General features: G+C 38.4%; 6 protein-coding genes across 22 annotated transcripts; 2 read left to right on the top strand and 4 right to left on the bottom strand.

The window, feature by feature from the left end:
- Nucleotides 1–613: 613 nt before the first annotated feature.
- Nucleotides 614–25864, bottom strand: dnajc14 (DnaJ (Hsp40) homolog, subfamily C, member 14). 3 transcript variants are annotated; one of them, XM_067387513.1, is made up of 9 exons: nt 21779–21944; nt 21258–21699; nt 13346–14664; nt 10687–10785; nt 10221–10327; nt 8977–9096; nt 8706–8866; nt 8505–8607; nt 614–2358 (listed from the first exon to the last, which is right to left on the bottom strand). In XM_067387513.1, the coding sequence occupies exons 3-9, from the start codon at nt 14444–14446 to the stop codon at nt 2058–2060; spliced, it is 1992 nt and encodes a 663-aa protein (XP_067243614.1). In that variant the 5' UTR covers nt 14447–14664; nt 21258–21699; nt 21779–21944; the 3' UTR covers nt 614–2057. The 3 variants fall into 3 exon arrangements, 2 of the variants coding, with proteins under 2 accessions (XP_067243614.1, XP_067243613.1); XM_067387512.1 differs by lacking the exons at nt 21258–21699; nt 21779–21944 and adding an exon at nt 25787–25864; XR_010895300.1 differs by lacking the exons at nt 21258–21699; nt 21779–21944 and adding an exon at nt 25787–25864 and having other exon boundaries at nt 2226–2358; nt 8993–9096.
- A 7028-nt stretch (nt 25865–32892) lies between these two features.
- Nucleotides 32893–78709, bottom strand: dgkab (diacylglycerol kinase, alpha b). Its single transcript, XM_067387511.1, has 24 exons — nt 78618–78709; nt 77971–78070; nt 77752–77828; nt 73906–74050; nt 73371–73445; nt 73139–73188; nt 72582–72656; nt 65386–65502; nt 63360–63477; nt 59191–59279; nt 58941–59051; nt 54953–55042; nt 54746–54823; nt 54540–54613; nt 54029–54103; nt 53862–53947; nt 52384–52473; nt 44027–44187; nt 43792–43856; nt 42767–42857; nt 40791–40965; nt 39531–39651; nt 39354–39414; nt 32893–32979 (listed from the first exon to the last, which is right to left on the bottom strand). Exons 2-24 carry the CDS (start codon nt 78041–78043, stop codon nt 32902–32904), a joined length of 2175 nt encoding a protein of 724 aa, XP_067243612.1. The 5' UTR covers nt 78044–78070; nt 78618–78709; the 3' UTR covers nt 32893–32901.
- A 187-nt stretch (nt 78710–78896) lies between these two features.
- nabp2 (nucleic acid binding protein 2) lies at nt 78897–92014 on the top strand. Of its 3 annotated transcripts, XM_067388668.1 has the most exons (8): nt 78897–79104; nt 79299–79410; nt 83226–83364; nt 83553–83624; nt 83810–83885; nt 85063–85111; nt 85255–85475; nt 91793–92014. In XM_067388668.1, the coding sequence occupies exons 2-7, from the start codon at nt 79332–79334 to the stop codon at nt 85428–85430; spliced, it is 591 nt and encodes a 196-aa protein (XP_067244769.1). In that variant the 5' UTR covers nt 78897–79104; nt 79299–79331; the 3' UTR covers nt 85431–85475; nt 91793–92014. The 3 variants fall into 3 exon arrangements, with proteins under 3 accessions (XP_067244769.1, XP_067244768.1, XP_067244770.1); XM_067388667.1 differs by lacking the exon at nt 91793–92014 and having other exon boundaries at nt 85255–89342; XM_067388669.1 differs by lacking the exon at nt 91793–92014 and having other exon boundaries at nt 79283–79410; nt 85255–89342.
- On the bottom strand, nt 89340–128977 carry ankrd52b (ankyrin repeat domain 52b). Of its 9 annotated transcripts, XM_067388661.1 has the most exons (28): nt 128838–128977; nt 126824–126907; nt 126555–126633; nt 124682–124752; nt 124405–124605; nt 122635–122722; nt 122403–122545; nt 120285–120497; nt 120126–120204; nt 115477–115591; nt 114791–114873; nt 114582–114645; nt 114412–114480; nt 113953–114093; nt 109263–109322; nt 109060–109171; nt 107965–108036; nt 107436–107637; nt 105132–105219; nt 104865–104982; nt 96727–96946; nt 95410–95497; nt 95250–95333; nt 93848–93993; nt 93638–93720; nt 93477–93559; nt 93298–93389; nt 89340–91967 (listed from the first exon to the last, which is right to left on the bottom strand). In XM_067388661.1, the coding sequence occupies exons 1-28, from the start codon at nt 128862–128864 to the stop codon at nt 91795–91797; spliced, it is 3078 nt and encodes a 1025-aa protein (XP_067244762.1). In that variant the 5' UTR covers nt 128865–128977; the 3' UTR covers nt 89340–91794. The 9 variants fall into 9 exon arrangements, 6 of the variants coding, with proteins under 6 accessions (XP_067244762.1, XP_067244761.1, XP_067244763.1 ...); XM_067388660.1 differs by having other exon boundaries at nt 93477–93720; XM_067388662.1 differs by lacking the exon at nt 120285–120497 and having other exon boundaries at nt 93477–93720.
- A 1044-nt stretch (nt 128978–130021) lies between these two features.
- On the bottom strand, nt 130022–134209 carry cnpy2 (canopy FGF signaling regulator 2). Of its 2 annotated transcripts, none has more exons than XM_067387509.1 (6): nt 134155–134209; nt 133842–133947; nt 133591–133706; nt 133280–133477; nt 132997–133093; nt 130022–131062 (listed from the first exon to the last, which is right to left on the bottom strand). In XM_067387509.1, the coding sequence occupies exons 2-6, from the start codon at nt 133939–133941 to the stop codon at nt 131019–131021; spliced, it is 555 nt and encodes a 184-aa protein (XP_067243610.1). In that variant the 5' UTR covers nt 133942–133947; nt 134155–134209; the 3' UTR covers nt 130022–131018. The 2 variants fall into 2 exon arrangements, with proteins under 2 accessions (XP_067243610.1, XP_067243611.1); XM_067387510.1 differs by having other exon boundaries at nt 134056–134171.
- Nucleotides 134210–138138: 3929 nt separating this feature from the next.
- On the top strand, nt 138139–142937 carry zgc:113184 (uncharacterized protein LOC553745 homolog). Of its 4 annotated transcripts, none has more exons than XM_067387506.1 (5): nt 138139–138269; nt 140332–140443; nt 140556–140681; nt 140985–141181; nt 142163–142929. In XM_067387506.1, exons 2-5 carry the CDS (start codon nt 140332–140334, stop codon nt 142334–142336), a joined length of 609 nt encoding a protein of 202 aa, XP_067243607.1. In that variant the 5' UTR covers nt 138139–138269; the 3' UTR covers nt 142337–142929. The 4 variants fall into 4 exon arrangements, with proteins under 4 accessions (XP_067243607.1, XP_067243609.1, XP_067243608.1 ...); XM_067387505.1 differs by having other exon boundaries at nt 138157–138319; nt 142163–142927; XM_067387508.1 differs by lacking the exon at nt 140556–140681 and having other exon boundaries at nt 142163–142937.
- The last annotated feature ends 1242 nt before the right edge of the window (nt 142938–144179 follow it).

Raw genomic sequence — 144179 nt, 5'->3', positions numbered from 1 at the left:
AGGTTTGGACACTAATGAATCTGTTGGCAGATGAATGAAATAATCTTTTAAGATGATTCCTGAGTGTTAAGAAGTGGTCAAAAATTAAAAGTGGACTTCTTAAAGGGAGGCTCTGGGATTTTCTTTTCACATCAAAACCCATTTTTAAACTTAACTTCACAATCTATGCATGCAGACATCTAAGGTCTACACGATTTCATTTGTGCTTTAAGTAACTTAAATTTTGATGTGTTTTTTTTTTTTTCTCACTCTAAATATAATGCACATTGGAGTTGTCAAAAGTATCGACTTGGGCATCAAGTCACTACTGAAATTTTAAAAAATATGACACTGAGCGCTGTTGAGCGGATTCGTAGACACTTTTGATTGGCCACTGTGTTCACGCACTCAACAGATGTGTCTGTGATTGGCTACAATGATCAATGCTTCAAAAACATGTAAACAGACATCAATGACGCTCTTTACAGAGAGCTTACACAGATACACATGAGAGCGTTTGAAAGCGGACCAATCAAAACGCTTTCAAATTCAAACGCTTCTGTGAGCTTTCAAACGCTCCAGTGCATTGATCATTGTAGCCAATCACAGACATATCTGTTGAGTGCATTGGCCAATCAGAGGTGTTTATGAATCTGCTCAACAGCGCTCATTTTTAAAACTTCAGTACCGACTTGGTATAGAAGTCGGTACTTTTGACAATACTATGGAGGCTCCTGCAGCTCCAGCAAAACTTAAAGCGAACAAGTCAACAGATCCATGAAGCAGGCAGAGCATTTGATGGGAAAATCCCACTAGAATCTTCCATCTTCTGTTTCAAAGTTTCATGTGAGCAGTTGATCCATCTCAAGAATACTAACCCATATCCTGTCATTTTTAATTAAAATATTTGTAAATCTATGTGAAGTGATTTAAACAATGAAAAAAAAAAAAAAAAAAAAAAGAAAAAAAACAACAACAACAACTATCCACCTGAAGAAAACAAACTGGTTTTAATGTTGAACTGTTGAATTCTGGGGCTTGAATAACTGGTATCCTCAGGATCTCATGAGCTGATACGCCCGGGAACATTGGGAAATCTCAGCTACATGTTCTTCCTGTTCTCTTACTAGTAGCAGATGAAGAGAAAGTCATCCCTGAGGTCTGTGTGCGATTTATACATTAATCCTAATGTGATCGTATCGCAAAACATTTAGCCAACATCGCCAACATTTTCCATCAGATTCAAGCCTGGCAAAAACAGACATTTTTAAAGTAAAACTGGGTAAAAACGCGTCATCGCTACCCTCACGTTGTTCCAAACGCTGATGCTGTGATTTTTTTTCCCTCAGAGGAACACAAAAGGACAATCTTTAGACTCTTCATGCAGTTGTTTTCCAAAAGCAAAGTTATTATTCACTGAAACTGACTACAAACGCTTTGACCTCTCTCCCTAAACACCATTGGTTGTCATGTAACCCATGACCATTGCATTAAACCTGGGCCAAACTTGATCGTTATGAAGGAGAAGAACATGATCAGAGACCAGCTTGAGTTAGGGTCGTCACATAAAGATATTCCAAGACATCTGAAAACATAAGTCACATGGACTACTTTTACGATGTTGGGTATTTTCTGTTCTTGTGCTGTGAGAAAATCCAATGAAAAAACAAAAGGCATAAAGGTTTGGAACTGCATGATGGTGAGTAAATAGTCCATTTTTAACGTTGGGTCAAATATTCTTCAGATACACCAGGAATCTCTACGCACGAGTCCTTCTGTGTCTTGAAAGAGCGTGATTTCAAATGCTTTAATTTGTGTCAAAACGAGATTAAAAAAAACAAAAACAAAAAAGAACTTCAAACATGAAACGGCAAGATCTTCTTCTTGCATCTCTCTTCGCTTGCTCCTCGACGAAATTCAATGCCATTTCACTCTGTATCAGGAAGCTTCAAAGCACCAACACTGAACGTTCAAACGAAGCCAAAAGATTTTGTCCTCGTTTTGATGCACTAGTTGGCCAATATCTTGTCACAGCATGGCAACAGACAGCGCTCCACCTCTGCGTAGTTTTACGTTTCTCAGCGCTGGAATGGCTTGCGAACTTTCTTGCGCCGGCGCGGGGGTTTTCCTCCTTCAGTCCAGTGTTCGCTGGGGTCGCTCCGCTGAGCCCCTGGGCTAAAGAACCCTGTTTGTGGAGACGACCCTGAAAACATGTTTGCAGTCCCTGCAGCTGCTGCAGAGGCAGGAGGCGGCGGGTTTCCTGTTGGGAAGAAGCCTCCGTTAGACGCGTCACTGGGAGCTCCGCCCTGGAAGAAGCGGCTGAAGAAGTCCTGCAGGTCCGCAGGTGAGCCGCCACCTGCTGCATGATCTGGCGCGGATCTAGAGGACACAGACATGAATGCTTACAGTAAAGACTGTCATAAGCTGCAAGAATCTTTTTGCATTATAATTTCTTACTGCATTATTTCATGGCCACAAACAGGAAAATCTTCTCTTAAAGTGAACCCCGTGGTGTTAAGACTTGTATGGCTTAATGTAACATAAATGATGTCTCTTACTGAAATATGTAGTAGAAAACCCATGAAACATTTAAATTATTTAGAAAAATCCACATCATTTCATTCATATTTTGGACAATGGGGGGGCATTTTGTTTAGGTACGCAGTGCATTCTATGTCGATGACGTCAAATGGTGGCTACTGGCGATAACCCTGTTGCTATTTTTACCGCAACACAACTTGTGCGGCTTTTGCTTGTAATTTAAAAAGTCTTCACTGCTTTCCTAGTGATAATAGGAAGAGAAAAGAATGGGAAGTTGTTAAGAATGTGGATGAATAAAACTTCCCAAAGATCTGGGTCTTTGTTTCACAAGGTGGATCTGTAATCTGTTAGGTATGTATGAATTTCTTTAGAAATCAAACATGTAAGATTAGTTAAAACTACATTATAATGATTAATATAGGTGTGGTATTCAAGTCATTTTATAATATGCATGAAATGCACTTTTATTTATTTACTTATTTTTAGATAGGTATGTAATCTATTTATTTATTTACTTGTTTTTAAATAGGTATGTCATCTATTTTGGGTTTTTATAATCTTTCAAAATTTTAAGATAAATTTTCATGAAATTAAGGAGTGAAAAAATCTCCCAGTGAGTGACTTGTGCTGATAGAATGATAAGCATTCAAAATCTGACAGTAATGATTTCATAATGGCCTTTGAAAAATACCTTGGGTTGGTATTTTAACGGTCCATAATGGTCTTTGAATTCACTACAGGTCAAAAGCTTGGAATAATTATGTTTTTGAAATCTTTTACTCACGGTCCGTGTACCTTCGTATAATTTGTTTTTTCGTTTTTGTCTTCTAAACGGAAAAAGGAAGAAAGCATTCATTTATCACATATTCGACCCTCCTCATGAGCATAAATAAACAAATCTCGAGTCGTTTTTTCATATTTTTATTTTCGTTTTAATCACACTTTGTTCTAATCCACCAAAAGGAAAAACAATAAAACCAAAATGGATAAACGGCTTGAATATTCGATTTCTACATGGGCGGGAATAAAACGCCCCTTTCCGCTGATTGGTCAACCAAAGATAAAGCCGCGCCATCAGTTCTCAGCTCCAGAATCTGCTCCGCGCAACAGTAGACTATATATCCGATAATTTGTACGGAATATTACAGAGTTTATTGCAACTACATTTAATCTAGTTCTCATCAAACAGCCAGACTAATAAATAGGCCTAGCTCGACACAACCCGTGCCGGGGTAGAGCCTAGACAGAGCTTTCTTATAAGCTATTCATTTGCATAAGTTTAAATATTAATATTATAAATATATAATATATTTATATCGTATTAAATATTAATTTACGTGGCATCTGCTCTCACAACTACTCCTAGCCTATGTATTTACTTGGCACACCGCTGTTTTATTTAGCTGACCAATTCTAAAAATCTCTGCTGGAGCAACGCGACGCGCTGGACAGTGCGGAGAGAATGTATCAGACATTTCATCTGGGTCTATATCTCATCAAACAACCAGATTAATGAATGGCTCGACACAAACCCTGCAGACCATAGCTTTCTTCTGCCTGCGCATACATTTATATGCGGTGGAATTAGTTTATCATATTAAATATTAATTTATCTATATTGCATCTGCTGTCACAACTACCCCTAATTGGCACACCGCCTGTTTTATTTAGCTGATCATCTCTTGAAATCTGTGCACCAAAAATGCACGACGAACAGCGCAGAGTGTTACATTGTAGTGAAGTGCAGATCAGCAGTCCTGACATTGTTTTGAACCGTTTATTACATTAACACTGAGTATGTCCCTCAAAACAATGTTTTATTTTTTTCTGCCAGCTACATTTCTAAATCAGTCACAGATCATTGTGCGACTCCTGACATAAGGCGCACAGAGTAGCCTATACTAGTAAATTCGTGAATGAATCCGAGTCTTTGAGTGATTCACCAGCCATACAGCCTTTTATTACTGAATGAATCAGCGTTTCGAGCGAATCGATTGAATAAAATCACTCGTTCATTAACAGAGTGACTTGCTGCCACCTACTGGCGATATTTTATATTCGTTTCATCTTGTAATTTTTTTCATATTTCTGTATTCAAATCATTTTGTATAATACATAAAATTAATGTAATTGCATTATGTATTTGCTCTGCTGTGTGAATGTATTAGCGGACCTCTCTAAGCAGCATTAATTGTGTAAATACATCTAAAAGCAACTTCAGATGCTGCATTGCCACCTCTGCAGTGCAAGATGCCTTTGAAACAAAATAATGTAAAAAATATAATTGTATTGACTAAATGTAAGATTTTAAAATAAAAATGGCATGCCTTTAATAGGATATAGCTATTTTAAATATAGCTTATTTTACTAATTAATTTTTTGACGGTAATAGATGGAAATAACCCTTAAACACGTAATGAACGGCAAGACGCATTGAAAGTTTCTGTTTCTGTTCTGTTTTCAGTTAAAAAATGTGTAATTTAAGTGTCATTTAAATTAATAATTATTGATTTTTACAACGAAAGTGATTCAATCAAAACCTTTAGCTCGATAGACTTTAGCTGCTGCAAAGCCAAAACAAACGCTGTCTATTAATTTTCCTATTATCACTGTGAAGCTGCTTTGAAACAATCTGTATTGTAAGAAACGTACAAATTATCGGATATATAGTCTACTGTTGTGCGGAGCGGATTCTGGAGCTGAGAACTGATGGCGCGGCTTATCTTTGGTTGACCAATCAGCGGAAAGGGGCGTTTTATTCCCGCCCATGTAGAAATCAAATATTCAAGCCGTTAATCCATTTTGGTTTTATTGTTTTTCCTTTTGGTGGATTAGAACAAAGTGTGATTAAAACGAAAATAAAAATATGAAAAAACGACTCGAGATTTGTTTATTTATGCTCATGAGGAGGGTCGAATTTGTGATAAATGAATGCTTTCTTCCTTTTTCCGTTTAGAAGACAAAAACGAAAAAACAAATTATACGAAGGTACACGGACCACTCACCAAGGCGACATGTAATACAGCTAAACAGTGACATTCTGAAAGATTTAGTGCTGTCAAAATTAATGCAAAATATTTAACGCAGCAGATTCTGTCATAATACGGATAGCATTATGATCACACACTTTTATTAATGCAAATGCTCTTCAACCACTCAAGTGCCACAAGACAAACGAGAACGTGCTTTCTGTGAATGTCCTGTCTGTGTGACACACACACACACGACTCGTGCGCACAGAAAGATGAGCGCCAGTATCAAGATGTCTTTCGTGGTTGAACAAATAACAGAATTATGCCAAAATGCCCGTTTTAAGTATCCTCATACGAGCAGTGATTTAAATAATGTCTTAAATGAACTTAAAGAGTTGTGAGATGCATCATGTTCAGCAGCGGCAGCTCTTAAAGTCACAGCAGCCTAATAAACCAGTTGCTGAGATCTCTGTCTTTAATGTTCATCAAATAACAAAAGGTAACAGAGAAAATGGTAGCTTTAATAAGGATTCATCTATATTTAATTTAACATTTATGCAGTGAAGACTGTAAAGTGTTTGATAACTTTATTCAGTTAAGGCCATTGGTAAATATGACATTTATTAAAATGGGTTAGATTTTTTAAGCTCACTTAAAGGTACAATATGTAAAATTTTTGCAGTAAAATATCCAAAAACCACTAGGTTAGTGTTATATATTTTGTCCAGCTGATTACAAACAATATCTCTAATGTTTTCAACTACTTGTAAATCATGAGAAAATTCCCATTCTAAACAGTGACACGGGGCAGTGCAGTCGCCTGTCAATCACGTCAGTTACCTTTGTTACCGCCTTTACTGACGTAGAAACCACATGACCATAGTGCCGTGGACAAATGCGGAAGTAGTGTCTAGCGTCCAGCAAACCACTAGCTTGCTTCAAGCAGTTCCTTATTTACTTCTTGCACGTTTTATGGTGGATTGTGATACTTATTTATGGAACATAATTACTGTTTACCATCTGCCGCTGGTTCTGTCGACAAGGACAGCTCCCGTAAACTCATGACCGGAAAAGCGGAAGCGGCGCTGGCGACTGTGTCATAATAAAAGTCCCGCTGCTCGTGAGGCGTGTGTTGATCAATCGCTCCAGCTCCTCGTTCAGCTCCCACAACACTCGGTCCTGCTCTGCTTCATACTACAGTAACGTTAATAATCACATCCACGGACATGAGTTCTTCCAGACTCCAATCCCTATTCTTTTGCACCGTCCATTGAGATGGAGACCACATGTCCCAAGTTTCCGCTCTAATACTTGGCGTCACCAAACTACGCCTTTGTTTTGAATAGGCTTCTAGCGACCTCTAGCGGAAAAAAATATCACAAATTGTACCTTTAAATTAATTATAATTTTTTTAAATTTAGCCTAATAAATGTTGAAAGAGGGTATGCACGTGATATCAGAGGTTGCCGTTATGAATGCGGTTACGCACACTGAGTGGCAAAAAAGACTGAGTGGCAGCATTGGTTTTCAGCGTGAATGCTGCGAAAAACACACAAAACATCCAAAATGGGAACAAGCTTTGCGCTTGACTGTACAAATACATTTGACACAAAATCTGAGGTATTTTTACATTTATTATTAAGGTATTTTTACAGACTGCTGAAAGGTACATAAAAAGAGAAGCAAATAGATCGCTGTAATTCATAGAAATAGCTGGAGTCCAGGACTCCAGAGAAATGTGTATTTGCAGTTATTTTTTTGGGGTAAAATCATACCCTATATATTGTATTGTTATATACTGTGTTGACAACTCATCAATTAACTATTTACCATCTTATACTCTGCATAATTGGGTGTTTTTAAAATAAATACTGACAAAAACTATACAAGTTTTAGGGCTGGACGATATGATGATATATATAACATTGATATAAGTGATCACTCTGATTTAGACCTACCTATTTATTTATATAAAGCATTCACAGGCAGATTTGCTTTATGTATTTCCCCGGCGTCGAAATCAGGCACATATAAATGTCAGGAAACATGATTCCTGGCTGAATGTCAATATCCATGGATTAGGTTTATTTGACATGTCATAAGGGACACTTTCGACCCAACCTTTAGTGTAATCGTTTGTTTTACTCGCGTTTTTGTTTCCCCTATTAAATCCAGTCATGCAAAAGCTCTTTTGCCACTCAGTCCGGCTGAGGGAGCGTGACATCAGTGCACACACTCTATTGACAGCTTTCAGTTATTTTGTAATATTGTATGTCTATAATTCACGTTTAAAAAAAGATCAATTTCTTTGAGACATCAGTAGCAGTATTAGTATCAGTGATACTGGCCTCCATTCATAAAAAGATGACAAACACATATTTAAAATACACTGTCTTTAAGTTGTTTCTACATTCATTTGGAGAGTAACTGGAATTATTACAATATAAAAATATTAAACTCCAATGTTTTTAATCGTGATTAATTACAGAAAAAATGTGCGTTTAGTTTTTTTAATCTATTGACAGCACTAAAAAATTATTAATTTAAAAGGACAGTTTTTAATAGTTAAAATGTAATTTACTCCTGTTATCAAAGCTGAAATTTCAGCATCATTACTCCAGTTTTCAGTGTCACATGATCCTTCAGAAATCATTCTAATATGCTGATTTGTTGCTCAAGAAACATTTCTGATTATTATCAATGTTGTCATGCTGCTTCAAATTTTTGTGGAAACTGTGATTAGACTACCATTCAAAAGTGAAAAAAGGTTGTTGTTAATACTTTTATTCAGGAATCATGTGACACTGAAGACTGGAGTAATAATGCTGAAGATTCAGCTTTGATCACAGGAAGAAATTACATTTTAAAATATATTAAAATACAAAACAGATCAAATAAAAAAGAGATTTCTTTCAAAAACAAAAGAATCTTAATTTTTTCTGTAGCTGATGATGTTATAATGGTCTGAAGATAGAGCACTTGTCATTTCAGAAAGTCAGACTGGTTGGTTACCTGTGGCGGCTGGGGCCGCTGCTACCTTTAGAGCCAAAAGAGATATGATATGGCACGCGATGTGTGTCTGGAGAGATGCTTATACGCTGACAGCCTGCCCACTCTGTGGGAACATAGGGACATGCGTCTCAGTGATCTGAACACCTGCACACAACATATGAACACCATCGAGGTCCGACAGTGTGGATGCCAATGTATTACCAGTAATGTCAAAGACTTTGCCATCCATAAAGGCGAAGTACGTGATGCGCAGTCCCAGCATACTAGATTCAGCCCACAAGTCTCCCTCCTCGGCACTGTGCCATTTATTACATTCAGCACAGAATCGGGCCTCGCCAGGCTCACGGTCCATCTCAAAGCGCCTGTGGAGAAGATCACGCTCAGGTGAACATAGAAACGTAGCAGCACGTATTACAGATCAGAAGCTTGTACGAAAGGACAAGACTGAGAAGACAATGTCAGTCATACGCACTTGTGCTTGCCCTCACATTTAGTGCACATCATTGTGTTCATGGCTTCTTTCAGGTCGTCCTGTAGTTTGGTCAGGAACTCATTCATGGATTTTGAAAGCTCTGTAGCTGCCATACGCTTCCTGCAGACAGAACCCAAAAACAAGACATTTGTGGTTATTTCAAAGAAACATTTCTAATTCTCATTATTGTAACTTTAAAAATCACATAATTCAAAATTCAGCATGAACGAAAAGGCAATACAACAGACATGAAACAATATTTAAAAAACAGTTTAAAAATATGTTAATGCATCAACTAACATCAACTAACAATGAGCAAAACATTTGGTAACACTTTATATTACACTGCATTTGTTACACTTAACATGAACGCACTATAGTAATACCAGCAAATTATGCATAATTACAAGCAACTACCCCTAAACCAAACCCTAATCCTATAGTAAGAACATTAATAATGCTCAGAACATAAAACGTATAATTACACTGTAACAAGGATGCTTTAAAATAAAGTGCACCTAAACATTTCTTGCAGTATTTATACATCTTTGTTAACATTACAAATACAACTGTTCATCATTAGTTTGAAAGTTCAACAGATTAATGTATGAAATGTTGAAATGAACATTATGATTATTACATGCTGTAATAACTATAATATATTTTTCATATTAGCACAATGCAAAATAACAGACAAGATTATGTTTTTGGGCTCTACTAGAACAGGTTTTCATGCTTGAATGTTGATTATTTTCCTCATATTCTCCATTGTTGCAGCTCCTCTCTTCCCAGTCTGTCAGTAACACTCTGTTTATTTCCTGTCTGTATGAAGCCCCTCCTTCTGAAAAGCACAATGTGCTCTGATTGGTTGGCTGGAGCAGTGTGTTGTGATTGGTCAAGCGCTTCGAGAGTGTTTGGTAAATGTCCCGCCCCTTACCATAACCGCCAGTTTCAACACACTACTAACTCAACCAGGCCCCGCCCCTTTATCCTGCATATGAATTATTTAAATGAGCAATATTGTGAATAAAACTCAAGACTACAATGGAGGCGTTTCAGGGAGTTCAGAAAGAGTGACACCAATATAGAGAACAACTTCTGCTGGAGGACTTTGCAGAGCTTCTTCATGCTCAAACATCAACATTACACACTAAAAAGAGATGAAAGTGTAAAAAAGCATAATAGGTCCTCTTTTATGGCAATTCTGTAAACCAATTTAGTGGTTGTTTTCTAAAAGCACTCACAGTTCATACTCTCGCCGTGTCTCTGGGTTACTGACGATGTCCCATGCGGCTCTTAACACCTTGAAGGCCTCGTCAGCACCTGGGTGCTTGTTTTTGTCGGGATGAACCTGCACACAAAAAGTATTCTCGTCACTTCATAACATTAAGGTTGAACCACTGTAGTGTGGAAAAACACTGTTTTAAATATGTCTTTAGTGGCTTTCTGAACATCTGAAAGTGTTAATTATCTTGCTGTCAATGGAGGCCTCACTGAACCATCGGATTTTATCAAAAATATCTTCATTTGTGTTCTGAAGATGAACGAAGGTCTTACGGGTGTGGAACGACATGAGGGTGAGTAATTAATGACAGAATTTTCATTTTTGGGTGAACTAACCCTTTAAACCTTGACAAATACATTAAACCCGTAATTCATACAAAACAGACATAATAAAGATTTCAAGGCAGTGATTTTATTTCATCTCACCTGTACTGCCAGCTGCCTGTAAGCTCTCTTGAGTTCAGATTCAGTGGCATGAATATCCACTCCAAGAACGTTAAATGGGTCCAACTCCTCTTCAGGGATCTGAACCAGAGCAGCAGTTGATAATACAGTTAAAACACACTTTGGTTTCAAACATGCATCACCTGTCCTTGTATAATATATCTAACATCAAATCACTAAGCAACACATTAATATTTCAAGTGCTTACTGAATGATTACAGGCTTGTAGATTCTGTACACACAGAATAGCAGCAAAAATGTCTCTTTTCTAGGATATTTGATTGTGATTGGTCAAACATTGCACCAGGCAACCAATTTCCTACTAGTTTAATTTATTTTTTGATGTAATCACGCCTTTGAATGATTATGAAATCGTGGCATCCGTAATCGCGATTATAAATTCGATTAATTGTGCAGCCCTAGTACAAACTCTTAACGCTAACAAACATTAACGCTAGATCCCTACTAGGGATGGGTAAAAAAAATATAGATTTGTCGATTTTTATCGATTCTCATTTTTACGAACCGTTATCAATTCTTAAATCCCAAGAATCGATTAGTCTGGTCTGTTTTCAGTTGATGAATGAGCAGAAAATGTAGCGCCTCCCATCCAATAAATCGCAATAACCTTTGTGCTTTGTTACTTTTGATATGAAGCAAAGTATGCGATTTCAAATGACGTCCATCTTATGAGATTAAAAAAATACATACTATTTTGGCGCTGTTTAATGTGGCGTGACAGATCACTGTAATGCATGTTTGAATACATCTGTTATGACAGCCGTGATTTAAATGTTTATATTTCAAAAAAACGAATTGGAGTAGAAATATGATTATGTAATTCTAAACCTTATTTATAATAAAACATTGAGTGTAATTTAAGTGTTTGTATATAAATAAGTTAATTTAACCTTCAATATTATTATAGTAGTACCAACTGACTTAACGTGTAGTTTACAGCATTAGTTGAGAGATTTTTCCTCTAGAAAATGAACTAACTGAAATACATCCAAAATAATCTATATTGAATCGAAAGCATGTGAATAGTAATCGAATCGAATCATGAAAATTATGTCATCATTACCCAGCCCTAATCCCTACCTTGGATTAGGGGTGTGAATTGGCACTGGTTTCATGATTCAATTCGATTACGATTATCATGTCAACGATTCGATTCAATTCGATCACGATGCATTCTTTGCAACCTCGGTTTTCAATAATCCTGCACATGGCTACATTTTCATTAGTAAATAGTCTACAAGCAGTCAGATATATGAACTCCCTTTTTATTTTATCTGCTTCAAATAAAACTTAAGTCTGAACAGAATAAATACACCAGTAAATGAACACTAGTAGTAATGAATTAGTGAATGAACACTAGTAGTATGAAACTGTCAAGTACTGAATGCATTTAAAGTGCAGTGTACTACTTCAAAAAGTATTTAAATGTTAACAAATGTATAAAAATTAAGTTAATTTATAACCCAAATTAAATTAAGAGAGCGTTGCCACTTTAAGTGCCCGCTGGGATGCGATATTCAGCGTATGCGCGAAGCATTTTACACAAGGGAATTTTTCGTACCTTTTCCGTAAAGTGGCTGCGTTCTGGGAGCTTATATCGTGGCTCTAGCGTCTTTAACGTGACAAAACCCGGGGTTTTCCACGACAGAATAAGGCCGTAGATCCTTCGCTATGAAAGCTGCCATGCACAGATCTGGTTATTTTCTTCCCTTTCTCTGAGTTGTGCGGCAGAGTTGATATTGTTTGAACTATTGTTGGCTGAGCTGGGTCGGCCTTGGGAACAGCAGCCGTCAGCATCTCAGGGTGAAAACGTCTAACATGATTTCTTAAGTTAGTCGTATTCCCAACATTTTTTATTTCAGCGTGACAGGTTTTACACACTGCATGCGTCTTGTCCAGCTCGTCATGCCTACCAATTCGTTCATAAAAACCAAAATGTGCCCAGATCTCAGATTTTAAATTTGTAGGTGCATTTTTTAATATTCGCTTCTGTGTTTCACCAAAGTCCCTTTAAGACAAGTCATTTCACTCGGCGGCCATCTTTGAAACGCCTTTCGGGCATCCTGGGCATCATGCAGCTCCTATCTCTTTGAATGGGGAAACATCAGATTCTCCAAAACTGTTCGTCAACCTTACGATTAAATTTGATATTTGAAATCACCAATGAAATCTAACAACAACCGACTCCTAAATTTAGTTTCTAAACGCTCGAATCATGACAAAAAAAAAATTTTTTTCAGTCTGGATCAAGCTAATGCGCATGTGCAGACCTAAATGCATTTAATGCTAAATGCTGACCACCGGCTCTTCGGAGGCGCGCGTCTGACTGTTTCTATAGAAACCCGGGATTCTAACGGCCGCTGAAGTGACGCGATGACTTTAAAAGTCGGCGATTGGCTCTTGCCTTTAGAAGGCGGGACTTATTCCGCCATATTGCGCGTTACACTTTCTCCCATTCAAAACAATACGAGTGACACGTCTTGTGTTATTCTATAGTCTTTGGTTTCACCTCCTTCCGCCATTTTAAACTCGCATGACTGACACGCGTATATGCGAATGACGTCATAGGCTATAATCGATTAAGGTCTATTACTGCAACGATTAATTTCAACTCCCCTACCTTGGATAGTGCCAGCAGTCTCTGCAGCTCTTCACCAGGTTGCCACTTGTCTGCCCCCCTGTTGGGAGACTCTGGATTTGAGCTTTCATTCATGCCACCTTGTTTAAATAAACATCTGTGAATCCTCACGGTCAGATCCGACACTTTCCTCCAAACCCTGCTGCTTTGGAGGGCAAGCCACCATTTCCTGCCCCTCTCTCCCGCCAGCCTTCCCATGACACACCTCATCATCTGAGAGCCTGTGTTTAGCGTGGCACCACCAAATCTCAAACTGGAAAGAAGAGCGTGTCGAGCCCAACACAAAGTCCTGCCGATGCCTTCTATTAAAGCTACAGCTGACCACCGGCTCCAGTCCAGGAAGCGCCGCACATCTTGCGTCAAGCCTGGAATATCTGTGACCTTGCAAAGCATGCGTGTTCCAAAGTCATATAGCGCGATTCCAGACGATTCCACAGCAACTCCACAGCGGTGGGTCAAAGAGATGATGAGTTCGACAACCATATGGATGCAGGAAATGCACCAGGGGCTGACAAATTCCGCCAGGAAATCCCGACACACCATGAACAACGGCTGGATCCCGTTTTTCCTTCGTGCACGGCTGTGATTGTGCAGATGTTGGCTCCGTCGCTTCACCTGCTTGTATCTGCTGGGACCGGAGGGTGCAAGGAAGGATTTATGAGACGTGGAAGACGTCCACGATGGTGTTTGATCACAAGGCCCCTGCGCCAAGACGCTCTTCTTGGCCTTTCCTTTCCTCCCGATTCCAGCACTGCGGGATCTAGACTCTGCGTTGCTCCTCAACTCATTCTCTAATTCATTTTTCCCTCCTCTTTCACATTTCTCCTTTTCAGCACTCCCATCTTCCACCTGATCCTTAGTCGTGGTGTTTTGTTCTTCATTCTCATCTACTTCCAAATCAAAGTCTTCCTCAGGGAATTCACAATCAAATTCATCATACGCCTCATGTTCACACTCAGGTCCCTGAGGCGGCATCACATGACTGTCATTTCCATGATCCGGACTGGCCAGAGAAACAACGGCCGGACCACAGTCAGTGCTTTCCTCTACAGTCTCCCAATGTATAGCCATGTCGTCTTCCATCTTGCTCAGATATCCACAGGTTCACTCCCTCACGCTTAAGACAGACATGGAAACATCCATGATGAGCTTCAGGGTGGCAGCAGACTTGGACCATGCATGCATTGTTTTAACAGCCGTCTCATATTTACAAATGAAACACAATATGGGGCCTTCAGCATGTCCAGCATTGCAGACGATCAAAGATGGACATTTCCAAATCACAACGGCATTCTGAACCCCTGCAAATGAGAAGAAAAATCTGTCAACACACTCTAAATAGTAGCAATCCAATTTTCCCTCGGAAAAGACAAGTAAGTGATTACTCTTAAATCTTCTGTAAATTAATTACAGTTACTTCTGGTGTAACTGCAATAAATACTGTACAACAATTCTATATAAAACAACAGCAGATTTAGCATCCAAATTTAATAGATAATGTTAAAATGTATCTTTGGATATAACCTTCTCCCTTTAAATACTTTGATCAGTTCAAGAATAATTAATGCAATAGTATATTGTTTATTTGAAAGAATTAAAAGGGGTGTTTTTGTAGGCCAACCCACGATCGAAAGCCTTTTTAGAAAAAAACTAACAGTAGGCTATAAACGGACTACAGCACACCATGTTCGCGGATCAACGTCACCACCACCAAGCTTCCTCAAACTTTATTTAAAAAAACTTTATTTAGAAACATGCTCGCTGATTATGATCTGCACTGTGTATGAATACTTATCCACTTTTTCATGAGAAATGCTGTCCAAATGTCCCGTTTTTAATGATGACGTCTAAAGTATCACCAAAAGAAGTAGTCCATTTTAGCAATTTGTTAGCAACCGCCATTTTTAAGACACAGTAAAGCTTTAAAAAAAAAAAAAAAAAATCACAAGTGGGTTATAACTGGTGTGTTTTATGTCATAGATCAAAACGTGAAAGTATTTAGAGGCTTTTTTAACCACAGACCTTATTTCAGGCGATTTAGCAAAAACCCATTCAAAAAACCCATAGACTTTAGGGCGATGGAACCGGAAGTCCTAAAATGCTAACTGGCTTCCAGATTTTGCCTACAAAAACACGTCATCCCTGAGGTATTCTATGGCATAGTTTGATGACACCAAGTTTTAGAGCAGAACTTGGGACATGTGATCTCCATCTCAACGCACGGTGGAAAATAATAGGGATCGGACTCGGGAAGAAATCATGTTCATGGATGTGATTATTAACATTACTGTAGTATGAAGCAGAGCAGGACCGAGTGTTGTGGAGCTGAACGAGGAGCTGGAGCGATTGATCAACACACGCCTCAAGAGCAGTGAAACTTTTATTATGACACAGTCGCCGGCGCCGCTTCCGCTTTTCCGGTCATGAGTATGAGGTAACACAGCTCTGTTCATTATATTAGATACATTTGAGTGTGTTGAAAACGATGTTATAACATTAATCTGTGCATTCGCTCAGTGGCTGCTGTGAGACACTGTTACACACTGCAGTAAGATCGATTTTACAATATCATATTAAATACTGGATGTATTGTGTTGATAAATGCCATATAATTAATTTTAAAACGTATTGTATGATGGAGAAAATTATTACTGTTGCTAAAAATAAAGCTGCATCTGATTATGCTATGTTAGCTACTTGACAAAATAGTGTTTTTCTCTGAGGCATGGTACTCGCAAAAAAAAAAAATCAAGAAAATTAGATTTAAAAAATAAGACTAAACATGTCAAGCTATATGACAATAATTAAAGGTGCTACAGAGGATCTTTTCGTCGACTGAGAAACCAAAGACTGTTAGTGAGTTTTTGAAATGAGCGCATGCGTAAGAACAACCCCCCCTCCTTCACAGCTCATTTCGAGGGAAGGCCTCCCAAAACTTGTGCACGAGTATTGGAACACGAGTGTTTACTACCGGCATTCGCTGTGTCGTGTTAGTGGATTCATTATGTCGGACTCACCGCAGGTGACTCATAATCTGCAGTTGTCACTCCTGTCTCCTGACAAAAACATTGCATGCGGCGCCTGTGGAGTAGGGCTGTCAACGAATATTCGATATATTCGATATATATTCAAATAGTTTAAAAAAAACGAATTTCGAAGGTGAAAATTAATATTCGAATAAAAAAAATGTGGGGGAAAAACCGCCCGCGGTAGTAGAGGCGTGGCTGTCTGCTTTGTGAGTGGGAGCGCTAGCGTGCCTGAGGGTTCAGGGACAGGTCACAGGAGTCGCACTGTCTGGCAAGTTAACGCTTCTTGCATGGAAGATGGCAGAAAGTGCAGAGCCCAACTCAACCGCAGCAGAGAAAGCGATTTTAACCCCCCAAAATCTAAAAAGCCATGTCTGGAAGTACTTTGGATTTTGGTCGGTAGGAGGTAAAATTGTTGAGCCGCGAGATAAAGTTGTATGCAAGCCATGTAAGATACAGTTAGCATACAGTCTCGTCTTGACACGGCGGTAAAGTTAGTTTAACGTTTGACATTCGTCAGACATTCGGTTTCATACCCAATTAAACTCTAAGCACATTTCACATTTTCAGCCCAAACAAACTCAGATATGCATAAACAAATGTCCTTTGCATTGCACAAGGCTTAATTTCACCAAATAAAATATATAATAATTAGCCCTATAAATCAATTAAACAATTTAACTATATGACATTATGATATCAAACTAATGGTAAAATGTTCAGAAAAATATCCCCTTTACTGCACAAGGCTCTGTTTTTGGAATTAGCATTTCACTTATTTTATAATATTTTTATTTTTTATTTTAATGTATACAATACTGTAAATCCATTAAACCACAACACCATTTGACCTGAAAGTATCAAACCAAAATTACTCAGAATATCATTCTCTATGATGCACAAGGCTTATTTTCCAGAGTAATAATCTGGTATTTTTTATACGTCTTATTTTCCAGATTATTAATCTGGTATTTCTCATATACAGTACTAAACCCATTTATATCCATTAAACTACAACACCGTTTGACCTAAAACTGTCAAACCAACTGCAAATTACTCAGAATATTATTCTCTATGATGCACAAGGCTTGTTTTCCAGATTAATAATCTGGTGATTTTATATTCAGATTATTAATCTGGTGTTTCTTATATACAGTACTGTACCCATTTAAATCCATTAAACTACAACACTGTTTGGCCTAAAACTGTCAAACCAACTGCAAATTACTCAGAATATTATTCTCTATGATGCACAAGGCTTATTTTCCAGATTATTAATCTGGTGTTTTTTATATGCATTACTAAACACATTTAAATCCATTAAACTACAACAACGTATGGCCTAAAAGTGTCAAACTAACTGTAAATTACTCAGAATATTATTCTTTATGATGCACAAGGCTTGTTTTTCAGATTATTAATCTGGTGTTTTTTATATACAGTACTAAACACATTTAAATCCATTAAACTACAACACCGTTTGGCCTAAAACTGTCAAACCAACTGTAAATTACTCAGAATATTATTCTCTATGATGCACAAGGCTTGCAACTCAGTGTTTACCGCATTTGGGGAACGTCACACGTGAACCGATGTCTGAAAGCCAAGTATCAAATCTCTCCAATCCTATTAGCCGGCGACAGCCTATGACATCATCATAGCGTGACCCGGATCTATATAAGGAGTGCCTAGAGAATCAGTCAGTATCTTATTGTCTTGATAAGACGATAAGATCTGTTCAGCAAGCAGCCCCGAAGCATGGCTAAGCAATGCAGAGTCTAGTTCCCTGTTCTCAGGGAACCATGGTTACATACGTAACCGGAGACATTCCCTTTCGAAAGGGAACTCATCTCTGCGTTTACCGCATTTGGGGAACGATATTCCCACGCCGCCATGCTTGAGGAGAGTGCATGCCAAAGATGGCTAGACAAACGTCAAGCAGTTTCAAAAGAAATGCCAGATAGCAACTCACCCTCAGGTCACACAAAGGCTGTCAGTGACAGTATCCCTATGGCCAATAGCCCAAGCTGATCCTCAAAGAGGCCTTCCGCAGAGAGCCTACCAAAGCTGCTCCAAGGCTTATGGGACCAAATCTTCCAAAGAAAGATGGTCCCGACCTGGTCTGACAGAGGACAAACTTAGTCTTGGCCAACCCTGTCTGAATACAGAGTCTCAACAATGCATTCTTCAGAGAAGACAGCAAGTGAGAGTGACTGAAAAAAGCAGTAAGTAACTCAAACCTACACGTAGAGACAGGCATCCTGTAGAGCAGAACTCAGCTGAGTGCTATGGACCCTCTTATTGAGGGGAGTATACTCTGCTCAATCCTAGGATCTACTCAGCGCCTGATTATTTGCACTGAGCAGGCTGTGTGCTAAGAAATCCTGATAAAGGGGAGCACAAACCAGTCTGGGGGCTGATCCTTAACGGGAGGCCTCATGGAAGCCTGCAACCAATTATTAGCTTAGGGAACTAAGGACTATACAAGACAACCCTAGCAGGGGAGTATAAAGCTCAACCTAACAGATAGACCATACAGTAGGCACATAATCACGGAGGCCAGAGAGGGGCCTACAACATGACAATAGTTCTACATGGGAGTAGAAACTCATACATGTCATTCTGCTTAAGTCACAACCCCAGAAGTGGGAGTGGGAAAATCCAAGGGCGGCCTGTAAAGGCCACTCACCTTGAACACCAATCTTGCTGGGAGCAAGAAATAACTACAAGACAGATAAGACTGTAAAGTGCCCACATAACAGTCCACCTAACACAATCCAACAAGCAGTGTACTCAGTAAAAGCACCTTTTACTCTTTAAAGCAAGAGGAGTACAACATACGCCATCATGATCTAAAGGAGGCCCAAAAATGGGCCTACAACTTCAGACAGACACGTGGCGTCAGCACCTGGTGTAGGTGCAGAAGGTCCTTAACAATCTGGAACACGCAGACAAAGGTACCTTGGATTAAAGGTGTGCTCTCCTGAGCTTAACCTTGTTGCAGATGTTGTTACTGTCTCGCTGGACAGAAATTATGAACGTAGTGTTTGTTAATGTCTCTTTCCTCACAGGCTAGAGGCTCAGAACGTGGTCGTCTCTGTTGCTGCCTCACAAGCTGTAGACTCAGATCATGGGATATGTTGTTGTATCTCTGGATGAACCAGAGGCTCAGAACGGTGTTGTATCTGTTAGTGTCTCAGCTTCGCAAGCCGGGACTTGGTATATCTGTTAATGTCTATCCCTGTATGTCTATCCCCACACCTCTCTCCCCTGTGGAAATCATTTGCATAAAGCACAAAGTTGGAAGTCTTTACAGTGTCTTTAAAGTTTACCAATGCATTTTTCACTTTCAAAACCACCACCAGAATACATTTGGCAATATTCTAAACAAATAGAGACTAAACATGATGAAAAAAGATTGAACTGTCATTCAATTGTAGATTAACAGCTGAATTTGTGTCAGATGTTGCACTACAAATAGCTGTCACTTAGAATACTTATTTATTTGAATAAGTATGAAATTGATTTGTAGTTTGCATCAGTTCTAAGGTTTTCAAACATCATTTTGAATGGATTTGGATGGATCTTTGTGATTTCTCTTTGTTTCACCTATTGCTGCTAAGGTCTCGTGGAATTTTTATGGCGGTCTGTGGCCAACCTTAGGAGGTAGTCTCTAGATGGGTGAAGGGCAGAAACTCCCTGTGGACCAAAGTCCTGTCCTTCCTAGGCTTGGTACAAGAGGTCTTCTTCTTGCCCTCTAAGAGAGTCTTGATGTTGTCCTTACATCTTTATCTGATGGAGTTGGACAGTTTGTTTGTGTTAGTCCACCAAGATCCAATCAAAATGTAGCAAACCTTTGTCTGCGGTTACGGACAGAGTGGGGCCCAGCCATAAACTGGGCCCTGGAATGTGCTGTTCACTACACCAACATGCAACATAGGAGGCCCAGAAGGCCTACAACTCGTAAACACGTGGCATCTGCTAGTGGCAATCATGAACATACCAGTTACCAGTTTTTACTGAGTGCATTTCATGCACTCAGTAAAAACTCCTAAACTCTTAAAACAAGAGGAGTACACACTCCACCACAATACTCTGAGAGAGGCCTTACCTAGGACCTACTCTTAGCAGAGACGGGGCGTGGCCAGTGGCGGTGATGGGCCATACAAAACCAACACAGAACTGTGCCAACATGTAATCTGAAAGGAGGCCTTAATGGGGCCTACAACTTCAACAACACATGGCGCCAGCTAGTGGTTATAAAGGGGATAAAGCTCAAAGGGCTCTTAACCCAACAAACAGTTGTGGGAAACTATCTCAACACAACCTGAGCTAAGTCTGCACATTCCAACAGGAAATGTACAGGAATTTACACAGTTACAGGGGATGAATGAAATGCTATCATGGTCTAAGGGAGGCCTACAAATGGCCTACTACCTCAAACTGACACGAGCATAGACCTCTGGCAGTGCTAAACTAAGTGAGCAAAACTCATGACCAACAACACTTGTGAACAAGCTGCTAAACTAGAAGGAGGCTTAATCCATTAGAGCCAAATAAGAGGAAATAAAGCAAAACTCAACATGCAAACAATGTGAGTTGGCTGATTAAGGCCAACACTAGTCATAACTATTAACTGATGTGACGAGTGCTAACTCAAACTTATTCTAGCTAACACCAGAGGAGAACCTACTCTGTACAATGGTGGCTAAGAGGCGGCCATTTTGTGGCCTGCACAAATATCGTTCTAGCCAACCTAACAAACTTTGCCCAAAAAACCCTAACGTTTTCCGACTACATACTCAGGAAAAACCAAGCAGGAACACAAGGTCAATATATTTATACACATAAACATAAACCCAGCTTACCTTCCTGCAGCTCGAAGACCAAAGATTCCTCTTTTCCTTTTCTTTCACAAGGAAGGATGGAATCTAGGGTTCTTTGAAGAGTAAAAGAGCCTCTTTCACTATCAAGCCCTTTGCAGGCCTTTAGAAAAATATTCATCAAGGGCCCAGCCTTCAGCCTGACTGTTTAAGAAGTGCCTGAGTATGTTAAACGAGTCCAAAACCCAGGAGGCGGAGGAAGAAGGGGCAAGGGCAGGTGTGAAGTCACCCTTGCAAAGAGAGGGAATCGATTACCGACGGTGCTGGCGTCTGTGATCGATCACCTCCCTTATAACCTGCTTCTTCCACCTCGGGTCCCGCCATCTTTGTGACTTGCTCCAAGACAGAGGAGGCGCCCGAGCGGCCATACTGGACCTCTGGTCCTGTCTCTGAGCCTCAGCTAGAGATGGACCAGCCTCCTGGCTGTCTACATGTTCAGAAAAAAAAACTATACAGGAAAACCAAGGTTGACATATTTTAAAATATAAAATATATACCCAGCTTACCTTCCTGCGGCTCGAAGACCGAAGATTCCTCATTTTCCACATGAAAGGATAGAATCTAGGGTTAAAAGAGCCTAAAAGAGCCCCTCATTATCAAACCGTAAAAGCGGGCCGTCAAAAAAATAATAGCCATAATATTATTAATCTTGAAATAAAGAAACCTTGTGCATCATAGAGAATAATATTCTGAGTAATTTACAGTTGGTTTGACAGTTTTAGGCCAAACGGTGTTGTAATTTAATGGATTTAAATGTGTTTAGTAATGCATATAAAAAAACACCAGATTAATAATCTGGAAAATAAGACGTATAAAAAATACCAGATTATTAATCTGGAAAATAAGCCTTGTGCATCATAGAGAATAATATTCTGAGTAATTTGCAGTTGGTTTGACACTTTTAGGCCATACGTTGTTGTAGTTTATTGGATTTAAATGTGTTTAGTAATGCATATAAAAAAACACCAGATTAATAATCTGGAAAATAAGACGTATAAAAAATACCAGATTATTAATCTGGAAAATAAGCCTTGTGCATCATAGAGAATAATATTCTGAGTAATTTAGAGTTGGTTTGATAGTTTTAAGCCCAACAGTGTTTTAGTTTAATGGATTTAAATGGGTTCAGTACTGTATATAAAAAACACCAGATTAATAATCTGGAAAATAAGACGTATAAAAAATACCAGATTATTAATCTGGAAAATAAGTCTTGTGCATCATAGAGAATAATATTCTGAGTAATTTGCAGTTGGTTTGACAGTTTTAGGCCAAACAGTGTTGTAGTTTAATGGATTTAAATGGGTTCAGTACTGTATATAAGAAACACCAGATTAATAATCTGAATATAAAATCACCAGATTATTAATCTGGAAAATAAGCCTTGTGCATCATAGAGAATAATATTCTGAGTAATTTGCAGTTGGTTTGACAGTTTTAGGTCAAATGGTGTTGTAGTTTAATGGATTTAAATGGGTACAGTACTGTATATAAAACACACCAGATTAATAATCTGAATATAAAATCACCAGATTATTAATCTGGAAAACAAGCCTTGTGCATCAAGGAGAATAATATTCTGAGTAATTTAGAGTTGGTTTGATAGTTTTAAGCCCAACAGTGTTTTAGTTTAATGGATTTAAATGGGTACAGTACTGTATATAAGAAACACCAGATTAATAATCTGAATATAAAATCAGCAGATTATTAATCTGGAAAATAAGCCTTGTGCATCATAGAGAATAATATTCTGAGTAATTTGCAGTTGGTTTGACAGTTTTAGGTCAAATGGTGTTGTAGTTTAATGGATATAAATGGGTTTAGTACTGTATATGAGAAATACCAGATTAATAATCTGGAAAATAAGACGTATAAAAAACACCAGATTATTACTCTGGAAAATAAGCCTTGTGCATCATAGAGAATAATATTCTGAGTAATTCACAGTTGGTTTGATACTTTCAGGTCAAATGGTGTTGTGGTTTAATGGATTTACAGTATTGTATACATTAAAAAAAAAAAAAAAAAAAAATATTATAAAAGTGAAATGCTAATTCCAAAAACAGAGCCTTGTGCAATAAAGGGGATATTTTTCTGAACATTTTACCATTAGTTTGATATCATAATGTCATATAGTTAAATTGTTTAATTGATTTATAGGGCTAATTATTATATATTTTATTTGGTGAAATTAAGCCTTGTGCAATGCAAAGGACATTTGTTTATGCATATCTGAGTTGGTTTGGGTTGAAGACGTGAAATGTGCTTAGAGTTTAATTGGGTATGAAACCGAATGTCTGACGAATGTCAAACGTTAAACTAACTTTACCGCCGTCGTCTAGACACTTACTTTGCTTCGGCCGCCACAAGCTCGTTGTCTGCAACACGACAAGAGGCCATAACGGAGAAATTAATTTCGTTCATTTGTAAGGACGAAAGTGCACTGGAATAAATTGCAGTCAGTTCCCCCCCCCCTTTTTTTTATACGAGCACCAAGAATGTAAGTAGCCTTTTTCGTGTTTAATAGCACTTTATTTTTTTTTGAACCTCAGGGTAAAAGTTATTTGTTTTCACATTTCTTGGAATTGTGTGCCTCATTTTATTTACAATAAACAGAAACATTACTTAAGTGTAGGCTACTGTACTGACTGAATAGATATTGCATGAATAAAGGATAAATGCACTGCTTCCATTGGTTTGATTATTTACCATTTCATGTCAAGGAAAAGTTCCATGTTTACCACAGAACAGCTCGCTCGGAGCGTTCAATATGCTGTAAAACTTAAATTAATATTAATAATATTTGTTTCAATCACTGAATAAGTCCTGCTATATTTGGGACAAGAGTCGCGAGTCTCGCGACCCTAAATTGCTTGCACAAAACTCTTGATCAGCGCTCAAAATTTGTTTGTTCATTTAAACCATTATGCGCAGAGAGCGTGAGGGTGAGAGAGAGCGAGGTCTGCGGTCTTGGCCATTAGTTGATTTATTTGTTTTTGTGCAAGTAATACATTGTCAAATATGTTTAAACTTCAATAGACTACCTATATAAGTAGTTATGTCTCTTTGTATTAATTTGTCCTGTTATTGATGTAATGCGTGTCATTGACAAAAAGCGCAACCAGATGTTCGAATAGTTCGAATATTCGTGTTTTTTTTAGAGGGAATATTCGAACGTCATTTTTGAGCAATTTTGACAGCCCTACTGTGTTGTGTGGAAAGTTACTGGAGCACACACCCGCACTCGTCTCTCACAAGGAAAGTCACGGCAGTGATTGAGAAGCCAGAGGGCCAATCGTTTATGCAATGATCGCGTAAACAATTGGCTGATGCTTTTAAGACCCTACCTCGTGCACAGATGATGTATATTAATATTATTCCTTTCAGTGCACCTAATAAATAGTCTTTTATCAGTTAGTAAAGACAGTTTCAAGTAATATTGCAAAAATGTATAAAACAAAACATCCTCTGTAGCACCTTTAAACAGTTGTTCCCTTGGTTAAAATTGCAATTTTCTCACGATTTACAAATACTTGCAAACATTTGGGATGCTGTAAGTACTCAAGTGAACAAAATATATAACACTGGCCTAGTGGTTTTTGGTTATTTTACTGCAAAATTCTTACATATTGAACCTCTAAACAAAAAAGCTGAATTGAACTGATAATCACGTAGAGATGCATTGAATCAATCATCAATAGCTATAGGTCAACAGTTTATAAATGCCATAAAGTCACTTGATGAGCATGTTCATGGAGCAGCTCCGTTTTCAAATACTTGAAAAGTATGATTTAGATGATTAACATCTTGGTTTATGTTTGATGGCCTAGAACTTGAAGATTATACTGCAATTTCCTAAAGAGAATAATGAATTGGAAGAACTTTCTATATCGAGATTTGTGGATTAAACATGTTAAAGAATCTTCCATTGAAAAAAAAGACATCTTACATGTATTTCGTTGGACGTTTTTACAACCAAACGTAATGCATTCACAATTTGTACCATAAACACATTGTTGTTAATAATATTAAGTGTTAATATTGCATTTTATTGACAACAAAACACAACTGTTAGTGCCAACAAGTTAGCTGCTCTAAATGACCTCACAGCTAAAACTACATAACCATCAGTTTTATCGTAATCATTCACGAAGCCTTTTCTGAACAATAATCACTTATCAGATCCATGAGACGAACCAGAGAATGAAATGTAAACATGTCTGGAACTTACTGAACTCTCTGTCCTGATAAAGTGCATGTGCATCGACTCCTCAACTGCTGCCGACTGAGGGTTTGCATACGACGATTGTGTTTTTGTGAATGTTTATGTTTAATAACCTTTATATCTGTTTAATCTCTTCATTTACGATGCTGTTTTGCTTTAGCAGGCATGCTAACTTAAGAACACCTCCACCGAGCTGTACTGCCTTTCGACACTAAAACAACAGTGTATAGGCAGCAAAGTTTCTCTCGGGTCTAATATGAGTTTGAAGCAGTTCAGCCCGTTTTCTCACCTGTCTTTAACTGCTTTCACTGTCCTTCTCTCTTCATTCCAGTTCACTTCCGAGTACAGCACACACGCCTAACGTCACTTCCGTGCAAGTAACCCTTTCCTGCCAGATGTTAACACGAGGGACGAGATGGAGTCACGTGATCATAGAGGGAAAAAAAAAAGAAGAAAAAAACTTTTTTTTATTATTTATTTATTTTTTATTGCAAATTTAGGATACATATATTAACAGTGAGAAGAAAAAATTACAATAAAATAAAATAGGGGGCATACGGACATCACAACGAATCAACACAAGATCTTCACAAGAATTAAATCAACACAGTATTACATCTTGTCAATGTAAAAAAATAAATAAAAAAATAGGTTCTTTACAACAGATTCAAAGAAAGTAAACGTTTTCGACATCTTTGAGTTCAAAGGCATTTTTTGACAAGGAAGTAAAACGGGACTTTATATCAGAAGAAAACATACTAAAATTGGGATTACAGTGGATAGTTCTGGCTTTGTGAAGATGAAATTTACCCAGAAGACAAAGCAGTAAAACAGTGTAATCAAGTGTAACATCCTTAGAATGAAAATCAGACAAGAAAATGACAGATTCAGTCATTTGCACCAGTTTGTTACAGCAGCAGAAAACTACCATGGTAACTTCTGAACAAAAAACACTTAGAGAATTAGCACTGATAATACAAATGTAGAATTGATTCTTCTTCAGCATTGCAAAAGGAAGATACATTCTCAGAAAACCTCTTCAAAAATAAATTACAAGGGTAATATCTATGAACAATTCTTTAATTTGACTAGGGATGAAAAGTCTGTGAGGAAAAGTCTGTAAATTATTTATATCAGAGTTTAGATTAGATTGTGCTTTAGGACGGGTTCTTGGGAGTCGAGTTGGAGCATTTCTAAGAAAGAAGTTGTTGCATTTTTTATCTAGGCTAATACATGAACATTGATAGCAAGTGAAGGGATTTGATTGTTTAAACAGCCATAACTTAAATGTGCTTTAATCAAAGTTTCTAAACTTCCAGGAATACTTTTAATCACCTTATTAAAATCTCTTACTGAAATTGTAGCACCTTTCAAAGACAAAATCAGAAAAAGAAAGTTCTCCTTGAGCACTAAAAAATCAGAAACAAATGCTGTGTTTGAAATCGCCCCCTATGCCTTAATTGAGTGTTCCCTACTATTTTACTCCACTAATATAGTCCACTGAAGGAGTGAATGAAAACGAGTGAGTGAATTCGGACACTGAGTGCCGTTTTTGCATAGTTTATGCTTGCTGTTTAACATTTTAGCAAACTGGCAGCCCCAGTAGTATGATGAAAAGATTAAAATTGAACTTTGTCATGGAAACTAGCAAGCATAAACCGTAATTAAACAATTTAATAATCAATTAAAAAGGAATTTATACCTTTAATTTCAGCTTAAAGAAGGGTACTCGTGTGCGCCCCCTTTGTGGCTGCAATGTGCCCTCAATGCTGAGACTGTAGCTGCGTCCTCCGGAGGTCGTATTTGAAGGTTTCATACGTCATTGAGGCTGTAGGACTCTCCGAATGCGACCTTCGTATGCGCTCTTTTTTTTACAGGAATTCGGAGGATGCATGAGGTGTATCCTTCGCTGCTGCAGATAGACCACAATTCTTTGCGCCGCTGTTAACAACCATCATTTATTTGAATTTTTTTAAGATTAATGTTAATGTGTTAATGCCGGTGTCTGTTTTTACTGGAATTTTACTATTTCAACTCAATTTCATTTAATAAATCTGTTTTATACTAAGTACACATAATAATCATTTTCAGGACCTTAAGGATTAGTCCACTTTTAAATAAACTTTTCCTTATTTACATTTTACATTTACATTTATGCATTTGGCAGACGCTTTTATCCAAAGCGACTTACATTGCATTATACTATACATTTGTATCTGAGTATGTGCAATCCCTGGGATCGAACCCATGACCTTGGCATTGCTAGTGCCACGCTGTAACCACTGAGCTACAACTTTTCCTTATAATTTACTCACCTCCATGTCATCCAAGATGTTCATGTCTTTCTTTCTTCAGTTGAAAAGAAATTAAGGTTTTTGATGAAAACATTCCAGGATTTTTCTCCTTATAGTGGACTTCAATGGCCTCCAAACGACGAAGGTCAAAATGCAGCTTCAAAGGGGCTTTAAATGATACCAGACTAGAAATAAGGGTCTTATCTAAAGAAACGATCTGTCATTTAAAAAAAAATACAACTGTATATTCTTTATAAACACAAAATATCGCCTTGAACGTACTTCCGCTTTCCACATTCTTCAAAACACTTACGCTGTATGTCCTACACCTTCCCTATTCTACTTACAGAAAAAACTAAACTGGCGCTGCGTTCGTAGTAGAATAGAATAGAAAAGGCGTAGTGTTTTGAAGAATGCAGAAACCAGACAAAAACTGACAAAAGAAAGACATGAACATCTAGGAAGACATGGGGGTGAGTAAATTATCAGGAAAATTTTATTTAAAAGTGAACTAATCCTTTAAGGACAAAAATGTCCCCATTGAAACCCTTTAAAACTACAATTTTTATTCTCAGGGCCATGAAACTACAAAATGATGCAATCTTTGTTAATAGGGTTTCATTCTGTTTTTCATTTCCCATTTTCTCCGCCTATAAAGCAAATACTCACTTCCTGTTTTCTGGGGTAAATTTGGTACTGTGCCCAAACAAAATAGAGTTTTTTGAGATATCAAACTCGAATTTGGAACACAACTTATTTAGGTTTATGGCTATTTGATTTTGGCAATTAGCAATATGGATATTGATTTTCTAGCAGTTTTAGAGTTTACATGTTTCATTATATATATATATGGCGACACATGCAAGTATCAAACTTAAGGCCTTGACCGCCGTTTTTAAGACACAGTAAAGGTTTAAAAAAATCACAAGTGGGTTATAACTGGTGTGTTTTATGTCATAGATCAAAACGTGGAAGTATTTAGAGGCTTTGTTAACCACAGACCTTATTTCAGGCGATTTAGCAAAAACCCATTCAAAAAACCCATAGACTTTACGGCGTTGGAACCGGAAGCCCTAAAATGCTAACTCGCTTCCGGGTTTTGCCTACAAAAATGCGTCATCCCTGAGGTACTCTTATAAATTAGTTTTTTTTTACGCTTGACTTGCAGTTACAGCTTTTGTGGTGAGACAAATTTGAAGAAAAAACCTGGTGGAATGAGGCAAATTGTCGAGGTAATTTCAACATAGAAAATTCTTATGATTTTACTTTACTGAGTAAAACATGAAGGTTATTTTTTTATTATTTAAACTTTTTTTTTTTTCAATCGTAACCACCATTACTGCATTTTGATTTGGCATCATGAGATATTGTGCCCTTTAACCTTTTTAACATAGCATATTAACATTGATCTGTTCTCCTCAGAACCTTTAATGCTAATTTCCCATTAAATCTTGTAGAAATGTACCTCTGTCATTCCGTGTCATATCAACCAGAGGTCCCCCAGCTCATTTTTGATTTTTTAAAATATTTTTTTTCTGTTGAAAGACTATAACAAATAGTGATGAAAGCCAAAATATTAAATGTCACAGATGTGCATTTACTAATCTACTATTTTGTAGAGAGGGGTCAAAATGACAATTTGGAGCCAATTTACAGGGGTGTTAAAAAAGACTTTAGAAAGATTGCAGCAGCATTATGTTTTACATAGAAATTGGTAGGTCTATTAATAAAATCTGTTGACTTTAATGCAGAACTAAGTAACTTTTTTACCTTCATAAACAGTTTTCTAAGTCCTTACGATGGTTAATTGACTTGTAGTGGTGTGTTTGAGGTGTGCACTAAGGGTGCGTTCAAGTCCTCTTGGGAAGTTTGTATTTACGAGGTGGGAAGTCGTGTGTACGACGGTAGGTGCGTTCAAGTCACTTTCCTCGGAGTATAATGGCGGTGTGCCTTCTCTAAATGAATTACACAAAATAACACTTGTGTGCATTAGTTGTATGTTGCTTTTTTATGTTTTTTAATTCATTTATGAAGCCATTGTAAACTTTATTGTTACATATTACATTTTTTATACTGTGATGCTATCATATTTTTAGCTGGGAATCAGCTTACTTCGTTGTAAATAGAAAAGCCTGACAATGTCACTGCTAAATACCTGCAGGTATTGTGGTATTTCGCTATGTTTCTGACTGACACGCCCCCAACTCGTACAGATCGGAGCTTAAAGAAAATTACGAGCTTCCCACTGGTATTTACGACATTATGGTGGCGTTCATGTCGGTTCTGCTCGTAAATACGATCTTTCCGACATGACTTGAACGCACCATAACCCCCTCTTGAAATTGAATGACTTTTTTCTCAAAATTTAACAACTTTAATCTCGAGATGGTTTTATTTTTCTATTATTACTTGGCTCTAATCCTCTTCCGTATAGATCTCATGCCTTGTCGGGGATGCTTAATAAACGGACAAACTTTAAATCTGCAAAATATCTCTGAAGAACGGCGTGCTCTCCAAGAACACCCGTCAAAATAAGAGTCCCTCCTTAGTAAAGGAAGTAGATCTCATACATATTTAAACATACAAAAAATATTAAAATGTATACAAAAATAAATTAGAAGATTAATCACAATAAAAGATTCATATGTATTTAATTTATACAGTTAAGTGGTGCTAACTTTTTGAAGTTGGGAGCACCAATGCTACCAAGTAAAAAAGTTAATTTAGAGCCCTGCATAATTTTTTTTTTTTCGGTTAATTTGTGTTTGTGAATGTGTTTTGAGGTGTTGATGACTTTATTTTTTATTTTTTTTATTATATACAGCAGTTCACAGCACAAGTGTGTGGAGCCTAACGTTCCTGAAGACCCGGGCGTGTGTTTCATCTGCTACCTGTCTTTTATCTTCAGATTCCACAGTCTTTGCGGTGAATACAATGATCAGTTCATATACAGTTTGCAGAATGTATTTCATCTCTTTTAAAGGTAATGTACATTTCCTAAATGGAGGCAATTTTGTACCATCTTATCTAGCTGTAAGTCATTTATTAATAGCTTATATAATGTATCTTTCCTCAAGTTTGATCATAAATTGTCAACAGAATGAGACACAATCTTACTTTTAAGTCTCAGCAGGCGATTAAAAAGGCATTAATTCAATAATTTCTTCTTTTAAACCCTGAAGAACTGGTGGAAAAACGAGAATCATACCCCTACTCCAACGAGCAAACACGGACATGTCATGTTTGGTTTATTTGTTCATGTTTAGAGTTTGTTCTTTGATCTGTTTTCTTGTTCTGTTCATGCCTGAGTTTGTTTTGAGATTAGTTGCGTTCCCTTTAGTTCTCTCCCTGTTTGTCTCATAGTTATTGATTAGATTCCTTGTTTCAGTGTGTTGTATTAATTATCTCCTCTTCTATTTAAGCCCTCTGTTTCATTTAGTCCCTTGTCTTGCGTTGTTAAAGTTTATGGTGTTTTGGCTGTTAAGTTCTCCTACTTTATTCTCCTGTTCTTGTTTATTAATTAAAAGTTTAAGTCTAAAGATTTCCTTTGTTGTGCATTCTTCATCAGCTACATACCGTAACACCATCCTGGTCCATTATTAAATAGACCCTGATCTGGATTATTAAAAAATGGTTTTAACTTTCATCTTCCTCATAGTTCATGTTTATCTCTACTGAGTTATGACAGATGGATTCTGGGTAATGCAGTGCTGCAGGTGACAGATGGTCGTGATGTTACATCCCCCTCCCGGAAAGGCTCGACCTCGTGCTTGCAGAAGAATGGAGGTGGCTCTGGTGAAGGACGAGAGTCTGGGAGAGGGAAAGTTGTAGAGCAGGAAAGACTGCAGATCCAACTTCCTCTAAACAGTACCTGAATGCTGGTTCCCATCTAGACAACAAAAACCAGACCAATTAAAATCAATGCTATTTAGGTTTTATAAATACAAGTTTATGGTGGAAAAAGTTCAATTATTTGGACTTTTGTGACTCAAAATCTTTTGGTTAGATTTTTTTAATTGATTCATTTACACAGGGTTCTTGAAAGTACTTGAATTTCATGGATTCAAGTACTTGAAAACACAGGACCTTGAAAGTGATTGAATTAAATGTCCTCCTTCAAGAATATTTGTTTTGGGATTTTCTACAGGAGTTGTTTCTGCAACTGAATAAAAAAGATAATTCATACTTTCTCATAATTCTGGCTTTTTTCTCCAAACTGCGATATAAAACAAATGCAAGTTATAAAGTGATATGAAGTCACAATTATGTCTTATAAAGTCAAAATTGTGAGATATAGTCAGAATTTCCTAATAAAAACTAGAAAAAAAATAGAAATTATATGTAAATAAGGAGGAAAAAAGAATTGTCACAATTACCTTTTTAGTGGCGGAAACAAGCTACTATGTTATCTATATCTTTTCACTGAATTGCAAAACTTATTTTTGTGAATATTCTGTTTATTTTAATGTTTTTAATCAAATGATGATTTATAAAAAATGAAAACAAACTAGTGTGGAATAATTGTTAAAATTATAAGAAATCTGCAAACTTCTTTCACTCCAGCTCTCTTACTCTCTCATACGAGAGCCCCATAAATTTGTATTAGTTGACAGTATATGCTTTAATATTACTGCAGTAATGATAGACACAGGTACAGTAGGACTACAGTAGGTTCAACTAACTCTTTAAAAGATTTGTACACATCAATGAAAACAACAATAGCACTCGATATGTTTTTTATTAGGGAAAAGTAGTCATTTTTTCCCCTTTTTTTGGAGCCATTTTGCTTAAAAAATCATGACATATAATTTAGAATGTAATACAACCTTGTTGTAAAGCATTACCAATCACAAAATCATAATCCTGTTTTGCAACACTAGTATTATTTCTGTAACATAGGCAACTTTTCTTAACTAACAGAAAATACATAATTTATTAAGTGCCAACCAAATAAGCACTAAAGCTGAACACAAGCCTAGTGCAATGAAGGCAAGAAAAAAGTAAAACATTTAAAAAAAGAAACTTATAGCAATTTATAATATTATAATGTTCTAAAATATATTGTCCTTTACACCTTTATCTTCAGTGGTATGATCTTCATGCTTCGGTTTCACTTGAGGAAGAATCCCAGTGTTTTAGCAGATGGAGCCATCAACATATTAGCCTGATTTTTGTGTGTGATGTAGATCTACAGATGGACAGAAAGATAATACTGATGTTAATAAGGAAGTACATTTAGCTAAATATCACTTCACAGAATGGAGCATGGAGGTTCAGACATCTGTTAAACACCCTAAACCATATTTGAATTAAATCTGAATGTGAATGATGTCAGGTAAAGCAAGTATCTGTGGTTTAGAGATCATCACAGAACAATCACAATACTCAGCAGGTATATGAAGGGCACCTATTATGCAAATACACAACATAAATGTGTGTTTGCAGTGTGTGTAAACAACCACCCTATAGTGCTAAAAATCCACCCATTCCTCTTTTTTAAATTCCCATAAATCATACACAGTGTCTCAGAACGAGTTTCCCCGCCCACACGACTGCTGACAGACTCTGCCATATTAGCATAAACCCCCGTCCGGTTCGAACTGAACACCAGTACTGGCATTTTCAGTGCTTGAGATTGTCCTGTTTGTTGCATAAGCTCTTGAAGCTCCACCCTCTTCTCGAAAATGGGTTGGGAGCGGGTGTGTCTCATACGTCCTGAAAAGTGAAGCCACAGGCTCTTTGATCGCCCCCTGGAGGCTGGATGCAGTACCGGTCATAAACCCCGCCCTCTCAATGCAGTCAAATGAGACTTTAGTGAAAACTTAAAAATAAATTCTGTTTCAAATAAAACTTTCTGAAAGATGGTTTTGGTCATTTAAGGTAGTTGTTATCACGCTGATATATATTCAATTGTTCGTTTTTGTGATGATTTAGATTTTAGCTAGCAATTTGGTGCTATAAAAACGGGGCGTGTCGTCATGATTCGAAGTTGATTGACAGCTTGTCTGAGGACTGTCGGAGCTTCGAGGGGAGATTGAAGATGTATTAACTAACTGTTAATTTTCGATTTCTTTGTTATTTAACACCAACAAAATGAGTTGTTCAGCAGTAAACTGTCCTAACCGACCTACAGGATCTGACGGATCACTGAACCTTTTTCTGTAACATTAAATATGGGCGTTATAAGCTAATTAATAAATGTTATTAGTTAAGATAACACACCTAATGTTAACCATGTCGGGGAAAAGCAGGTGATCGTTATCTGGCAGTTACTTATTATTTTTATGGGTATAAAATAATAATTAGCAGGACAAAACTAATGATAGCCTACTTTAATTACAGCAGTCGATCTCCTGTAACGTTAGTTGAACTTGATTTAAAATGGCAGGACCGTTTCTGACGATTTAGAGTTGTTTCTAGTGGCATATTATATTGAGTTTATCAACTGAATTTGCTGTTTCAAAAATATTATTGCTCTAGAAACAGAATAGCCTATTATTTTATAGGTAGAATTTTAAATTGTATATCATTTTTATAGTCTATTTAAAATACATGAATGATGACGCAGTCGTCTGGGCGGAAGTTTGATACTGCGACTCCTCCTCCGGGCTCCACTGACAATTCCTTCTGCGCATGCCCAGCCTCCAAACTTTTTTTTTTGACGTATTGCGTAACGTGTCAGCGCCCATTCATCAGCCCATTTTGGCTTCAGTTCAATACAATGGAAGGAAGCGGCGTCGCGTCGTCCATCTTTTTTTACAGTCTATGGTTGGGAGCAGCAGCTCATTTGCATTTAAAGGGACATTATGTTTTTGGTCACCCCAAAAAGTGGCAATTTTAACATGCTATAAAAAAATTATCTGTGGGGTATTTTGAGCTGAAACTCCACATACACACTCTGGGAACATCAGAGATAAAAAGGGGCATAATACGACATCCTGTAAAACAGGGCATAATAGGTGCCCTTTAAAGACCCCCTGTGGTGAAAATCAAGTTACTAATGTTGTGTATATGTCTATCTGGTGTTTTTAATATACTTTAAGACAAAACATGTGCAAATTCATAATTTAACACCATTGTTGAGTATTTTCTCTTTAAAACTGCAGTAAACCAAAGACAGTCTCAAACCCACAGTTTGAAATTGCTGGCGTTTCTACCTTGTAACCAATCACATCAATGTGCCGGTGGGCATTAGCATATCATTAACTGACCGGTGTTACGTGTGGTTGTGGGGACAAGCACAACGACGATGAAGATGACGACTATAACAATACTTTAATTCCAAACAGAGTGAGACAGCATACACACATGTTGATACAAACGAGAACGGACGATGAGTGAGGGCAAACACAGGGTATAAATACAAGAGACTAACAAAGGAACTAAACAAGGTGATGGGAGAATGAACGAGACACAGGTGGATCAAATGAACTAATCAGACAGACTGGGGAAAAACTAGGTCAAAGGAAACAGTACATGTAACAACCGGACAAAGGAGTCTAAAAAAAAAGGTTATCCCGGTATATTTTTCTGTTGATATGAAAAATCAAGTAGATTTAGCAATATAGCGGGTGGTGATGTATATTACGATGTTATGACGAACTATATGCCTTTCTCCACTGATGTTCTGAGTTGTTCAAAGTGTTTGTAAAGATACTGATTGTTAGAAGGCAGCTGTCTGACTCACGAATGAGAACATGGTTTGTGTAACATTAGCAACACATTATTAGCTGTTTGATAACATAGTCAAGCAAAACGCTAATCATATTAATTACCGTCATGTCAGTGGTGTAGTCTAGTTTTTTGTAGTGAGTATACTGTGACCCCAACCACCAGCCCCCCCAAGAGTTCATTTTTGGTCACGAGTTTATGGTCACTGAATATTGAAATTTGTTCTGAGGTAACATTACAGGCATGAAAACGGGTCGGGGTGAAAAAGGTGAGAAGGATATTACCCCTCTAGGGGGGTCCGGGTGCATGCTCCCCCGGAAGAAAAATTTTAATATTCCACATTTTAAAGCATCAATCTGATGCATTTTGAGATGCTTTTTTTGCCAACCTGGGGAGAGCTGGAGAAACTTAACTTCAGCCATGAGTCAAAAATGATCATGGCCTCCTTACTAAGTATTATGCAAGCCATTTCATGCCAGCCTGTCACTGGGTCTAACATTTACAGTATATTTGGGGGAAGAACCTAACGCTATGATTGGTCGAACTCTTCTTCTTTTGCTGTTGCTTGATTTGAGGACTGCGCGTGCACAGAGGCATCATCAGGTTTTTGCGTAGTTTAGAGTTACAAATCGTACCAGCGTACTTTGAAGTCAAAATGCGTATCCGCTACGTAAATTGTGTACAGGTTGGCAGGTCTGCTTATTAGAACAGTGGAGCACTTTACCTTCTGCCTTGTCAGTCCCCTCACCTCAAAATCTAACTCCTCAAAAACTGTAGCATTAGCTAATAATTTTCCACCGGAGCTTTAGCTAGCTGGCTAACGTTGTGTTCTCTCCTACTGTGTTCAATGACTCAATTCATCAAGCTGTAGCTAACGTTAGCTAAGTCTATGTCAACAGAGCTCCTGGGTGACTTATATACCAGAAAATATTAAAATTATTGAAACCATTCAGGGCTCAACGCTAAGGATTTTTTCTGCTGGCCCAGTTGGGCCAGTAGTTCAAATTTTTACTTGACCCGCCGAAATTTTCCGGGCCCCACAACAAAAAAATTAATAAAAGTAAAAGACAAGAAAATGGGCCTATAAAATAAGCATAGTTATTGTTTTCATTGTTTTTGATAAATTTAACCTCAATACATAATGTTATGACACCAAAAGCTACTAGATTTATTTTAAATATTATTAGACAAATAAACAGTAAGTAGTAAAATAGTAACAAATAATCAAATTACGAGTAATAGCACAAATAAATACAACAGAACAAACATATAAATGAAATGGTGCTTTTCAAGTTTTTTTATGTAGGTTTAAACAGAAGATTTTCAGGTACAGAAATTGTAATTAATGTATAACTATAGAATAGATAACTTCATTAAAGTTAATCAAGAGCAGCTACAGATGCATAAAAATGTTTTTAATGTTCAAAATATAAAACGTTAAATACTGTTATTTGAAATTTTTAAAAATGAAGACACTTTAAATGTGAAATTTAACCCGCCAGTAGGTGGCAGCCAATCACTGTTAATGAGCGAATCATTGAGATTCAACCGATTCATTCAAGCAGCTGATTCATTCAGGAAGTGTTGCTCAGAGACGCAAAACAATTCGGTGGACTTTGGAACTATTTTCGTTGGTGAAATACAGCGAAACAGACGATTTGGTGTCTAAAATGTAAGTCACTTGATATTGAGTTCTTGTTCATTAAATTGTATGCTGAATAAATCCTATATCACATTTGTAATCATGCTAATATTTGGAGAAAAACTTAGCTCTTTGTGTAATATTGATTAACTTTATTAAATTATATATGAAATATATACAGGGCCATTTTTGCCCCTTATCTTGAATTTTGGGGGCATTTTAATAGACTAAATCACGCAGTGAAAGCGTACACTTTAACCGTAGGTAAAAATAACTATGCTGTGTCTAGTAACATTAGACTGTTTTTGTAAAGTGAGGGACATACTCTATAATTTCAGATCGTTAAATCAACAAGTAGCCTACGATATTATAGACGATATAACGCACACCCTACAGCACTTGCCCAATCGGGCAAGTGACCGGTGCGTCTACTGTCCCGAGCGTCGTTCACACTGGCCCCGGGCCATCGGGCAGTCCTGTCGAGCCCTGCCATCACTCACCAAATTCAGTCAGGTAAATCGCCGAGGCCAGGCGTGCTTTCAGCTTCTGATGGTGGTCTGTGATGCAAGGCCCTTCGCGTTAATATTTCCATGCACTCGCGCGCCCTTCTGGCACGCGCATCTGTTCACAGTTCACTGAATCGCAGGTCGCAGTTCACCGAATCTCGCGCTCCCTTCTGGCACGTGCACCTGTTCGCAATTCACTGAATATGACGAATTTGACGTTACGTGACATTGTTTACAAGCTGTTATTAACGTCTTTCCGCAGTTGAAACACCGATTATGCAAATACACAAGACATGATATGGATTTCATTAAGTTGTTCTGTATCTTTTAACATACCTTTAGAAGTTCATTCATGTTTATTCAACGCTGAAACTGGTATGAAAACGGAGTAGAGGGTCAGTTCATGTGTGCTTTACGCTACCGCTTCTCTTGAACTGATAAGGCGTTACACATCAAAGAGCGCCAAAACGGTATTTATGTTTTTTTTTTTTATTTATTATTATTTCGTTGTAAAATGGGCAGAATTTGAAATATTAAACTTTGTTTCATGTCAAAAGCAACAAACCACAAATCTTATTGTGATTTATTGGATGGTTACGTATCCTTGTGCTTTTTTAAGTGGGTATACGGAAATCCTTGATCTTTCCTAGTGGGTATACGGCGTATACCTGCGTATCACGTAGACTACACCACTGCGTCATGTGTCCGATGTTGTAAAAAGCAATACCATTGTGCAGCGTTTACCTCAGTAAGTTGACCGAGTGGATCTCTGAGATCGAGCGAGTGAGTGGGGGCGGGGCTAATTATCATATTCAAAGATACACGTATACTAAATGAAGCAAGGGTGTAGAGTTACATTCAAGCTATTTTAAGGCATTAAGAATTTTTTCCACAGGAAAAAACATTTAAATGTCATTTTGGTGAACAAAGATGGGTTTTAAGGGATAAAATTATTAACTACAGGAGGACTTTAAAGTCACCATGATATCAAAATGAACAATTCTATTTTTTATGGAATATTGCAGCGACATCTCTTCTCTGATGATGTGTTTACTGACCTATCTATCCTAACCTGTTTCATGATGACTTTAATCCATGATTGCAGTTCTTGTGATGCTATAATGTTATGCCAGTGTTTCCTAAACTTTTTCTATCTGCATCAAAAATATGTTAATTAGTGTTTTCCGAAGATGAAGGGTGTTACGGGTTTGGAACAACATGAGGGTGAGTACTTAATGACAGAAATTTCATTGTTGTGTGAACTAACCTTTTAAAACTAAGCTCAGAATCGATTCGAGAGAGAAAATAGTAGAATCGATCCAGAATCATTGTATCGTGAATCAAGAATCGATGTATTGTCCCAGCTCTGATAGATTATGTTTTAAAATTGATATTTTGTGTTCAGTTATTTACTTATGTGGCAAGTATAGTAATTGCCGGATAATTACGCAGTGGGTCTTGTATCACCCTGAAGAGGTTTCTTTTGAATAACAATCTTCTGACTGTACTCTATCCCTCAGCCTTGCTGCTCCCCCCTTTTTATAAGCCCCTCCCCCAGTTTGGGAAGCACTGTGTTATGCAGTTAAATGGCAGCAACATTCATACCATCAAACAACTAATGCATGATGAAACATTTTAATGATTGAGAAATCACTGTAAACAAACTAGCACTGACACTCTGTAATAACCCTGACGCAGGAAAATCTTGACAGATCATCATGTGTTGATGAAGAGCACACTTACTGTACATGGCGGCTGCATCCACGGCTCTCCATCAATCTGCATGGGCAGAGTTTTATATGTTCTACAGGAAAGGAACATTGTTGATAATATTCAAATAACTTGGAACTTGTTTATTTCGTTTTTACTTGCTTATTCAAATGGGTGAAACATGTTTGATGAAATATCATCTGGCTTCACCTGATAGTGACGTGAGCAGCCTGAACCAGACGATGTGCTTTACTCTTCAGGCCCGTGTAAATCTGCCCCATTTCCACGACGCTCTCCAGCCCAACAACCTCTAGGAGTTTATCATTCATGTCTACAAGCATAAACACAGCATTTAGTGTGAAAGACAAAACTGTCAAAACTGATGATGGTGACATTTTGCCAACAAACGCATCATCAATATACACAACCATGAATTATATTTGAAATCAAAGTTGACTATTAATACACATTCCTAATCTTAACATGTGCTCATGAATTTCTTCAAAATGTAATAACTTTATGTAAAAACACCTTTTCTTTTTCAGCTGAAGTCATATTGGGACATTTATTTTACAACCACATTCTTATAGAGAGACTTTTGAAAGAAACAGTTTTTTAATTTTTTAATATTTTGCTTTGTTTGGGAATGTCAAATTTGTGGTATAAGTTTTATGTCCTGTTGATTTAAATAGTGAAAAATTAAGAAATAATTTTTACAAGAAATAATATTAAGACCTGCAGTATCATAAATGACCTAGATTTTTAACAACTTTTCCTATTTATACCAGCATATTCAACTAAATAGGCTTTTAATAAAAATGTTAAAAAAAATGGATTTAATAAAAATGGATACATGTAATGTAAGCATAGCAGTTATGAGGGTCAACTGTCTAATAATTGTTAAATTTATAGTAACAATCCATTTTTGGAGGTAGTTTTTTTTTTATTCCTTTTTATTTAGTGTGTAATAGAGCCGTTTATGAACGTAAAAGGTCCTCAAAGTTTCAAAGATCAAAGTGCAGATAAATGCAGTTTTTGTCTCCTAAAAGCAAGAAGTGATTCTGAACTGAAACGAGTCGTCAGTAATTCCAATCTCACTTCCTGCTGAACCTGTGTCGGTTTGTAACAAATCTGCATAATTCAGATATGATAATGGTTGTCTGGTTTCTGAAGCATACTGTAAGCAGTCGACCAATCACAACAGACTGGGCCATCTGACCAATCAGAGCAGAGCAGCTCTCAGAAAGGTGGGGTTTAGAGAGACACTGAGAAAAGAGCTGATGCTGCAGTGGATATTATGAGAAAATTAAAGTGTTTTTGGCCTTAAATGCATGTAAACCTGTTGTAGGAGACTCCAAAACAAAATTAGGAATCTATAAAATAGCATAATAGTGGCACTTTAAGTAAGCTTCTAACCTTAAAAATGACAGTGTTGTATATATTTTTTTATTGTAATAAGCATTTGCTCACCCTGTGAGCACATCTCAAGAGCATCAGCATCAACGGTGACCTCTTGCCACTTCTTTAGTCTCTCAGCGCTCTTTGTTTCTCCCCACAGGTTCGAACCGCCGTGCATGCTGGGAATGTTCAGGACAGCAACACCCTCCAACGAGAGTCTGCTCAGATCGACAGGAACGCCACAACACTACAGGGACAGAGATTCATTTTGAAACACCTCAGTGACAGTGAGATACAGAAAACTGACACAAAAAAGGCAAGAGACAACTATATATAGAAACGACTACTCATGTTAAGAGTATTTATACATACATGTCAGGTTTGTCACATCCAGGGCAAGTTGTACCTTTTTACAATTCATTAATTACTATTCTTTTAGGCCAGAATGTTTTGATGGTTTAATATTTTTGTATGCTACTTTTACGTTTCATTCTGTTTTCAGAATTGTTTTACTGTATTAGTTTAGCTTGAAAAAAAAAAACTTAAAAATAAGCTCTAATAAGTCATTTGATGGCAGGATCCTACTGAAACATAATACCCATGGAGTGTGACAACAAGTTGTGCAGAAAAGGTGTGTTAAAGCTGCTGTCCGTAAGATTTGCCTCTTAGTCGCCATCTCTGTTTGAAACACCGGTGTGGATACTGAACTTCAGAATCACAGATTGTAGTCTTGAAGTATGACCAAAGTCGGAATTTTCACCGGAAAATATCATCTGAACAAGCAAGTAACATTTCTGCCACTTTTGTTCTGACCAACTGAGGGGAAAAGCATTAGCCTACAATAAATCGTGCTGCCAATAGTGATTAAATCTAACGATCGCTTAGCTCATATCGTATCAAACCGTGCAAATTATTATTGTTGTTATACTTTGTTCTCAAATTGTTAAATGTTAACAACATCGGCACTACATGACTATGTGTATTTAGTGTGTATTAGAGTTACCTGTAGATTTCAATTTCTGTAGTCACTCCACAGTCCAAAGTCTTTTGCTTTTTGTCTACGGCTGAATCTCCATTTGTCACTGATGATTGTCATTTGGATCTTTCTGGATTACAATCCACCATCAAAATGATAAGTTTAATTATTGCATCTGCTGTGAGAAAAGGCTATAAATGATTCGCTACCAGCAGCATCCTATATGCAGGGACCCCTTTTCTTTCTGTTTACAGACGTGACGTAATGTAATGACGCAAAGATGAACTGCTGCATGCTCAAATTTCCCACGGAAATCCACCAGTATTGATTTATTATAAAACATTATTACAAGCTTACCGTTGTGAATCGGGCTAAGGTACGGAGATAGTTTTGAACACTGGCTGGTTATGTACTTGCTCAAAAATATTGATTTTGGATCATTTTTAACCAAAAAATGTTATGGACTGCAGCTTTAAATCAGCTTGTTTTTCTAAGACAATAATGGTGAAAACGTTTAGTAACTATTTTGTAGACTTTATGTTATGTGTCTATAAAGTGACTTTCAAAAATAAACTTATCCTGAGAAGTATTTACTGGACTAAAAAGTGCAACTAGCTGCAATAACAACGTGGTTGAGTTCGGGTCATTTTGACCCAGAGAGGATTTTCTTTTTCCTTGAAAATGCTACTTAATGTTATTGCATTAGACTAAAACTTACTGACTTTGCATGTTGTTACATGGTATAACAACTTCCCAAAATAATTTTAAGAATTAATGCTTTTTCGTTCCTTTTTTCCTCAACCTTGTTGAAATGACCAGCCCTGAGGTGAACTTTTTTTCACTCAAACACTAAGGTGCATAAGCTCAAATCAATGAGGCATATGTACGATCAGTCAGTTCTAGAAAGAAATACAAAACCTGTGCTAATTAAAAGAAAACAAGTTGACAAAAAGATTGAATCCAGTATTTGGTGATAATATAGCAAAATGAGAGATTTACAAGCAATTTAAAAGAGCTAAAGGATTTTCAAAACAGCACAAGGGTTAAACATAAACATTTCCACAACATTTACCTCAATACTGAGACATTCCTTGAGGTTCCTGCAGGAAGCTGAAATGGTCTCGGATGTTGCGAGTTGAAAATACCACAGCTTATTTCTGGCTCTTTCAGGGCATAAAAATAGAAAAATGTAGAACATTTATAGGGGTCCTTGATTATAATTTAAATTTTTTAACTTTAGTTAGTGTGGAATGTTGCAGTTTAAGCATAAACAATATCTGCAAAGTTACGAGATATTTTCTTTTAATGAATCCTCTGTTTAAGGACTACAAGAAACGGCTGGTAGGGACTACAATGTGCTTCTTCCTGGATTAGTGACATCACAAACCCCAAAATTTACATAAACCCGCTCCCAAGAAAACACAACAAAGGGGACGAGGCCATGTTGGGCTGCTTTAGAGAAGAGGAAGAGTTGTTGTAGTAGAGTGTTGTTGTCATGCCGTCATTTTACTCCGGACTGCTTCACAAACGAGGGTCAATTCAACACAAAAGATGAACATGACGGCACATGCTAGTCGATGAGTTAAATCAACTCCACAGCAACTACATCAATTTATCCACTAACCATTCAGAAACGTCCAGTTTCTTTCTAAAAGTTGTAACTTCTTCCTGAGTCTCTCCATCAGTGTCGACTCCGGTTTAAACATTGTAAGGCTGAACACCGTTACTGACAATCCTCATTTTGGCTGCGTGAGATTCTCCAGCTTTGTTGTTGTTGAGCTGTTAAAGCTCCGCCCTCTTCTGGAAAGGGGACGGGAGCAGCCGCTCATTTGCATTTAAAGGGACACACACAAAAACGGTGTGTTTTTGCTCACACCCAAATAAGGGCAAATTTGACAAGCTATAATAAATGATCTGTGGAGTATTTTGAGCTCAAACTTCACAGACACATTCTGGGGACACCACTGACTTATATTACATCTTGTAAAAGGCGCATAATAGGTCCCCATTAAAGCTGAACTAAGTAATTAAATTGATAAAATATCTAGTCAAAAAACACAACACAAAGTACTAACTGAACACATTTCAGATCCTGACCTGCTGTTAAACTTCTGTGGATCCTTCTCTCTCATCACGTGAAACTGGTGTGCTATAGATGCGTCCTGTTGAGGGAACATCACACTTGAAAAAATGACTGACACAAATACAATACAGCTGCTAATTACAGAAATATATTGACACCATTCTAAGAGCCAAATGATCAGAAATCTGGCTTCATATTAACGGCATTTGTCCAGAGGAAAATAAAACATTTCAGTCTCTTGACACTTACCACACCGATAGAGAAATAGTTGTTGATGATGTCATTAGGCAATGGGTCGCCATCGTCTGCCAGATCAGCTTGAATGACCTGCAAACTCCAGCGATCCATCTGCACTAGTGTGCTCTCCTCAATCTGCTTAAGGATTTCTGTCAGATCACTGCCTTCATATCCTGTTCAATCCAACACATATAAGAACAACACGTCTTCAATTATGAATTATGTATAGACCTTATTCAGAGCAGCGCCATGACAGGTATTAAAACGAAGCTGTGAAGGATAGATTTTGTGTTGTCAACAGTATCCACTATAAAAAGCTGTAGAAAGCTCCTAGATCACTTACAGGGCCCTATCATACACCCAGAGCAATGTGACGCCAGGCATGACGTGTTTTTTGCTAGTTTCAGCCCAACGCAGTTATCATTTCATGTCCTGCGCAAATTGTTTAAATAGCAAATGCATGAAAACGAGGTGTGTTCAGGTTCATTGTTGGCGTGTTCCTATTTTGAGGAACTCGAAATGACTGCTCCTTTGACCAACTGAAATCTGCTCTAAAGTTAATGGCGCAATATTTGTTTTGTTATTTAAAGATCGTGTTAGTAATATGCGTCTAAAGGCGGGTGCACAACGCTCGTACGCTCTGCTTATTACACACACAGGGATGCAAAGCAGCACACAAACATGCCAAATATTAAAAATAAAAGGATTACAAATGTAAAAGATTATTATTGTGTACGTAAAGATAAAATTGCTTGGGTGAAATCTGGCCTTTCCCATAGATGGTCTGCTCACGCTTTAACCTCACGCATGAGCAGATTCGACTCCTCACTAGAGAAACATTCAGTTTTTCCACTTGTAAATTCCACCATATACAGTGGGTACGGAAAGTATTCAGACCCCCTTAAATTTTTCACTCTTTGTTATATTGCAGCCATTTGCTAAAATCATTTAAGTTCATTTTTTTTCCTCATTAATGTACACACAGCACCCCATATTGACAGAAAAACACAGAATTGTTGACATTTTTGCAGATTTATTAAAAAAGAAAAACTGAAATATCACATGGTCCTAAGTATTCTGACCCTTTGCTGTGACACTCATATATTTAACTCAGGTGCTGTCCATTTCTTCTGATCATCCTTGAGATGGTTCGACACCTTCATTTGAGTCCAGCTGTGTTTGATTATACTGATTGGACTTGATTAGGAAAGCCACACACCTGTCTATATAAGACCTTACAGCTCACAGTGCATGTCAGAGCAAATGAGAATCATGAGGTCAAAGGAACTGCCTGAAGAGCTCAGAGACAGAATTTTGGCACAGATCTGGCCAAGGTTTCAAAAAATATCTGCTGCACTTAAGGTTCCTAAGAGCACAGTGGCCTCCATAATGCTTAAATGGAAGACGTTTGGGATGACCAGAACCCTTCCTAGAGCTGGCCGTCCGGCCAAACTGGGCTATTGGGGGAGAAGAGCCTTGGTGAGAGAGGTAAAGAAGAACCCAAAGATCACTGTGGCTGAGCTCCAGAGATGCAGTCGGGAGATGGGAGAAAATTTTAGAAAGTCAACCATCACTGCAGCCCTCCACCAGTCGGGGCTTTATGGCAGAGTGGCCTGACGGAAGCCTCTCCTGAGTGCAAGACACATGAAAGCCCGCATGGGGTTTGCTAAAAAACACCTGAAGGACTCCAAGATGGTGAGAAATAAGATTCTCTGCACTGATGAGACCAAAATAAAACTTTTTGGCCTTAATTCTAAGCGTTATGTGTGGAGAAAACCAGGTACTGCTCATCACCTGTCCAATACAGTCCCAACAGTGAAGCATGGTGGTGGCAGCATCATGCTGTGGGGGTGTTTTTCAGCTGCAGGGACAGGACGACTGGTTGCAATCGAGGGAAAGATGAATGCGGCCAAGTACAGGGATATCCTGGATGAAAACCTTCTCCAGAGTGCTCAGGACCTCAGACTGGGCCGAAGGTTTACCTTCCAACAAGACAATGACCCTAAGCACACAGCTAAAATAACGAAGGAGTGGCTTCACAACAACTCCGTGACTGTTCTTAAATGGCCCAGCCAGAGCCCTGACTTAAACCCAATTGAGCATCTCTGGAGAGACCTAAAAATGGCTGTCCACCAATGTTTACCATCCAACCTGACAGAACTGGAGAGGATCTGCAAGGAGGAATGGCAGAGGATCCCCAAATCCAGGTGTGAAAAACTTGTTGCATCTTTCCCAAAAAGACTCATGGCTGTATTAAATCAAAAGGGTGCTTCTACCAAATACTGAGCAAAGGGTACTTAGGACCATGTGATATTTCAGTTTTTCTTTTTTAATAAATCTGCAAAAATGTCAACAATTCTGTGTTTTTCTGTCAATATGGGGTGTTGTGTGTACATTAATGAGGGAAAAAATGAACTTAAATGATTTTAGCAAATGTCTGCAATATAACAAAGAGTGAAAAATTTAAGGGGGTCTGAATACTTTCCGTACCCACTGTAAATAGCGAATCCGCCATGGCGCGAGCACAACTGGCTTTTAAAGGGAATGAGAGAGACTTTTGCACGTTACTCCCAAAACACACCCATGACTCATTAAGAGAATAGGGACAACCCCTTTAGACCATGCGCCAACCATTTTCCCATCTTTAAACTAGCAAAAGTGGATTCGGACATGCCCTAAGTGCACTTACACTTTAGACCATGCGCTTAGATCGTTATAATAGGGCCCGTAATATTCCACAGCTCATGTTGTCTGAAGTTTTTTGTCTACTGAAATTTCTTGGAAATATATTTTTGCAGTGTTTTGCAGAACAAAAACATTAAATAACAGCACAATCCACTGAAGAAATGCAAAGATGGTGCTGCTGGGAATAAAGTCTAACGTGTTACATTTATGATATATCCTGTGTTAAGTCTAGGCCAGGGACAACAGATTAAAATTAGCCTTTATGGCTCAAACACACGGTATGATTTATCATAGTCCTTTATGACTGCTGCTTGTCAGACTCTACGAACATGATCCCTGCTGTAAGCCATGTCACACTGTGGGATCTCAGTCAATGTCAATTAATGTCAGACTGTATGGCAGTCAATATGCATTAAAAAATTAATTCATGCAAGAAGACTCGTCCAGATTTTTATATCATCAATCTGTGACATGTTCGGTGAGCTGCAATACATGCGAGATTTAAATGGTGGCTAGCAGACGGAAAAAAAAATCATAAAGACTGTGTCTTAACTAACTGCTAATTGCTCAGGCTAGTTCTTAAGGGTAATCAATCAAATTAGACTGTAAGACTGATGCCGGACTGTCCGGACCAAGACAGGGCTACTCTCTGAGAAAACAGAAAATTATTATTTGAACTCTTTCTTGCAAAATTAGCATCTCCATCCCAGACGCAATCACATTGAGTCGATCACACCTCAGCATTGCCTTAATCTACATCTCCTTTCCTTCACCCCCTCTTCCCCTATCTCTTCTCAGAAGATTTATAAAGCTTCAAAGCAGTGTTTTGAAATCGTCCATCATTAGACAGTGTTGAAAAGTCATTATTTAGTTTATTTTGGCACACAAAAAAGTATTCTCGATGCTTCATAACATTAAGGTTGAACCACTGTAGTCACATGACCTGTTTTAAATATGTCTTTAGTAGCTTTCTGGGCATTGAAAGTGTTAATAATCTTTTTTTTTTTTTTTTTTTTTTAAATCTTTTTATTGAGGAAGTATCACATGCAGTCATGTACAAACAGTTTACAGGTATTCTCCTTAATTTTTCTTTTTTTTAATCACACTAAAACAGTAAAAAAAAAAAGAACAAACAAACAAAAAAAAAAAAAAAAAAAACAACAACAACAACAACAACAACAAAAAGGGGGGGGGGGGGCAGAATCAATCAGTTTGTAGCGATCTAAAATAATCCATGAAAGAGCCCCATTTATGGTGAAATTTTTCGGAATTACCCCTGGATGAAAACTTTATCTTTTCCAATTTAAGCAATGACATCACATTCTGGAGCCACACAGAAATTGAGGGTACTTTAGAGGCTTTCCAGAGAAGTAAAATGCACCGTCTAGCCACAAGTGAAGTAAATGCCAATATATCAGCTTGAGCAGGGTCAGTTAACACAGAGTTAACCGGAAGTCCAAATACAGTTAAGAAGGGATCTATTTGATCCTGAATTCTAAGAACTTCGGAGAGAATTGTGGAATACTGGCTCCAGAAGTTGTGAAGTTTAGGGCAGGAGAAAAACATGTGACCAAGATTACATGGGGTACCATGTGTCACGATCACCATCTGTTCCTGTCATGTTCCTGTCACATCCCGGACTACATTTCCCATGATCCTCCATTGCTCATCACCTGCACTCACTTCACAATCACTCCACACTAATCACCACACCCAGCTGCAGCTCATTATCAGGACTATAAAGGACTTTCACTCACACCACCTCACCGCGAAGTCTTGATTTCCTTGTGTGTCATTTCTGAGCGTTTATTCCCTGTCTGTTCTGCCTGTTACCGTTTGGACTGTTACCCTGTTTATCCCTGTCTGCCGCCTGCCTCGACCTCTTGCTTGTATACCGACCTGTGAGTGATATCTGCCTGTCCTGATCATTGCCTGTTCCTTGACCACGATTCTGCCTGTTCCTTGCTGTTCCTGTTCGCTCCTGATTGACCCTGCCTGTACGACCACTCTCACTTGTAAATAAATGCTGCACTTGGATCTCCTGCCTGAGTCTCCATTTGTAACAGAAGACTTCGCCAACACAGATCCAGCAGCTTTCGTGAGTGTTCCTGTCATTACCACCATGAATCCATCCGCCCAGTTGATCGGTCTCCGTCAGGGAGATAGATGCATTGAGGATTATGTAACAGACTTTATTGAACTGGCACATTTGACCTGCTTTACCGAGGAGTGTCTTATGATATTTTTTCGCGGTGGACTATCTGACCCGCTCAGTGCTGTCATGCAGATACACGATCCCAACGGGACGTTGGAACAGTATATTGAACAGGCTTTACTACTGAGCGGATCTCCCTTTACTGTGGGTGTCGCAGAAGAACGCGACACCATGCTTGATCACGTAATGGACGCCGCATCAAAGAACATTCACAAAATGGTGGCCACCATTGCAACAACACCAGTCTATGTCCCAGCTGATCTCCATGAGCAACGTCACGTCTCCGCCGATCGCCCAGAGTCACGTCGCGTCTCCGCCGATCGCCCAGAGTCACGTCGCGTCTCCGCCGATCGCCCAGAGTCACGTCGCGTCTCCGCCGATCGCCCAGAGTCACGTCGCGTCTCCGCCGATCGCCCAGAGTCACGTCGCGTCTCCGCCGATCGCCCAGAGTCACGTCGCGTCTCCGCCGATCGCCCAGAGTCACGTCGCGTCTCCGCCGATCGCCCAGAGTCACGTCGCGTCTCCGCCGATCGCCCAGAGTCACGTCGCGTCTCCGCCGATCGCCCAGAGTCACGTCGCGTCTCCGCCGATCGCCCAGAGTCACGTCGCGTCTCCGCCGATCGCCCAGAGTCACGTCGCGTCTCCGCCGATCGCCCAGAGTCACGTCGCGTCTCCGCCGATCGCCCAGAGTCACGTCGCGTCTCCGCCGATCGCCCAGAGTCACGTCGCGTCTCCGCCGATCGCCCAGAGTCACGTCGCGTCTCCGCCGATCGCCCAGAGTCACGTCACGTCTCCGCCGATCGCCCAGAGTCACGTCACGTCTCCGCCGATCGCCCAGAGTCACGTCACGTCTCCGCCGATCGCCCAGAGTCACGTCACGTCTCCGCCGATCGCCCAGAGTCACGTCACGTTTCTGGATCTATCCAAGGGCGCAGAGGACTACGTTCCAGTGTGGCTGATCCTCCGCTGACTTCAGCACGAGTGGCTGGCATTCCCAAGCCTCTGCCGGCCGCTTCGCTCCCAAGCCCGGTGGCCGCTTCGCACCCAAGCCAGCCGGTCGCTACGCTCTCAGGCCCGCCGGCCGCTACGCTCTCAGGCCCGCCGGCCGCTACGCACTCAAGCCCGGTGGCCGCTTCGCTCTCAAGTTCATCTTTTGCAACGCTCTCAAGTTCGTCTATTGCAACGCTCTCAAGTTCGTCTATTGCAACGTTCTCAAGTTCGTCTATTGCAACGCTCTCAAGTTCGTCTATTGCAACGCTCTCAAGTTCGCCTATTGCAACGCTCTCAAGTTCGTCTATTGCAACGCTCTCAAGTTCGCCGGTTGCCATGGACTCAAGCGCCCTGGACGCGATGGACAAGATGGCTGCTTTGCCAGTGCCTACGGGCAAGATGGCCGCCCCTTCGGTGCTCACGGAGGTAGGGGGCGTTCCAGCCATGGAGTCCACCCCAGAACCCGCTTCAGCCAGTGAGTCTGCTCCAGAAACCGCTCCAGTCGGTGAACCATCGCCTCATCCTCGGAAGAGGAGGAGGAGGAGGAGGAAGAAGGCTCCTTCTGTTCTTCCCCCTCTTATGTCCAAGCGTCTTGTCCTGCCGGCGCCACCCGAGCTCCTCGGTCTGCCAGCACCACCCAAGCTCCTCGCTCTGCCGGCGCCACCTGTGCTCCTCGCTCTGATCACCATCTGTTCCTGTCATGTTCCTGTCACATCCCAGACTACATTTCCCATGATCCTCCATTGCTCATCACCTGCACTCACTTCACAATCACTCCACACTAATCACCACACCCAGCTGCAGCTCATTATCAGGACTATAAAGGACTTTCACTCACACCACCTCACCGCGAAGTCTTGATTTCCTTGTGTGTCATTTCTGAGCGTTTATTCCCTGTCTGTTCTGCCTGTTACCGTTTGGACTGTTACCCTGTTTATCCCTGTCTGCCGCCTGCCTCGACCTCTTGCTTGTATACCGACCTGTGAGTGATATCTGCCTGTCCTGATCATTGCCTGTTCCTTGACCACGATTCTGCCTGTTCCTTGCTGTTCCTGTTCGCTCCTGATTGACCCTGCCTGTACGACCACTCTCACTTGTAAATAAATGCTGCACTTGGATCTCCTGCCTGAGTCTCCATTCGTAACACCATGACACCGCTCACATTGATCGGTTATCTGTGGATAAATTTCGGATAAACGAGATCTTGAATAATGAACCCTGTATAATACCTTAAACTGAATTAGTTGCAACCTTGCACAGGATGTGCTGGAGCGAATACATGATAATGCCTTTTCCCATTGCTGATCTGAAAAAGTTATTCCTAGCACCTGTTCCCAAGACCTCTGAATTTTAGTTATTGAATAGGTGTCTAAATCCATTAATTGTTTATATATTATTGATATAATAGATTTCTTGTTGGGCTTAAGAGACAGCAGCTCTTCCCAAAGTTGAGTATTAGGAAGTGAAGGATGGGAAGGGAAGAGAGACGAAGCACAGTGCCGAACCTGAAAGTAACGAAATAAATGAGCAGCTGGGAGATTAATTTCAGAGGACAAAGTGGAAAAACTTGAGAAAAGGCGATCTTTATACAGGTCTTTAAAACTTTTAATGCCACAGTTTTCCCACTGTATATAGGCAGCATCAGTCAGGCCAGGGGGAAATAAGTGATTTTTTGTTATAGGCATTGTGATTGAAAAGTGTTAATAATCTTGCTGTCAATGCAGGCCTCACTGAGCCATCGGATTTCATCAAAAATATCTTAATTTGTGTTCTGAAGATGAACGAAGGTGTTACGAGTATAGGTTGAGTAATTAATGACAGAATTTTCATTTTTGGCGAACTAACCTTTTAAATTGCTTTGGCCATAACCTCTGAGTTTGTGATCGTGGGCCCATATAACAGCTGGTGCGAGGACTAGTGTGACTCTGAGAACCGAATGAACGAGTACAATAAGAGTAAAGTGTTAAATAGAATCAAAATGTCTAGATAACTGATCATATAAATGGTCAATAATCAATTGGCATTCTAACCTAAATTCGAGGTCAAAGTTCTGAGAATGTGTCCTGTTAGCTGGGTTAAGTTTAAATGTTCTCTGAACACTCTGAAACGTTACTATAATGTTTGCAAAATTATAAAATGGAATGTTCTCTTAACGTTCAAGAGTTTTTAAATCATTTAAAAAAACTGGACATTTTAAATCTTTAGAGAACATTCAGAAATAACATTTTTACTTAACAAAACTTTAATACATTTTTACTGAACATAATTTTGTGAGCTGGATAATGTTGACTGTCAACTAGTTTGTAAATAGTGTAGTGATTCTTGTTATATTGTTTGATTTGATTGTTTTTTATATATGTTTATATAGCACTGGGTAAAATTAGCTATTTAATGTAAACATGTTATTATTGTTAAAGTGTAAATATCCCTACTGAATGCTGCAGAAGTCATGGACTAGGCTGTTGAAGAGGAGACTCACCTCCTCCCCAGTGCAGACATCGTGCCAGATCATTTCCTGTTCCTAGAGGAAGGATTGCAACTGGAGGGCGAATCACCATGTCAGCTTTATCTGAGGAAAAAATAAAGCAACATTGAATCAATTCATGGCAACACTTTACAATAAGGTTAATTGGTTAAACATTAGTTAATGTATTAACTAACATGAACTAACCATGAGCAATACATTTGTTACTGTATTTACTAATCTTTATTAATGTTAGTTAATGAAAATACAGCTGTTTATTGTTTGTTCATGTTAGTTCACAGTGCATTAATGTTAACAAGATTGTAATAATATATTAGTAAATGTTGAAATTAACATTAAAAAAGATTAATAAATGCTGAATAAGTGCAGTTCATTATTAGTTCATGTTAACTAATGTAGTTAACTAATGTTAACTAATGAACCTTATTGTAAAGTGTTACCCAACTCATTTACTTAATTACAATAGTAAGTACTTGAAAGATTGTTTAAATGTTTAGTTGTATGATCAAAGCTCTAGTTTTAAAATATAATGCAATTATATTTAAATTTAAAATATAATGCAATGCAATACAATGATGCTTGAGAGATGAACAAATAAACCTTCCTCAAAAACCTGATGATCATATTTGATACTCAAATTTGAACGTGATTTTTCTAAAAAAACAACAACAAAAAAAAAAGGATAATCATGAAAACCTAATTTGCTTCAGTCTAGTAAGTGTTCATCTTGAAATATTACTAACAATATAAAAAATATTACGTTTACTTTATAAAAATAAGTAATTACACTAAAAGTTCTTTTACTTGCTAAAAACGTCTAAACTATCAATCAGAGGGCAAGTTGTAGATTGTGTGCAGCAGGTTTTTATTTATTATATACAACTTGAATTCCGGAAATGTTGGGATGTTTTTTAAATTTAAATAAAATGAAGACCAAAAGACGTTCAATCACATGAGCCAATATTTTATTCAAGTTTTTATTTATAAATATGATAGAGAAGGATTTATAGGGTCAAAAGTGATTTTTACACCTGGAAAAGTCATGTAAATAAATAAAATCCTATAACTGCATTAGCATTTTTATGCATTTTATAAAAATTCCTTTTTTTCTAATTCAGGTCCAAATTGCGAGTAAACATATTTTAAAAATACTTTTCCCCATGAAACAAGATCAAACAAAATGCAAAAATTTACTGCGAAGCAAAGTTGCTAAAAACAAAAACATGAAAGAACCTTAAAGCCTAAAACAATGGATGAGTGTTATTTCGAGTGCAATATGTCTTTACATGTTTTCTAAAATGTATTGGCTGGAGAGTGACATTATTTTTTTAATAAATGACATTAAAAACAGCTGGGTTAACAAATGTGTACAGTACGTGGCTTAATGGGTAACAAAATACTATGTGATCAAATCAAATTGTGTGCATACTATGACAAATCATTGGCTTTGTGCATGACTTTGTGTTTCTTACCGATAGCATCTAAAATCCAGCCGACAGTGCCGTCTCCTCCACAGACCAGGATTCTGTATTGATGAAGATTCTGAAAGAACTGAAGACTGAAACAAATAGACACACATGAGTTTGTTTTAGACTGCTTCGTAATGGTGTGTTAGTCAGATCTATTTATCAAAACATACCCTGGATTTGGTCCACCATTGTCAAGATTGTATACCTGCCGTGGGTTCAGGAGGAACTGAAATTTCCTCAACACCCTGCAACAAACCAGATAATGTCACTGAGCAAGTCATTTTAAATGTGCTTATTAGGTAAATGTAAGTAGAAAACAGCTGAAAACAGCTTCTTCTCGACATGAGCAACACGAACGAAACTCTTCCAGTCTCAGATACAACTACAGTGTTTGAGGGGCAAACAGACATCGTTCATGTTTAGCCAATGAAGACCATAGACTGCCATTATGCAGATTTGTTACAAACCCACACAGGTTCAGCAGGAAGTGAGACTGGAATTACTGACAACTCATTTCAGTTCAGAATCACTTCTTTCTTTTAGGAGACAAAAACTCCATTTATCTGCACTTTGATCTTTGAAACTTTGAACCTTTTACATTCACAAACAACTCTATTACACACTACATGAAAGGGAATATCAGAAAAAGCGTAATATGTTATAATAATATAAGAATATAACCTCTTTCCTTGTTTTCCGCCACTCTTTGGATTTACAAACACCAAGAGAGGGTGTGTGTCCTTCACAGGAAATATCTTCATAAAGATATAAATAGATAAGAGTAAAAGAAAAAGCACATGCATAAACTTGATCAAACATTTCGCATCACAAAAATATTTAATTATTATATGTGGAGTCAAGATTGATTTTAATGTAGAACTGCTTGCCTGCAAAAAGTGTCCATCTGAGTTCATGTTTACCAGGTAATTTTCTCCCAGACTGTTTCCTGAGTCAGCTTGATCCATCTATAGTTGAACATGAGAGAAAAAAAACTTATAATTGTTGTATATAAAATGTTATTATAATTCCAGCCAAACTGCCTTATATAACAACAACAATAATAATGGTTTTATAGTGTTCTAGTTCTTGCTTACAGCACATATGGCCCATGGTGGAAGGACGTGATGCTGTAATCGCCCACAGTCACAATGCGATGAGCCCAGAGGAACACAGTCACTGTGGCGCTACATTCATCATCACCAGAAAAACCAGTAAAGACAGAAAGCATTAGCATATACATGACCAAAATCTGTCTAAATAAAACAACCAACTAAATAAATTAAAGAGGGCTTATTATTGCCCTTTTTCAAAGTCTTGATGTTGTTTTTGGGCTCTACTAGAACAGGTTTTCATTCTTTAATGTTCAAAAAACCCCATTATTTTCCTCATATTCTCCATTGCTGCAGCTCCTCTCTTCCCAGTCTGTCAGTAGCGCTCTGTTTAGTTCCTGTCTCTATGAAGCCCCTCCTTCAGAAAAGCACAATGTGCTCTGATTGGTCAGCTGGAGAAGTGTGTTGTGATTGGTCAAGCACTTCGAGTGTGTTTGGATAATGTCCCGCCCCTTACCGTAACCTTGAGTTTCAACACACTGCTAATTAACTGAACCAGGCCCCGCCCCTTTATTCTGCGTATTAATTATTTAAATTAGGAATATTGTGATGTGTTTGTTCCCGAAAGAAAACTCAAGACTACAATGGAGGCGTTTCGGGAAGTTCAGAAAGAGTGACACTGATGTAGGGAAGAACTCCCACTGGATTGAACTTTGTAACTTTGCAACATTACACACTAAAGAGAGATGAACATGGAAGACTGCTAAGTCTGTGTTACGGGTGGCTGGTAGAGAGATGAGGTAGATACGGATTTCCACGATAATAGAGACTTTACTTCAAACAATGGCAATGAACAACAGACAGACACCTTAACAAAACAGAGAACGGACGAGGAGTGAAGGGAGTGAGTGCAATATATGGGGAGTGCTGACAATAGAGTCCAGGTGCAGGTGATGAGTGACGATGAGGAGCAGACGAGGGAAGTGAGTGCAGGTGTGGAGAACAGGAGGATTCTGGGAAATGGAGTCCAGGGAAACAAGGGATCTGTAACAGTACCTCCCCCTCCCGGTAGGCGCGTCCTCGCGCCGTAGATGTAACAACCGGGAGGGGGGCGGGCGCCCTGGAGACCTCAAACCGGAGCAGGGGAAGGAGTAAACTGGAGTGGAGGTCTCCAGGGCAGGTCCAAAAACCATGGCGGGTCAGGAGCCGTGGGCAGCCATGGGGGGTCAGGAGCCGTGGGCAGCCATGGCGGGTCAGGAGCCGTGGGCAGCCATGGGGGGTCAGGAGCCGTGGGCAGCCATGGCGGGTCAGGTGCAGCGGGCAGCCATGGCGGGTCAGGTGCAGCGGGCAGACATGCAGCGGGCATACATGGCGGGTCAGGTGCAGCGGGCAGCCATGGCGGGTCAGGTGCAGCGGGCAGCCATGGCGGGTCAGGAGCCGAAGCCTTCGAGGCGTTGAGCCCAGGCGTCGCTGAAGGACTGGCGGGTGATGGCGGAACCGAAGGCTCTGCCGACCGAAGCGCAGCCGGGGCTCCAGAAGGCCGCAGTGAAAGCAGAAGGACAGCCAACAAAACGAACACCGGGGGGGAGTGAGGAGGCCAACTGAATCCGAGGGACGGAGTGACGGAGCGGAGACGGAGGAGTGAAGTCCAGAGGGGAGGGCAGGCTGATGAATGACCAAGGTGTGAGTGGAGGCAGGATGGAGACTGGTGAAGCTGGAGGACTGATGGGCAACGGTGGAGCAGAGGGGGGTTGGAGCCGGGGTGAAGGTAATCGCCCAGAGGTCCGAGGTGGAGATCTGGGCGAGGGGGCTTGAGGTGGAGGTGCAGTGCATAGACATGACTAGGAGGAGGCGGAGAGGGAGGCAGGGAGGGAAAACAGTCTTTGGGCTGGAGAGTTCCCTCACAGAGCCCAGACTAGGAGCGGCTGGCTCGGCGGCGGCGGCTGGAGCGGCAGGCTCGGCGGCGGCGGCTGGAGCGGCTGGCTCGGCGGCGGCGGCTGGAGCGGCAGGCTCGGCGGCGGCGGGGCTGGAGCTGAGGGCTCGGCGGCGGCGGCGGCTGGAGCTGAGGGCTCGTAGGCGGCGGAGACTGAGAACTTTGCTCGGCGGCGGAGACTGGAGAACTTTGCTCGGCGGCGGAGACTGGAGAACTTTGCTCGGCGGCGGAGACTGGAGAACTTTGCTCGGCGGCGGAGACTGGAGAACTTGGCTCGGAGGCGGAGACTGGAGAACTTTGCTCGGCGGCGGAGACTGGAGAACTTTGCTCGGCGGCGGAGACTGGAGAACTTTGCTCGGCGGCGGAGACTGGAGAACTTTGCTCGGCGGCGGAGACTGGAGAACTTTGCTCGGCGGCGGAGACTGGAGAACTTTGCTCGGCGGCGGAGACTGGAGAACTTGGCTCGGAAGAGACTGGAGAACTTGGCTCGGATGCGGAGACTGGAGAACTTTGCTCGGCGGCGGAGACTGGAGAACTTTGCTCGGCGGCGGAGACTGGAGAACTTTGCTCGGCGGCGGAGACTGGAGAACTTTGCTCGGCGGAGGAGACTGGAGAACTTGGCTCGGAGGAGACTGGAGAACTTGGCTCGGAGGAGACTGGAGAACTTGGCTCGGAGGAGACTGGAGAACTTGGCTCGGAGGAGACTGGAGAACTTGGCTCGGCGGAGACTGGAGAACTTGGCTCGGCGGAGACTGGGGTTGAGGGCCATTTCATCCCCTCAAATACAATTAAAATCCCCACAGGCACTGGAGCTGGCTCTGTGGGGACTGGAGCTGGCTCTGGAGACACTGGAGCGGGCTCTGGAGATACTGGAGCGGGCTCTGGAGATACTGGAGCGGGCTCTGGAGATACTGGAGCGGGCTCTGGAGATACTGGAGCGGGCTCTGGAGACACTGGAGCTGGCTCTGGAGATACTGGAGCGGGCTCTGGAGATACTGGAGCGGGCTCTGGAGACACTGGAGCGGGCTCTGGAGACACTGGAGCGGGCTCTGGAGACACTGGAGCGGGCTCTGGAGATACTGGAGCGGGCTCTGGAGATACTGGAGCGGGCTCTGGAGATACTGGAGCGGGCTCTGGAGATACTGGAGCGGGCTCTGGAGATACTGGAGCGGGCTCTGGAGATACTGGAGCGGGCTCTGGGGACATTGGGGCCGCTTTCTTCCTCCTCCTCCGCTTACTGGGCCCAGTAGCGGAATATGGGTCCAGCCTGGGGCAGGCAGGGAGTTCGCTGGAGCGGTGTGCGGAGGAAGCCGGAGGTTTACTAACTGTCTGCCAACCGTGTTTCTGGATGGACCGGACGACAACACTGATCCTGAACCTCTTTCACTAAGAATTTGGAGCCATTCAACCACAAAATTAAATTGATAGTGTCGCTTAAGGAGAAACAAAAAACAGGTTCATCAAAACGGATAGTGTCGTCATCCAATCCATCCAAAAACAGGGAGATCAACTGAGCGTCGGGCCAGTTAGACAAGTAAGCAAGCTCAACGAACTCCTCCACATACCTCTCCAGCGAACGTCCTACCTGCAGGAGCCCGATAATGCGTTCGCTGGCTGTTAGGGTGAGAGGCGATGGAGGAGCTGGATCCAGGGAGCTGGGGAAAGTCTCCATTCTTTTTTTTTTCGTGGAAAATCCGGTCGGTTTTGGGTCCGTTCTTCTGTTACGGGTGGCTGGTAGAGAGATGAGGTAGATACGGATTTCCACGATAATAGAGACTTTACTTCAAACAATGGCAATGAACAACAGACAGACACCTTAACAAAACAGAGAACGGACGAGGAGTGAAGGGAGTGAGTGCAATATATGGGGAGTGCTGACAATAGAGTCCAGGTGCAGGTGATGAGTGACGATGAGGAGCAGACGAGGGAAGTGAGTGCAGGTGTGGAGAACAGGAGGATTCTGGGAAATGGAGTCCAGGGAAACAAGGGATCTGTAACAGTCTGTAGGTCACTTGCTTTTTTTTTTTTAAATCGCTTTGGATAAAAGATCTGCTAAATGATTAAATGTAAATGTATCTGGCCTGAGAAATCAACTCTCACCATGCGGCGGCACCACACACAGCTCTTTCCTGTGAGTATCTTGATCTTTTTGTGGCAAATCTCACATTTGTTGGACTCACAGTCAGCACTGATCCAGTCATGAACTGAACACTGGCAAAGGGGGAAAAAACTGTCATTAACTTGTGTTCATGTATTTTGTGAATAAATTTAACATATAGGAAGTAAATGTTACTTAGCGCAATGTAATGGTAAATTAATTAACATGCTTGCTCTTTTTATCATCTCTCACCCCTATCTCTGTTTTGGACCTGACAAAGGTCCTGACGCATGGTGTGTGGTTTTTGTTGGCACAGCTGCTGTGGACGGTGTACTTGCAAACTAGAAATCAATAAAACAAGAGGAGCAACACTGACAATGTCATTACATTACAAAATAGCCACAGGCAAGGGCATATACAGGTGCTGGTCATATAATTAGAATATCATCAAAAAGTTAATTTATTTCATTAATTCCATTCAAAGATTGAAACCTGTATATTATATTCATACATTACACACAGACTGATATATTTCAAATGTTTATTTCTTTTAATTTTGATTATTATAACTGACAACTAAGGAAAATCCCAAATTCAGCTTCTCAGAAAATTAGAATATTACTTAATTTACTTAAATATTAATTTTACTTTTTAGAAATCTTGGCCAACTAAAAAGTATGAACATGTACAGCACTCAATACTTAGTTGGGGCTCCTTTTTGCCTGAATTACTGCAGCAATGTGGCATGGCATGGAGTCGATCAGTCTGTGGCACTGCTCAGGTGTTATGAGAGCCCAGGTTGCTCTGATAGTGGCCTTCAGCTCTTCTGCATTGTTGGATCTGGCATATCTCATCTTCCTCTTCACAATACCCCATAGATTTTCTATGGGGTTAAGGTCAGGCGAGTTTGCTGGCCAATTAAGAACAGGGATACCATGGTCCTTAAACCAGGTACTGGTAGCTTTGGTACTGTGTGCAGGTGCCAAGTCCTGTTGGAAAATGAAAATTGCATCTCCATAAAGTTGGTCAGCAGCAGGAAGCATGAAGTGCTCTAAAACTTCCTGGTATACGGCTGCATTGACCTTGGACCTCAGAAAACACAGTGGACCAACACCAGCAGATGACATGGCACCCCAAACCATCACTGACTGTGGAAACTTTACACTGGACCTCAAGCAATGTGACGCTTCTGACGCAAGGTGTGACAGCTGAAACCCATGTCTTGCATACGTCTGTGCGTTGTGGTTCTTGAAGCACTGACTCCAGCTGCAGTCCACTCTTTGTGAATCTCGCCCACATTTTTGAATGGGTTTTGTTTCACAATCCTCTCCAGGGTGCGGTTATCCCTATTGCTTGTACACTTTTTTCTACCACATCTTTTCCTTCCCTTCGCCTCTCTATTAATGTGCTTGGACACAGAGCTCTGTGAACAGCCAGCCTCTTTTGCAATGACCTTTTGTGTCGTGCCCAGTGGCGGCTGGTGCAAAAAATTATTGGGGGGGGCGCAAAAAAAAAAAAAAACAATTTAGAAATGCAGGAATGAATAGGCTAATTGTTGAATAACCATTTAACAAGTGATATAATAATGTATAATTACTTCTTATCTAAAACAGGGACAAATTCAGTATTTAAAGCATGCCATAGGGCTGGGATCTAAAAAAAAATCTGTATTTAATTAAAAAAAACTGTTATTTCACATCCTGCCCAATATTGTCCTTGAAACAATGTTCATATTGAAGGCTATAAAAACAAACATGAATGTAACCTTGTACTATATGCTATACCTATTATGTGCAAAAAGGGGGTAAAATCACATTAGGCCTAGGCTATATTCTAAAATTTTAAATGTTTTTTAAAGCAGAAGTTAAATACACTAAACTAAAAATGAAATTAAATAAAAACAAAAGAACAGACTAATTATTAGGCTATTTTGATTACTCTACAACAGTCACTTTACACAGTTACTGCTATCGTACAAATACACTTAGTTGTAGGTTCGAAATTCTACATATGGCTTAATTATGTCCGCCAAAAAAAAAAAAAAAAAAAATTTCAACAAATATTTTTAACAAAATGTATTTTACTCAGATTGAACTCTGTATGTTTGGCGCGCATGCGCGCGGCGGCGCTCGTTCACGGAAGTTTGTGCTTGCTGAAGGCTCGTCCACGCCTGACTGCAAAATGGAAATATTTTCTCGACTTGCTAATATTTACAGATGGAGAATATGTCTGTGAAATGTAAGTTATGCACTGAGGAAATTATTGGATGTCACAATCCTATATTAATAGAGGTATGTTCGTTTCCACCAATCGCTGCACAAGTTAAGGTTACGTATGATGACGAAAGCACGTTAGTGCGAGCCCTCCCGGAACCCATAGTGATTGCATTGCAGTGCCTGCAGTTCGAAAAAAAAGTTCTTTGAATGGAAGTCTATGGGAGCAGTCGGGGCAAATCTCCGCCAGACTGAAATGCCCAAAAAGAGGCGGTACTCCACAGAGCGTGACTCGACGCTGATTGGACTACATCCAGAGGCAGAACAAACAGCCTAGCAGTGACAGCTAGCATAACTCTGTGGTTGAATGTGATTGAAAAAATCCGTCCCTTTCTCACTTTGGTGGTGCGTCGCCCAATTGCCCTAATGAAGAAACCGCCTCTGGTCTTGCCCTCCTTGTGCAAGGTGTCAATGATCGTCTTTTGGACAACTGTCAAGTCAGCAGTCTTCCCCATGATTGTGTAGCCTACAGAACTAGACTGAGAGACCATTTAAAGGCCTTTGCAGGTGTTTTGAGTTAATTAGCTGATTAGAGTGTGGCACCAGCTGTCTTCAATATTGAACCTTTTCACAATATTCTAATTTTCTGAGATACTGAATTTGGCATTTTCTTTAGTTGTCAGTTATAATCATCAAAATTAAAAGAAATAAACATTTGAAATATATCAGTCTGTGTGTAATGAATGAATATAATATACAAGTTTCACTTTTTGAATGGAATTAGTGAAATAAATCAACTTTTTGATGATATTCTAATTATATGACCAGCACCTGTACAAAGACGCTAGAAATCAGGGTGTACCTTCCTGTAAAAGGTTAAAAAAGGCTGTACATATTCAGTGTTATATAACTACCCTTGTGAAAAAGATGTACAGTTTAGGAGCACTTATTACAGACATTATATACTTTAAAAGAACATACTAAATGTGAACTGAATGTAATTTTTTGGACATCTAATTGCATGTTATTTGAAATTAAATGAAAATGTATTTTAGTTTAAATTGATGGCTTACATTTTAATTTAATTTAGTTGAACTTGAAAGTGTTTTTGACCCACTTAAGTAGAGCATTTTTATTTGTATTTTCATAATTACTTCTTTTGTCTTTGAAATATGGAAGTTAAAGTGTACTGCTTAATTTACTGACAAGCATTTATGGTAAACTAAAATAAACATTAATGTCATTATTGTTATGTTTATTGTTATTGATATTGATTACAAAAATATCAACAAAATATTAAAACATAATGATTTAAAATGTACTTTAAAAGTTTTAATTCAACATTACAAAGTGCACCTATTTCAGAATATACTTAATTGTGATAAGATTAAGAAACAGTCATGAAATGTTACTCTCCTTAAGTAAATTTTAGTGGCCTTCTATATTATTATTATTATCTGAAAGTAAAATCTGACATACACTACATTCAATACAAATTTAAAGGATTAGTTCACTTTCAAATGAAAATTACCCCAAGCTTTACTCACCCTCAAGCCATCCTACATGTATATGACTTTCTTGTTTCTGACGAAGACAAAACTTATTTAAATAAGTTATGAAGTAAAATATGTAGCTTCCACCAGACCGCCTTCCACGTTCTTCAGAAAGCTTATGCTGGACGTCCTACGCCTCCCTATTCACCTGACGGAATTGACGCTACGGCAGTTCAATTTTTTCCGTAATTTGATACGGAAGGCGGTCTGGCAGAAGCTACATATTTTACTTCAAAACTTTTAAATATGGATTTTTTTTTTTTACACAAACGCATCACTAAGCTTCAGAAGGCCTTTATTAACCCTCCAGAGCCGCTTGTTTATGATGGATGGATGTGGATGGAGACACTTTCTTCAGCTCATACTCGTTTGGTAGCGCATTACTGCCATTATAAAGCTCGGATGCATCAGGATATTTATTAATATTTCTCAGATTGTCTTCGTGAGAAACAAGAAAGTCAATACACCTAGGATGGCTTGAGGGAGAGTAAAGCTTGGGGTGATTTTCATTTGAAAGTGAATGTTAGGACCCTTGAAATGAACTGTGGATATAGAAAACTGTATGTTTAAAGAGACAAGAATACGTATAAAGCTGTATATTGATATTAAATAAACATGCCAATGAATTTAAAAAGATTATTATTGATAAACTCACCATTGCAAGACAAGCCCTGTTTTCGCAGACCCAACATCAAGTTCTGACAGACAAAGCAATACGTGGGCCTGTTGAAGTTCTTCAGCTGCCAGACATGCTGGCCGTCCTTTTCAGCTACCTGTAGATAGTGTTAAAAGTCAAAGAGAAGTGACATGTAGCCAAATATGGCGTCCCATACTTGGAATTTGGATTTCACCCATCCCACCCATACATCTGCATTTCACCCATCTAAGTGCACACACACAGCAGTGAGTATTGAACACACACACCCGGAGCTGTGGGGAGCCATTTTTGCTGCAGAGCCCAGGCAGCGATTGTGGGTTTGGTGCCTCAGTTGTGGGTAACGAGAGTGGAAACGAGTGCTGTTTATTCACTCCCCCCACCCACATTTCCTGCCAGTTCTGAGACTCGAACCTATGACATTAAGGTTACAAATCCAACTCTCTAACCATTAGCCAAGTGCACTGAGGGCATGTACAAATCCACTTTTTCTAGTTTAATGACGGGTCTAAAAGGGTTGTCCCTAGTCTCTTAATGAGTCATGGGTGTGTTTTGGGTGTGCAATAAACAAATCAGAATCTCATCTCCCATTTCTTTAAAAGCCAGTTGCGCTCACACCATTCGCTATTTACATGACAGAATTTGCAAGCAAAAAACTGGACGCTTCTCCAGAGAGGAATCCTTTTATTTTTAATATTTGTCACATCTGTGTGCTGCAGCGCATCCCTGTTTGTGTAATAAGCAGAGCGTATGTGCGTTGTGCATCTGCCTATAGGAGCATATTACTAAAGCACCCTTTAAATAACAAAAACCAAATACTGCGCCATTGACTTTGCACCAGGATTTTCGTGGTCAAATAACGCAGTCCTTTTCAGTTGCCTCAAAATAGCAACATGCCAACAATGCACCTGAACACACCTCGTATTCAGACCAGCACACCCATGGGAGAACAGATGGGTACAGGGTTCGAAATGAGGGGGGTCTGGGGGGGTCCAAGTCATTAGGGACCCCCCATAAGAATTCATTTTTGGATTTTGGGGGTCCCTGACAAATATATTTTAACATTAAAAATGATTGTGAAAATTATAGGTTTTAGTGACGTTTTGTATTTATAACAGTAATTAATTTATTTCCTAGCGCAAGGCAGCAATCAGGGCAGCTATTAGCTGAGTGAGTACCTATTCGGTTGTTAAGTCTGAATAAAACGCAAGAACAACAACAGACATTATTAGGTTAATTTGACCATTGCCCACTATAGATCATAATCTATAAAGGTGAGAATTAAGATATTTCATGATAATTGTCACGGATCCCTTGTTCCCCTGGACTCCATTTCCCAAGATCCTCCTGTTCTCCACACCTGCACTCACTTCCCTCGTCAGCTCCTCATCATCACGGATCACCTGCACCTGGACTCTATCATCTGCACTCCCTTTATAATGCACTCACTCCCTGCACTCCTTGTCCGTCTTAAATGTTATGTTGATGTTGTATGCTTGGTTCTTCTTGCCCTTTTGAATTAAAGTATCTGTTAATGTGGAAATCCGTATCTGCCTCATCTCTACACCAGCACAACCGTAACAATAATTCAGTTTGAAAAAATAAATAACTTGTGCCCCCTCAAAAATAATGAGAGCATGACACCCCTGAAAGAGACAATCTGTTTATTAATTAAATCTAATATACAAATATAACTAAACATATCTATTTACTATTAATCTATATTTTTTTTTAACAAAGAGGTGGGGGGGGACCTTTAATAATTAAATTTTAGGGGACACCCCCCAAGAGTCCAAAGTCATTTCGAACCCTGGATGGGTATGAGTGCATTTGTTATTTAAACAATGTGGCGCAGGACGTGAAAATAATAACTGCGTCGGGTTGAAACGACAAAACACTTGCGTCGTGCCTGGTGTCGCATTGCACCAGGTGTATGATAGGGCCCTTAACGTAATGAATTCCACACCATATGACATTCCTGGTCTCATTGCATGATTGCATATATACTCAGGCAAAGACTGTTTACCTTTAATCCAAGCAGAACCAGTAGAGGAATGTTGTTCAAGCCCCCTTGTATCCATTCTCGATGGGTTACAGTACCACTGTTGTCTACGTCTATGGCTTTCAGCATGTCTTGAAGTACCTGGAAAAAAGGAACATTGCACTTGTATTTTCATAAGTTTAAAATACACTGCCATGTATTAGTTAAAGGTGCCCTAGAATTGAAAATTTAATTTACCTCGGCATAGTTAAATAATTAGAGTTCTGTCCATAGAAATGACATACAGTGAATCTCAAACACCACTGGTTCCCCCTTCTTATTTAAAGTAGATTTTTGCAAAAGACCTCTGAAGAACAGGCGAATCTCAACATAACACCAACTGTGACGCAACAGTCGGGATCATTAATATGTACGCCCCCAACTTTTGCATATGCCAGCCCATGTTCAAGGCATTACACAAGCCATTATTAACGTCTGGAGCTGCACAGCCGTGTCATCAGACGTTATGCAGGTAAGCAAGCAAGGACAACAGCGAAAAATGGCAGATGGAGCGATAATAACTGACATGATCCATGATATCATGATATTTTTAGTGATATTTGTAAACTGTCTTTCTAAATGTTTCGTTAGCATGTTGCTAATGTACTGTTAAATGTGGTTAAAGTTACCATCGTTTCTTACTGTATTCACGGAGACAAGAGCCGTCACTATTTTCATTATTAAACACTTGCAGTCTGTATAATTCATAAACACAACTTCATTCTTTATAAATCTCTCTAACAGTGTGTAATGTTAGCTTTAGCCCGTTAGCCACGGAGAGTACTATCAAACTCATTCAGAATCAAGTGTAAACATCCAAATAAATACTATACTTACATGATCTGACATGCTGCATGACGAACACTTTGTAAAGATCCATTTTGAGGGTTATATTAGCTGTGTGAACTTTGTTTATGCAATGTATTATAGAGTTGTGAGCTTGGGGGCAGGAGTGCGAGGATTTAAAGGGGACGCGCACAGAATAAGCGCATATTTAATTATGCCCCAAAATAGGCAGTTAAAAAACGGAATTAAAAAAATGTATGGGGTATTTTGGGGTATCTTACATTGCATCTTGTGAAGAGCAAGAAGAGCAATAGACTTATATTACACCTTTAAAGAGCAAGCTATGTTTATAAGCCTGGCTAGGAAATGATGAGGCTACTAACCTCACTCTTTCAAAAAAAAAAAAAAAAAAAAAAGAGATCTTGACCCGAACGAATAAGGATTTTCATGAAGTCTAGAGGCCACTGAACTGACTCCCTTTCATTCATCCTAAATTTAATGTGTGCAATCAGCAGCTGAGAAGAGAAAGTACAGATCAACCCTGATTGGGTGACAAGACAAAAAGGGGTTATGACAACTCGACCCTAAAAGCGAGCTCTGTAGTACACTGCAAACTGTACTGGTGTCTCTTTCAGACCGACATGCCAAATATTCCACAAATTGGACTCATAGCCTTGGAGAAATAAGAATGGGAAACACTTCACACATGTGCATGGAGGAGGACGGCGTTCAAGGGGAAGTGGCAGAGTAAAGATACACTGGAAAGAAGTTTATCTGCTTCAAATCCCCAAAAAGCATTGTTGAAACAGCTGAGAGAAACAGCTTATCGATCAAGAAAAAATATAGGGCAGATTTACAAATCAGCTGTTGATTGAATTGTGAAAAGTGGGCGTTGTATTAAAGGGACACACAGTGATCATTTAGCTTCAGAAGACATTGATTCTTCCTCTGGTGTTGTATGGATTATCGTCACGATCGCAGTGTGTGGTTTTTCAAGCGTCAACCGAGCGGCAGCCATTCAATGGCATTATATGGACTCACAGAGATGGATTATTTCCCTAAAAATCTTCGTTTGTGTTTATCAGAAGAAAGAAAGTCATATTCATCGGGGATGGCATGAGGTTGACTGAATGATGAGATGATTTTCATTTTTGGGGTGGATTGGAGGCAGATCTGAATGTGATTTGCTTAACTGCAATGCAGCCTTATTACTGAAAGAGCATGATATTATGATATTTTGATTAAATATTTTGATTTAAGGAAATAAAAAATGTATATAAAACATATTTGAATGAATAATTCTAAATAATTCCAGTAAAAATAAATAAATGTGGTCAATTTTGATTAATGCCAACTTTAAAATAACACTGTTTGTCAATTTCAATGAAAATGTAATAGTTTTGACTGAAACACATTCTGGAAGACCCTCCAATACTACAAATTTCCCAATAAGATTGTCATTCTACACTCTAAAAACTAATTAAGGGGACCTTTAGTCATTACTTAAATATATATATTGTTGTGAAATAAAAAATCAAGTTCTGAAATGCTGTTAGACTTTTTACTTGTAATTGTTATTTTACTGAGCTTGGATGCCACACAAATTATGCCTATTGATTCGATATACTATCATGACTTGTCATAGTTTAACATTTTTAGTTAATCAAAAATGTATTTAATTTTAAGTTCTGTTAATGTAAAATACAATCTGATGACGTGTAAACGTGTTTCATTGTTTTGAGTTGTATGAACACTTCTTTTAATTTAGATTAACTTAAGTTAAGTGAAACTGGGCTGGGATTTATATTTAATTTTGAGTAAATGCTAAAATTAAGTGTTATATAATGTTTTTGCACAAGATTAATGGTAAGGGAGATTTAGCAGTAATTAGTGTTTTGTTATGCTAATTTAGAAGAGTTTCTGTTAATGTGGGTTTTTGGAGATTTACCATCATGGTGACAAGCGGTGCTTGGTAAGTTAGTTACTTAGAAATGCGTTTTATTGTGTCCAAAAAGCATCTTCACCTTATTTAAAACATTATGTTGGGTCAACTCAAAATATTGCTTTGAATTAATGTAATTCTCCCAATTGGCTTAAGTTAAAAATTTAAGTGGAAAATGTTCACATATTCTTTTTTTTTTGTTTTTAGAGTGTGATCGAGAAAGAATCTGACAGAATTTGCTGCGGAGTCGTCCATGGCGGACAAATTTCAGATATTAGTTGTCATAGTCATGTTCAGTTTGTCTTAGCTCTCATGGACTTTCATTGATCACATGTATTCCTTTGTTCTAGTTTCCCGCCACAATCTGTCACCATGGACACTATTCCCAATCATCACAGCTGGTTGTCATTTGAGTGATTTATCTGTGTATTTAAGTTCCTGTCTTTCCTCTGTTCTATTATTAAAGACTGTTACCCTTTATCTGTTACGGGTGGCTGGTAGAGAGATGAGGCAGATACGGATTTCCACGATAATAGAGACTTTACTTCAAACAATGGCAATGAACAACAGACAGACACCTTAACAAAACAGAGAACGGACGAGGAGTGCAGGGAGTGAGTGCATTATATAGGAGTGCTAACAATAGAGTCCAGGTGCAGGTGATCTGTGATGATGAGGAGCTGACGAGGGAAGTGAGTGCAGGTGTGGAGAACAGGAGGAACATGGGAATTGAAGTCCAGGGAAACAAGGGTTCTGTGACATTACCCCCCCCTCCCGGTAGGCGCGTCCTCGCGCCGTAGATGTAACAACCGGGAGGGGGGCGGGCGCCCTGGAGACCTCAAGCTGGTGCAGGGGGAGGAGCAAACTGGAGTGGAGGTCTCCAGGGCAGGTTCAAAAGCCATGGCAGGTCAGGGGCTGAAGGCAGCCATGGCGGGTCAGGGGCTGAAGGCATCCATGGCGGGTCAGGGGCTGAAGGCATCCATGGCGGGTCAGGGGCTGAAGGCATCCATGGCGGGTCAGGGGCTGAAGGCATCCATGGCGGGTCAGGGGCTGAAGGCAGCCATGGCGGGTCAGGGGCTGAAGGCAGCCATGGCGGGTCAGGGGCTGAAGGCAGCCATGGCGGGTCAGGGGCTGAAGGCAGCCATGGCGGGTCAGGTGCAGCGGGCAGCCATGGCGGGTCAGGTGCAGCGGGCAGACATGCAGCAGGCATACATGGCGGGTCAGGTGCAGCGGGCAGCCATGGCGGGTCAGGTGCAGCGGGCAGCCATGGCGGGTCAGGTGCAGCGGGCAGACATGCAGCAGGCATACATGGCGGGTCAGGTGCAGCGGGCAGCCATGGCGGGTCAGGTGCAGCGGGCAGCCATGGCGGGTCAGGTGCAGCGGGCAGACATGCAGCAGGCATACATGGCGGGTCAGGTGCAGCGGGCAGCCATGGCGGGTCAGGTGCAGCGGGCAGCCATGGCGGGTCAGGAGCCGAAGCCTTCGAGGCGTTGAGCCCAGGCGTCGCTGAAGGACTGGCGGGTGATGGCGGAACCGAAGGCTCCGCCGACCGAAGCGCAGCCGGGGCTCCAGAAGGCCGCAGTGAAAGCAGAAGGACAGCCAACAAAACGAACACCGGGGGGAGTGAGGAGGCCAACTGAATCCGAGGGACGGAGTGACGGAGCGGAGACGGAGGAGTGAAGTCCAGAGGGGAGGGCAGGCTGATGAATGACCAAGGTGTGAGTGGAGGCAGGATGGAGACTGGTGAAGCTGGAGGACTGATGGGCAACGGTGGAGCAGAGGGAGGTTGGAGCCGGGGTGAAGGTAATCGCCCAGAGGTCCGAGGTGGAGATCTGGGCGAGGGGGCTTGAGGTGGAGGTGCAGTATAGACATGACTTGGAGGAGGCGGGAGAGGGAGGCAGGGAGGGAAAACAGTCTTTGGGCTGGAGGGTTCAAAAACACAGTTCATAGGAGCAGTAGGTTCGGCGGCGGCGGCTGGAGCGGCTGGCTCGGCGGCGGCGGCTGGAGCGGCTGGCTCGGCGGCGGCGGCTGGAGCGGCTGGCTCGGCGGCGGCGGCTGGAGCGGCTGGCTCGGCGGCGGCGGCTGGAGCGGCTGGCTCGGCGGCGGCGGCTGGAGCGGCTGGCTCGGCGGCGGCGGCTGGAGCGGCTGGCTCGGCGGCGGCGGCTGGAGCGGCTGGCTCGGCGGCGGCGGCTGGAGCGGCTGGCTCGGCGGCGGCGGCTGGAGCGGCTGGCTCGGCGGCGGCGGCTGGAGCGGCTGGCTCGGCGGCGGCGGCTGGAGCGGCTGGCTCGGCGGCGGCGGCTGGAGCACTTTGCTCGGCGGCGGAGACTGGAGAACTTTGCTCGGCGGCGGAGACTGGAGAACTTTGCTCGGCGGCGGAGACTGGAGAACTTTGCTCGGCGGCGGAGACTGGAGAACTTTGCTCGGCGGCGGAGACTGGAGAACTTTGCTCGGCGGCGGAGACTGGAGAACTTTGCTCGGCGGCGGAGACTGGAGAACTTGGCTCGGAGGAGGAGACTGGAGAACTTGGCTCGGAGGAGATTGGGGTTGAGGGCCATTTCATCCCCTCAAATACAATTAAAATCCCCACAGGCACTGGAGCTGGCTCTGTGGGGACTGGAGCTGGCTCTGGAGAAACTGGAGCGGGCTCTGGAGATATTGGAGCGGGCTCTGGAGACACTGGAGCGGGCTCTGGAGATACTGGAGCGGGCTCTGGAGATACTGGAGCGGGCTCTGGAGATACTGGAGCGGGCTCTGGAGATACTGGAGCGGGCTCTGGAGACACTGGAGCGGGCTCTGGAGATACTGGAGCGGGCTCTGGAGATACTGGAGCGGGCTCTGGAGATACTGGAGCGGGCTCTGGAGACACTGGAGCGGGCTCTGGAGACACTGGAGCGGGCTCTGGAGATACTGGAGCGGGCTCTGGAGATACTGGAGCGGGCTCTGGAGATACTGGAGCGGGCTCTGGAGATACTGGAGCGGGCTCTGGAGCTACTGGAGCGGGCTCTGGAGATACTGGAGCGGGCTCTGGAGATACTGGAGCGGGCTCTGGAGATACTGGAGCGGGCTCTGGAGATACTGGAGCGGGCTCTGGAGACATTGGGGCCGCTTTCTTCCTCCTCCTCCGCTTACTGGGCCCAGTAGCGGAATATGGGTCCAGCCTGGGGCAGGCAGGGAGTTCGCTGGAGCGGTATGCGGAGGAAGCCGGAGGTTGACTGACTGGCCCGGCCAACCGTGTTTCTGGATGGACCGGACGACAACACTGATCCTGAACCTCTTCTACTAAGAAATTGGAGCCATTCAACCACAAAATTAAATTGATAGTGTCGCTTAAGGAGAAACAAAAAACAGGTTCATCAAAACGGATAGTGTCGTCATCCAATCCATCCAAAAACAAGGAGATCAACTGAGCATCAGGCCAGTCAGACAAGAAAGCAAGCTCCACGAACTCCTCCACATACCTCTCCAGCGAACGTCCTACCTGCAGGAGCCCGATAATGCGTTCGCTGGCTGTTAGGGTGAGAGGCGATGGAGGAGCTGGATCCAGGGAGCTGGGGAAAGTCTCCATTTTTTTTTTCGTGGAAAATCCGGTCGGTTTAGGTCCGTTCTTCTGTTACGGGTGGCTGGTAGAGAGATGAGGCAGATACGGATTTCCACGATAATAGAGACTTTACTTCAAACAATGGCAATGAACAACAGACAGACACCTTAACAAAACAGAGAACGGACGAGGAGTGCAGGGAGTGAGTGCATTATATAGGAGTGCTAACAATAGAGTCCAGGTGCAGGTGATCTGTGATGATGAGGAGCTGACGAGGGAAGTGAGTGCAGGTGTGGAGAACAGGAGGAACATGGGAATTGAAGTCCAGGGAAACAAGGGTTCTGTGACATTATCATCTTCTTCATCGTTTATCTCCACACAACCACGTTACATTAGTACTGCATGTTTTTTTTTCTATAATGCTGCTTTGAAACAATGTGCATGACATGACTTTATTTTTTTTCCCCCCTTTCTTTTCTAATGACATTTTAAAAGCAGAAAATCTGAGCCTGTTGAAAAAAATATTTGCCAGGCAAAACAGGTGGTCACTATCTTGAAAATGGTTTCCGCCATGAAATAAAAAAAAGGTAATTGAGACTTTAAATATCACAATTCTGACTTTTTTCTTAAAATTCTGAGTTTATAACTCACAATTCTGAGGAAAAAGGTCAACATTGTGAAAAATAATATATCTCAAAAAAAAAAAAAAAAAAAAAAAAAAAAAAAAAGGAGATATAAACTCGCAAAAAGGTAATGGTGACTTTATCTCACAATTGCAAGAAAAAAGTCACCATTACCTTTAATTATTCTTTTTATCCTGTGGCAGATACAAGCTTCCATACTGACTAACTTGGAAAAAGCAAATGTAATTTCTCCAATGTCATTATACCTTCTGAACGAGGTATATGAACTTACTGGCTTTAGTTCTGTCACGTCCCATCCGAGGTATTCGGCAGCTTGCATCATCTGTGTAACAATTTTGTCAACTTCCTATTCAACAAAATACACAGAAAAAATTATTAAATAAACATTATAATTGTATCATTTATTTTAAGAGGAGATCACTGGACATAAGTCAAACTAAAATTTATTCAGACACCTTGAACATTTCATTCATTGATACAGTTTATTCACTATAGTTTAAAAAAATGGTAATAGATCACAGATCTCAAGATCTCAGAGTTTAACTGGTTAAAAAAAAATAATAATCTTAATTATGGCAGGTTAAATTGTCTGAATAATTTTTGGTTCCAAATTTTATCAGTTTTACTGGTAGTCCACTGTATAATATGTCATAGTTTACCTTATTTTACTATCCTCACTTACATAAATGAACTATAGTGTCCTGCACCCACTAAACAAAATTTCAAAAATGTCTGATTAATTTTTGGTTTGACTGTATGCTAAATGGGAAATACAAGACAAGACAAGCATTACATGGAAATATCAAACTCATACACGACTGTTGTTACCTTGCTATCAAGAAGTCCATTGTCATCTTTATCATACAACTTGAAGGTGTCTGCCAAATAAGTATCATATAATTGATAAATACTTTGCATATACACTCCATTTAATTACACTTGCCAACAAATGTCAAGTTTAAATCATTTAGATGATTAAAAATTATTAAACTCATTTTACACTGTATATGGTATTAGTACATAGTATTAGAGATAACTATAAATTGGATGAATGTCTCACATTCTAGTTTGTCTCGTGGATTTCCATCCTCCAATATGGAAAAGTAACATGATACAGCTTTAAGAGAGACGCCACCTGAAAGAGCAGAACAAATAACACTGAATATCAATGTAATGCTCAGCAAATTGCATTTAAATCTTTACAGTTACTTTACAGTCAAAGTTAATACTTTAGTAATACTAGTATTATTAGTAATACTTTACCAGCATTAGTATTTTTTTCTGATTATTTAAAGCTCAAAATGACCAAATTCCTGCAGCTTTTCTCAAAAATTGTGATGATGATTGTGGCAATTCAGAGAAACATTCTGGGGACACCAGAAACTTATATTACATCTTGTAAAAGGGGCATTGCAGGTCCCCTTTATATAGTGCATTTAACACATAAATATAAACAAGGCATTGGATCTCTCACACGGTTTGTAAGTGAACAGGTTGGAAAGCCAACAGACAGAAACAGAAGACAACAAACAAGTGTGTTTTGAAACATTTACTGAAGTTCAAGATGACTTCTTAAAAATGAAGCAGGAGCTCACCATCTTTCCTGTGAGGACTTTGGTCACGACCAGACCGCTCAGATCTTTGGAAATACTGGTAGAGACGCTGACATAGATCAGCTGGAAAATCATCAACTTCAAGATAATTCTTGAGGAATAGAGAAAATCCTGTTGCATCTATGTGCTTCAGTGGGGAAAATGCAAAGAGAAGATCGGTAACACTGTATTTCAATGGTCCACTTTATACATAAATAACTTTGCAACTACATGTCACCTAGCAGTCATTTTATTAGTATTAGTAGACTGTCTGTTTAATATCTGCTAACACAGGCACTCTACTGACTATAAGTAACTTTGATACATGTCAACTTATTCTACTAACCTGAACCATAAACTAACAGTCTACTAATACTCTAATGAGAGTTAGCTGACATGTAGTTGCAAAGTTACTGTCTAAAGGGGACCATCAAAATATTTTGTAGCTTTTAGATTCATGTTCAGCATAGTAGTCTATAGGGAGAAAAAAAAAAAAATCTACTTTGTCCTACGCATTCTATATATTAAAATTATAATTAACCCAAAAAAGAAAATGCTGTCATCATCTGCCATTTCATTCCAAACCAGTGGAGTTGGGGGTAACACATTACAAGTAACGCAAGTTACTTATCAGATTACTTCTTCAAGTAACTATTAAAGAGCCTATATGGATGATCTTACCATCACAACGACATCGGTCCCAGGGAGCAGGTGGATCCTACAAGGACTTGAGAGACTCATCACCTGGGCAAGGATAAGTCAAGGTGCTGAAGAAGAGGAAAGTGGTTGACAAGTTCCGTTTTTCCATTTCAGGAACTGTCATCCCAACCATCACGGAGCAACCTGTCAGGAGTTTGGGGAAGCTCTTTGACCCCAGCCTGAAAGACTCTGCCGCCGTTCCAGAAGTCCAACAAAGAACTTGGAGCCTGGCTCACCAAGGTTGACAAGTCTGGACTGCCTGGTAGATTTAAAGCCTGGATCTACCAGCATTCCATCCTGCCTGAGTCCTTTGGCCTCTGCTGGTCTATGCAGTCCCAATGACAACAGTTGAGTCCCTAGAAAGGAAGATCAGTGGCTTTCTTCTGAAGTGGCTGGGCCTCCCACGCAGTCTTACCAGCACTGCACTGTATGGGATGAGTAACATCCTGCAGTTGCCATTTAGTGGCCTCATGGAATAATTCATGGTACGCATCAGAGAAGCCCTACAGTACAGGGACTCCAAGGACTGCAAGGTGTCATCAGCCGGCATTGAGGTGAGGACAGGAAGGAAATGGAAGGCTGGGAAAGCAGAGGAGGTGGCAGAGTCACGCCTAAGACAAAAGGCACTGGTGGGCACTGTGGTGGTTATGGTTAGCCAGGCCTGCAGCAAGGAAAAACACCATCTACTCCAGGAAGAGGTCCGAGCAGGCGTAGAGGAAGAGCGAGTGAGCAGGGCGGTGGGACTCCACCAGCAGGGAGCGTGGACTAGGTGGGAGAGTAAACTGCAGTGCAGGATCACCTGGGCAAACGTCTTGCAGGCAGATTTCCATCGGGTCCGTTTCCTGGTACAAGCTGTCTACGATGCCCTGCCAAGCCCAGCGAACCTCCATGTCTGGGGGAAGAGCGAGACACCTTCCTGCCTTCTTTGCTCTGGAAGAGGCACTTTAGAACATCTCCTCAGCAGCTGCCCAAAGGCTCTGGCTGATGGGCGCTATCGTTGGCGCCATGACCAGGTGCTTAAGGCAATTGCTGAGAGCTTAGCTTCATCCATCAGCACCAGCAAGAACCATCATTCTCCAAAGAAGGCAGTTCCCTTCATTAAAGCTGGAGAGAAACCCCAGGCTCGCCCACAATTAACAACAGGCCTCCTCCACAATGCTTCGGATTGGCAGCTGCAGGTCGATCTGGGAAAACAGCTGAGGTTCCCTCAGCACATTGCAACAAAAAGTCTCCGCCCAGACATGATAGTTACCTCCGAAGTTTCAAAACTCACGGTGCCCTGGGAAGAATGTATTGAGGAAGCAAATGAGAGGAAACGTGCTAAGTATCAGGAACTGGTGGAGGAGTGCAGGGAGAGAGGCTGGAGAACCTTCTATGGGCCCATAGAAGTCGGCTGTAGAGGCTTTGCAGGACGGTCTTTTTGCAAAGTCCTCGTTACAGGGGCGGGCAAAAAGAGGGCCATTCAATCAGCAAGCGAAGCTGCAGAGAAGGCCACAAGGTGCCTGTGGATAAAGAGGGATGATCCATGGACTGCTACTGGGACGCAAGTCGGGGCTTGATTAACCCGGCTGGGTCACCTGGGCGAGGGTGTATGATGTTGCGAGACCCGAAACACCCAATGATCCCAGGATACATCAATGAGGATGCGTCCCAGTGCATCCATGAGATGTTTCTTGCATATGTAAAGTAATGCATTATTTTTTATTTACTTTTTATAGTACTTTTTACTTTTTTTAAAAAGTAATGCAAGTTATTTATCAAAAACCTGCAATAATATGTTAAATTACACAAAAACACATTTTAATGTATTTAATCTCACCTTTGATGATCCAGTTCAACCATACTAATATGCAAAAATGATTTAGATAAACATCACCTTTAGGTTTATTTTTTTGTTGTTTTTATTGCTGAAGTAAGTGTTGAGCAGTGTCTGAAATCGCCCCTAATAGCATTAGTCTAACATAGTCCACATGAGGGAGTGAATGAAAACGAGTGAATACACACACTAAGTGGTCAGATAGTTTTGCATAGTTTGTGCTTGCTGGTAATCATTTGAAACTTAGCAAACTGACAGCTCCAGTAGATGAAATTACGCTGTAGCCACATTGGACCAGCAGTTTAAAAAATAGATGGATGGATGATTCAGCTGCGGGCGCCATCTTCTGCTCAGACGCAGGAATTCATTCTGTGGACGACTTTCACAGTGCATTGTGGATATTCACTGTGAATGGCTGTCCCCTAAAATGGTGTCCTTATTAGGGGTTAAAGAGGACGATTTTGGACACAGCCTTGAACTTTCTTCTCCCACATCCTGTTCTTCTGCATCCCAGAAAAGGCAGCACAGCCAGGGTTGCCAGGTTTTCACAACAAAACCCGCCCAAGTGCTCCTCAAATCCAGCCCAATCGCTTTTTAGGCGGGGTCCCAGGTTAAAAATCCCATTCCAGGGGATAAAATAATAATATCATGTTATGTGGGGTTTAACCCGCTGAAACAGAGTAAAAGTAGCCCAATTTGTGGGAAAACAGTGGACTTGGCAACACTGAGCACAGCTATAAGGTTTGTTTGAGCTGCGCCCTCTACTGTACATGTGTGAATTTGCATTTACATTTACTATGCCTTTACATTTGGCAAAAATATATCTTTTTTGTTATTAAAAAACATGCATGCAAGCTCAGCCCAGGTGAGAAAAAGTAATGAAAAAGTAATGTAACGCAATTAGTTACTTTTTTAGCGAGTAACGTAATATATTGTAACATTACTGTAAAAGTAACTTTCCAACACTACCTGTGACAATGTTGTTTTGGGCCCCATTAACTTACATCGTATGGACAAATAAAGTTGTCATTCTTTAAAATAGTAAGACTGAGAATAGTTATTTGAAAGAAATGTAATATAATAACAATCTTATTATATAAGACTGTAAATTACAGGTTTGGAATGACATGAGGGAGACTTAATGATGACATAGTTTTAATTATTTGTGATTTAGGGGTTATTTTTGGCCGAACTATCCCATTATCACAATGAAACAAAAACATCCAAAATTCACCCTCAGATTTCAAATACCATTTTTGAAACTGATTATTTTGATGATTTCATCATTTATGGACAAATTAATTACAGTAGAAAGTCACTGTTAAGCTGCTTACATCTCCAAACCTGTGATGAACCAGCTTTCCACCAGCATGAAATTCCTTCATTGCATCTTTCACCTTTATCCTGCTGTCTAGAAATTTAAAACAAAGATACAACAACGTCAGATATTTAACTTAATATTCAGTTCCATGATTTATCCTGTCATTCTGTCATCTACGAGTCAATAAAGGAAATGAAGAATGATTCCTGTAGTTTTTATGACAGACACTTACATTCTAAATACTCCTGCAGCTGAATGAAGTCAACAGGGCTAATCTCATTTGCTAAATCAGATTCTGCGGCCATTATTGTGTGTCCTAAATCACTCTTAACCTGAGAAATGAGGACGGGGAGAGGTTAAAATGCATGATAAATAATATATGGATGTACACAGCTATAAAGATACTGTAGAAATAATGTAATTTAAACAGAAACCAATTTTTGTGGCAAACTCTTGTAATCATCGGTGGGTAAAATACATGAAGAAATTGTTTTTTTCCCCCACTAATTTGTTAGCATACACATTTTCTTAGTTAAGTAAAAAAGAGAGAGAGAGAGAGAGAGAGAGAGAGAGAGAGAGAGAGAGAGAGAGAGAGAGAGAGAGAGATGAACAAATGCAAATCTCTCAATTGATGACGATTTAAAATAATTCCACAAAATTGAGATTTTATATTGTAACAAAAAAAGAGAAATAATTTGCTTAATATACTAATTTAAAAGGGATAAATTAGAAGATTAATATTTTAAATAAATAAAGCCGAGGCGCTCTAACTAATGGCACTTCTAATTTGGATTCTAATTCTAATTCACATTTAAAGACATTCTTTATTAAACAACTATATTAAAGCGCATCCTACACATTTATTTAAACGAATCTTACCTTTAAAAAGTCGGAAATTCACTCAGATTATATATATACATATGGGATTAATTCAAACCCTTCAACGCGTCAAATTTAAAACAAATATCGATATTACACGAACAAACCAGCTTAAGCCGCTAAAGGAAAGTGTCCTATATTACGTTGAATATTTCCACATTATTTTGACCCATTTTCATTGAACACTACCAGATAAATCAACTTTTATTTGCTGTGCAGGTCGGATACGTGCGGATAAGTACGTCATTACGTACGGAAAGCATTGCGTCGTGACGTTTACAAAACAAAAAATACGTCAAGCACTGTAAGCGGTAGTTGAAAGTCCAAATTAACTGTGATGATTGACAGCTGTCAGAACATTCAGCGTCTTAATTCACATTACGAGCAGCGAGTCTGTTCTGGATTATTCACACAAAGTGTATCAGATGACGAGAAATACTAGGCTACAGTTAAAACAGTCAGTGCAAGCATAGCTCAATGCTAACCAGTAAGTGTTTTCTTTAGTTTCCTGGTTTGTTTAATAATGTTTATCATCTGTCAGTGTCGCACGTGCATGCTTCATTACAGCGACATTAATGTTAGTCTGCCAAAAAGTAGTTTGCATACATGCATCCTTAATTATTATCATGTATGTGATTTGAAATAGTGAGTGTGAAATGCATCAGATGTGTTGTGCATCAGGTTTTGCAGGATTTGGGCAGAAGCAGACTGATCATGAGCACAGAGACTCATGTGAAGGACATTAAACCTGGACTAAAGAATCTCAATGTCATCTTCATCGTGCTGGAAACAGGTGTCCAAACAACACATCACATGCATCGACAAATATTAGAAATAATCATAACTCTGCTTTTTATTCAAAACATATCACGGAAACCACAAACAATTTATCATACAGGAATACTGGATTTCAGGAATAACTTGAATGCATTATTATGGAAATATAAAAGTTTCGACACATTGACTCAATGTGTGTTTTTTGGTTAGTTAACACCAAAGAAACTTGTTTTCTAATATGCTTGAAACTGTTTATAAAAATAATATTACGTATACGCTTTACTATGATTAGGAGCTGTTATATAAGGCTCAATGATGTGATGGGTCTTTTTTTTTTTTTTTTGTCCAAAGGCCTTGATAATTATAAAAAACAAAGATATGACATATAAAGTATGTAAGGTAGTACAACTAGATCTCTTTTATTGAATCCAAAAGGTTTTAATTATATTTTGCTGCATATGAATGTATTTTAAAAATTTTGAAGTGTCAAAAGGTCATTCGGTTTAACTGTCCAAAGGCCAACACAACCATTTAATTTGTTATTACAATATTTTAAAATGTAATAAATCAATATATTTTTTTTATTCTGGCATGATTTTATAACATCATATATCAAACATAGTGCAAAATGGTATTAAAATTATCTGTAGAAGTCGTTGCTTTGTTATGAGAAAAAATGTCAGGAAAAATGAATTTCATTGATGTCATTCGGAGTAACCAATATAAAGGGACCATTTTAGATCATGTCATGCAAGCAATATCATGTGACAGGTTGTAACATCTTTCAGATGCGTGCAAAGGACCACATGGTTGTGAAGCAAAGTAACTAACTCTCTCTTAACTATTTGAAAAATTCACGTTTTCACTTGTTCATACACGTCGGGAAAGTCTTTGGTACAACCGCTATAAAACATGGAAAATGTTGTAATATTTTAAAAACTTGTACTAAATATAAAATGTTTGAATGTCCTTTTGCTAGCTAGCTAGATATCGGCCTGTTAGCATTGTTTGTAAATATTGTCATTCGGTATAACCAAAAGTGTCATTCGGTAAAACCGAATGACTTTTTTTGGTGACAAATTTTGTCCATCTTGTAAAAAATTACAAAATCAGTGTTAATTGATTATAAAAACCACATAATCTCATTGTTAACACTTAATAAAACTTCAAAATTGATTATATCTCCATTAGGTTTTTTATACTTTTAAAAACCTTATTTGTAAATGACCCAAATATTTATAAGTAGGGCTTGCATGACTTATTATACGTTATGAAATTATTGCTGATTTTGTTTGAGACTCTTAGTATAATGACAAATATAAAATATAGCTGCGACCAGCAATCATTGGGGTTCAAGCACTTTAGGGCCTTTAAGCAAATTCGTAAAAAGGTATTATATTTATATTTTATTATAGCATGTAAGCACTTGGATCATATATTGAAAAGACAATTTACAGCCAATATAAGCAATTTAGTAAGGAAAACATGGTTTTTAAAGTTTTTTTTGACAGTTATAGCGCCACCTATTGCCTGATCTACACCACTTTTTTTGGGTGTCCTCAGAGTGTGTCCATACATATGTGTCCCAATTTAGGTGAAAATATCTCATTTCGTTTTGAAGTTATAGACACTTATATATATGAGAGCATTAGAAATGACCCATGAAAGACTTTGATTGGATTTTTTGCCATTTCCTATCAAAACTTTGACATTCGGGCTTTAACATTTAGTAAACCAACATAGGTTTTGTGTTTCCTACACTGGTTTCGTCTCGATCGGACTAACGTTTTCGAAGATATTCGCAAAAGTTTTTTAAGCGTTAAATCAAAAAGTAGCACAAGCACCATAAGGTGAAACCTTGTATATTTGGTATCGTTGGACTTGGCAAGAATTCAGGAGTCTAAAGACATGACTCCTGTGAAAATAAGTCAACCACACCCAGAGTTATATACATTTTCAGCCAAAACCATTAAAGGTAACCTAGATTCAGAAATTGAATTTACCTCGGCAAAGTTGAATAACAAGAGGTCAGTACATGGAAAAGACATATGTTGACTCCATTGCTTCCTCCTTCTTATGTAAATCTCATTTGTTTAAAAGACCTCCGGAAAACAGGCGAATCTCAACATAACACCGACTGTTACGTAACAGTCGGGATCATTAATATGTTTACTAATGTACTGTTAAATGTGGTTAAAGTTACCATCATTTATTACTGTATTCGCGGAGACAAGAGCCATCGCTAATACATTTTTAAACACTTGCAGTCTTTATAATTCATAAACACAACTTCATTCTTTATAAATCTCTCCAACAGTGTGTAATGTTAGCTTTAGCCACAGAGCATAGCCTCAAACTCATTCAGAATCAAACTCACAGGAATCGATGCATGCATGCAGCATGAATGACGAACATCTTGTAAAGATCCATTTGAAGGTTATATTAGCTGTGTGAACTTTGTTTATGCACCGTATAACTGCACTTATAGTCGAGAGCTCGGGAGGGCAGGGAGCGAGAAATTTAAAGGGGCCGCAGCCTGAATCGGTGCATAGTTAATGATGCCCCAAAATAGGCAGTTAAAAAAATTTATGAAAAAAATCTATGGGGTATTTTGAGCTGAAACTTCACAGACACATTCAGGGGACTTCTATTACATCTTTTGAAAAGACGTTCTACGGCACCTTTAAAAACATGTTTTTTAAGGTTTTTAACAGTTTTAGCGCCGCCTAAGGTTCGATCCCCATAAAAATTGGTGTGCTTCTTTAGAGTCCTATGCTGCATTTGCTCACCCATTTTCGTGACGTTCTGAGTTTTCGTTTAGGCTTTATAGGCTTTTGGGTATATTTAGTGACTCACAGGGTAAAGTTCAACTTTGTTTTAATAATTATTGACCGAGATAGTCTAGAGAATTGTCCTGCACTGGTTTCATTCCGATCGGGTGAAAAACCTATAGGACTAGTTTGCAAAAGTAGGTTTTTCACATGTTCGCAAATAATTAATGAACAATTTGATTGACAGCATTGCTTCTTGATGCAAAGTTGTTCAGCATGAGGAGATCTATCAAATTATATGCATATTATGTGGATCTGTGAAACACCACCATTTCTTTCCAAATTCTTACAGACCCCTAAGACCATGAGTTGAACATGCTCACCGAGTTTGGTTCCGATCGGCCTCCGTTAACCTTGTCTAATAGGTGCTCAAAATTCATTGGTCGATGGCGGCCATGTTTTTTGAGATACGGCAATGTACTCAAAGACTATCATGTCCCCTTGGACCAAGACACTGCATGCCAAATTTCAAGTCAATCGGACTAATGGTTGCATAGTTACAGCTGTTACAGCTGTGTTATAGATCCACCTAGCAGCCAATCGCCGTGATTTTTTTATCGTAACCAAAAATTTTGCCTCTAGACAGGAGTTCCAAGTTTGGTGCAAATATCTCATTTCTTTCTTATGTTATAGCCATTTTAGTAGAAGTGGATCCGCCCACATTGTACGCTTTGGCGCCCCTTAGTGACCAGAATTTCGATAGATTTCGTTAGATATTCAGACTCCGGAGAACATTTCTGCACTGGTTTGGTTCTAAACGTAGGACTAGTTTGCAAAAGTAGGTTTTTCAAAAAAAAAAAAAAAAAAAATACCCGAAAATGACGAGCAATCCGAAACAAGCACATGAAACAGACAGGGTCAGTGAAGTGTGTCCTGTTACTCAAACCCCAATGATTGTTTACACTGTTCAGACCTTCTATAATTAATATTTATCAGCTCTAAAGTATCTGGACAGTAGTCATCTGGAATCTGAATCTTCTCTCATGCGATCTTTTTCAAGGACGAGTGACGAAGACCAAAGACGGTCATGAGGTACGCACGTGTAAAGTGGCCGACAAGACGGGCAGCATCAGCATATCGGTTTGGGATGAAGTCGGTGGGCTCATTCAGGCTGGTGACATCATCAGACTTACCAAAGGGTGAGGTTGTGTTTGATCAAATCAAATAAAACTTATGCTGACTATGCTCAAAAGACACATTCATTCTGCCTAAAATGAACAATCAATTACAGTGCAAATTACTGATTTTATAGTAAAATATCACTCTTCATATACAAGCCTAAAGGTTTACAGTCTACAGAAATGTCTACATTTGTGTTTTTCTGCAGTTACGCCTCAGTTTTTAAAGGCTGTTTAACACTGTACACTGGAAGGGGAGGTGAACTACAGAAGATTGGAGAGTAAGTTGATTATTGGAGAGTAAGTTTTAATCATTAATCATTTAATTTAATCATTCATATTTTTGCAATGGCAGTTTGTACTGATTTAAAAAACTCTCTGTGAAAAGTAAAATACAGACAAATATATATCTTGCTACAAATATTTAATTGTGAATGAATTAATGTTTTTGTATCCAATTTATAAGATTCTGCATGGTGTATTCTGAGGTGCCAAACTTTAGTGAGCCGAATCCAGAATATTTGGCCCAGATGAATAAAACGGTACGTCTTCTGGATTCCTATTATAATGAGGCCATATGATGCTGTTTTAAAAGTGCATTATTTTGTTACTAGAATGGGATAAAATGCTTTAATGTTCAAAATTAATTTCACAAATCAAACATCATTATTCACATACTGTACATTTTTGCAGTAATTCTATCTGAAACTCACTGATTGAGTTCCGGTTTCTACAAAGCCCCTCCCTCCGAAAAGCTCAGAGTGCTCTGATTGGCCAGCTGACTGCATTGTGACTGGCCAAACACCTCAAGCATGTGTCGCAAATCTAACACCCCTTCCCATAATCACGAACTAATTCTGTCATTAATTACTCACCTTCATGTCGTTCCACTCCTGTAAGACCTTAGTTCATCTTCAGAACACAAATTAAGATATTTTTGATGAAATCCAATGGTTTAGTGAGGACTCTATTGACAGCAAGATAATTAACACTTTCAGATGCCCAGAAAGCGACTAAAGACATATTTAAAACAGGTCATGTGACTACAGTGGTTCAACTTTAATGTTATGAAGTGACGAGAATATTTTTTGTGCACCAAAAAAACAAAATAATGACTTTATTCAACAATATCTAGTGATGTTTCGAATCAGTGGTTCGGAGTGCGTATCAAACTGCCAAAGTCATGCAAAAAAACGCATTTAGTTACTTTTTTAGGGAGTAACACAATATTGTAATGCATTACTTTTAAAAGTATCTTTCCCCAGCACTGGTTTTAGGCAGGTCTGGATCAGTGTTCTGCGTTAGACAGAATTAAAGGGATAGTTCACCCCAAAAAATTTTTTTACTCATCATTTACTTTACATTGTTTGTAACCAAACAGTTGTGGGGCACCATTGACTTCCATAGAATGGAGATTATATATGATTTTATATATATATATATATATATATACACATACACATACACACCTATTCAACTTAGGGAACGAATGCGGCACCAGTTCTGTTTTTATGAACCGAAACTGTAATTTAGACCTTCAACCGTTTGGGGTCTTGGATGACATGGGGGTGAGTAAATTATCAGGCAATTTTTATTTGAAAGTGGACTAATCCTTTAAAAAGCATCATATGGCCTTTTAAAAAAATGAACCTATTCACTATTAAAAAGAAAAATATAACTATTGGCAATGTAATTGAGTTTCTTCTTGTTACCTGTCAGGGACTGAATGACCAGAGCAACATGAACAGCAGCACTGGAGCCACTGCAGGTATAATTTTATAGTGCTTTTTGCAGTGAACCACACGCTTGATTTATTTTCCTTTGCAAGAAACTAAAACACATTTTTCCTAGTTATTTGATAAAAATATTCATATATTGATTCAATATACTTGACTTTTTTACTCTTTGAAGGTAATGACACTCCCAATGGAAATGGAGTGAATTCTCAAGGCTCTGGAAACTCCACTAATCCACAGCCGGCTGGACGAGCGAGTGGAGGAAATGGAAACCGGTCGACACCAAGTCCTGGTGTGGGGGGGAGTTCCGTAAGCAACGGCAAGGAGACACGGAGAACAGTCAAAAGATGATCTAGTTTAATAACGGAGCAACATCATCATTTCAGAATGGTTTTGGTGAGCAGCTATTTGTCTTGTCTCATCTGAAGACATATTGCTAAACTTTAAGCTTCTTGCTTTCATGTATGTTAGTTTTACTCAATAGATTGTCCAGTCTTGTAAAGTCACATGTTTATTGAGGTATTTCTGAACCAGCTCTCAGAATGGACACACTAAGCTATTACAGTTTTTAGCCCAACTTCTGATTGTTTATCAGTTTCAACATTAATATTATTCAGTCATTTTTAAAATAACAGTTTTGTAGGCTAAAATAAGTCTTAGTAGATAAATGAAGCCAAAAACAAGCGCCAATAAGCATTCTCTCTCAATCTCTCCTGTTCCAATGAGATTCCTTCAATATATAATGACACTATATCTAATGTCTTGAAGGAACTTGCCTCATTAAAAACTAGAACTGGCCCCTCAGATCACTCCTTCCCATGGTTCACCCCTGAACAAGAGTAATGAAAGCTAAGGGTAGGTGTCTTGAATGACTGTATAAGAAAACTTATTCAGACCACATATTGCAGTATAAAGAAGCACTCAACACCGCACGCTCTAGCTGTCTTTCCAGTGTTATTAATGAAGCAGATGTAAACCTCTGAGATTAACAAACTTGTCAAACCATAATCTTCTACAATTAATGGCTCTATTGACCGTTATGAAATTTTTTTCCTGCATAAAATTAACAATATCTACACAGCTTTTTCTTTCAGATTTTTCTCCTTCTCAGTTTGTCCACCCTCTCTCAACCTTTTTAACTACTTAATACATCTGAACATCTGATTATTAAATCTAACTCCTCTTCCTGTCAGCTTGGCCCAATTCCAACTCGTTTACTCAAAAACTTCTTGCCTGCTCATTTTACCTGTCACCCATATGTTAAACAGATCTCTTGCTGCTGGTTATGTTCAGCTTGGTTTAACCTTGTCCAAGTCTTCGTTTGTGGGCTACACTCATGGTCTTTGGGGTCTCCAGAGACCCCAGGCAACAAAATGTAATTTTGTAGCATTATAATATATTTTTTAAAAACAAATGTAATTTTACTCTGTTTATTAATGTTTTTACTCAACATTTGTGCAGTTTTTGGAGGGTTTGTGATATATTTTACATTTATATACATAAATTATTTTTTATGCAAAACAGCTTTTTATGTAAAATTCACTTTATAAAAGGCCTACATTTCTAACTTTCATTCATGGGGATAACATGGATAATTTGACATGGTTTAGTATAAGATTTTTGCCCATCTTTTGGAAATGCAGTTTTAAAAGTAAAAAAAAAACTATCACTTTTACCAGTAGATGGCTTCAGAGCTCCACTATGTGCTATTTGACTGACTGAAAGACATCTTTTTAGTAGTTTTCAGTTGGATTCATATCTAAATATTATGAAATCACAATTATAACAATACAAATTACTTTTTCTCAAAGTTTAGCATTTTTTGTACTGAAAAAAAACAGTTTTTCAATAATGTAATCTCCAGAGACCCTGCTTAGAAACGGGACAAAATCCATCCTCAAAATCAGAAACAACGCACAACACACATAGACAGAAATGAAGTGGCACACTTCCAACAATGCAAAAAACATCCTCAATGCAAAATGGAAAGCTCTCTCACACACACACGCGTGCACACAAAAATATATTTATTTTATTTTATTATTTTTATTATAAAATTATTGAAAAACTGATTTTTTTTTTTTTTTTTTTTTACAAAAAATGCTAAACTTTGACAAAGTAATTTTTGTGATTTCATAATATTTAGATATGAATCCAACTGAAAAAAACTTGTGAAAAGATGTCTTTCAGTCAGTCAAATAGCACATAGCAAAGAGTGGAGCTCTGCAGCCATCTACTGGTAAAAGTGAGAGTAAAAACTATTGAAAAAAGATGTATTTATTTATTTATTTATATAAATTTAAAAAAAATCATAAACCCTACAAATACTGCATAGATGCTGAGTGAAAATATTAATACACAAAGTTAAAAAAAAACAAAAAACATTTTGTTACAAAATTACATTTTGTTGCCTGCGTTCTCTGGACACCTAAAGACCATGAGTGCATCTTTCTTTTTTTTTTTACACTAACATAAAAACAAATAAAAAGTGTTAACCACCATACAAAGTCTCATGCCATTTGGACAAAGAGAACATTTAAAAAAAAAAAATTGAGCAAACATCATTTGCGGGTCAAAAAGACCCCGAAGACCGTATGAGGGTTAAAAATGACTGCTGCTATCTCTCCAGTACTCAAAACAAAACAAACAAACAAAAAAACAAAAAAACGGGTCTTGATAATATAGACTGGATTACCTTTAGACCAATTTCAAATATTCCTTTACTGGTCTGGTTTTCGACTTCTCTCAGTACAGAGACTGCTTAAGAGTGGTAAATGGTGCCATCAGCCTCTTGGTTCTTCTGGACCTGAGTGTAGCGTTTGACACTGCCTTTCAGTACTCCTTTCTCGTCTGTCTGCTATTGGTAATGTCCTTCAGTGGGTCATTAACTTTATATATCTCAGATATGCAAAAATTCATTTGCATTAACAAACACAAATCTCGCTCTGTCACTATCTCCCATGGTGTACCTCAAGGTTCGGTTCTTTGTCCACTACTATTTTTAATTTATATGCCTCCTCTTGGCCAGACCATTAAATGCCATGGTCTTAATTTTCATAGTTATGCTGACAATATTTAATTTTTTTTTTTCTGTCCAACCCAATTCAGTCTTTCCTCCCCAATCCATAATTTCTTGATTTCGTGAACTTAAAGTACGGATGGTGAAAAACTTCCTGAAACTGAATGCTGACAAAACATCTGCTAGTTGGCCCCAAATCACTTGGCTCCTCCCAGCATGACATCTCCGTTCATATTGATGGAGTCCTGATTAGGCCTTCACCAGTTGTTTGCAATCTGGGAGTACTGTTTGATTCAAATTATGTTTTAAACCACATATCAGCCAGATTTGACCCAAGTTCAGACTGTCTGCTGTTCGGTATAATAGGCCATAAGCTCTGGAATAAGCTGCCCCACAAACGCTGTACTGTCTCATCACTACAGACATTTAAGACAGAACTTAAAACTCATTTATTCACATTGTTTTGCAACTGACTGGTTCCCCTTTCTATTATTTCATTACTTGTTCACTTATTATCTGCCATATGTTTTTTGTTTGACTACTTGTCCTTATTGCTGTTCTTTGCTTGTACCTCTGTATTTTCTGTATCGGTCTATTTTGTGAAGTGTCCTTGGGTCTTTGAAAGGCACTAAATACAACATTATTATTGTTATTATTATTATTAAAAGATATGGGACAAACCTGAAAATTTCCATGAAAATTAGGTGAACATCCTAAGATGAGTTAGAAAGGTAGGTGTTTAGGAACACCTGAGATATTTTAGCAAGCTGAAAACTATGATTTGGAAGCCGCTTGGATTCCTAAAAATTAAAATTTTTCACATTTTTAACTTTGTGTGCAGTATACCCTGCTTACCGTTGTAACTGTTGTGAGTCGCACAAGGTTTTGAACCAGAAAAGCCAAATAAAAAGAAGCTAAAAACACAACTCCTGAAACATTATGAACATGAAACCAGTAAAACGTTTTATTTCCAGTGATTTTCAGCTTATATTTTGTCAGAAAATTATGATGTAAAAAAGGAATGAAATAAACTTTTTTTTTCACCTCTTTTCTAACTTGTTTTTATGTACTGATGATAGGACATTGACAAACATTACAAAAGATGAAATGACATAGTGTCTAAAACACTGATTGTTATAAAGTCCAACAGTGACATCAGTGATTGAGAGATCAGGTATTTTGAGCCCATTTCATTCACATTGAGTTTCTAGTTCATGACTGTTAAGAGGAGAGAAGGCGAAATACAGGAGGAAAGTCATGTGAGCAGTGTTGGGCAGTAACTAGTTACAGTAATAATATTACTTTTTGCAGTAACTACTAATTACTAATAAGATATTAGTTTGATGCCTCAACCTCTACTGATTTGAAATCCAATAATCCAGTAATTCCTAGATTTATTTTCATAAACTTCATGACTCGCACAGGCACATGAAGTCACCAGTGCAGCAGGCAAGCTTGGAAGATGAAAAAGTTTATATTCAGTGGATGGAAATATTGCCATTACATTGATTTTGTCAGGAGAAAATATGATCTGAACACTGTTGTGTAAGTTGTGGCATTACTTTACTCTGGCATTACATGGCTTGCCCACCTACATCCCTCTGTTCCCAATATAAATTAAAAATCTAAACAAAACATACAATCATACATCATAAAATATAATTGTATATGGCTAACAGATAAATTATAGCTACAGTTATCTTCAATCTACACAACAATTAATGAGATTAATACAACACTTTTATTCAAAAGTAATATATTTAATATATACAGTAGTGGCCAAAAGTGATGTCCAGAGGGGAGATATATATATTATATATGTATATATATATATATATATATATATATATATTTTATGACCCTACAACTTTAATGATATGATCAAAATATGAGGACTTTTTTTATATTTTTAAAAATATTTTAAACGAACAGTTTCTCACAAAAGTTTTTAAGCAAATGCAAAGTCGCTCGCAAAAGACTTGCAAACAAATGCAGTTTTTCCTCGCATCTCTTTTTTCATCACCATGTCTGTGTCACTGTATAGTTATATTTTTGAAGCTATATAAAAAATAAAATGAAGAATACAAAAACATGAGATACTTTTTTGTGACAGTTTTAATATAAATATACAAAATTGTTCTGGTTTGCTCATTAATGCACTCAATTTTGAGACTGTGTAATGGGCGCGTTCACATTTACCTTTGCTCTGCGATATCTTGTAGCTAAAATCACAGTAATCTCAGTGGGAATCTGCTCAGTGAGGAATTTCGCTGGATGGACTTCCAATGTCTTTGACTTGGAACCTTTTACATTTATAAAAAATAATTTCTCCTCATTTCATAAGTCTACCACATGCCCCTAGTTTGACCCACAAACCATGTGATGACTAGATAAGAACTTCAACCTCTATGCAATATTTAATCAAGGTAAATACAGTCAAAAGTGTATCATTATGTTTATATTCACAATACAGAACAGCCTTGAGAGCCTTTTTGCTTACATGAAATGGTTACATCAGCTGGGCTGCTCGTGAACAGAAGTTTTGCATCATAGCTATTAATATATTGTGAATTTTTCACAGCTAGAAAACAGTTTTGACCAATCCAGTAACTAGGACTGGAATGATCTGTCCTGTAAAACCCCTATGGTTATTGATTATAAAGTGCAAATACCATCACGATTAACATGCAACTGTGCTGCATAATTGTAAAAACACTTCCAGTTTGTATTTAGTATTAAAATGAGATTTATTGTGAATATTGGTTCATATTTTGTTCAGTTGTTTGTGAGTCTACTGAACCTCACTAAGATGAGCTATTAAACTGAAAGCAGCAAATCAGATCAGTCCCAATGTCATAAAATAGCAGATGTAAGATATAGAATTATTCATCGTTTTACTCCTATAAACAATTGTTTTGTTTATTAAATGCTGTAAAATTGAAAACATATTATGACGCTCGTACTGTAGTTAACAGTTTCAGATGATAATTAAAGTCTACTAGAACTGTTTACTAACAATAAATGATGATTGAAAGAAATAAAAGCACAGTGCAACAGTGCAATAGTGATACTATGTGTGTAATTTAGTTAATGTTTGCTTAGCTAATTGAAGTGCTAAAATTGTTATAAATTACAGTATTTATACCTGTACAATAGGTTACCAAATATGTGAAAAACCTCATATTCTGTGAGCGGGAGATTTTTATTTTGATGTTTTGTATGGCATGTCAGGAGTTTGTAGGCTGAATAACTATTGTTATTTCTTATTCATAATTGACATGTTGCCATTTTCAGAAATACACAAAAAGTGTCCGAAGAAAGCTGGGAAATCTTAGTAATAGACTAAGATAAAAGTGATGGCACTGTAAATAAATTCATATTTATAGTACCCATACATGCATCCACAAATGAGTACATTTATGCCCATGTATAGCAGATAATGCACTCTAATAATAGAAGTGAGTTTCTATGGCTTGTTATTAAGGAGGAATTCAGCATATAATGGAATGGTGCCGTTTGTTAAAGATTTATTGCACTACAAATGAATATACTGTATATACTGCATGATGCTAAAACAGTAGTGTTGTGTAATATTGTATAATAGACAGTTCATTCCAAAACCTTCTGTCTGGATAGGAAGGAGTTCAAAATAATGGTGCAGTTTGTTAGCCTATATTGTTCGATGTTCACTCAGCCCTACGGTTCCTCTGTAATCAGCTGTATGTTGGACGAGGGCCGATGGGATACAGCAATGCCACAGTGCTTCATCAGACTGATGCCAGCAGAAAAAGGCTTCATAGTGGAAATGATGAGAGCCAAGCAGTCTGCCACATCTTTATTTGGAGCGCATGCCAACGCTGGAGTATGACCTAAAAACATGGCACATTTAATGTGTGCAAACATTTATAAAAACATTTCAAACACAAGTATTATGCAAGGATGAGTTATCCTGATGCACTTCAACTATTCAATGTAAGAATCATTACAGTCACTCTGCAACTTGTGTAGTGTTGCTGAAACTACTTGGAGCTTCCCAACCTACAAGCTCGGCTATGTTTGTCAATAAAATTGTTCTAACAAAAGTATGTTCTAAGAATGTTTCACTAACGTTATGAAAACATTATTTTTGAATGTAATGCAAAATATCTCACTTCCTGTTGGGTTTTCAGATTTTGCACGCAGGGACTTTTTTGTAGGCATTGAGCTGTTACATGTGTTTACTGAATTTCATTCCTATATGTGAAACGTAGCGCAAAGGGCGCTTAATTGAAATTTTGTAGGTGGCGCTATCGAGCCGTTTTGCCAGACCTAATTCTGAAACCCATATCAGATGTACATTTTCACCACTTCTGATGCGTGTGCAAAGTTTCATGAGTTTTCGAGCATGTTCAGGCTCTCAAAAATGCGATTCATTTCAGAGAAGAAAAATAATTGACCGAGCAATTCCAATAGGGTCCTCGCACCATCAGTGTAAAAAATCATGATTCAAAAAGGTTAAATGGTCCTGAAAACAAGTCACACTTATGATCCTCGACGTAAAAAATGAGCGCATTGGAAATTAATGGGAAATGAATTTCATCTAGTGGACACTTTTGGTACTGCGCCAAAACAAAATCTTACTGAAAGCTCATTTTTTGAGATATCAAGCTCAATTTTGGAACACAACTTGTTAAGATTAAAGGCTTTGGTTTTGTTTGCAGTTCAAGAGTAAAATGTTTTTTGGAAAAAATATATTTCAATGTTAAATTTGACAATAGCATTTTTGTGCATTTTTCATAATAACTTTTTTTTAAGTTAACTTTAACAATAATCTGCCAAGTGTCATCTTTAAAAAGAGACCAAACTGAAGTCTGTGCTCCACAGCATTCAAGATTTACAGTTTAAGTTGGAAATTTCATTCGTTCAAAAAGGGATGAATGAATTACAAATGCACAAATATAACCTAGTGTCATAAATACAAAATATTAAATAAAAACATTATCTAACTAAAATATAGTACATTCATTTCACTAAAATAATAACAATAAAAAAAATGGTAATTTTTGTCCACCAATTTTGAGGAGCACTTGTTAAACTAGTGATTGGTGAGCAACTACAGTCTTTTCAAACACTAAATCTATCGGTCAAAACGAATGACTGTTGGTGAAGTTAATTCTGTTGGCTCAAGCTTGGCAATGCGATGACCATGGGGAAACTCACCATCTTGATCTACGGCCAAAACCGCCGCACCTCGAGTGAGCAGCACCTCAACCACTGTGGCAAGACCATTTCTTGCTGCAATATGCAGAGGCCTAACGGTATGTAGATAGAAAGACTTCAATTGTGAAAATAACCAAATAAACAACACACACATGCACTTATAATATGGGAATGCTCACGTTTGAAGGGTGCTATTTGTGGCATTGATGAGCGAGGGGTCGTCAATCTCAGCCAGAATGAGAAGAGCACACATTTCATGACCCTGTTGAGTTAAACATGTGAAGATCATTGAAAACGGAAACTCGCCACACAGAACATGTTGTGTGCTGGGGTACATTACTCTTCTACAGGCCATGTGAAGTGCTGAGTTCCTGTTGATGTCCAGCAGTGAGAGGTCCGCTCTGGCCTGATGAAGCAAGGCGTCTAGAACCAAATAAAGACTGCAGATCAACAAGACTACTAAAGATAATACATCTTTTAAAATCAATGGAACACACAAACACTCTACACAAGTTAATACAAAGCACTAGACAATAAAAACAACACAAACCGACAGCAGAAGTATGGCCATTTTCAGCAGCAATCATTAATGCAGAGCGTCCTGTGCAATCAACTGAGTTTACATCTGAACCGCAGGTCAAAGCCAACTGCAGCGCTGCCATATTTCCTACATATGCAGATGCATGTAGAGGAGTCCTGTAAACAAAATACAATTGAAAATTCTCAAGTACCACTATTATACAGGTTCCTAATATTGTTTTGGAGTCTCCTACAACAGGTTTACATGCATTTAAGGTCAAAAAACACTTTAATTTTCTCATAATATCCACTGCAGCTTCAGCTCTTTTCTCTCAGTGTCTGAAACGGTTCGATCAAGGATTCGGTCTCTCTAAACCCCGCCTTTCTGAAAGCTGCACTGCTCTGATGTCTGTTGTGATTGGTCAACTGTTTACAGCACATGTCAGAAACCAAACGCTCATTATCATATCTGAATCTCAGCTTTTCCTCAGCTCTTGATACACAGTGATACGAACAGTAGCGATGGCATCGGTTTTAAGTGGCTGGTGACCTACTGTAAGCCATTCAAGTTTCTATGTTTTGTTCTCTAACTATATAGAGGGTATGCACGTGACGTCACCGTCGACCGTTAGGACTGCGGTCACGCACGCTGAGTGGCAAAAGAGCGCGAGTGTCGCGAAAAACACACAAAACACATTCAAAATGGGAAAGAGCTTTGCGGCTGACTGTACAAATAGCTTTGACACAAACCCTGAGGTATATATTTAAAAACTAGAGGAAGCAACAGAAAAAGAAGCAAATGGATCACTGTAATTCACAGAAACAGCTCGACTCCAGCAGAGAAACATGGATTTGCATTTATCATTTTGTGTCGAATTGTTGGATTTTGAGGTAAAACCATACCTTATTTGTATTGTTATATATTATGTTGACGACTCACCAATTAAATATTTTCCATCTTATATTCTGCATAATTGGGTGTTTTTAAATAAACAACACCGTCAAAAACTATACTATAAAACTATATATGTTTAAGGGCTGGACAATATGATGACATAACATTGATAAAGCAGATTTAAACCTACCAATATTGTAGTTATATAAAATATTCACAGCCAGATTAGCTTTATGTATTTCCCCTGCGTCAAATCAGGCACATATAAATGTCAGGAAACACGACTCCTGGCTGCATGTCAATATCCATGGATTAGGTTTATTTGACAAGTTGTAAGAAACACTTTCGAGTCCAATCTTTAGGGTAATTCATTAGTTTTACTTGCGTTTTCGCCATTTCTCCTATTAATCCAGTTACGCAGCAGGTTCTTTTGCCACTCAGTCCAGCTGAGGGAGCGCGCTTTCGGCGGGAAAGTGACGTTGATGCATACCCTCTATTGGGGAAAATATTTTTTTAAGTGGACGGCAGACATACACACCTTCCTTTGGCATCTCTGAGGTTCACGATCTTTGCTCCCATAGTTTCAACAAGCAGTTGAGCAGCACCATCATGACCAGTAATTCTGTGGAGAAAGAAAAATGTAATGAGAAATGTGTGTTTGTACAGAAACACTAGATGGACAGATGAGGTTCACTCACAGTGCACAGTGCAGTGGTGTAAAGGTATTTCCTTCCTGGAAGCTTGATGGTCTATATTCAAGTAAAACTTCGAGACAGTCATTGTGCCCTTAATAAATAAACAAACAAAACTTTTACATGCCTTTTGTCATGGCCAAAGTTTTCTTTAAAATCAACATGAAATCAAAATTGACAATTCTTGTTTTTTATGGAATATTGCGGTATTTATTATAAAAGATGTATCCATGCACATCATAATTTTTTTCTCATTCATGTGCCTCATAATCTTTAGTAAAAATAACTTCCTATCAGTCTTACAGCGACATCTCTTCTCTAATGACGAGGGCGGGGCAACCTGTCACTCACATGAGATCCACCAATAGCAAACCACAATCATCCAATCAAAATCAAGCCCCGCCCAACATTTGTTCTTGTTCCAGAAGCTGTTTCACTTGGATATACGTCACAAAAGGGAAGAAAGTTTATCGCAACTTTCATTTCATGACGACTTTAAAGGGTTAGTTCACCCAAAAATGAAAATTCTGTCATTAATTACTCAACCTCATGTCGTTTCAAACCCATAAGACTTTTGTTAATCTTTGGAACACAAATGAAGATCTTTTTTAAGAAACCTGAGTTTCTTCCCCTCCATAAACACCTACGCAACTGCGACTTTGACGCTTCAAAAGTTCATACAGCGATCGTAAAATGAATCCATATGAATCGAGTTGTTTAATCCAAATTTTCTTACTTTTTATCACTTTTTTTGGCTTTCATTCACATAAAAACATTCATAAACACACATCATTTGTGGTAAACAAATGGAAGCTCAAGCATGTTCGCTTGATGTTTCAGAACCAATGAGGTTCATTCTCGTGTTACGCATCACATTTGAGCTTCCGCGAGAATGAATGAGGTTCATTTTTGCGTGTTACGAGCTTCCGAGTGTTTGAGCTTCCACGAGGTTTGTTCTTGTACGTCGATCGGGTTCGGTTGAGCTTCTGTTTATGTTTGCTGATCAATGTTATATGTAAATAAAAGCCAAATTTCAATCTGTTCATCATATAAAGTGATTTGAGTGATATAAAGTGATTCATACGGATTCGTTTTCTGATCTCTTTATGAACTTTTTTAAGCATCAAAGTGTCGTAGGGACAGAAAGCTGTCCGATTTCATCAAAAAGATCTTCAGTAATTAATGACAGAATTTTTTTATTTTTGGGTGAACTAACCCTATAATTTTAGGCAGCAAATGAGAGATTTGTTATTCATTGATATGTCTCATTGATGTTCCTCCATTGGTCTAGCATTCATTAAAGGTTGTAGAATGAGATCTTACCATGGTAAGCAGCCCAGTGAGTAGGTGTGTAGGCACTGTAGTCTAGCAGAGAGTCGAGCGGGTCTGAAAGTGATGCTGCATCAAGTAAGGGCCGTAATAGTCCTGCATGACCACAAGAGGAAGCCAAATGCAAAGGGCTTCTGCCATGAACATCCCGGCACAGAGCGAAGGCTCCATGCACCAGCAAAGCTGAGACACACTCTTCATTACCAACTACTGCCTGAAATACACAGAGGAGACTGAAATTCAGTTTGCTTTACTGACACTGCATAATCGTTTTCAAGAGCTTTTGGTGTTCTTATCTTTCATTTTGTACTACACTATAAAAAATGTTTCAGGTTTTTTTTTTTACATAAAATGTTGAATTTAATGAAATTTTTGTAATTGTTTATGAAAATAATTGTTTGAAAATAGTGTCAGACTACTTTAAAAACATTTTTTTCAGTGTAGTACCAGAAGAAACCCATAATGAATGCAAAAGTTATCTGATCAGCCATCTAAACAGAGCACTTCACCCATTATGAACATTTGGTCAACACAATGCTGATGTAATTTGATGATGAAAAACAGTCATTTTCACACAGGTTTGTTTTGCTATCTCAGTGAGGACTCTCCATAGGCGTAATGGTTTTTATACTGCCATACACTATACCCCTACCCTAACCAACCCATCACAGAAAACTGTCTGTATTTTTACATTTTTAATAAAACATTGTTTAGTTTGTTTTAAAGCTATTTTAAATATTAGGACTTATGAAATGTCCTCATATTTCATGTTTACGTTGTAATACCAGTGTAATACCCATGTCATTATACAAATTTGTATCCTCATAAATCACAAAAACGTGTGTGCACACACACAGTAAATAGATAAAATATGACCCTATCACCCCCAATTGTGGACCAAAATGTAACACAACACTCAGTGACAGCTGTCCACTCATTAACCACATGCATTCTGGGTTAGTGAACCATCCAATCAATTCCCCATGGACAAAATCAAGTCCCGCCCAACATAACACTTTCCAAAAAGTCCTGTTCTAGAAGCCGTTTCACTTGTACAATAGGAAGGAAAGTACTATCACAACTTCTGCTTCATGCCGACACACAGCAGTTGCCTCTGTGAAGACACAATGCAAGCGTGACTGACTTCTGCTCATGTCTGTAGTTTCACACCTGATCTAGTTCAGAGCAGGTCGAGGCAGGAGTCTGTTCTGCAGAATTTTGGCCCTCAGGGAATTTTCCCAGAATGTTCTGGCAAAGTTATGAACAAACGTTCTTCCAGTTAAATTAACTAATGCCAGTTCTGGCAGTTGACGTCAGTCAAGCTCGCATCAGCTGACTCCCAGGTGACTCACGTCTACCTATAGGAATACGACACCTATCACAGCATTTATATATAAGCTCTTCAGTATTATCAGCAGCTATCGCATTTCTCAAGAGCTAATTACCCTCCTCCATCCCAAGCTCCTCCTCTCTTCAGTCAGGATTGGCCTTATGATTCCCCTGAATCAAACTAATTCTTAAAATATGTGTACATGTTAAATTATTGACCTTAATGACATCTGCATATGTTGGTTCTGTTCTGTTTACCCTAATGGAACCCCCCTTAGGGTAAACAGAACAGAACCAACATATTGCTGCTCTCTCTGCTCTTATCTAATTCAGATTTTTTTGTATAGCTGTTCACATTGTAGTTTTAAATGTGGCTAATATCAGATTTCCAGTGTGAACAGATCATGGTTCTGAACTGATCTGTATGTGTAAAAGAATGATACAAACAGGGTTGCTAGGTTTTTAACCACAAAATGCTTCTCAAAAAATAGCCCAAACGTGTTCCGTGGGGTCTCCTGGTAAAAATCGCGTTCCGGGGGTTAAATATCACGTTAGTGTGGTCGCTTCAACACACAGAGTTGCAAAACAACCCACGGCAACAATGAAAAAGTAACACAATTCTGTTGGAAAATCGTGGAGTTGGCAACAGAGAGCGTGCTGTCATACACAAGTAAACACGGAGGGCATTACGCAAGTAAGCGATTACGCATTTATATATAGTGTAATCTGCCGTGGAAGCCAGCAAAATTCTGCGCAGGCAATATTAAAAATAAAGATGTGACAAGTGACATTTTTATGAAATGATCATTTATGTTTTGCTTGTATTATAGAGCTGTCTCTGTAATACTTACGAGTTCTGACACATCACTGCCCTTCTCCTGACTACCTTTCGCAGCTGTCTTGATAACGTTGGGTATGTCAAATCTTTGAATAGACTCTCATGAGCGCAGAATCGATGTAAAAATCACATGAATTTCGACTGTTCACACTGCGGTCGCATTACAAATCATCTGACCAGTATTGTATTTAGTATCACATATGGCACAAACCGGAATTGAAAAGAACAGATTCCATGTGGTTTGTACTGTTCATACTGTCATGGGGAAAACAAGATATGCGTCGCCATGTGGCAGAACCTGATTTTGCTGAGTTCAACATGTTCCTGGGTCAACATTTTTGTTGATCCTGGAACAACATTTAAATCAACCAGATTTGAAATCAGATTTGAGGGACAAGTTTACAGATTATGTCAAGTTTAGGCTTAAAGGTGCTATCGAACGTTTTTTTACAAGATGTAATATAAGTCTAAGGTGTCCCCTGAATGTGTCTGTGAAGTTTCAGCTCAAAATACCCCATAGATTTTTTTTAATTGATTTTTTTAACTGCCTATTTTGGGGCATAAATAGAAATGCCGATTCATGTTGCGGCCCCTTTAAATGCTCGCGCTCTCCGCCCCCGGAGCTCGCGCTTGCCTTAAACAGTGCATAAACAAAGTTTACACAGCTAATATAACCCTTAAAATGGATCTTTACAAAGTGTTCATCATGCATACTGCATGCATGCATCGATTCCTGTGAGTATAGTATTTATTTGGATGTTTACATTTGATTCTGAATGAGTTTGAGGCTGTGCTCTGTGGCTAAAGCTAACATTACACACCGTTGGAGAGATTTATGTTTAAGTTATGTTTATGCATTATACAGACTGCAAGTGTTTAAAAATGAAAATAGCAACGGCTCTTGTCTCCGTGAATACAGTAATAAACGATGGTAACTTTAACCACATTTAACAGTACATTAGCAACATGCTAACGAAACATTTAAAAAGACACTTTACAAATATCACTAAAAATATTATGTTATCATGGATCATGTCAGTTATTATTGCTCCATCTGCCATTTTTCACTGTTGTCCTTGATTGCTTTCCTGTATAAAGTCTGTTGATTCAGCTGTGCCCTTGTGTAATGCCTTTCATAATGTTGGGAACATGGGCTGGCATATGCAAATATTGGGGGCGTACATATTAATGATCCCGACTGTTACGTAACAGTTGGTGTTATGTTGAGATTCGCCTGTTCTTCTGAGGTCGTTTAAACAAATACGATTTATATAAGAAGGAGGAAACAATGGAGTTTGAGACTCACTGTATGTCATTTCCATGTACTGAACTCTTGTTATTTAACTATGCCAATATAAATTCAATTTTTAATTCTAGGGCACCTTTAAAATCATGAATTGGTGCTTCTACATCAGTGTTATTCATCTATCATTTCCCTCTGATTTTTGGGATAACTTATGGGTAGGGTTAGGTTTAGGGGTAGGAATTGGGTTAAGACTAAATTTTCAGACTAGAATGTTGTTCCAGGATCAACAAAATATATTGACCCAGGAACGCATCTAACTCAGCAATATCAGGACGTGAGTCACATGTGGGCAAAAAAAAAAAAAAAAAAACAGATTTGGGCCACATTTACCTGCAGAACAACATAGCCATAGGGACGCAGCATCTCATTTCCTACTATGGAAACCAGAGTAATCAATACGTTTCTACCACAGCATTATAAACAAACACTTTGCCAACAGCAATTGTGCTGCCTCATTATGAAAAGACAGTATTTTTTGGGTGGTGTACAAAAATTATGGATATTCTGGAGTAGGCCTGCACGATAAATCGTTATAAAATCGCGATCTCGATTCACCCTGTTCACGATTTAATTTTTAAATGACTTCGATTTAAAAAAAATAAAAAATCAGCCTTTATTTTGAAAGGACCGCTCTCACAGGGCTTCACCCTCAGCCAACGACAAAGCGCCTGTTCACACCAAACGCGAATAGAGCGTCTGGCGCGAATGATTTCAATGTTAAGTCAATGTAAAGACGCGTTTACGCGCGTCTGGAGGTCTCACGGCGCGGAAGACGCGAATTCGCCTCATTCGCGCGTCAGCCAGAGATTTATGACACAAGTTCATACTTCAGACAGGAATAAAAAGGAGCTCGCTTGGAAGAGTGTCGGTGAGGAGATTGGGCTACCTGGTAAGTTGTAAATACACATTTCACTTTTGAGTCACGTACAAGTTTATCGACCCGCAGCCTTCCCGCGACGCTGACCCCTACGCCGCTGTTCTGCTCTCCAGAGCAAATACAAAGCGGTGGCTCTCTCGATGAACGCACGATCAACATCAGCCATCTTGCAAACAGACAACCGCCTAGCAGTTGCCCCTCACACAAGAAGCGGATTTCGCCTCGGACGCGTGTCAATTTCGCTTCAAACGCTTGTTTTTTACGCGCGTCTATTTCGCTCTAGACGCGCGAATGCATTCAAAATGTTCAAGTGGCAAACTAGACGCGGTAGACGCGAATTTGACTCTCTATTCGCGTTTGGTGTGAACGCTAGTCTCGTGTTTCACTCGTCGAGCGAGCGCGGTAGTTCTATTCATTGAAGCCTCTATGTTTACAGGCTTGTGGTGATGTGCAATGTTCTATAGGTGCCAAAACAAATATTTTTGGTACGTTACTTCCAATTTGTTTTGTTTTGTCATGGTTCATGTGTGCTATAAACATTACATTTCATGAGAAAAAAAATCGTTGTAGAGAATCGTGATATCAATTCTAAGCTAAAAAATCGTGATTAATATTTTTCCCAGAATCGTGCAGGCCTATTCTGGAGTATGTTTAAGTCGATGCACAATTTGGCATTTAAAAGCGAGATGGTTTACTGGTTTACTGATCCATTATGACAGTAGGCAAAGCAAATCTTAATCACACACTGGATATGAATGAATGTTTCAGCTGTCATAACAGAATGTGAAATGGCTTGTAGAGCCAGTCTATTTACAGAGTTCAGTAGCCCTATTTTTGTCTTCAGTCCAGTCAGTAGTTACAAAGTAGAAAAAGCACTGCTATAATAGGTCGTGGAACCAGTAGGGTCATCGTCCCACTTTGGCATGTGTCAAATGTCACACATTGTGAAAAAAAGTGATCCTGATTTAATCGAAGTCACCTGTTTGGTACTGTAGGTTACACAGCCTATTGCAACAAACTACCTGTTCGTTGTGTAGATTGATTAATAGTCATGTGATGCAAACAACAGATACAGTCAGGAACGTGTGAGCTGTGAATACAAGCAACAAGGCAAAACACATTTTAGTGGAACAAAGAATTTTTTCTTGTTCTGATATATTTATGCATTCAAAAAGTTGTGTGGAAAGAGAAATGAGAAATTCCAATTGAAACTTAACTAGTGAAATAATTTGATAATTAATTGTATCTTGTGGATTTAAGCAGGTGTGTAAACTGCAGAAACACTGTGTCTGTTCTCCATCACATTAGCAGAATAACACCTCATTAAATATTACGTTCACAGCTGAAACTGTAAAATGAAAAGGCATTGCAATTATACCTTGATTAAATGCACTGACTCAGACCACCTCCAAGAGAGCTTTAAGTGATCTGTTCACAGTGCATTTGCCGGTCACTTACTATGAGAATCTCAAGATCCGATCACAGAAAATGCAGGTGTAAAGGGCAAAACCCTTTTCCCAAAACCCCCCTTCATTCCTTTTCACGGCCAATGACTACTATAATTAGGCCACATGTGTTGAACCGTCCTCACTATAGAGCTTAGATCTGCTGACGTCTTCACCACATTTAAGCCCAAGTGTCCCACTAAGCTAAGTTCGGAGATGATTTCAAACTGCAATGTCTGTTGCCAAATGTGAAACATAGAAGAGCTGTTAAAATGGAATAGGATTAGTTATGTGCAATGATAGGTTTGTAGGGCTGTGTAAAGACCAAGAAATACGATGCACTTTTGCAGAACCGGGTGCACTGCCAAAACTCCTTAAAGAAGACCTATTTAACATTTCATCTCTCTTTAGTGTGTAATGTTGCTGTTTGATCATGAAAAAGCTCTGTGAAGTTACAAAGTCCCTCCAGTGGGATTTCTTCTCCATATCAGTGTCAGTGTTTCTGAACTCCCTGAAACGCCTCCATTGTAGTCTTGAGTTTTCTTCCAGGAATGAACATGTCATAATATTCCTCATTTAAATAATTCCCGCCCAATGCATACGCAAAATAAAGGGGCGGGGCTTAGTTAGTTAGCAGTGTGTTGAAACTCAAGGTTATGGTAAGGGGCGGGACATTTCCCAAACACGCTCGAGGTGGTTGACCAATCACAACACACTGATCAAACCGACCAATCAGAGCACATGGTGCTTTTCAGAAGGAGGGGCTACATAGAAATGGGAACTAAACAGGGGTGCGTTTCCCATACAATGATGTCGCTTGCTGCCTAACCATAGTACGATGCATTGTCGAAGAAATCAACTAGCTAGTCACGACTGTTTCCAGTTGTTGCAAATTTGTACCACACTGGTTAATGATGTCATGCAGGTGGTGAAGTAATAACTTATTTTAATGAATCAGTTTGAGATCGAATAAATGCCAGATCTTTGCTATAAATTACAGACATGACATCAGAGGACTAATTCAGTGTGTTTGCTAGTTTGCGTCCGGCGCCGTTCGCGTTTTCCCGTTCAGCGCCACGTCCTTAAATTAGTAAATGCATTTGCGCCAGTTAGTGCGCCCATGGGCGTGCTGGTCTAAAAAAGAGGTGTGTTCAGGGGCATTGCCGGCGCATTGCTATTTTAAGGAGCTGAAAAGACCAACTCAAACCTGGTCTAAACTCTAAAGTCAATGGCGCAATATTTTTTTGTTAGCGCGCGTTGGTAGAAACTGCACCTCTGGGCGCGTCCACAGTGTGTGTTGACTTTGCTTATTACACACAGGGATGCGCATCACACAAACATGCCAAATATTAAAAACAAAAGGATTACAGTGTAAAAGAATATTATTGTGTAGGCTACATAAATATAAAAATGTAATGATGAATAGACATTGCGTGTATTAGAATTAGGCTACCTATTTTCAATTCAGCCTATTACTACTTATAATGATGAACGAAACTGGCTAATTAATTGAACAATCGTGCCAATACACACACATATATATTAACTGACTCATCGTGCAGAGCTATTTGAAAGCCTGCATTTGCAAACCCGCTTTAACTTCATGCACGAGCAGATCGCTTTCTTCGCTTTTCCACCAACAAATTCCGGCATGTAAATAGCAATCCGCCATGGAGCGAGCACATCTCGCTCTTAAAGGGAATGGGAGATGACACTCTGATTGGTTTATTGAACGTTACGCCCATTACTCATTAAGAGAATAGGGACATCCCATTTCAAAAATATGCCCCGGCACACGGACCGCTTTTCCGTCGTTAAAATAGCAAAAGTGGATTTGGACACGCCCTGAGTGCACCTGCGCCGTGCGCTTTACACTTTGCGTTTAGATCGTTAAAATAGGGCCCATAGACTGAAATGAATATCAGCTTGCTTATTTTGGTTGAGATAAGGATTGATTAAATCCACGTTGTGCAAACGATGATGTTTGCGAATGTTCGCTGGAGCTATGGTTTCAGGAAACACAGACTCGTTGAATTGTGCTGATAACGATAGAACTTGCAATCAAAGTTCGCTAACAATGCTTTTGGGAATTGCATCCCAAAGCGTTACTGACAAACTGGGAAGACAGGAGCTGCAACAATGTCAAATATGGGAAAAATAATGTGTTTTTGAACATTCAAGCATGAAAACCTGTTCTAGTAGAGCCCAAAATCAAGACTTTATAAAAAGTCAAACGGCCTCTTTAAATTATATTTCCAAATTCCAGCACAATACTGTGTAAATATTCAGATCCACAAACCAAACAAATGCATACATACATACAGTACATAAACTTACTGCGCGATGTAACGCAGTACGGCTTCTTCTGTCTCCAGTGTCCGGTTTACTTCCTCTCTCAAGCAGCATGTGGACACAGTCAATGTGACCGCCCAGTGTAGCCAACATCAATGGAGTCCTACAGATACCAGATAGCAATACTTCAAACAATGCAAAAAAGGAAACAGAGAGAGAAAGAGAAAGATGGGAGGGAAACAATACAACATATTAATGTGTCTAAGCTATGTCAAGCTATATCATTGAAATGAATGTTGAAATTGCACTTACTGTCCATGTACGTCCATGAGGTCAATTATGTCATTTTTTTCAGCTCTTTTCAACAGCATGAGCAGGGAGTCAGTTTGACCATTGGCAGCTAGGAGAATAAATTAATAGATTAAATCTAGTTCATGTTTTTGTACAAATTTATAGTTCAAACCATCCCACAAAAGCAATTATTTAAGGCCTAAATGACCTTTAACAAACCAAACACTTGACAACTTGTCTGTCACAACCAAAATCAGTAAAACAATGTTTTGAAAACTAGCTTCGATCTAACAGGGAATGTGCGCAGAACTTAACTTAAAGGAACACTCCACTTTTTTTTTTAAATAGGCTCATTTTCCAACTCCCCTAGAGTTAAACAGTTGAGTTTTACCGTTTTCTAATCCATTCAGTCGATCTCCGGGTCTGGCGGTACCATTTTTAGCATAGCTTAGCATAGTTCATTGAATCTGATTAGACCGTTAGCATCTCCGAACTTTGCTGCCGTACCATGGGTGCAGCAGGCGCAATGATATTACGCAGCGGCTGTGACCCTGTTTGCACAGGGAGCGTGCCTTGCAATCATGGAGACATTTGTGAGAGGCGCTGCCGTATATAATTGCGCCTGCAGCACTCATGGTACGGCAGCAAAGTTCCTTGATTATTACGCCTGAATGAGAGTATAGTTCCTAGCCATATCGGCCTAGAAAATCACAAGTTTTCATTTTCCATTGGTCTTAGTACACAATGTAACTACAGAAGAGTCAAGTTTTAAATAGGAAAACTATTTAAACTCTTTGGTCATTTTTGAGCGAGATGCTAACGGTCTAATCAGATTCAATGAACTATGCTAAGCTATGCTAAAAGTGGTACCGCAAGACCCGGAGATCGGCTGAATGGATTCGAAAACGGTAAAACTCAACTCTTTAACTCTAGGGGAGTTGGAAAAAAAAAATGGAGTGTTCCTTTAACTTCACAACTCAAAGTTATGAACAAACATTATTCCATTATTCATTATAGATTATTCGTTCAGTTATTTGGTCTTTAATAATGTTCTCAAATCGTTAGCTCAAAAAAGTTATTTATACATCATTCATGGAACATTTTTTCGGAAATGTTTCAGTTGGATGTTTAAAGGTGCCCTAGAATTAAAATTTGAATTTACCTCGGCATAGTTGAATAACAAGAGTTCAGTACATGGAAATGACATACAGTGAGTCTCAAACTCCATTGTTTCCTGCTTCTTATATAAATCTCATTTGTTTAAAAGACCTCCGAAGAACAGGCGAATCTCAACATAACACAGACTGTTACATAACAGTCGGGATCATTAATATGTACGCCCCCCAATATTTGCATATGCCAGCCCATGTTCAAGGCATTACACAAGGGCAGCCAGTATTAACGTCTGGATCTGTGCACAGCTGAATCATCAGACTAGGTAAGCAAGCAAGAACAAAAGCGAAAAATGGCAGATGGAGCAATAATAACTGACATGATCCATGATATCATGATATTTTTAGTGATATTTGTAAATTGTCTTTCTAAATGTTTCGTTAGTATGTTCCTAATGTACTGTTAAATGTGGTTAAAGTTACCATCGTTTCTTACTGTATTCACGGAGACAAGACTGTCGTTATTTTCATTTTTTAAACACTTGTAGTCTGCATAATTCATAAACACAACTTAAACATAAATCTCTCCAACAGTGTGTAATGTTAGCTTTAGCCATGGAGCACCATCAAACTCATTCAGAATCAAATGTAAACATCCAAATAAATACCATACTTACGCAATGACGAAAACTGTGTAAAGATCTATTTTGAGGGTTATATTAGCTGTGGGAACTTTGTTTATGCTGTTTAAGGCAGTCGCAAACTCGGGGGGGGGGGGGGTGTTGGGGTTGAGGATTTAAAGGGGCCGCAGCCTGAATCGGCGCATGTTTAATGATGCCCCAAAATAGGCAGTTAAAAAAATGAATAAAAAAAAAATCTATGGGGTATTTTGAGCTGAAACTTCACAGGCACATTCAGGGGACACCTTAGACTTATATTACATCTTTTTAAAACACATTCTACCTTTAACTTTTTTTAAATGTTACTACTTGTTTCAGAATGATTAAAGAACATTCAAATGTAACTCCCATAATGTTTCAAAATGATAAAATGGAATGATTCCTTAACATTCATACCCCCCCCCCCTCCGAAAAAAAAGTTACTATACTGAGCAATATACTGTAAGTGTACTGACTTTACTGACTTAACTTTTCATAATCATTACAGTTTCACAAACTTATTTTTTCCTTCACAAGTTAATATCCATACACACCTGAAGCATGTAGGGGTGTCCACCTGTGGATGTGCTCCCTGATGGCATACGAGGCTCCCTGAAGCAGCAGCAGCTCCACACAGGGGCCGTGACCTCTCAGAGCAGCCATATACAGAGCCGTATGACCCCTGGAATCTTCCAAGTTCACATTAACTAGTGTTTCGGAGAGCACCTGAAGAGCTTCAGTGTGACCGTTATATGCCTGACAGAAACAATTGACCAGGGTTGGGCAAAATTCATAACTTAAGAATTGTCTATCAATTCATATTGGATTACAATTCAAAGAAATTCAACAAGCAATGGCATCATTTTTTTTAAACAATGGCAACTTTCAAATGAGGCTTTGTCTAGCCAACACTGAAGGTTTGTCCCTTTCTAGTTAAAAAACAAATACACTTGTAGTAGTTACATAAATTTCAGTTAATTTTAATTCTACTTCAATTCACATTCAAATTGCAATACTGACTTCATTAGAGAGAGAAAGAGAAAGAGAAGGAAAGAGATAAGACTACAGAGAGTGAATACTCACCGCTAAGTGTAAAGGGCTCACAGGAATGCAAGTCTCCAGATCTTCCACACATTTAAAAGACATTTCTATTAACTAATAAAAAAAATATACATTAATAGTTCATTCAAAGTGACATACGAGATAAAAGAGTGCACTGTAGGCTATTCTACATAGAGAATAAGGTACCACAACAGTTTCTCAAAACGTTTTTGAATGCGTAATTGACAATTTGTGAATGTTAATGCATTAGATAACTAAATGCCAAATAAAGTGGCATCAACATACAAATGATGATAGAGATGTTCTGAGAACTAACTTTACAATGCCAAACCAAGTCTGGCCAGTCATTTCTCCTCAGGTTTGACAACAACAATATGTCTCAATTCTTTTTGTATTCAAAGAAACAATACTCGTTTAATACTTGTTTAACATTTTAACGCTTTATATATTTTTATCATTTCTAACCAACAAACTTCTTTTTGTGAAATGGTTAGCCTGAAAATGTGTTCTGAAAATGCAGCTTTCTTTAAAGTCAGCATGAAATTAAATTTCATATCTATTATCTAAATGCATGTTATTACTATGATCTAAGTTTATTTGTTATATAATGCAATGCCATTCAATGGCTTATGTGTACAAATATATATATATATATATATATATATATATATATATATATATATATATATATATATATATATATATATATATTTATATATAATTACTTATGTAAGCATATGTAAATGTAAGGATTTTAAGATTTTTAAGTCAGTAAACTAATTGATTAATTATTATTAATAATAATAATAAAGTAGATCAAGAATCGTTTTGGAATCGGATCATGACTCCCAGAATGGAATTAGATCGGATCATGAGGTGACTAAAAATTCCCACCCCTAATGGATGGATGGATGGATGGATGGATCGATAGATAGATAGATATGGGTATAATTTAGTTGTTTTCCACTACACAGAATTAGCAGGAGTAAAGACATCAAACTTAATCTAAAAAAAGAGACTAATTCTACTCACATGTCCCATAATTCACATAATATAAGGTTTGACATGATATGAGTATTAGCAAATCTTTTAGTTTTCTTAACCTTTGTGATTTACCAATTTTAGGTTGTGTTTGTCGCCACGGGCAGCTGCGTAGTGGACTGGACTGAAGCCTTTACTGTCACGCACCGTCGGATCAGCACCGCTATGCAAAAGAAACTCCAAACACCTGTACGAACACACAACACATAAAGGGTCAGGTAGTGTTAAGCTTACTTATAGCCGATCATTTTAGATTCAAATCCCAAAGGATGCTTTACCACAGAGCCTCCTCATCACTATCACTGCTGGATTGTTTGTCAGGACAGTTCTGCTCAACTCTACTGGGAGAAAACATGAAGGTAAATCATATTTGAAATTAGTCGAATAAATAAATATTAATTGACACTTGAAATCTTGAGTACTGACCAATACTTTCATCAAGAGTTTTCCTTTTGTGTTCGACAGAAGAGGGTAAGTCATTTTGTTTGAAACAACATGAGGGTGAGTAAATAATGAAAGTATTTTAATTTTTGCTTCATCAAATTGTATTGTTATTTCACATGAACCATTTTGAATTAGGCTCTTTGTTTTGTTGGAACATGAATCATCTTTCAGGCTCTGGTTTATCCTTTTTCTCAGCCTCCATTTCTCTTATGAGTTTAACAGTTGCTGATGCTGAAATTGAATTGAATTTGAAAATCTCAATCCCACTTTTGATATGATGATAAAAAAGCACGTCACAATATTCCTCATTTAAATAATTGCCCAAGACATATGCAAAATAAACGGGCGGAGCCTGGTTGAGTTAGTTAGTAGTATGAGAAACTAGCAGTTATGGTAAGGGGCAGGACATTTCCCAAGTTTGAAGCGCTTGACCAATCACAAGACACTTTTCCAGTTGACCAATCAGAGAACACTGTGCTTTTCAGAAGGAGGGGCTTCACAGAGACAGCAACTAAACAGGGGTGCGTTTCCTGAAAGCATCAATTGGTGAACCATGGTCGTAAGTCCCATTGAACTCTATTGGTAACGACGGAACTTGCGACTATAGTTTGCTTTGGGAAAAGCACCCCAGGGCGTTATTGACAGGCTGGGAAGAGAGGAGCTGCTACAATGTCAAATATGAAAAAAAAAAAAATAAAAAACATGTTTTTTGAACATTCAACTATGAAAACCTGTTCTATTAGACCCCTTTGAAAAAGAGCGTAATATGGCCTCTTTAACATTTATGAGCCCAGCATTCACTATGGTGCAGTGAGGTTGTAATGATGATTCTGCAGAACAAAAGTAATTGTTACATTTTTATTCTGACTTACTACAACTGTCATTAAATGAGCTGAGGACCCAAAAGAAGAGGGCAATTTAAAAGTGTTTACTGAACAACAAAAAAAAGAGATGAGAAAAAAGCAGGTTAACCAGCTGAGTGCACAGACTGGGCAACAGGCCCATAACCAGGCAAGACATCCAAAGCCAGAGGAAAACTAGGGCAGCTGGGCAGAGAATGAGAACAGAGCTGAACAGGACTAGGCAAGACACAACTAGAAAACATGTTGGCAGCAAAAACAATCTGGCAAAGATACAATAGAGAGGACAGGAATAAATACCCTGTTGAAAAAAACAGCATATGCTGGTTAGGTATGTTTTGAAGAATGGCAGCTGTTTTGAGCTGGTTTAAACTGGTCCTTAGTTGGTCCTTAGCTGGTCATGAGCTGGTTTAAGCTGGTCAAGTGATGGTCGTAAGCAACTAGCTCCAGCTTATAACCAGCTCAGGACCAGCTTAAACCAGCTCATGACCAACTAAGGGCCAGCATAAACCAGCTCAAACCAGCCACATGCTTCAAAACATACATATGCTGGTGTTAGCGCCAATCTGATGGCAGAATTTTCCTCCACAAGTTGGAGACAAATTAGGGTCCCCATGTCAGAGTCCCCTTAACATGGGGAAGCTTAGGAAAGGGCATGAAGTTTACGGATCTTCCACAGTGAAAATCACCATACTCCCACTGGATGGGATAATCCCAGTGACAAAAACGAGGGCAATATGGGACCAAGGACAGGAGTAGATGGGGAAGGGCTGGAGCAAACCAACAGAAAGAGAACTGTTGGTTTTATTTTGCAAACAGACCGAACACGCTGCCATAATTCAACAAATGTCCTGAGCCATGGTCAGCCACCAAAGTCACTGATGGACAGCAGCCAGCATTCTGCTTGTCCCTCGTTTCCACTAAAATTACTCGGAACAATTTGTCCTAGGAACTTTTTTCCCCCAGACCTGTTGCTGATTGCGTTTCCATAGCAGTCCGGTGACGTAGGACTACAGGCAACTTTCCAGTTAGCAAACAACTCTTACTGCACGCACCACAACAGACTTTTAAAAATGGTGGTTGAAATAAAATGTTCAATCAGCATGTTCAGCACCTAAGTCCTACCTCCTTTTAAAAAGTACTACCTCCTTTTAAAAAGTACTACCTTGCGAGCAGGTACTTTTTGAGGGGAAAATTTTTACCTGGAACTTTATTTAGACCCTGGTTCCTGCGGTTGAAACACACCGAGTACCCAAAGTCCTAGTTCCTGGAGGGGAGTTCCTGTGGTGTAAACGTGTCTTAAGAGTGGAGGACAGTAGGTTCTGCAGACTCTGCAATGCAGACACAGGAATGAATGATCCTCAGAGCACCCCCCATGTGCCTCAAGTTGAGAAAGCATGGACGAAGTCAAAGCACACAAAGAAAAGAGCCCACTGGGACTGCCTCATATGGAAAAGTCTCTGGATAATTGTATAAGGGGGCACCTAGCTGGCTAAAATTAAGAAAAAAATTGCTGAAAATTGTCACACCCCAAGAACTGCTGAAGGGTTTTGCGGGATCCAGGAGTCAGCCAGTCAGAGTTGGCCCTTACCTTAGAAGGGTCTAAGTAAATTCCCTCCCCAGGAACGACAGAGCATGAAGAAATTCTTCTCCACCTCAACAAAGAGTTGATTGTCTAACAGCCGATACAGATTATCTATGCAGGAATGCAAGCCAACCTTTTTCAACCTCGGATCTGTGGAAGATGCACGGATGGCACTGTCTGTCAGAGAATCAGCCAAATACTTGTCCAAGGCTATGCACTAGGAGCGGATATTGAAAGGGGAAGAAGTGCCTCTGAGAAGACTGATGAAGTTTTACAGCTGGGCTGGTGCATGTGCTCTGGTCCGGCATAGACATTAGGTGGAAAGGAAGAAGTGATGGGCTTGTGACCGGGGGTACCACTTTAGCGTGACAACTGACTTCATTTGCTGCCACCAGGATTCTGAATTCAATTAGCTACAGACCGTTAACCCTGGCAAAGTGCAGCAACTTTCGAAAAGCCTTCCTTTTTAAAATTAAGAGCATTCAAAGATGTTACTCATCTACTCCTTGAACTCCAAGAAAACTTTCACAGAACTCAACATCAGCCTTCCAGACAGCAGCACCCCAGTCCTGAGCGCAACTGGACAAAAGTAATTATGAAGGCCAACTTGGCTCTGTCTGAGGCATATGTGATAGTCTGAGATGTGATAGATGGCCTCATGTGTGTAAGAAATCCACAGTTTGGGAGTTCTTAGAGGAGCAGCTGTGGCTGACAATGTGGCACCTGATCAGAACTGCACGCCAATTACCATGTTTCTTTGAAAATTTGAACAAACTCAAAGTGAAAGTAGTTGCGTTCATGCGTGCATATTTGCGTGCATGAAAACAAACACAAAATAACAGATTTGCACCATAGCACTCTCTGATAAAGCATAACACATCAAAAACAAGTATAAAACAGTGGTACACATCGGATGAGGCATTGAAATGTATGTTTTCATACGTCTCTACACAATTTCCTGGTGGAATTGATTCCAACGGAGATAACTGATGCAGCCAAGAGTTCAGTTTCAAGTAATTACTTCTTATAATCATTTGCACTGTTTGCATTTTTGTTGCACAAGATAATTTTCACAATTGTTTTCACTACTCGCTGCATTATTTGCATTTGCTGTTCATGTTCAGACTGAAATATACATTATATATAGAGAGTTTTCACCCCAAAGAATGGTTTTAAGGCAGTTATTTATATCTCTTGCTGTAGTGTGTCAGTAGGAAATATCAGTTTACATTTTCAAACATTCATTTTGCCATTAATTGTAATAATCCAGTGAGATTTTTGTATGCAGGAGCCGGTGCTCCACACTGAGATCTGATCTCACCACCATTATTGAATCTGTCTATGATTACATGAAGAAACAGATGAAACTGAGACAAAGTAAATCCAGAAGAACCAGTAGGTGGCGGTAAGTCACTGTCTTATTGAGTGAGTCATCGAGTCATTCATTCAGTAAGGAAGCAATTGGCTGTTTTCGTGGGGTAACTGAATCAGTGACTTACATGATTTATTCATGAAACATCGCTACATGTTGCAGTTCTGCTGTGGCATTTGTTGGAACTATTTTGTTGCTAAATCTAAATCCCTTAAATCCCTAAATCCCTTAATATGACCCTTTTGTTTGTTGAACTCTTATATTAAATCAGTGTCCTTTTCATTGTGAAATAACTGAACATAAACATACAAGCTTGATAAAAATGCTCATTTTAGAAGAAAATTTCAGATTGTACTTAGAGGCTTTTGCATCTGAAGTCTTCATTTGATCTTCATGCCCGTAAATTCTGAATTCGCCACTTTTACAAAGGTACATTGTTGAGAACGGCAGTAATGTAGCGTGATTTGCTAAGGCAGCATAATTTGCATGAAACCTATCATATGCACGCTGCTTGTGTGGATGTAGTCAGTTTTGATTGCGAGAGATGAGGTAATTTGATTGGATGCCATATAAATACATGCTCTCTCACAAAATTGTATGGAGTGTAGATTAATGTGACAAAAATGAAAGCATTTTATCATAAGGCTGCAACATTATAACAAAATGTGAAAAAATACAAGGGTCTGGCAGTGTGACAAGTTTTATACCTATGTGAGGTTTGGGCAGCAGCTGCATAGTGCAGTGGACTGCATCCATTCAGATCCAGTTCATTAACATCTGCTCCAGCTTTCACCAGAGCCACTGTGCACAGATATGAGCCATTGACTGATGTATAGTGCAATGGAGACCTGCAAAGGATTAAATGATAAATCTTTCTAGGTCACTGAGACATTGTAAGCAAATTTATGACATTGACAATTTTCCCTTATTTGTATTTAAGTACATAAACGCTCTTTGTAATTTCCTTAAACTATGCTGAGATCATCAGGTTTTGAACATGCAACTTGAGTGCATGTAGCAATTACAAAATATAATTTGTAATGGTATAATTAACAGGAGAATTTTCCCTAGTGGTCTCATACTTATGGACCCCACTGAATATGCACACAAGATTCACAATGTGAATATATAACAGAATTATTATTTTTGACAAATAAAGATTTTACCTTCCAAAGTTGTCCTTTTTACTTAAATCAGCACCACTGTTCAACAGCAATTTAAGACATTCAACATTTCTGTCAGTGAACAAATTGAAAAAAAAAAAAAGTATGAATACCAAAATAGTGTATACTAAAATAAAACTTACAAACTACTTCATAGTAACCATTTAGCATACCCTCCGGAAGCAGCTATATGCAAACATGTCCTTCCCAGGTTGTCCAGCGTGTTTATGTCAAACCCTGCTGACAGGAAGTATTTGTTAGACAAACATACAATACTAGACAAACATTATGCATTGTACATGATTTTGGATACAAAATGTATCTGCAAAATTAATAATGCATATGTCCCCTACTAGACACTGTATATGTGTATGATTTTTACCTGAGGAGAGTAACTTTCGACAACAGTCTGAAAATCCATAAAACACCGCCAAGTGCAATGGAGTCATCCCATTAATGCCTCGCCTACACGGTAATTGTAAAAGCGTAATTACAAATTAAATGAGAACTAAGAAAAATATATTCTCAAGATAAGCCGAAGATATGACAAGATTTAAACCATCTCATTTGTGCTTTAGCCAATAATTACTTTAAATTCATTCCAAAAGTCATTCTATAGAAACATTTAAATTTTAAAATACTTGAAAATACAGACCAAACCCTTAACTTTATGAATCCAGAAACATGGCAGCTAAATGGATTTCACATTGATTTTACACTGATTTAAAGAAAATGTGTGCCATATTTCAGTCACTGGTGTTGTCGTATACTGTTGGCAACATTAAAAGCATCAGAAATACCATCAATTTCAATGCATTGGCTTGTACTGTAGTCCATCCACCCCACTTTATGAAAAAAATCTGATAAAAAATGGGCATACTTTTAAATCTACTCCTGCCATGATGTATATAATTTTGGTCTGTCTTTGAGTTGTCCTAAGCCAGCGAACTGCACCAGCTGCGTTTGGTTTTGTCAAGGAGGGGAGAAGCGAACAAAGTGGATATGAACTCTAAAGTGTCTGTTCTACTCGAGGAGTCTGTGTGTTTAAATAGTTTTGTAAAGACACACCTGGCCACGTCCGCACCATTATTCAAGAGTATACTGATGAGCAACTCGTGACCATGTTTAGCAGCGGCGTGAAGAGGAGTATTACCAGATTTATCAACACACTCCACCTCTGCACCTACAAAACCAAAAAAAAAAAAAGAATTATATTACAATATTGACAGTTCAAAGACCATTGTTATGTTTGTCACAAATAAACTACAAGCCAGAAAGCATGATGGTGGCTCTCAGTTGCATTTCAGCAGCACAAACTGGAAAGCCACTTTAGCAGGCAGGTGGTATAAGGGGAAAGGGACATTCTGGAGATTTTGGCCAGTGACATCGGGGTGTGCACTGCTATCTCCTTTTTTTATATGAGGGGCGTCTGTGAAATTACGAACGCAGCCAAAATATTGCTGCTCATAACTGTGCTTATAACATGTATACAGATACATGCACAGTTTCTTCCATTATATTGCAGAACAGAGGTGTCAGAATGCAATAATACACAGGTCACTGCTTATGACAATTTTTTTTTTTTTTTTTTTTTTTTTTTAATTTTACTTTGAATGAATACATCTCATTGCATTGTTCTGGTTTATGAAATTAATAATATTAATAATAATAGTAATAAAATGGTTAATGGATTGGCCAACATGGCTTTTAACAGCGCTTTATAGCGTGTTTTTGCACTTTCATGTGGATGAACTTTTTTTTGAAAACTACATACCCGTGTACGTGTGGCCTAAAACACACCAGAGTAAATGGTGACAGAATTTGCTTTCTTTGTGACGGTTCCATTAATATTTGTTTATTATTTGTTGAAAACCAGCTGTATGCTGTATTTTTGGTGCTATTCGCCGGCTGTCAGGACTTGGGATTGATTTCTCTTTCCTCAATTCAGTTTTTCTGCATGTACTTTGTTTTGGGTTCCCACACAGAAAAATATATATGTACAAAAACTGACAAATATGTACCATATTATGTACCTTTAAAGTCACTAATCAAAATGAAAATTCTGTCATTAATTACTCACCCTCATGTCGTTCCACACCCGTTAGACCTTCGTTCATCTTCAGAACACAAATTAAGATATTTTTGATAAAATCCAATGGCTCAGTGAGGCCTCCATTGACAGCAAGATAATTAACACTTTCAATGCTCAGAAAGCTACTAAAGACATATTTAAAACAGGTCATGTGACTGCAGTGGATCAACCTTAATGTTATGAAGTGATGAGAATACTTTTTGTGCGCCAAAAAAACGAAATAATGACTTTATTCAACAATATCTAGTGATGGACGATTTCAAAACACTTTTTTGTTTCGAATCCGGGATTCGGAGCGCCAAAATCACATGATTTCAGTAAACGAGCCTTTGTTCTAAGTGTTTCGAAATTTCAATGGTTCACCACTGGGGGGCGTGACTTTGCAGTTTGATACACGCTCCGAACCACTGATTTGAAACAAAAGATTGGTACAGCATTGAAGCTTCCTGAAGCAGTGTTTTGAAATCACCCATCACTAGATATTGTGAAATAAAATCATTATTTATTTTTTTTGGTGCACAAAAAGTATTCTCATCACTTCATAACATTAAGGTTGAACCACTGTAGTCACATGAACTGATTTAAATACGTCTTTGATAGCTTTCTGGACATTGAAAGTGTAAATTATTTTGCTGTCAATGGAGCCCTCACTGAGCCATTGGATTTCATCAAAAATATCTTGATAAGATGAACGAAGGTCTTATGGGTGTGGAACGACATGAGGGTGAGTAATTAATGACAGAATTTTCACTTTTGGGTGAACTAACCCTTTAACACTTATAGCACTTTTTTTCCAAGTCTTCATTTGTCTTTTTTTTTTTTAAAGTCCCCCTGTGGTGGAAATCAAGTTTTTAATGTTGTTTATATGTCCATGTAGTTTTTTTAATATGCTTTAAGACAAACCATCTGCAAATTCATTAGTCAACACCATTGCTGAGTATTTTCTCCTTAAAACTGCAGTAAACCAAAGACAGTCTCAAACCCACAGTTCGAAATCGCTGGTGTTTCTGACGTCACAAACTTCAAGTCAACGTGCCAGCGGACTCTAGCATATCATTAAAGCCGAGTTCAGACTGCACGATTTTAGCCCCGATTTTGGCTCGCCGACAGTTTTTGAGAAATCGCAGACAAATGCCCAAAATCACAGGCAAATCGGTGCTCGTTCACGCGAGTGACAATCACGCAGTGTGAATGAGCAAAGACGCGATCTGAGAGAATCGCCGACGAGTCACCGTGAGATATTTGGCATGTTAAATATCTGAACGTGTCGGCGATTCAAAATCTGCAGTGTGAAAAGTGTTCTGACTGAAAACTACATCAGCGATGACCGACAGCCAATGAGAGAGCAAGATACAGAGCAGCGGGGAGTTCGGGGAGGAGTTATAGACCACAATATCAGCAAGCATGGCTTTGCATATTCTAAACGTTTCATATTCTTCTTTTTATGGAGTCAAATTAATGCCTTAAAGTTTTGCACAAAAATAAAGTTTTGCAAAACAAAAAAAAAGAATTGAGCAATAAAAAAATGTTTTGCAAACAAAAATAAAGAATTGCAAAGGCAAAATAAAGTATTGAGCAGAAAAAAATAAGTTTTGCAAACAAAAATAATAAATTGCAAAATAAAATAATGAAGTGCAAAAATAAAAATATAATCAATTACAAAAATCAATGACAGCTGTAATCCTATTTTATCTTTGCCACATATTTTTCATGCTCAAACCTACTAAATCATTTGCAACGCTCATTTTATTCTGCGTTTCAGTCAAGCGTGCGCTCACGATACTGGTTTTCTTTTGCGCTGCACTTTTCTGTGCGGATCTCTTTATGGCACTGGTTTGTATTATGCCTAAATAGTATTGAATAGTACTAGTGTCACATACTATTTAGGATGGATAGTATGCACATTGAGACGCAGGCAAGCATAGAGACAGAGCGCATTTATTATAATCTGAAAACCACGCCCACCGGGGGAAAAACAATCCAACCGTCTCCAGGCTGCCTTCTTGTCTTTTCTGACACATTACAAAAAACAGAACAATTCCTAAAAGGTGTTGTGTGACAAGGTGTACAGCTAACAAGCTAAAAAAAACAGAAATAAGTTTTTATAAGCTGTCGACCCCAAAAAACGAATGTTTAAGGGCACAAAAGTGGATACAGGCAGTGAGACAGAGCGAAACGGGTCATATTACTATAAGAAATGCATTGGAGGGGGTCGTAATCGGCGACAACATATGCTAAACAAACCAACAAAAACAAACCATTCATTATTTTTCACCATGTCAAAGAATTATTTCACCTGTCGCCGATTACGTTCCCCTCCAATGCATTTCGCGGGGGCGTGCCCCCGTTTCTTGACTCCACCCCCACGTCAAACCAGTGCCACAAAGAGATCCGCACAGAAAACTGCAGCGCAAAAGAAAACCGGTATCGTAAGCGCACGCTTGACTGAAACGCAGAATAAAATGAGCGTTGCAAATGATTTAGTAGGTTTGAGCATGAAAAATATGTGGCAAAGATAAAATAGGATTACAGCTGTCATTGATTTTTGTAATTGATTATATTTTTATTTTTGCACTAGTTAATTTTATTTAGCAATTTATTATTTTTGTTTGCAAAACTTATTTTTTCCGCTCAATACTTTATTTTTCCTTTGCAATTCTTTATTTTTGTTTGCAAAACATTTTTTTATTGCTCAATTCTTTTTTGTGTTTTGCAAAACTTTATTTTTGTGCAAAACTTTAAGGCATTAATTTGACTCCATATCTTTTCTTTTTCTTTTTTTCTCTGCAAATCAGCGCACAGGCAATTCGTATTGCAAGCTTCTTGCGGGCTACCATTTTTAATAATAATCCCATTCGCACGTGAGAACTCCGGTCTTGCACGCATCATGCGTAAAGTCATGCAGTGTGAAACCTTCTGTCGCCGATCCATCGTGCAGTTTGAACACAGCAGCGACTGAATGCTGGCCAAGATAGTCATGCAGTGTGAAAAGAACAGTGACCCGACTACTTTGAAAATCGTGCCGTCTGAACTCGGCTTAACTATGACTGAAGCAGTAGAATCTCTAGAATATATATCCCGGTATATTTTTCTGTTGATATAAAAAATCGGGTATACCGAGGTATTATTGTACCGTGAGATTTTTATATTGTTACATCCCTAGTATTTACGTTAGAACGCCGGCTCAGAATTGACATGCGTGTGGCGCTGACACAGGAGCCGGCCAATAATGAGACGATGTTCTGACATAGAACCTGGACGGCTGCACTGCGTTCACAACAACAACTGCATATGAGAATGACACAGAAGAGGAGAAATTGAATAAGTTTGTTTTGTTTTTGCGCACAAAATGTATTCTCATCGCTTCTTAACATTAAAGTTGAACCACTGTAGTCACGTGAACTATTTTAACGATGTCTTTACTACCTTTCTGAACCTTGAATGTGGTAATCAAATCGCTGTCTATGGAAGGATTAAAGAGCTATTGGATTTCATCAAAAATATCTTAATTTGTGTTCCGAAGATGAATGAAGGTCTTACGGAACGGCATGAGGGTGAGTAATTAATGACAGAATTTTCACTTTTGGGTGATATAACCCTAGTCATGGTTTGTGCTCAGCCTTACCATTCTGAATGAGTATCTGGGAACGGGTGAAGTGTCCCTGAATGGCGGCCATATGCAAAGGACTCTTCCCATCTTTATTCTGAAAGGAAAACAAGAAAGGTCAGAGAACAAAAACCCCAGCAATATCCATCCGCTGGTTTTGGGTTCATGTCTCCTGACCGGAATGTTCACGTCTGCCCCGTTATTGACCAGCAGCTCCAGACACAACGCTCCGTCGGTGGAGACGGCAGACAGGTGCAGCGGTGTGCAGCCACGTATGTTTGAACGGTTAACACTGGCACCACAGTTAACCAGCTGACTTGCAATAACCTCTTGCCCAGCATAACAAACCATGTGGAGAGCACTGTTACCAGAACCATCTGCTTCGTCAATCTAATGAGAGAGAAAAGAAATAAAATTTGATTCTATTTAGTGCACTATTCATAAGTGCACATTACTCCAAAGAAAAATCTGTTTGATGTTGTTGGAATTAAGAACCATTTAAAAAAAAAAAAAAAAAACATACAGTATGTTTTCATTTTTCGTTCGAAACCTTAAATGAATAGTTCACCCAAAAAGGAAAACTGTCATCACTTACGCTCATGTAATTACAAACCTGTATGCATTTCTTCTTCTGTTGAACAAATTATTAGAACCCAGAGTTTTTTTGGTATGAATAAAAACATTTTAAAAATTCTTTTGCAGTAAAGTTGAAAAAAGTCATACAGGTGAGTAAATAATGACACAATATTTATTTTTTGGTTAACTATCCATTTAAGTAAATTTGGTTTGACACCTTGAATAATATTATATCCCAACATAACAACCTTCTCTGCCTCTGAAACAAAAAACTCTAATTTTCTCATAATATCAATTGCAGCTTCAGCTCTTTTCTCTCAGTGTCTGAAACGGTTTGATCAAGAATTCGGTCTCTCTAAATCCCAAAAACTTCATTTATCTGCACTTTGATCTTTGAAACTTTGAACCTTTTACATTCACAAACAACTCTATTACACACTACATGAAAGGTGCCCTAGAATCAAAATTTGAATTTACCTCGGCATAGTTGAATAACAAGAGTTCAGTACATGGAAATGACATACAGTGAGTTTCAAACCCCATTGCTTCCTCCTTCTTATATAAATCTCATTTGTTTAAAAGACTTCCGGAAAACACGCGAATCTCAACATAACACAGACTGTTACATAACAGTCGGGATCATTAATATGTATGACCCCAATATTTGCATATTATGCCAGCCCATGTTCAAGGCATTAGACAAGGAAAGGCAGTATTCACATCTGGATCTGTGCACAGACAAGGTAAGCCAGCAAGAACAAAAGCGAAAAATGGCAGATGGAGCAATAATAACTGACATGATCCATGATAACATGATATTTTTAGTGATATTTGTAAATTGTCTTTCTAAATGTTTTGTTAGCATGTTGCTAATGTACTGTTAAATGTGGTTAAAGTTACCATCGTTTCTTACTGTATTCACGGAGACGAGCCGTCGCTATTTTCATTTTTAAACATGTGCAGTCTGTATAATTCATAAACACAACTTCATTCTTTATAAATCTCTCCAACAGTGTAGCATTAGCCCTTAGCAACAGAGCACAGCCTCAAACTCATACAGAATCAAACATAAACATCAAAATAAATACTTTACTCACATAATTCGAAGCATGCATGCAGCATGCATGACGAACATCTTGTAAAGATCCATTTGAGGGTTATATTAGCTGTGTGAACTTTGTAAATGCACTGTAATATAGTCGAGAGCTCGTGTGGCAGGGAGCAGGCGAATTAAAGGGGCGGCGCGCTGCCAAAATCAGTGTATAGTTAATGATGCCCCAAAATATGCAGTTAAAAAAATTTAAAAAAATCTATGGGGTATTTTGAGCTGAAACTTCACAGACACATTCAGGAGACACCTTAGACTTATATTAAAAGCATTCTTGGGCACCTTTAAATATAATATCCCAAAAAGCATAATAGGGGCACTTTAAGACTACATGAGAAACAATATTAACCAATAATATCATATCCTATCATGTTTCACCCCCATCAAATCAATCTGAAATACTACACAGTACGGAAGTTAAAGCATTGAAAATATGAATATAATTTTAAAAAGAAACTATAATTATAAAAATATCATTTTAATGAGAAGCAAATGTTCTACTGATTAAAATTAAAGTCCCAGTAAACATTAAAAATATGCTAATATTCTAGACAAAACTAGAAGGTGTAACATGTAGAAATGTCCACTAATGTCTAGATATGATTGCTCACCTGTGCTCCATGTTTCAGGAGGTACTGGATCACTTCAGTGTGTCCACCAAGAGCCGCCGCATGTAGAGGCGTAAATCCCTGCTTATCCCTGCAGGACACATCAGCACTGCCCGCGACTAAGAGCTTCACCACCTCCAGATGCCCTGATCGTCACACACAATCAAGTCTCTATAAGATAACACACTATTCTCAGCAGAAATCTATATATATGCTTCTTCAGAGGACCAGATACCTAGATGAGCAGCCAGATGGATGGGCTGCCTGTCCTTTATGTCTCTGGCACTCAGGTTGGCTCCTTTATTTAGGAGCAGGGTCACTGTCTAATGACATCATCAAAGGGTTACATCCAAACTTCACTGATAACGTTTAAGAGATAAAGAAGGCTACGTCTACATGAATCCAGGCATATGTGCTTCTGTCCACACTGAGGCTGTTTTTGTGCTGATCTTGTTATGAAGACGTTCTCTAAATTCGCATTGTAGTGTGGACGGAGATATTCGAAATGATGATGCATCTCGAGTTGTATTGGCATTGTTGTGTCTGCTCTTTACTTTCACAGTGTTGCTAAATGTTACAATCTTTATGTTACATTCCTACAAAATAAATGTAAAACATGAGGGCAATTGTGTTTTTGACCATAAAGTAGTGACCAAAAGTGATGTCCGGCCAAGGAAAATTGACATTTCACTCTTTATTAAAATTTGCTGAAGATTTTGTAAGCATATTGTGTAGTTGTGCATGTCTATTGTTTTATTTGTGATAACACAATGAAATGTCAAATTGTGCAACATCATTTTTGGCCAGGCTGTCATACAAAGATATTATAAACATGCAAAAACAAGAGAGAACCAATGAAATATGAATAACTTTTTATTATTATGTCATAAGTATGCTTTTCTTGTAAGCTCTTTGTTTTTCTATGCAGTTTTTTTGCATAGTAGAATAAAACCTGTAGCTGTATTTGCCTTTTTTTGCCAAATAATTTTTGTCAGATAAACACTTTGACCAAGTTTAGTGCTTTGTTCCCTCAAATTTAAAATATCTAAAAATATAACATATTTTCCTCATATTTTGATGGTTTAATCGAACTCATAGGGCAGCAGTGTCAAACTAATTTTAGGTTGAGGGCCGGATTGGAAAAAAATAACCATGTGCGGGCCGAATAAAAAAAAAAAGTTAAATTTTGGGAAATAATTAAAAAGCACTTTTTTTGCAAGCCCAGAATAAAGATTGACCAAAATAAAACTAAAAAAACATTTGGATTTATGACCAGTGGACTAGTGCATCTATATATTTTTTTTATTATAGTTCAAATCATCCGGATTGGACACCTTTGTGGGCCGTATTCGTCCCACGAGCCCTATGTTTGACACCCCGTCATAGGGTCATTAAACACAAGTCCCCTCCGGATATCACTTATGGCCAACAATTAGTGGTGAGATATTAATGCCAAAAGAATAAAGTGAGAGCTTTATTATGTCTGGTCTCTCTTTATCATCCGATTATGTTTTATGCATGCGCAGTAAGATGATTTAAGTGTTTTCAGATGTTCAAAGTTGTAATGAAACAGAAGTTGCAATAGTCTTTTCTTCTCTATTGTGCTGTAAATCTGAGTGAAACGGCTTCTGGAACAAGAACAAATGTAGGGCGGGGCTTGATTTTGTACGTGGGGAATTGATTGGATGGTTGTGGTTAGCTATTGGTGGAGCTCATGTGAGTGACAGGTTGCCCCGCCCTCATCATCAGAGAAATGATGTCACTGCAAGAAGGAGGGGAAGTTATTCTGATTCAAGATTACGAGGACATGAATTTAAAACAATAATGATGTGCATGGATAAATCATATTCCATAAAAAAACAAGAATTGTAATTTTCATTTCATGGTGACTTTTAATGTGGACAGAGAGCATTTTGTATCCTGGTTAATGTAGACGTAGCCATAGAGTTTCATATAACTCCTCAAATGAAATGTCCACTATATTCAGTGTCAGTTCTTGCCTCACCTCTGCATGTCCACTGTGGACGGCGTGATGTAAAGCAGTTCTCCCAAACCGATCGGCTTCATTCATACTGCTCATGTAAGGAAGCAGGACATCCACGCACTTTGTCGCTCTGTTGGCTGCAGCTACATGTAGAGGCGTCTGACAGAACTTGTCCTGTGCGTTCACCTCCGCTCCCTTCCTCAGCAGCAGCCCAACAGACGCCTGCAATCACAACGGCACAAAATGAGAGAAGCACATGAAACACAACAGCTAAATGATTTTAAAACTCCTCTCATACTTGGTTCTGTGAGGCAGCGGCCCGATGCAGAGGAGTCAACCACTCCTGGTCTTTAGCATTAACATTAGCACCTAAAACACAAGACCACAGGCCATCAAAGACAAAAACAGAAAGAAGAAACGTTCTACCATCAATATTTTGTTTAAAGTCCCCCTGTGGTGAAAACCAAGTGTTTATTATTGTTTATATGTCTATGTAGTGTTTTTAATATGCTTTAAAGCAGAACTAAGTAACTTTTTTTACCTTCATAAATAGTTTTCTAAGTCCTTACGATGGTTAATTGACTTGTAGTGGTGTGTTTGAGGCGAGCACTAACCCCCTCTGGCACTTGGAGTATTTACGACAGTGTGATTCAATGAAGGAACCTGTAGGGGGAGCTTCGCAAATCTTACTGAGTTCCGCTTTACCATTGCTGAGTATTTTCTCTTTAAAACTGCAGTGAAAAAGAAAGCCAATATAGAGGGTGTATGATGAACTATATGCCTTTCTCTGTCTGACTCTGAGATGAAGAACGGGAACATGGTTTGTGTAATATTAGCAACACATTATTAGCTGTTTGATAACGTAGTCAAGCAAAAGGCTAATCATATTAATTACCGTCATGTGTCCGACGTTGTAAAGAGCGATACCATTGTGCAGCGTTTACCTCAGTAAGTTGACCGAGTGGATCTCTGAGCTCGAGCGTGGGGGTGGGGCTAATTAGCATATTCATGATTCTGCGTATACTAAATGAAGCAAGGGTGTAGAGTTACATTCAAGCTATTTCAAGACATTAAGAATTTTTTTTTACAGGAAAAAATGTTTAAATGTGTCATTTTGGTGATCAAAGATGGGTTTTAAGGGATAAAATTATTGACTACAGGGGGACTTTAAAGGGTTAGTTCACCCAAAAAATTTAATTCTGTCATTAATTACTCACCCTCATGTCGTTTCACACCCGTAAGACCTTCATTCATCTTCAGAACACAAATTAAGATATTTTTTATTATATGAGCTACTATTAAAGCTACTAAAGACGTTTTTAAAACAGTTCATGTGACTACAGTGGTTCAACCTTAATGTTATGAAGCGATGAGAATACTTTTTGTGCGCCAAAATAACAAAATAACGACTTTATTCAACAATATCTAATGATGGATGATTTCAAAACACTGCTTCATGAAGCTTCGAAGCTTTACCAATCTTTTGTTTCCAATCAGTGGTTTAGAGTGTGTATCAAATTGACAAAGTCACGTGAACTATTTCGAAGTTTCAAAACACTTATGACGTAACGAAGCCTTGTTTACTGAAACTGATTAGAAACAAAAGATTCGTAAAGCTTCGAAGCTTCATGAAGCAGTGTTTTGAAATCACACATCATTAGATATTGTTGAATAAAGTCGTTATTTTGTTTTTTGGCGCACAAAAAGTATTCTTGTCGCTTCATAACATTAAGGTTGAACCACTGTAGTCACATGACCTGTTTTAAATATGTCTTTAGTAGCTTTCTGGGCATTGAAAGTGTTAATTATCTTGATGTATAAAAAATTAATAAAAAATATTTTAATTTGTGTTCTGAAGATGCAGGTATGGAACAACATGAGGGTGAGTAATTATTGACAGAATTTCATTTTTTCATTTTTTCAAGATTAACTTAAATCACAATGTATACACCACCGGTCAAAAGTCTCATGTCTTCACCAAGGCTGTATTTATTTAATCAAAATTACAGTTTTGTGAAATATATTTAAAATCTATGATTTCTATGTGAATATATTGTAAAATGTAATTTATTCCTGTGATCAAAGCTGAATTTTCAGCATCTTTACTCCAGTCTTCAGTGTCACATGATCCTTCAGAAATCATTCTAATATGCTGAAATTCCTGAAGTCACCTGAACTGATGAGGAGCTCCATGATATGAACTCCACCCACGTACGCTGCAGCATGCATGGCGGTGCGGCACTCTTGGTCCTGAAACAACAAACAGTTTTAATACCAAGAAAAATGTGTGTTCACTCGATAATTTTAATATACAGTATTGCAGCATTCTAGTCATCAGGTATATGGAATTATTATGCATTCTTACAAAGATGTAAAAGGAGTAATGAAATTTGAAAGAATCAGGACGTTTCTTCAAATGTCACAAGACAAAACCATATACCAATTCATCCACTTCTTCCATCTGTTCCAACAAAAATTCCACCATTTCAGCATTCTGGCTGAATACTGCCTGGACCAGGAGCGACTAAAAGAAAGACAGACAGAAGGATCAGTGAAGTTCGGAGAGGAAATTATTGTGAATAAATGGTTTGTGCAAAGTGTCCAGATGGATTAGTGTCATCTTTTTCATATTCATAGTCAGATTTATTGTGATTTTTAAAGTCACCATGAAATAAAACTTTCCTTTTAAATAATGCAGTATTACTATTCTTGGTTCATTTTCAACTTATTTTTGAGAAAATTATATATATATATATATATATATATATATATATATACACACAGGTATATGTATGTATATAAAAAAGTCAATATTTTGGCCATGCCGGTTGCATACAAGTTGGGTTAAAAATTGACAAACCCAGTGGTTGGGTTAAATATCTGCTGGTTGCTTAAAATGCCCAAATAAGTTGGAAATTAACATTTATTAATGTTTAATAAATGAACATTCATTAATAAGTTTAATCGATAATAATTAAATACTAAACAAACATTTATTAAATAGCTTATTAATAGATGTTTACCTTTTGATTATTATTGTTGTCTCTAGTAATTTTGTGCATGATTTTTAATTTCCAACCTATTTTAGGTTAATTTTAAGCCAGCAATATAGTCATTTTTAATGAATAGTTGAGTTAAATAAAACTACCCAACAGGTTGGGCAAACATTTAACCCAACCACTGGGTTTGTCCATTTTTAACCCAACTTGGGTTGTTTTTAACCCAGCATTTTTTAGAGTGTGGAGATGATGATTTTGCTATTTTAGAGCATTTTTTTTTTTTTTTTTGGGTCAAAGTTATGTAAACATACAAGTCTTGGTAACACTTTACAGTAAGGTTCATTAACATTAGTTAATATATGAACTAACATGAACTAATGATGAGCAATACATTTGTTACAGTATTTATTAATAATGTTCATTGTTTGTTCATGTAGTTCACAGTGCATTGCTAACAAATACAACTTTTAATTTGAAAAATGTATTAGTAAATTAACATTAACTAAGATTAATAAATCCTGTAGAAGTGCTGTTCATTGAACTAAAGTAGTTAACTAATGAACCCTTATTGTAAAGTGTTTCCCAACGTCCTGATTCATGCAAAAAAATGTGCAAAGAAGAGAAATTAGTATTTTCACTGGTGAACGAATACACACATAAATTAACCTATATCGATTATTTTTTTTAAGTCACAAGTTTTTTTGCATTTATGTCTCCTGATTTATTTATTTTTTTTTTAAGAGAAAGATACATTTAAATACTTTTTTAGGAACAAAGAAAGAAAAGGAAAAAACACCAAAACAAGTATTAATCATGGTACATCTCATCATATCTCTTCAAAAAATAAATACATTTTTTGTTATTAATTATTCTTAGTGATTTGATTAATGTTCTACTTCACATAAGAAATCTATAAAATAATGTCTTTGTTTGTGAAAATAGAATTTTTGCCACAAGGATAAGAAAGTTAACAGTAGATTCTAAAGATTTGTTTTGGTTTTCAAAATAGCCAACAACATACTTAATGTGTAAATTACAGTTCATATTAACTTTAGAAAAACAATATTAACTCAAATCTTTCCAGAAAAGTGATGAAACATTACATGAGAAAAAGAAATGACAAATATCTTCACTTTCTTGTTTACACAAGATGCATATATCAGCTAAAGTTTGACACAAGAGCATTACAAGGGTATGTATTATGCAAAATGCACTTCAACTATATCGACTAAATCAAAGCAGCAGATTACACTGAAATGACGTCATTCACTCGACAGCAGGCCACTATTAGGAGAACAGACAGATATAACTAGTTTTACAGAGACAGTTGTGTCTATCACCAGGCTGAATATATTAAAAATCAAACTGAAACCGGCAACATGTCACAGAACAAACTAGATATGTCCTGACCATGCTTCTGAAGAAAACTAAAGCGAAAAGCTTCTTGACGCTTACCTGCTCTCTTATGTTTAATATTCCCATCTCCTCAGATTAGTCAGGACGGAGTTTATTCATTTGGAAACTGATAACACAGTTAAACGTGTATAAAGTTTCCTTTGACTGTTAATAATGAACGGTGAACAGCACTAGTCTAGTACGACAGCGCTGTAATCTGAAGCTGGTGGTTTACAGCGACATCTACTGTAGAATAGAGGTATTACACGCCAGGAGGCTCGTGCGGTGTTAGGTTCCCTTGAAGTCACATTTTTAAAATAAAAGATAAAAAGAAAATCTAATGCATTTCTAAACAAACACATCCTACTTGTCAGCATTAGCGTGGATAGATGAATTCACATTATGATTTGCATATTGTATGTTTTTCTTTTGTATGATTGTAGTTACTGTACATTGACCATCTCTGTTTTATTGAAGTTTAGTTTAAAAAAAGATTCATGGCTCAACTAAATGTGAAGTGAACCTCAATTGTGGAATATCATGCCTATTGAAACAAAAAGGTTTACTCGCTGTTTAAAGGCTTGTCTTTATGTTAGAGATGCTCTTTTTGCAATGGTTATTTACAGTAAAATATGATGGCATGAAAAATTAAGCATATTATTTTTATTTTTCAAGAACAGGAAAGCTATAGACCATTAGTATGTGTTGTCTTTTTAAGATCTTTGTATAAAACCAAGGTTGCGTAAAAGCTTTAAATTATTTAATATTTCTGTTCTTTTAATTACCTGGCAATATTGTTGTTGTAATGAATATATTTTCCTACCACGGACAAAAGTGCTTAAATATTTTATGTTTTAAAATTCATTTTCGACTGGCTTCTTTCGAACTTACTTTTGAAAAACATGCTTTTGAGCTCCTAATATGCAAGTATATTTATCTATAAATAATGTGCAACAAAAGCAACTGTCTGATGAGAGGATAACGAAAGTGTGACTGGAATTAAAATGTGGTTTATTTACAAGAGAAAATTCTTAAACTACGAAGGAAACTAATAAAGGCAAATACTATGTGAAACATGACTGTTAATGTTTATGTGGAAACGTCAGTGATCAGTTTGTGTGTGATTTATTTCATCATATTCAAGTGTTTAAATCAAGACAACATGAGAATACGGTTTATTATGTCACTGAATATTCATTTTTCATAATAGTTTGTTTTACAAAATATTTTTTTTGCACTTAAGGTATGCTATAAGGTTTAGCAATGATTAACAATCATTAATCTGAAGGGCAGGGTTGCTATAAATTAATAAAGCTCCTTTGATTAACCAAAGGCGCTTTATTATCAAGAATAACCACCCCACCCGCCTTCTTTCAATCACTGTCAAAATTCACAATTTGATTTATTAATAGTAGTATTTTGACACTCACCAATAAATGACTTTAAAAAGGTATTGAAAATGATTTTTTTCACTCTCCTGAGGTAGGACCACATTTAGTAGCAAGTACAGTTGTATGTTTCTTTATCGTTCTGCGTTGTTCATCTTGATGCTGGAAAATTCAAGGTTTTACTATACATAATGATTTAAAACTCCCAAAACTTTAGAAAAATATGTAGATTTGATCCCTTTTGACAATTAAGACAATATTAATACACCATGACTCCATACTGTAAATGGTGAGTAAAAAAAAAAAAAAAGATTGCGTTTATTATTAAAACAACAATATAACAAGAACGGATGCTGAATTCAAACAATGCAACGAATGCTGATAAATACTGACGCAACAACCAAATTAAATTATGTTTGAAAATCAAATGAAAACACAAAAGTTGGTAAACTGCATATGCATCTCCATACAAAGTGGTGGCAGCCTAATAGTTTAAGACTGTTTGTGACCTGGAGAAATAAACACCACACCACTGTGCTTCTAATCAATATACTGCAAATGATCTTCTAAACTAAAATCTTAAGTGCTCCCAAATAGTGTTAAATCTAAAAGTATGCCATTAGAGACTCATAAAGAGATCTCATTGTAGCTGTAGAAAGTCAGCTTTAATTAATGACAATGGACAGTTTTGATGGTAACGCCATTAATACAGTTGAACAGGTCAACAGTTGACCCATAGGGTCAAGTACATTATATAATGTAGATCTCTGCATGTTCAGCGTCCTCAACAAGTAAGAGAATCAGTCTGGTTACTGAAGTTTAACAGGTGAACACATTGGTAAAGCCGCTCGGTTCATAACTCGTCATGCGGTATCTTCAGGGCATGGTCACAAAGATCTGTGGGAGGAGTAACAAAAAAACTATCACATAAGTGTATACGGGATGATCAAGATGTCCTGAATATATTACACAACATTGTACACATTTTGTTAAAGGGATAACATCGAAATTCTGTCATTATTTACAGCTTCAAAGCAGTGTTAACCCAGGGACATTCACTACCCTCCTCCTCATTTATTCTTCAACCTTCTTGGTATTCCTCAATCAATTCATTATAAAGAATATAACAAGAAAAAAAATTATAAAATTATAAAAGAATGCCTATTTTTGTATTCATTTTTTGTAAAAATTGTATAGGGTCGCTAACGACCCGAGGTGTGTATGAGTGTACATATTTTTTTCTGCACAACAATAATTGAATCTCAGATGACAGAATAAGTGCAATTCACCTTTATTCCACAAGGTGGCAATGTCTGATACACAATGCTGAAGTGACGACTCATTTAGACAGAAAACGAAATAATAAGAAAAACATGAAATGGCTCAGCGATTTACTGCAGAACAAGTACTGAACGCAATCAAATATGACTATAACTGTTACTGGATGGATCTGGTGAAACTGTTAGCGATCGAAATATTGATTTTGAAGATGTTGAAAATTATATAGCTTTGAGAATACGTTTGAGATCGCAAATGGGCTCATATTCGTGACCTCAAACATAAAACTAGCCTATTATTTTCTGAATTTACTGGAAAATGAGCTCTGACGAGGACAGTTATGATGGCATAAAACATCTGCTCAAACGGAGCCCTTTCAAGCTCCAAAAGGTAACAAAATATGATTTATTTTATTCTTAGAAATAAGAAATTCTTAGAATTAGTTCACTTTGTTGACACTGGATCGGTACTTCCGGCCACGTAACATGATCCTTCCAACATGATGACGTATTGCGTGGCGCAGAGCAGTGCAAGACGAGCATTCGTGGTTAAAAAGAATGTAATTTTTTTACTTTTTTTTGGAAAATGACTGATGGTTTCTCTAGATAAGACTCTTATTCCTCGTCTGGGATCATGTAGAGCTCTTTGAAGCTGCACTGAAATTGAGATTTGGACCTTCAAACCACTGAACCCCAGCGAAGTCCACTATATGGAGAAAAATCCTGGAATGTTTTCCTCAAAAACCTTCATTTCTTTCTGAACATCTTGGGTGACATGGGGGTGAGTAAATTAATAGGGAATTTTAAATCTGAAGTGAACGCGACTGAAATCATTTTATGCGTTTTAGCTGTTCATTTACACAACAATAGCATTTTGAGGGCCTGAAAACTTTTGAAAATGGGTTTCAGAGTGCAAGTGTTTGAAATCAATACTGTTATTGTCTACAAAGACATGAATTTGTGAAATGGCGTCTTCATGTGCATGTGTATTACGCATTCAGTCTATGGGTGCGTAGTGTTTCTTTACAAAGTGACATCGCCAACTACTGGCCTGGCAGCAGAATACAGCATTTTCAGTCGTTCCCGCGGATCCGTGCGTACGAGGATCGTTTTGACAGCGTTGTCGCCTGTATGTGAAACTTTTTCATTTTAGTACATCGTTATAGTGTAAACGTACCCTAAATCTGTTCATCATATAAAGTGATCATGTCTCTTCAGAAGACTTGGATTAAACTGTTCAGTTCATATGGATTTATTTTACGATCTCAGTTTGAAGCATTATAGCTTTAAGTTAACACACTTTCAATGAAGGGACCTTTAGATTTCATTAAAAATAACTCACTTGGTTACTTGTTTGGAATGACATGAGGGGGAGTAACTGATGACAGAGCTTTAGTTTTTGGGTGAACTAACCCTTTAAATATGCTTGAAAAGACAAGAATGTTTTTGCATTTGAGCATTTTACAAAAAGATGCATTTGTGGGGAAATAAGTTGTGTGACCATGTTATAAAACATATCAAAATGTCATATAATTATTATATTTACAATATTACCTGTCCTCTTACTGCAGAGCTTGTCTTTAACGTTGTCTGTCTCATGAGAAAAGAATTCAATAAGTTCATCCTCATGCTGCTCAACAATCGTTTCACACTGTGAAAAAACACAAGAGACACGTTTCTAAACCGATAAGGAAATGCATCAAATCAACAGCAAAGTGCATCCTATTTGCACTCAATATATTTGTGTTTCCAACTGTAGAGTTTAAGTTTTGTTGTGTCTTTACCATGGTCTTTACCTAAAAATAAAGGCGTAAAGAAATGAAAGAATGGATCTTACAGCAAACTTTAAGCTGGAGCTGACTCTGGAGTCAAAGGCCACATCAGAAAGGTCCATGGCGGTGCCGTCACGGGACGTGTGTCTCACGTAGGTCTTTCGATTGGTGGCAGGGTCAACATGTTCGCCGTAATCATTCATCTTCTCACAAACCTCTTCCATAAGTTCCAGCAGGTGACCCTCAGAGCGAGAAAAGGGAACCTGAGGACATTAAAACAACGTTATAATAATATAATAAGTTAAAAGCCTCTAAGTTGGTTTAAAAAAAAAAGTCAACTGAGAGCCAGGGTCATTATGAAACAAAAATATGTCACCTCTCTTACTGACTGACTGCCATCAGGATTAATCCTAAATGATCCAGTCTGGATCATTTTCTTGGGATCTATTTGGGATATGGCCCATTCCATTTCATCAACTAATGCCCTGCATGCTGGGGGGGGAAATATGAATTTCAGATGCAATCATGAAGGTATGTAACAGCACAAGTTTTACTACAATCAATCAACCCACAATGGCTGTCTACGTATAAGAATATATTAATGTGCTCATGCAAAGCTTGAAATACCTCCACATTTGATGTCTTGACCCTGTCTGGCTCCTTGGACCACCATTAGGTGCAAAGAGATCAATGCACAGAAAATAACCACGTGAAAATTGTTTTCCATCCCCACCTACGAAAAAAATGAATAAAAATGTCATACATGTAGGTCATTCCATACAATTACATTCTACTACAACATTTGATGGTGATCTCCGAATGCCAGGTACACAAGAATTACCTTTCACAAAACACAAGCGAATAAAATCCGACATCATGTGTTTACATTAATCGCACTGCATCGCATGCAGAATTCAAAGCGTTGCGAAAACATACAAACCTTTTGCTTTAAACGCACCGCACACACGCGGACATGAACTGATGACGTGCACACACGGATAATTGTGGCTTAGCGGCTGACCTGAGATCTGCCACAATTTCGTTTTTCTTCTTGAATGGTATTGGCTGTCGACAGTGGCTGTTTGGTGCATTACCGCCATCAACTGAACTGGAGCGAAATACACACTTTCAACAGGCTATGAAACTTGTTTTTAATTCCATATAGTTCACCCAAAAATGAAAATAATGTCATTAATTATTCACCCTCATGTCGTTCCACTCCCATAAAACCTTCATTCATCTTCAGAACACAAATTAAGATGGCTCAGTGAGGCCTGCATAGCCAGCAATTTCCTCTCTCAAGATCCATTAATGTACTAAAAACATATTTAAATCAGTTCATGCGAGTACAGTGGTTCAATATTAATATTATAAAGTGACGAGAATATTTTTGGTGCACCAAAAAAACTAAATAACGACTTATTTGGTGATGGCCGATTTCAAAACACTGCTTCAGGAAGCTTTGGAGCGTTATGAATCTTATGTGTCGAATCATGATTCGGATCGCATGTCAAACTGGCAAACTGCTGAAATCACGTGACTTTGGCGCTCCGAACAGCTGCTGATTCAATACACTGATTCATAACGCTCCGAAGCTTCCTGAAGCAGTGTTTTGAAATCGACCATCACTATATAAGTCGTTATTTTGTTTTTTTGGCGCACCAAAAATATTCTCGTCGCTTTAGGATATTAATATTGAACCACTGTACTCACATGAACTGATTTAAATATGTTTTTAGTATATTAATGGATCTTGAGTGAGGAAATGTCATTGCTGGCTATGGAGGCCTCACTGAGCCATCGGATTTCAACAAAAATTTGTGTTCTGAAGATGAATGAAGGTCTTATGGGTGTGGAACGACATGAGGGTGAGTAATTAATGACAGAATTTTAATTTTTGGGTGAACTAACCCTTTAATCTTCATTCAAAGCCTTACCTAACCTTACATTAAAGTAAAACAATCTTTTGTTTTTTTCAAATGCACACTGGTGGTCAAAAATTTAAATGAACTGTTAGAATACAATGTAATTTATTCCTGTGATTAAAGCTGAATTTTCAGCATCATTATCCAGTCTTCAGAAATCATTCTAATATGCTGATCTGCTGCTATTAATTATGGTTATAATCAGTGCTGCTTAATATTGTTGTGTAAACCATGGTTAATTTTTTCAGGATGAATTGAAAGTTCAAAAGTCACTTTTGATCAATTTAACACCTCCATCCTGGATAAAAGTATTAATTATCTTATTTAATTTTTAAACTTACCCCAAACGTATCAAAGTTTCCACAAAAATATAAGCAGCAAAAACTTTTTTCCAGCATTGATAATAAAGAGAGCAATAATAAATGTATATTTATCAGCAAATCAGTATAGGTGTGTGACCAAAAATGTTCTGTTTATGGAAATTTGCAGTGAAAAACACCTGTTTTGTTTTTATTGGGAGATATTTAAATCTGACATCTTATAAATGTATCGAGCTATAATCTTGGACAGAACTGGAGTTTTTAAGTTCATTCTGAAGTTTAGATGTTAAACTACACAATTACATTATAGGCCTAGTATTATTTGCTAATTTATTTTTAAATATTATTGTCCCTGGTTCATTAAGGTTTACTTTACAGATGGCTTCTTCACAATAAGTGTATCTACTATAACATGCATTTTTTTTTTTTTTTTTTTTCATTTCATGTAGACTTTAATCCTTGATTTGTTGGTTTGCATGTCTAAAAACCATGCAAAATGTCCAGGCTGAACAATTAATATGGTCTACCGAAAACTGCATCTCACACATACGTAAGTGCATTATAATTTGGTGTTTCTGCATTTGTGTACAAAAAACTACAGGGCTGTATCAATGCAAATACATTAATTTGCTCCCGAAAAATGCTTTACTAAGCCTGAAAGTTATTTCAGAATGATAAGTGTAGGCAAATAAATTATTTATAAAAAGGTATTTGATTCACACTTTTTATCATGCTGTGATTGTGGTAAAGTGGTGACATAAAACAGATATAGTAATGTACAGATGCTGTGCTGATAAAATGCTGACTGTGAAACTGAACCGTTTCCTGTGAACAACTGTACTAATAAAAATGATATTAGCCTACATTATGCTTTAAAATATATTTTGAACCTTCCAATTCTTAAAACTTAAAAAAAAAGAAAAAAAGTTGTAAAAGTAAGCAATAAGGTACTCGAGGCTGTGCTGTATCGTGAATAAGTCACGGCTGAAGGGCGTTAGTGCCTGAAACCCCTTCAGCCGTGACTTATTCACGATACAGCACAGCCTCGAGTACCTTATTGCTTTTATAAAACGGTTGCCACACAATGCAAATATTAAAGCCAAAAATATGTATCAATGCAACTTTCATGAAGTAAACTTTCACTAAAAGCTTTCTTCTGCCGGAAAAAAATAGTCCCTGACTATGAACAGCAACTGAAGTTACAGTATTACACCATTAGATGGCGACAAAGACTGTCTTTATGAGTGTGTGTCAGTAGCAAAGACTTTTACATTGAAAAGACTGAATTGTTGTGAACACAGAACAAGAAGCAACTGAAAAATGCTTTGACTAGCGCTGTCAGTCACGGAAAACCCCTTAAATGTTAAAAGCACAAGATATTGCAGCGGACATTTGAAGGAAAATGCCAATTCTGAATGCAGGTCACTCATTCTCTTTCCCACAATACTCTTCTACATAATACAGTAAGCTTCAAGGAACAATATCAGTTCATGTTTTATCGTTAATAAAACACAGCTATTGACCAATCAGAATCAAGGACAGAAACAAACCGTTTTATAAACAATGTATTCGAACGTTTGTCTGCTAATGTTTTGAGAGCATTAAAGACCACATAACTTTGAACAAACTTTCTCTTAAAGAGTTAGTTCACCCAAAAATGAAAATAATGTCATTAATCACTCACCCTCATGCTGTTCCAGACACGTAAGACCTTTGTTAATCTTCAGAACGCAAATGAAGATATTTTAGTTGAAATCCGATGGATTAGTGAGGCCTGTATAGGGAGCAATGACATTTCCTCTCTCAAGATCCATTAATGTACTAAAAACATATTTAAATCAGTTCATGTGAGTACAGTGGTATAAAGCGATGAGAATATTTTTGGTCTGCCAAAAAAACAAAATAACGATGGCTGATTTCAAAACACTGCTTCAGGAAGATTCGAGCATAATGAATCAGCGGTTCGGAGCGCCAAAGTCACATGATTTCAGCACTTTGGCGGTTTGACACGCGATCCGAATCATGATTCAACACAAAAGATTCTGATTCATAACGCTCTGAAGCTTAATGAAGCAGTGTTTTGAAGTCGGCCATCACTAAATAAGTCGTTATTTTGTTTTTTTGGCGCACCAAAAATATTCTCGTCACTTTATAATATTAATATTGAACCACTGAACTCACATGAAAATATGTTTTTAGTACATTAATGGATCTTGAGAGAGGAAATATCATTGCTGGCCATGCAGGCCTCACTGAGCCATCGGATTTCAACAAAAATATCTTAATTTGTGTTCCGAAGATGAACGAAGGTCTTACGGGTGCAGAACGACATGAGCGTGTGTAATTAATGGCATAATTTTCAATTTTAGGTGAACTAACCCTTTAAAGTTACTGGAAGAACGTTTGTTCATTACTTTGTTCAGAACCAGAACATTAGTCAAAGTTCTGAGAACGTTCCCCGGAGTTTATTGCTAAATTCCCTGTCCATTATGTATGTATTTAACAACAACAGCAAAAAAAAATAACACATATAGTATGCACTATACTTCAAGTATCGCCCACTTGGAGTGGACACTACAACACAATGCGACTTATTCTCCCATAATGCCTCCAGTGTGGACAGTTTACACTTGAGTACAGATGTGAAAACAGATCATGCGCTGTTTCTGTGCTGGGTCACTTTAACTGACCCGGGAGGAGGTTCCTGTTCGAGTTCCTGTTTTTGATTTCCTGATAGCCTACGTACTGTTTGTTTCAATTTAAGTTTTACGCTGGACAGCATATACGGACTCTTCATCGGAGTGACAAACGTAAAAATATCTTCCATTGTATCGAGTTGATTACGAATGTCTGGATATTAGTAAGCCCTATACTATTATACAAATCTGTTCTTCCTCTTCACGCTTTCATTCTGTGGCCACAGCAATGCAGTGTAGAAACTTGCTATTGTTTGCTACAGATTTATTCTTGAATAAACAAAGAAAGGTATAGTCTGTGCTTTCGGGTGTCACCTGTGGTTTAAGTAGCCTATACTTGCGGAGGAACATACTGCGCGGATGATTTTGATGGTTTGAGGTTTACCCATGTTTGTTACCTAGCTAACTATCGGTTCACTGAAATGTCCGACAAGAAAAGTGTCACCTCAGTCAGAAAATACCGTTTGATTTCGAAGCTTTTCTCATCCTGACAGGTTGCAATCTTTTAATGTCAAGTCAAATATTTAGATGTTATTATTTTGTGACAGGACTTGTCTCCTCTATATAATTTTTGTGGCAACCTATCTGTTCTGTTTACTTCCCTGTTTGTCTAAGTAGTCTTCTTTTCTATGGCAGGAACCAATGCATTTTTGTGTCATATCATATTCACTAACAACAACAATAAAAACAACAAATAATAAAAAAAAAAGATGGTACCAAATTTAAATTGCACAGGTGAAGTGTTTCTGAAGCGGCAGTAGGTGTCTACATAGATTGTTTAAAGTCATAATGAGATCAAAATGGACCATTTTTTTATGGAATAATTCTGTATTTAATTAGTACATGATTTATTTTTTTTTTAAATTCATGTGCCTTGAAATCTTTAATCAAAATGGCTGGCGCAAGGGCGGGGCAACCTGTCACTCACATGACATCCACCAATCGCAAACCACAAACACCCAACCATTCAATCAATTACCCATGGACAAAATTAAGCCCCGCCCTACATTTGTTATTGTCAAGAAGCTGTTTCACCCAGATATATGTCACAATAGAAAAGACTATCGCGGCTTCCATTTCATGCCAACTTTAATGCTGCTCAGAGGTGGCATACAGCTGCATTTACACAGCAATTACTGAGGTGGGTCAGAGCAGGCATAATTTAGTCTGGCTTTTATCCAGCATTTTGATCTTACGCAGAATTTTGACGCAGAACAATGGTGTGATAGTTTCAGACGTTACTTATACTTTTGATGTTTCATGCATTGCGTTTTATAATTGTTTTGCTCTTAAATTTAGAAAGAAATCTCATAAGCTGTAAATAGGCTTTTTAATGGTTTTAAAGGGGGTTAGTTCACCCCAAAATTAGAATTCTGTCATTTATTACTCACCCTCATGTCGTTCCACACCCGTAAGACCTTTGTTAATCTTCGGAACACAAATTAAGATATTTTTGATGAAATCCGATGGCTCAGTGAGGCCTGCATTGACAGCAAATTAATTTACACTTTCAAACACCAAAAAAGTTACTAAAGACATATTTAAATCAGTTCATGTGACTACAGTGGTTCAACCTTAATGTTATAAAGTGACGAGAATACTTTTTGTGCACCAAAAAACAAAATAAGGACTTTATTCAACAATATCTAGTGATGTGCGATTTCAAAACACTGCTTCATGAAGCTTCGAAGCTTTACGAATCTTTTGTTTCCAATCAGTGGTTCGGAACGCCAAAGTTCAAGTCAGTTCGAAATGCATATGACGTAACGAAGCCTCGCTTACTGACATCGTGTGATTTTGGCGCTCTGAACCACTGATTCGAAACAAAAGATTTGTAAAGCTTCGTTACATTATAACATTAAAGTTGAACCACTGTACTCACATGAACTGTTTTAAATATGTCTTTAGTAGCTTTCTGGGCATTGAAAGTGTTAATTATCTTGCTGTCAATGTAGGCCTCACTGAGCCATCGGATTTCATCAAAAATATCTTAATTTGTGTTCTGAAGATAAACGAAGGACTTACAGGTGTGGAACGACATGAGGATGAGTAATTAATGACAGAATTTTCATTTTTGGGTGAACTAACCCTTGAGCTTCATTTTAGTCAATGAAATGTACATTTGTAGTTTTTTTTTTTTAAGTAATGGTGGAAATCTATCTTAATTTTCATTAAGATGGAGGAGGCATATGCAGCGCTGTACCAGGAGTTTGTCCGTCTCCAGTCACTCTGCTTAAAACAAGCAGCAATGCTGAAACATCTCTCTGACACAGTGCAACGACAACAAGGTCAAATGACTCATATCAACTACAACTTTTCAGTACTTAATGCATTATTAATATCATAATGTGTTAAATGGTTGTAGACACTATGATAAATGACACTAATGTTCACTTTCAGGATTAGCCACTTTTGAAAACCCCTGCCAGTTCACAGAGGAAAACATGGGACACCAACCCCATCCTGCAGAATGCCATGAATCTCAAAGACTGAATCTCGCTGAAACACACATACTGAACCCTCAATGTATAAGATTCTCTTTATGAAAGATATTCTCAATTGAAAGTTTTAAAGTCTACACTATTGTAAATAGTTTTAAGCAAGATTTTTTTGGAAGAAATTGAATCTACTTTAACTCAGTGTTCAATTTAATTCAGAGTTACAAGCCATTTCTTTGTAATTATTAATTGTGAAATTTTCGAGCATTGCAAATTTCTGAGTGAAAATGGTTTCAAATTTTGTTGATATTCAATGATTCTCATTCTCACTTTTTTTTGCATTTCTAAATCTTTTGAGTGCCAGGTTTTCATTCTGCTGTTTGTTTTTCAGCTGCTCATGATCTCAGTCACATTGATAGAGGACTAGACAAACTGCATCTTAACCTGGACATGCTAGATCAGAAACAAGGTAGCCACGATAATGCGGTTTTCCACAATCCTGTAAAGACGGCAGAAAACAGTGCCTGGGATGACCTGAGGAAAGTTGAGCAACATTATCATGCTAACCAGACTTCACAACGGCTGCGGGTTTGTATCATACTTGTGTTTAGTTAATTTTGGTTCACTTCGGTTTTCTTTGTTTTAAGCTCCTAAACTTGAATAACTTTTAATTTATTGTTTCTAGTCCTTCAGACCGCACCTCCTGCTAAACATCTTACTACGCTCTTGTGAGAAAAAGTTCTATATAGAAAGGGTTCTGTTAGGCGCTTCATATATAGAACGTTTTAGTGGTATCCATCATGGGATCATATTAGGGATTTAGTTTAATTAATTTTGTTTTAATTCTTTTTATTTGTTTGATTTGTTGAGCCACAGCTCACAGCGCCATGCCAGAACTAGGCAATATGCGATCATTTAAAGGGTTAGTTCACCCAAAAATGAAAATTCTGTCATTAATTACTCACCCTCATGTCATTCCACCCCTGTAAGTCCTTTGTTCATCTTCAGAACACAAATTAAGATATTTCTGATGAAATCCGATGGCTCAGTGAGGCCTCCATTGACAGCAAGATAATTAACACTTTCAATGCCTAGAAAGCTACTAAAGACATATTTAAAACAAGTCATGTGACTACAGTGGTTCAACCTTAATGTTATGAAGCGACGAGAATACTTTTTGTGTGCCAAAAAAACAAAATAATGACTTTATTCAACAATATCTAGTGATGCATGATTTCAAAACACTGCTTTACGAATCTTTTGTTTTGAATCAGTGGTTCAGAGTGCCAAAGTCACATGATTTCAGTAAACGAGGCTCCGTTACGTCATAAGTGTGACTTTGGCAGTTTGATACACGCTCCGAACCACTGATTCGAAACAAAACAACATGTGAGACAGCCATGGTCACTTAGTAGACTGTCTCATTTTAGCGTTAAAGTCTCTGAAGGACTGGACTAAGAAGGACGCAGCCTCACTAGGATGCAGCATTCCATTTGAAAAGCGACCTAAGAGTGTACAATATAAGCAGACATCTGATATGTGTGAAAAGAGTGTTTGTCTGTCCCACAGAGACCCTGGTCATCCTCGTTTCTGGACAGTGAGCTGGTCAGTCAGGCCGGAGGGCTGTTCATGTCAGGAGTGACGCTGCAGTCGCAGGTGTGTGAGTTCTGTCACGCTGTGTTTCCTGGACACACGAGCACCCGCGGAGAGTTTCTGCGTCACCTCACGACACACATGACTTGAAGAAAAGCAGTGCTGGGAATCAAATTCATTTAAAAAATGAAGAAATGAGAGATGATAAGTGAACACTGATAATGTCAGTAATGGACAGTAATGTGATGATTTTTAAACTATTTAAGGTTTGGTCAGTTGTGGTCAAGATATCTTTTTATTAAATTGTAATGCGCACAAAGCTGTAGTGCAAACACATAATATCATAAAGCAGGAAGAACAACAAAAATGTTATGCATGCATGTATTTGTTTACCATGTTATGATTCATCTGCTGTTTCATATTGTAATTATTTGGTTCCATCAGAGAAAAGTGTCTTTATTGTACAAATAGAAACAGGAATATATTATATTATTTTTCTAAATGATTTACTCTTTTTACCCAAATGCTGTATTCTCACTACAGCGCATGATGGTGAATAGTGCTGTCTATCAATTAAAGATTAAATACTCAGTAAAATTATTATGTGGCACATCAATGGATCATACCAACAGCCAGGTGGCATGAATGCTATAAAAACTCAGGTTATCATTGTTTAGTGATATCTCGGCCAACAGGAGTGTTTTAGAACTTAGGTTACAGGGTTAATTCATGCAAAATGAAAATTCTGTCATTAATTACTCACCTCATGTCGTTCCACACCTGTAACACCTTCGTTCATCTTCAGAACACAAGATATTTTTGATAAAATCCGATGGTTCAGTGAGGCCTGCATTGACAGCAAGATAATTTACACTTTCAATGCCCAGAAAGCTACTAAAGACATATTTAAAACAGGTCATGTGACTACAGTGGTTCAACCTTAATGTTATGAAGCGACGAGAATACTTTTTGTGTGCCAAAAAAACAAAATAATGACTATATTCAACAATATCTAGTGATGGATGATTTCAAAACACTGCTTTGAAAGCTTTATGAATCTTTTGTTTCGAATCAGTGGTTTGGATGGCATAAATGAAGCCTCGTTTACTGAAATCACGTGATTTTGGCACTCTGAACCACTGATTCGAAACAAAAGATTGATAAAGCATCGAAGCAGTGTTTTGAAATCACTAGATATTGTGGAATAAAGTCATTATTTAGTTTTTATTTTAGTATTTATTTTTTAATTTTGTTTTAGTTTTTATTTTAGTTTTTTTAACACAAAAAGTATTCTTGTCACTTCATAACATTGAGATTGAGCCAGAGTAGTCAAATTAACATTTTTAAAAAAGTCTTTAGTAGCTTTCTGGGTATTGAAAGTGTTAATTATCTTGCTGTCAATGGAGGCCTCACTGAGCCATCGGATTTTATCAAAAATATCTTGATAAGATGAACGAAGGCCTAATGGGTGTAGAACGGCATGAGGGTGAGTAATAAAGGACATTATTTTCATTTTTGGGTGAACTAACCCTTTAATGTTCATTCTCAAAGCTCTGAACAAACGTTCTTCCAGTAACTTTAATAGAAATGTATATTATATATTTTAATGTTTGCTAAATGATAATATGGAATGTTCCCTTAACATTTGTATAACCAAGAAAAAACGTTTTTAAAAAGCATTCATAGAACATTCAGAAATAACGTTTCTATAACTTAATGGGAACATTAGCAAATGTTCTTAGAACATAGATTTTGTTAGCTGGGATGATTATTGCCAGCAAGGCATAAGGATGTTTACATGACATGGGCAAATCTCTTTAGTCTTGTTTACATCCTGCTTGCCGTTACTTTCATTATCGGTTGCTTTAAAACAGGCAAGCTTCATGCTGACCAGTTATCCAGCCTCAACAATTACAGTAGGTAGCATGCATCGGTTTTTGGTTTCTGTAATGAAATACTTGAGCAAGCTAGCTTAAAGGGATAGGTCAGCCAA

Source organism: Chanodichthys erythropterus, chromosome 6 (genome assembly GCF_024489055.1).
Source record: "Chanodichthys erythropterus isolate Z2021 chromosome 6, ASM2448905v1, whole genome shotgun sequence".
In the NCBI taxonomy this organism is placed as follows: Eukaryota; Metazoa; Chordata; class Actinopteri; order Cypriniformes; family Xenocyprididae; genus Chanodichthys; species Chanodichthys erythropterus.
The sequence above is the reverse complement of the archived record's forward strand: the minus strand, read 5'-3'. Positions and strand labels throughout refer to the sequence as shown.

What these genes read in the sequence shown, in the direction of transcription:
- zgc:113184 (XM_067387506.1), top strand. Translation starts at nt 140,332, where the DNA reads ATGGAGGAGGCATATGCAGCGCTGTACCAGGAGTTTGTCCGTCTCCAG. An exon ending in CACAGTGCAACGACAACAAG is followed by an intron (nt 140,444 to 140,555) that starts GTCAAATGACTC and finishes GTTCACTTTCAG; the next exon opens with GATTAGCCACTTTTGAAAAC. An exon ending in AGACTTCACAACGGCTGCGG is followed by an intron (nt 141,182 to 142,162) that starts GTTTGTATCATA and finishes TCTGTCCCACAG; the next exon opens with AGACCCTGGTCATCCTCGTT.
- dnajc14 (XM_067387512.1), bottom strand. Translation starts at nt 14,446, where the DNA reads ATGGAAGACGACATGGCTATACATTGGGAGACTGTAGAGGAAAGCACT. An exon ending in AAATGTGAGGGCAAGCACAA is followed by an intron (nt 8,867 to 8,976) that starts GTGCGTATGACT and finishes TCTTCTCCACAG; the next exon opens with GCGCTTTGAGATGGACCGTG. An exon ending in CAAAGTCTTTGACATTACTG is followed by an intron (nt 8,608 to 8,705) that starts GTAATACATTGG and finishes ATGTTCCCACAG; the next exon opens with AGTGGGCAGGCTGTCAGCGT.
- dgkab (XM_067387511.1), bottom strand. Translation starts at nt 78,043, where the DNA reads ATGGCCGCAGAATCTGATTTAGCAAATGAGATTAGCCCTGTTGACTTC. An exon ending in TCCACGAGACAAACTAGAAT is followed by an intron (nt 73,189 to 73,370) that starts GTGAGACATTCA and finishes CTTATTTGGCAG; the next exon opens with ACACCTTCAAGTTGTATGAT. An exon ending in GTGTGTGGTGCCGCCGCATG is followed by an intron (nt 55,043 to 58,940) that starts GTGAGAGTTGAT and finishes TGATGAATGTAG; the next exon opens with CGCCACAGTGACTGTGTTCC.
- ankrd52b (XM_067388660.1), bottom strand. Translation starts at nt 128,864, where the DNA reads ATGGGAATATTAAACATAAGAGAGCAG. An exon ending in TATTAAACATAAGAGAGCAG is followed by an intron (nt 126,908 to 128,837) that starts GTAAGCGTCAAG and finishes TCTTTCTTTTAG; the next exon opens with TCGCTCCTGGTCCAGGCAGT. An exon ending in CTCATGGACGTACATGGACA is followed by an intron (nt 104,983 to 105,131) that starts GTAAGTGCAATT and finishes TGGTATCTGTAG; the next exon opens with GACTCCATTGATGTTGGCTA.
- cnpy2 (XM_067387509.1), bottom strand. Translation starts at nt 133,941, where the DNA reads ATGGAAAACAATTTTCACGTGGTTATTTTCTGTGCATTGATCTCTTTG. An exon ending in TCAAGACATCAAATGTGGAG is followed by an intron (nt 133,707 to 133,841) that starts GTATTTCAAGCT and finishes TTCCCCCCCCAG; the next exon opens with CATGCAGGGCATTAGTTGAT. An exon ending in GCAGTCAGTCAGTAAGAGAG is followed by an intron (nt 133,478 to 133,590) that starts GTGACATATTTT and finishes TAATGTCCTCAG; the next exon opens with GTTCCCTTTTCTCGCTCTGA.
- nabp2 (XM_067388668.1), top strand. Translation starts at nt 79,332, where the DNA reads ATGAGCACAGAGACTCATGTGAAGGACATTAAACCTGGACTAAAGAAT. An exon ending in TGGCCCAGATGAATAAAACG is followed by an intron (nt 83,886 to 85,062) that starts GTACGTCTTCTG and finishes GTTACCTGTCAG; the next exon opens with GGACTGAATGACCAGAGCAA. An exon ending in CAGCACTGGAGCCACTGCAG is followed by an intron (nt 85,112 to 85,254) that starts GTATAATTTTAT and finishes TACTCTTTGAAG; the next exon opens with GTAATGACACTCCCAATGGA.